The 144,179-nt window shown below is 33.8% G+C and overlaps 1 protein-coding gene across 1 annotated transcript; it reads right to left on the bottom strand.

Moving 5' to 3' along the window:
• Positions 1 to 41,700: 41,700 nt before the first annotated feature.
• On the bottom strand, positions 41,701 to 137,421 carry LOC128983972 (lutropin-choriogonadotropic hormone receptor-like). Its single transcript, XM_054403254.1, has 18 exons — positions 137,354 to 137,421; positions 81,314 to 82,033; positions 80,132 to 80,203; positions 77,387 to 77,461; positions 76,913 to 76,990; positions 76,183 to 76,257; positions 75,492 to 75,557; positions 74,715 to 74,783; positions 69,779 to 69,853; positions 69,314 to 69,431; positions 69,057 to 69,149; positions 65,071 to 65,263; positions 62,062 to 62,272; positions 59,964 to 60,106; positions 56,310 to 56,538; positions 49,775 to 50,022; positions 47,722 to 47,903; positions 41,701 to 43,330 (listed from the first exon to the last, which is right to left on the bottom strand). Exons 1-18 carry the CDS (start codon positions 137,419 to 137,421, stop codon positions 43,109 to 43,111), a joined length of 2,937 nt encoding a protein of 978 aa, XP_054259229.1. The 3' UTR covers positions 41,701 to 43,108.
• Positions 137,422 to 144,179: the final 6,758 nt, after the last annotated feature.

Below are 144,179 nucleotides of genomic sequence, written 5' to 3'. Positions count from 1 at the left end.
ATAAGGATAACATGGGAACTTTCAAAGCCACTGGGGCAGAGCCCAAGGGACTTTTTAAAAAATGTAAGGCCAGTTTGCAAATATACGGGACACGCTCTTTCCAATGAGACGTCAATGGATAAAATCGGTTAAGAAATGGCGGAGGAGTTCCACCGACAAGGTTTCATGTAGCGTATTAATTATATAGATTCCTAATAATAATAAGTTATTTGACCCTACAAAATGTAATAAGCTATATGATTTTTCAGACTATGGCCATGTTAAATCTTTTCACAGATTGTATATTTTGCTCCTTAGGAAGTAAACTAAATTGAAAAGATCGTCTATCCTTTCTAAACATTAATAGCGCAGCTCTAAACTCTTCTTTTGCTTTAATTATTTGCAGTAAAGTGCAAATTTGTAATGTTTTATATCTGGATGTAAACACACAAAAGGCAAAACAGCATAAACCAACCGAGTAGCACTTCCGTTGGAGCGCTCAGTTTAACGCTTCATTAAGTAGAACGTTCCACACCATTGCTGAAGATTTCATTTGAGTTAACAGCGACAACTTGTCTCTTCAAACTTACTCTGAACAGGGAATAAGCAGAGTCATGCGTTGAAATCTGGAATAATCAGTCTCCACTATCCACTAGAGTATTATAAATTTAATCAGGCCTTATCCACATTGTTCTGATGGTATAAGATGCATAATTTGATTTTATTTAGTTCAATTCTTTTATAGAGTGTTGTTGAAATTAAAAGTATAAAGATTTTCTTAATAGTCATAGACTAAAATGCGAAAGTTTGTTTATAATTTGATATGTTTATGACCTCTAGAGGTCGTACCCATATAGGCTGAATACAAATTTTATTATATATTCAGGATTTGTATTAACATTAAAGTAAATTTCCCATAAGCTATTACTGTATGTCTCCATGTTAAGACTTAGGCACAAGACCGATTCACTTTTTGGGTTTGATGTCCCTTGATGCCACAAACACCGTCCATTCATATTCATATGATGAGACCTACATGAAAATTGCTTATTATTATTGAAATGGGAAATTCTGTAAAACTAAACAGTAAGTTGTGATACATTGACTTATGATTTATTTAAAATATACTTCCTTTTAATATGCCTTTAGTATCAGTTTGAAATTAAAATGTGTACTTCGATTCAAACAATAATACAAAGTATATTTTAGGATTCAATATAGTCCATACCTAATCTTAACTCTTTATTCACATTATACACACAGTTTCTACATAACAGCTAATGAAAACAATGTACGTATAACAATGACAACTAAACATAATCTAGGTCCCATATAAAATTAACTTTTAGAACACAACCAAAATAATACAATCTAAGTCGGCTCCATTTAAATATTTACTTTGATACTAATTTACTAATATTATGTCCCAAATTAAAATTGCATCCTGGATTAACACGTAAAGGATAAATTTGAAATGGGGATTGATTGTAAATAATACATATTAATTAAATCGTTTTATTCGATTTCAGCAAACCAAACAAAGTTTTTAAACTTCAGCCAAACTATTTTTGGAGTACAGGGTAATTATAAACCATAATCAGTAATGAAACAACACTTATTTTGAGGGGTATGAGCATTGTGGAGTCAATTGTATGAGTTTAGTGAGACTTGTAGTTCAATTGTCGTGAGTGAAGTGAATCTGTCGTTCGATACTTATTGAACGTTGCTCTATTTTAAGGTTGGCAATAGTTAAATATTCAGATAGGATATTAGTTGACATCAAAATTCACATAAAATGTAAGTAGTAGGAATGCAATATTACAATTCATTTTCCTTCAAAAACGTTTTATATTAAGAAAGGTATACAATATAAGTCAAATGAGACGTAAACTACCTATAAAATATGTTAGGTATAAATAATTATGTCGTACTTATTATAAGAGGGCTGAAAGAGCTATTGTAGACACTTAGGTCGTGTTTTTAATCCCAAACAAAGTCGAGAACTAGAAAAGGTCAAATGGAAAAAAAACTATTTCATCCAAAGTTCAAGTGCAATTTTTTGTTATCACTTTAAGCAACTAAAATTATTATACAAATGGAATTGAGGAATAAGATATTAATGGATGGAGGAATAAGATAGACATGGCTTTTATCTACGAAGAAGAGTTAACTAATTTACTGAGTGGCCAGAGAATAGTTGGTATAAAGTTTGATAGCTAGGCGAAAACAAAATACAAATAATAAGGTTACTAATCTGAGTCATAAACCCATTGGAGTGATACCCTGTTGTGTGTGTGATACAGAATATGTTTTAAGTGTATCATGTAATAACATAATTGATACAATAGGTACTAGCATTACAAGTTTAAACAAACTTTGTGATGTTTTCAGATACGGTGACTGAGGTTCTGTTTCAGCACACCATCTTATTTGCAGGCAACGCGATATTTGTTTGCACCAAACAAACACGGAAACGAACTGAAACATTCTGCGCGTGATTGAACTAAGCGCCGAGTAGAATACTTTGGCAAACCTCACCTCCTAGTCTTGTTGTAGGGTCACTCACTGCATGAAAGTGTTTTACACTGTTAATCAATAAATTGATCTTTAAACTACTCTGGTATTGTAATCCACGCCACATAGCTAAATAAGTAATTCTATATCAATAGCTAACCTACACTCTTAAAAAAGTAATAAAATCTGAAAAATGTAAAATAAAACATTTTATATACCTATAAAAATTAGTAATCTCTAGTAACTAATGAAAAAAAAATAAAAACTAATAATAAACTAAACTTAAACATGAAAAATACTAAACTTTGTTGGGAAATGCATCTTAAATTGTTCTTGTAGGCCTACTTGATTACTTTACTTTCATACAGTTTGTTGAAAACAACAAAATTACTTACAAGACACAGGATCAGTATTGTCTAACCAACTACACAATCCCAATAAATTTAAATCACACGTAATTGCAACTAATTAATATTCTGTCCACACAGTATGCTTGGTATTCCTGTACTGTAATGAATTGTGTATTTCGTTAGATAACTAGGGTTGCAGAGTTTCATTAATTATTTAAATTTATATGCAAAACAGGAATAATTTGAATAGAAATTAAAAGCTAAGTTAAGCGTAAGTAACTTGTTAGTAAAACGAAGTTGATTATAAACTTGTTTATTAAGGTCAATCAAAAGTTGTGATATTTTCAATGGTTAAATTTAGGCTAATATTAAAATAGAATAAATAAAATTATTTAAGATCCATCTTTTTTAGGACAAAAAAAGATGGCGTCTTAAATAGTTTTGTAAAAGTGTTAGAAATTTAGCTTTGCGCGCTCTGTTGAAAACCATTGACACTTTCGATGTATAAAATACTGTAAAGCACGAATAACATGATGTGAGTCAAGAAAAACACTGGACAGTCATAACTCTATAATACTATAATACTGATTAGGTAAATGACTTATGACAGCATTAAGGTATTTACTCACAGTTAGATACGGTTTTAAGGACTATACAGTAGATGACTTGCTAATAAAACAATAGATAGGCCTACATAACTCTTAGAACTACAAGTTTTATTCCAATTTTGTTTTAATTATAACATAGTAATTGTTAATTAAAGCCATTCGTTAATGCATTGCACACAAATTATTGTGAAAAAATGAGTGTTTCCAATTATTATTTTTAATAGACAGCTTTGTGAAACAAAAGTATTTCGTTCACTTTACTTATATTTTACTATTCCTTTTTTGTACTAAACGAGATAAACTTTATTTTCTGTTCAATTATTAGTGAAGACCTCTAACTGAGAAGCTAAGGAAGGCCTCTACTGACAAGCTAAGGGAAACTTTATTTAAGTTTCACCTGTTATGGTTCTGGGAGCATTCTTTTACAATAACATTTTTGGGTGAAAATTTTATTCAGCTGATAAAAATCATAATCATCTCATGCGTAGGAAAGAATCAAGCTCCGTCCTCGGATGTGCGATGTGGGACAACCATGTCTGATCAATCACTAGAGCCGAAACCCAAGACTAGTGAGGAAGGCAATGGACTGGAACAATGTTGGTGTCTTGTGAATGAATTGTGAACAGACAAATGTTACCATTTCCTGACCAACTTACAGAGTGTGCGTACCCCCCCCCCCCCCCCAATATATTTGCGGCGATTGGAATCGCTATCATAAGCAACAGGGAATATACCGTCGGTAGTAGGGTCTACGGTTAGGATACTAACAGCTTGTCTTCAAAACGATACGACTTTTCTTCCCTGCGGACTGAACGAGCGTTCAAATTACGATTTTTGTTTATCAATTTACGTTCAAAAACAGCTGCTATTATAAATAGTGTGATGAAACCCTTGTTGCAATTATACTAGTAGTACGCTTATTCTGCGCGTAACGGGATGAGTGAACATGAGCGCAATAATGAAAGAGTCCACCCACACCTAGCCTACTTACCGGTGTCACCGGTGAACACAATAATGTTATTTGTATGGGCAAATCAACCAAATCTCAGTCAACAACAATCCTAGCTTCTCATCCATTAATTAACCAAAGTCATTCTTAATATACGCAATGGATTTCCAACAGTTATCGAAAGGAGGTAAATCTATCGTTCCTGTACAAAACGTCTTTTGATTAAATGAAGCCTATTTCCATATTTGTTGTGATGCCTATCATAAACAAAACTAAGCCAAACTGAACTAATCTAACTTAAATAAATTGCCAAAGCAAAGTGTAAGGAATCTCCAAAAAAATATCAACAATTATGATTTATAACAACGATAGTGCTATTATATAATCTAAAAATGATTAAAAATCCAATAAATGTTCATCTAACTAATGAATCTAAATGCCATAAACGGTTCCCACACTCCGCACTGCTTGAATTTACCACTTCCATCGCCACTACCTACGTCGTGGACCTGTTTCCTTCCCTTTCCCCAGCATTTTAGTATTGAATGTACATTAATCTAACTACCACAAACTGTTCCCACACTCAGAACTTCTCGCATTTACCAAATCCTTCCCCACTTCCTACGACGTGGACCTGTTTTCCTCCCTTCCCATAGCCTTTTGGTATTGCAGATGCATTTATCTAACTGCCACCAATGGCTCCCACACTCCGCACTGCTCGCCTTGACTACTTCCTTCACCACTTACTATGTCATGGACCTTTTTCCCACCCTTTCCATAGCATTTTAGTATTGCAACTGTTTCATTGCAGATACATAAACCTAACTGTCACCAAATGGTTCCCACATTCCGCACTTCTCACCTTGACTACTTCGTTTATCACTTCCTACGTCGTCGACCTGATTCCCTCCCTTCCCATAGAATGTTATTATTGCAGATACATTAATCTAACTGTCACAAAGAGTTCCCACACTCTGGACTGTTCACCTTGACTACTTCCTTCACCACTTCCTACGTCGTGGACCTGTTTCCATCCCTTCCTATAGCATTTTAGTATTGCAGGTACATTAATCTAACTGTCACAAAGAGCTTCTACACTCCGGACTGCTCGCCTTGATTACCTCCTTCACCGCTTCCTACGTCGTGGACCTGTTTCCCTCCCTTCCTATAGCATTTTAGTATTGCAGAAACATCAATCTAACTGTCACAAAGGGTTTCTACACTCCGGACTGCTCGCCTTGACTACTTCCTTCACCGCTTCCTACGTCGTGGACCTGTTTCCCTCCCTTCCTATAGCATTTTAGTATTGCAGATACATTAATTTAACAGTCATAAAGGGTTTCCGTACTCCTTTCTTTTCACTGCTCACCTTTCCGCTTCCTTTACCACTCTCTACGTCGTGGACCTGTCCCCCCCCCTTCGCATAGCATTTTAGTATAAAAATATTCCAACATCTTTGAATATTTAATATTCAATGCCAACATTAAATTGAATAATGTAAAAAGCTGATTTGTTCTAAATATATTTATATATATTTTTAATTTAAAGGTGAATTTTAATACTGAACATAAACGGTATATAACTGCCGACTAATATTGTTAAGTTCAATTTATTAATCTGAAAGTTGTGAAATTTAATTAGCTTAAATAACATTATTCTGAAAGCTGTGAAAATATAATGATATATATTCATAGACGCCAAACTGTTTACTCCATGAATGAAAGAGCTTAGAGTTAAAGTCGTTCTCTCTGCCTTAAGTACATCTTAAGGACAACAAAATTGTTGGTCGCAAAACGTAAACAAATAAAAAGGAAGAAGAAGGTAGCTCCTAATGTTATTCTTATGGGACAAATTTAAAAATGATTTTTAAGTATTTTATAATTACTACTGAGCGGAATCGTCTAGAATTTTAATGGTGTCTTCCCACTGGTGTCATAATTATTTGAACGCTATAAGTGCGACGGTTCTTGAGTTTTTGGTGCGAACACACAAACACACTCACACACTCACACACAAGCGGACAACTTTTCTCCGACTCCGCTATACACGATACATAGATTCGTTCACTTCGTTCACTCATCTATTACAAGATATACCGTCAATTAATAGCGGTAATATTACGGTTTTAAGCATTGCACCATTCACCTAACAGAATAGTTCCCCAATTAATTATAACTAGGTCTCAGTTTGCTAAAAATCTAGCTCATTGGTAGCCTAGTAACTACACAATTTCTTTGTTAAAAATGCGTGCACAATCAAAGACACTTTCTAACATTTCAACACATTCAACTCCACTCCACAGATCACAAAAACAACACTAGAAACAAAGGAATTCATCCTCAACAACCCAGACTTAAATTGTTTGAACGAAACCCCATAATTCCTGTTTAAAACTTTTTCAGGCATTACCAAAACAACTCAATCACAAAATTCAAACGAGAAATCAAATCCTTCCTGACAAAAAACAGTTTATATGAAATGGAAGATTTTCTAAATTTCACAAAATTAAGCCCTTTAGTAATGAATGCTGTTACAAGTTATTTTGTATTATTGTTTGCCTATTGGATTGGCCTTTCCAATGCTTGCCTCTGGACCACGGACGTGAAATTCAAGTATTCAAATAAGTAATTATTTAGAGAAAAAACTTAACCATTTTCCCTAAACAAGCATATCACGTTATGGCATGTATGCGATGTTATGTTACAGCCTGATATCAGCCTATTAAACTCTCTACAGAAACGTCATTCGACGGTAATGTATGAGTGTTTGTATATCTATCCGTTCCAAACGGTTAGCCACACAATAATTGTGCCCTGCCCACGTTGCACCGCAATAAATTGAATTGAAATTTACCTCATGAACCTGTCCGTTTCTAGAATTTCAATTATTCAAATACTCGTATTTTATCCACAACAATTACTGTCGAAATAATATACTGAGTTATTAAATGTAGAAAAATTAAAAACAAAAATAATAAACTGTTCATGTTTGCTTTAGACATTTATCTTCACTCCTGCAAGACAAATGTAAATTATTACAAGATGAAAGTTACAACGGTATAAAGTACGAATCAATAACTGTAAAGAACAACCAGCTAACTATACCTAATGATTTAATATTTTAGTTTTCATAAATTTTCTAGGAATTAGTTTTTTTTTTTTATTCTGAAAGAAACTTTTAGAGTCTTTTTCGTATTTTGAAGCTGATTCGAATAGCGATAAGTTACTCATAAGTCATAAAAACATTTTTCTGTATGAACCAAATCGTATTTTCTGTGCAAATTATTGGTTTCTTATAAACACCGATGAAAAATCAAAATGTTTTATAAATTCATATTTTAACTACCACGTTATTTGGTTTTAAGTATCAAACCTAATTAAATATCAATAAAAATACTAAAACTATCAAAATCTATCGTAGCAAGTGAAAGGTATTACCACTGGTTTACCAACGTAGTCACATCTATACAGAAAATTAATAGACTCACCTTTACACTGTAATCTCCTTTCATACTTGGCTTAAAAATGCCTACTTTGTATGGTCGCCATATCAATGAAGAGTATTAAAGTATATATTAACGAATATTTCCTAAACACTGATCATTTACACTGGCATCTAGTTATTTCTAGGACCCATCATGTTAAATTGTTTGATCAAGACTTAAATACAACTTTTGTGGATGAATACACTAATAATCTGATAAGTAAACACTTCCGCTTTGTAAAACATATTTACATTAAAGCGTACCTATTAATACACATGACATTAATAAAATGCTGATAAGTGGAATGAAACTGAGAAGTTATAACGATGGACATTTTAACTTATTTAAACTAGTTGCTAAAAATAGCCCTAAATCATTTACTATACAAATAAATACATTAAATTTTGATTAATTTAAGCTTTATTAAGCTTTATTCATTGCTATACTAATTAATTTTAATTCTACATTATTAGACAAATGACTTCCAAACCTCACTTTATACTGTAATGTTCTCGATTGTAGCAAGCCCTTGTTGGTTTGATATTGGCGTATTTATTTGGTTTGCCAATCAACTCCCGGAGGACTGAGAGCCTAATAGCTCGTTGAATACCATTCAATGAATGGCTCGTCTGTGGCTCTAATCAACAGCTGTGGAGTGAGGAAGGATAACTAACTGTGGTGTGATTGAGTAAATCCTACTTCAACAACAAACACTGGTCAACGACTGCCAATTATCATGTTCATATTGATGTTCATCTTTACAATCCTTTATCCTGTATTTAACTAATATTTAGATCGTTACTATACATGTATTAATTCTTTATGTACATTTTCGGTTATTATTATGAACTTTAAAAGGTTTTGAATAAATTAACAGCATACCATTTAAAATTACACACGTCATTTTCAAGAATTCATCACAAAGATGTCTCACTTTAAATAGTTTGGAGCGTTAAATCGTTCTCAAGGACGATATTATATTATTGTATTATATCATATTATTATATTATGTAGGATTAGTTATGCAATCTTAGTAAAAACATTATCATGTTAAAATTACTTTTAAAATTTCTGTTTGGTATGTTTTCTTTAAAATACATCCTAGATTAAAAATATTGGAAGTTTAGTATTAAAGCTCTCTTTCCAAATTTGTCAATATGTATTATAATTTATCTGTTGACAGTAGAATCATTACTATTTAGTGTAATAATTGTATTTCCTTACTAAGCTACAAATCAATTTAGACGGAAATTTATTTAAATTTGTTGAATTGATAATACGTTTTAATGTTCATATTCTAGTTATCAGCTTAATTCCACAAGCACGAGTTAATCTATTGTAATGTGTTGGCGGTGCACTTGATGGTGTATCTGAGCTGGTGATTAAATTATTTGATTTATTCATGTAGCTAATTTAATTTAGTCATTCCCTGGTAGTTTTAAAACATTTTCTAATTCTAACTGAATATTAATATCGTTAAAATATTCATATTTATACTATTTTTAAGACAGTCTGTAATCTTACTAACGTTGTAAACGTGAAAGTTTGAGTATACAGTAAGTGAAAAAATCTAAATACGTATAGAGCATTTTATGCTTGATTCGAAAATGTTAAAAACATGAGGTCATTTCAGATTAATGTTTAAGGATATATTTAAACTTTATTCATGTTAAAATAACGAAATAAGTACTTGCACTTACATTGCTCAAACGCTCAAATTACTAATGTTAGTATGTTAAACTAATAAGTACTGCCATGCAAACAAAACATTTATGGAACAAAAACGAGCTGTTCGTATTTTATCTAGGACTCCATCCTCGAACTCTTGTAGGAGAGATTTTCGATGTCTTATACAAACAAAACATGTTACAAACATAACATCCAGATTATATTATGTTGTTGGTCAGATAAGTACTGGCCAATTTCATTAATACTTGAACCCGGTTGACAATGTTGACGTCATGTCAAAACGTGTTACGTGTTTTCTTATTAGCTTATACATTTGGTTAACATATTACCAGCTGATACGTTGTCATGTAAATATTATTATTTAACCTCATTGAAGGGAAATCCAACTAAAAGACAACTAAAAAGTGTTTGTTCCATTATTGCCTTTAAGTACTAAACGACTTCCTTATTGTATCTAAAAGGGTTTCTATTCATTACGTATTGCCAAAGTTAGCTGTATTAAAACTAATCTGGCATTGCTAATACATTTCCATTCTGAGAACTAGAACGTGATATATATACATCAAATTTTGTAATAGGATAAATTTAGTCTAAGACTAAATGTTAAAGATGATCTTCAGGTGATGACAACATTCAAAGGTAAGTAGATGCAGCAATCAGCTTCTTTGCGTGCTATAATCAGGGCAAGGAGGCCTATTTTGTCATGTAACTGTAGGAAATTTTTTTTTTTACCTTCACTTTTACATCTTTTCATAGCATCAACTCATAACACATATTGGGCTACTCACAATGGATGCAAGTTTAGCGGAGCTCAAGACATGTACATGCACATTCTATCCGAACTCAAATTAGATGTTCAAAGGAAATAGTTGTATCAAGTTCGGGGTCTACATTCTGTGTTAGGGCAACCTTTGTTACCGTACGTCAGACCTAAACGTGTTTTCAAGACGAAAACAATATGGAGATGACTTTGTCATGTGTACTTTCCAATGGAATTAAAAAGTTTGTATTCTAGGTTTGCTATTTTATTCTTGCTCCAATCATTTTATCTCCATTTCTTTATTTCTTCATATTTCTTTATACTAATTGAACCAAATTTAAATACTACTTACATTAAGGATTATTTAATGTTTTTTAGCGTAATACAAAAAACGATGTAATAGAATTACTGAACTTAAGCAGTATGTATTTCTTTATTTGTATATTTATTAGACCTTTTTCAACATAGGTCTTTTGTGAATTTTGCTAATTTTGGAAAATTGTCATCAATCCAATTTCAGCTTCAATCAGCTTAGGATTTGAATACGATCACCTCGGCAATCCAGCTGGCCACTTCCATGGAATATCTTGTACGTTAAAATATGTTTCATCTGAAGACAATATATTTGTGTCTATCATATTCTACAGGGTTTCTTTACCCTTCACTATCGCCCCACTAATATTTAACGATGATCACTTTGCATTTATTTATTCATAAAATGCATTTCCCAATCTACCAACTTATTAAACTGTAAAATGACACTACTATCCTTGTACAAATGACGGTTTGACAAACACTATTAAAACATAATACAGGGTCATAAATTATTGGACACATTTTAAGATGATATAAACAAATAACCAAGCAACTTAGAAACATGGGAACTGTTTCATTGAATAGCACATTTAAAACAGTTTTATACAGCAACTGCAAAACAATAATTATATAACTGTCAGTAATTGTAAAAAGTTGTTATAAAAAATGTGCAAAAATCACTCAAACAGTGAATGTAAGTTGTTTTTGTTATGACTTGTGTTGTGACCTAGTCAGCATGGATAGCATGGCATAGTTAGTATAGCAAAACCAACAATGGACCTTTCTACACCAGCTGTGTATGACATTTGGGGAATCAAACCTTGAACCGAATTTAGTAACGAAATTACTAGTGTGCAATAAAAAGCAACGTCTTTGGTTTCATAAAAGCAAATCTGTAATACTGTAACTGTTCAAAGAAGGCTTCGTTTAGAGTATAACAGTATAACCGTAATTCTCTGTGTAGAAATTCTATAAAATGGGGTATAGACAATTCGAACGACTGGAAAGTGTCAACAATATAGTCTTAAGAGTCATACCCTCAAAAGAACATAACTTACAATAACAGTTTAGGGGATTTTTAAAGTCTTTTTGTAATTACTTTTCATAGTTGCTGAAATTCTTATAATTGTGTTTTGCAGTTACTGTATAAAACTGTTTTAAATTTGCTATTTATTGAAACAATTCCCATGTTTCTAGGTTGCTTGGTTATTTATTTGTTTTATCTTAAAATGTGTACAATAATTTATGACCACCCTTGTATAACAATATTTTAGATCTCTATATCTAAAAAGTAGATGAATTTATATATAGAGTAAATATGTAAAAGCTATATATAAATAGATATAGACTTTAAGTTTTATTTAAACAACAAGGTATGGTTTTACAATAAGACCAACAAATTTTTAATAGTAGATTTCGTACCTAGAGTCGAAAATGTGTTGAGTGAACGACAACGACGCAATACAAATGTATGGTTAGATATTCTGGTTATGGAAGGTATTACGTGTTACTCTGAGATAGTAGTAACTTTTACATTTACAATAATAGCGCTTCTATTTGATACGTTTATGTTTATGTTTGTCCCTGATACATTGAAATGGCATCGGTTACGATTCACACTGCTTGAAGAAACATTGTTAATATTATGGATTTTGTAATTTGCTAAGTCCGATATAAATTATCAAAGCATGTTTAACTAATATTTTGTGTTGTTATATCAACGCATGACTTGGGACGTAAGCTAAATTGAAGAATGTAATTTTTTGAACAATTTAGTAACTATTTTTAGAAGTCAAAATAAAACTATGAAAATTCCCACTTTGGATGATAAAACTTTATCCATATGGGATACAAACTAAGTGTTCTTTTATATGGAAATATGATTCACTACCAATAAAGTTTGTATACAAAATACTAAATGACGTGTTAGATTAAGTTTATTTGCCTTTTTCAGATGTATCTCAGGTCGTATCCATAAATATGAACTATGTCTCTCAATCCTTCTTCTGTCGTCTAATATTCCGTTTCATTCTACGACTTTCGGAGCTACGGATGGGTTGACTCAGCCGAGATGGAGGCCAAGAGAGCCGCTTGTGGCCGTTTATAAATGCCTTGGTTTATATTATCCACGAACCATTCTAAATACAGCCCTATCTTGGTGGTTTTTTAATTTCTACAAAGATTTCTGTTTTCATTCCTTTTGTTCAATTATTTACTGTTGCCTTTTCAACAAAATATTTGTGTTTTTTTCAACATAACAAGATGAAAGAGGTCCGACAAACATACGTACGCTAAGCGTATTTAGGGGAAATCGCTATATTTTGAATATTTTGAAAAAACTCAATCTTAATTCGTCTTAACTCATCTTAATTCGTGTTTTTTACACAAACGGTATACATTTAAAAAGTACAAGCGTTATAACCCAGGTCAAATAATTCGTATTCTTGAAAGCGATCAAACAAATCCACATCAAGATAGAATTGTGTATATAAATAAACGGTATCGGCAATCTGACACATACTTTCTTCCATAAGCTTGTCAACAACCTTTGTCATGGGTAAGCGGTGTGAGTAACTATGATATTGAATAGTGAAATATCGCAAAAGTTGCAATAACTTTTGAATCACAGTTGTAGCAGTAGTAGGGGGTTGCACTATTTTGTTTAGAATTAAAAGGACAATAACACATAAGCTTGAATAAAAACTAGCTTTTTTCCTAAAATCCGATTTCTTGTTATTTTATTAGAGTTCTATGAGAAAATAACACAAGTTACAATAACTGTTGAACCTTAATTTTTAAGAAAATGGGAATCGTACCATTTTGTTCAAAATTGAAAGGACACGGTTTAATAGCTATTCACATATTTAAATGAAATGGGATTTATACTCTTTTGTTCAGAATTTAAAAGACTATAACATTCTAAAATTTTTACAAAATCGTTCGGGCCATTTTTGAGAAAATTCTATTTTCCGCTATTTTATGGGTTTTATGGGAAAACTTCCTTTAAAAATAAAAATTTCGAAAGAATTCAAATAAATTGGAGATAATATGGATTAGTACCTACATACCAAATTTCGTCAAAACGGACATCAAGGTGTAATCTGTAGGTGCTCTGTACACATCCGCACACACGGACATCTTTTCGAAACCCACTTTTTGGGGTTCATGGGAACCCGATTCGGATATATCCACTCAAAACTCAACCTCAATTTTGACGAAAACAATACTTTCTCCATATACTATGTGTAGGAATGGGGGATGAAGTAAAAAAAAAACAACAGTTTCCCTGACATTGGTGATTTACGATTTCACACGATTGAACTATGATGTACATACAGTTGGGAGTATTCTGTACAAGGTAATATATTCAGTTATTCCAGCCTGTATTAGTAATTGTTGGTAAGTGCAAGCTACAGCTGATCATTGTTAAACAATTCACTGTCTAAAATACCGCTGCTATAAGTTGTGTCTTACTGAACTGCCAGATACCCGTGTTGAAAGAATCCAACCAGCTGTTATTTTGAATAGAACACAAACCCTGATAGAAATAAGTAAAGGGGTTTGATATGATATGAATTATGAATTTGTCCTCAAAGTTAAAATTAAAATATGTTTACTATTTTAAACTACAATAATGACGCCTCTAATCACATTTAAATACGGCTATTGTGTCAATAGATCTGTTAGAGAATGCGCGACAAAATTGGATATCTCAATTGTAGACATACATGAATTGAATAGCCGCGTAATCTACCAGGAAAATCCAAGATATTCCTCATGTTTGGGAACATATGAATTATTCAGGTCCTATGAGTGAGCGAATTTGGATTCCAGAACGGTTCTCTTTGACATTCAAATAGATTATCTTGGAATATTTTCACCGTAACAGAAAATATAATCATTGGTTCAGTAAAGAAAGTTGTCTGTATGTTAAATTAATCGAAAAATATATCAATCATGTTAAATCTACATTTATAATTATATTAGTAAATTCTAAAAAGTAGGAAATAAAATAAAATCTATTGGCCTACAATTATTGTTATTTTTTATATTCACAGATTACGTACGATATAATTATGAGATAGATAATAATATAAGCTAAATTAAGAGGTATTTTACTATCACTATAGCATAAAAGATATGGAATTGTTCAGTAGTCATATTGTATCGCATACTGTGAATGCCGATGTGCCATGAATGGTGACATCGCATCACTCTTGACAGCCAATAAACATTTGTCACTGTTGCTGTGAGTCTTCTTGCGATCTGTCATCACATGCTGTTATTTTACCATTATATTTACTCTCTATTGGTTTTTTGGCAATGACTTGAAGCTGACCTGTCGAAGTATATATTTTAGTAGAGTTTATGCTGGAAAATAAAAAAATAAATAAAACTCTTATTACTTGATATGATGAAATGAGAAATTATTAGTTATATGTTTTTTTACTAATATTCACCCTATAGCTATAGGTATTTTTATTTATTTTTAATCTGTTAGTGCCAATAGCATTTTGTAACGATTAATCTGGAAATAGCGAGTTTACTGGTTGATATAAAATTAATATCACAGTGACAAGAGCTTGTATCAATCAATTATTATTTGACCGAGTAATAACCTTGCTTTTAAAACGTTCTGCAGGCTTATGCAAAAGTATTTACGCTATGTAATAAAATAACTAAAATATTTATTTATAAATAAAAGGTTATTGTTTTACCAATTTGTTTACCTAAAAAACTGAGTAAAACAACAAAGCACCATTTCTCTAAAACCTGTACGTTTTGCACGCTTGTCTGACAATAGCCCTTTGAGTGCGTTCATATCCAATGCACAAACGGAATAACGGAGTGTTTGTTAAATCACTTTCACCCTCACAGCTATAGCAATGCTGCAAAGCAAATCCTTGGTATACTGGTCAGGAATATCCAGTTACGAAAACTAATTGAATTTGCTTTTCAGGATTCCAACTAAGCTGATTTGTTGTTTACATAGTTAGTTTTACAGTGGATTTGAATTCTTTAGGTCGTATTATTGTCATTTGTACATTTAAAACAGTAGTAATTTATCCTATAGTATATAGTATATATATAGTAATAATATATAGTATATATATATATGATATATATATTCATAATAAATATTTTTATAGTATATATATACTAGTGTACCTGTTGCTCGAATCCGAGCAATTGCGAGGCATTTACAGGCGACTCAAAGATTATGGAAATACTCACGATCTACACAACAGTTAGATATAACCAAAATCTTTTGTAAATATCTTATCTTTTTTCAAAAAGTTGATCTTGTTTTTTTGAGCGGAGCGAAGCGAAGTGAGCGCAGCTCTTATACTACACTCCTGCTTTTGTTTTACAAATACTCCTCCTGAACGGCTGCAGCGATCTGCATGAAATTTAGCACAGTCATAGTATCCAACCATGGGAAGGTATAAATCTGAAATGGTACAAATCGGACCAAAGGGCTTTTCCCTATGTGAATTTAAACTTTTAGAAATTTAACATGGGCCTTATGGGTTAATTGGTTGCCATGACAGTATTTGCAAGATAACAATAAAAAGGTAAGCAAAAGTTTTAACATGTGTTTACCAATGAATCATCTAAACTAGCACATTGCAAAATAGAGAACAAACAAAAGTGAAGAACAATCGGATTGATACCGTTGAGCATTATTTGCTACAAAATGTATAACCAATAAGGATAATGAACCATTGGCTTTTGATGTTACAAGTAAACTTTTTTCATTCACGTGAACCAGACGTACAATTTACATTGAATACTGCACGTATGGATTCCAAATTATGTGAACCAAATAAATCATTTACTTTGGATACAGCAATTAGACATTACATTAACGTGAACCAGATGCATTATTGACTTTAGATACTGGAAGTATAGTTTTCGTTTCATTTTTCATTGAACAGTATCCCATTTACAAGAAACAGAGACATTGACTTTGAATACTTCAAGTAGACATTTAATATATGTAAACCAGATGAAGTGTTGACTTTGATACTGCAAGTAGACATTCCATTAACTTGAACCAGACGTGCCATTGACTTCGGATACTGTAAGAAGACATCCCCTTTACATATAACACATTTGGGTTCTGCAAGTAGACATTCCATTATTTATGTGAATCATACGTACCATTGAATTAGGATTAGTTAAGGAGACATCTCATTACGTGAACCAAATGTACCATTGACTTTGTATACTGCAAGTAGACATTCCATTTACTTGAACCAAATATGCCATTTGCATTGGATACATCAATAGAAATTTAATTTATAAGAACAGAAAGGCCATTTACTTTAGATACTGCAAGTAGACATCTCATTAACGTGAACCAATTGTACCATTGACTTTGGATACTGCAAGTAGACATTCCATTTACTTGAACCAAATATGCCATTTGCATTGGATACATCAATAGAAATTTAATTTATAAGAACAGAAAGGCCATTTACTTTAGATACTGCAAGTAGACATCTCATTAACGTGAACCAATTGTACCATTGACTTGGGATACTGCAAGTAGACTAGACATCCCGTTTACGTGATACAAATGCACAATTGACATTGGATACTGCAAAGAGACATCTCATTTACGTTAACCAAAAGGAGCATTGACTTTGGATACTGTAAGTGTACTTCCCCTTACGTATAACAAATGTAGCATTACCTTTGGGTTCTGCAAGTAGACATTCCATTGTTTATGTGAACTAAACGTACCATTGAATAAGGATTCGACCAGGAGACGTCTCATTTACGTGAACTAGATTTAGCATTGACTTTGGATACAGTAAGTAGACATTCCATTTTCATATAACAGACGTAGCATCTTTGACTATTAATACATCCAATAGTCAATGGTAGCATTGACAAAAAAAAAGTATTTATATACTTGCTCAGCTCAATATTGCAAGCATACAGCTGCATTGCACACCTAGTTAGTGTTTTTAGTGTAAAAAAAACATTATTTCTATTTCTTTTACTTGGTTGTGTTCTATTTCGTCTACAGATGCAATTTGCCAAAGAATATCACCTACGTACAATCTCCAAGAAGTGGTAAAAAAGGCAGAAACCAACCCAATTTGAAATAACCCATACAATAGATATAAGTTAACTCCATAAGAAATAATTTTAAAAGTTACTGTGATATTAGGATTTTCTACTGATTTGGTAATAGAACATTATATTGCAAAACATGACACGATGCAAAAGAAAATCAATTTTAAAATCAGAAAAATCCATTGCAAATACTGTACTTCATTTTGAAAAATTCAATAAATCACAATTTAAATATTAACAGCTGTTGCATTAAAAGGTAGTGTAGAATTATGCATATGGTCGTAATGTAAACAAATCTGAAGAGGCAACTTTAAAGGCTTCTTTGGCAGAGCCCCAAGGGAATTTACCACGTTTCTCTTTTGTGGGCTCGCCTACAGACCAATACCTTTCTTTAGACACCCCTACCAAGTTTCTACACCCAGCCGTTCTCTCAAATTAGCTGTGACAAAAACCCCGTTTTCCTCCATAAGAATAACATGGGATGGGACTTTAAAGGCCACTGGGGCAGAGCCCCAAGGGAATTCACCATGTCTCTCTTTTGATGGCTCATCTACAGACCATAACCTTTCTTTAAACACCTCTACCGAGTTTCTACGCCCAGCCGTTCTCTCAAAATAGCTATGACAAAGAAAAACAGTTTCAAATTAATATTATATAGATAGTAATAATATATAGTATATATATGATATATATATATTCATAATAAATAAAAGTTTTACTTTTTGGTCAGAGAAAAACTTTTAGATTGAGAAGTATGAATAATTTGATGTACCTCAATTTTTGTTTCAAACATTTTTTCATTAGACTTTTAGTTTGTCATCACTGAGGTTGAGTCGCAGCCTTGGTAGGGAGCGCGCCCGAAATGACACATACATGAATTTAGTCAAATCAGCCAATAAAGGCATAAATTAGTATTTTAGCGATAATAGAAATAGTTGTTTAACAACTGGAAAGGGGAATAGTAGATGTACCACCAATTTGACATGAGACTCGTATTTAGGGGGAGGGAGTTGACGTCGACGCTCAAAAACGGCGCCGATAACCTATACTACTAAAGTTTGTTTGGTAAATTAAGAATGGGTGAATGGCTACCGAAGACGAATTGACCGTACAACTTAATTAATCGTAGAAAAACTTAGCATATTTGTAAGCTTATAGGTTTTATTTTTCAACCTCTTGAACAAATCAAATACCTCGAGCAATGCTCGGTCCCCTGGTACTTATCATTTATTTACTGCTAAGCAATTGTCTTCTATGAAACATCAGTCTTCCAAAAATGTGCACTGGTAATACTTTAATACTTTCTTATTAAATGGCGACCATACAAAGTAGGTATTTTAAGCCAAGTATGAATGGATATGAGTGTAGGATGAGTGGCGCGATCTTGTATCAGACTTTGAATGCACAATCTAACCATCATCACAGGTGCAGGCGAGGGAGAGTCAGTTTTTATTTCGTAGATCCTATTCATTACTGTACTGTATATGAAATCACCACTGTGCCTTTAAACTGTTACAGTTTCCAATTAAGTATGTTTTACCTTAGTCATAAACAAAGCTTAAGGTCAAACGTTTGAAGGGACTGGTGTGGATTAGTTAAAGGATTGTTTTCCATGGTTAATACTACGTAGCCTACTCCAGACTTAGCTTCTTCTTCTCTAAAAGCCTGCACACAATGCAGCCAGTACAAACTGCAAACGCTGCGTACAGAAAAGTAACGGATTTCATTGTTACTGCCTATGTTAAATTTGCAAATATTATTTTAACTATCAATTGAACTTAAACTTTGAAAATATCTCAAATAATAGTAAATGTTTGGACTCTCTGTTCTCTGGTCTCTCCATGGTTGCCTGCATAGCCATTTTCATTTCCAAACAGATAATTGAAAACTAATAGGAAACAAAACATGATGCATACAAATTAAATTATTGATGGTGCACGGAACAACAAAACAAGACAAAAAGCATTTATAAGTATATTGTTATAAATGATAATATAAATAATAATCTGAATAAAAATACATGGTTAATTGTGCTCGATTGTATTAACATCCAAAGAATAGTTCTGACTCAGGGATCCTCCCTCGGCTCGAAGGCTAAACAATAAGATATAATTTTACCTCCATTTTGGGGTATAATAATAAGTATTGATCATGATGAATCTAAAACAATATTAGAAAGAGTTTCTACGTCACTTGTTTTCATAACTAAAGAGTATAAATATGATATATTTTGATTAAAGCTAGACAAATCTCATAATATTTCATTTCAAACAGACCTCAATTAAGTTAAACGTATTTTAACACAAGTGTTAATGTAAATATTTGAGAGGTTGTATGTTAATATGATTATGTTTTCACGTTTAAATATGCTAGTGGTAAGTAAACTAAATGTACACATCCAGCACATGATATTGGATAACAGCTATTTATAACAGTAGTATTTACAAATCCGGAGGAAACTGTTGCAAGAAGAGTTGTGTGGACAGAGAAATAAAGTTAAAGCGTAAAGTAAAATTGATGGCAGCTGCGTGACAGTGACAGCGGGGAATATATAGTCCGACAGTTGTGCTAAAACTTGGCACTGTGTGACATATGTCACTTCGTGCCTTTATATCACATTAGATTGATTCTGTACAACAGTTGCAGAGGAGAGGAAATAGTGTTAGTACAAACTTCGTATAACTTTAGTGGAGTAAGTTCTCCAATACACAGCACGATCTCCTCGACTGAGAAACATCTGAAGGGTTTCGTGATGAGCGGGCCTACAATGGTTTGATCTACGGTAATCTGAGAACAAAAGAGTCACGACATTATCTCATATGAAAAATCTATTGTGATGGGTTCGAACCCATGCCTCCTGGATAGAAAGGTTCCAGCACTATGTACTACTATTGTAGTAGGCCTATATCTTCCACTTATCTGTGACTAGTAGGGGGCTTTGGTCACCCCTGGGTCCATGACTCAGCAGTTTTTAAAATTCTGAATTGCAGATTTTAAATTGCATGACTCAGCAGTTTTTAAATTGGAAAAGTTTGTGGAAGTATTGGTACTTTATTTGTTTAAGGTGTAGAAAGATTATATTATTCTTCAATAAAATGTCTATATGAACTTAACTTATCGTAAACTTAATTTTGTGGATGATGACGGAAAATAATCATTCTGGTTACCGAGAGCGCGGCGCTTGGTGGCTGTAGATCAAGTGCCACTTGCCCGTGCCTTCCCGGAACCGACATGCGATACACCGCCGCCGAGTGGTCAGCATTCTCACGGCGGTCATTCATTCACTCACGGCTCCAGCTCGTCGTCATCAATGGATTATTGATCATCAGTTGCTCGCTGTGCATCAAAGTAGAAACATTGCTCTTGTAGCTAAACGTTGTTTAACACATAACATTTCTAAACAGTTTTACAACAATTGTTAACGTTTCTTTTGTGAACATTATTATGAGGTAAGACATTCTATCAATGATTATTTATATTATTGTAACACTTGATTATTAAATGCTAAGTAGTTAAAGTTTTCAAATATTTCTGTTGGTGATTTTTAAATCAATCAATCGTTAGATTTACTTTTAATAATTGTCAATTGTTATAAACATCGGAGTAATCAGTAAGTCTATATATGAAGATAAAGATGTGCAAATTAATCTTTGCTTTCATCTCAACCATTTTTACTCAAAGTTTTATAACAATGTTATATTCTTCAACATTATATTGCATTGAAGTAGTTTTATAATTACGTTTCATAAGCAAGCTTCTGATTGGCCAGCCGTTGACCAATCAGAAGCCGTCCCACAGGGATAAAAGACAGAGTAGCTACCACGAACTGCACACTTAACAGCATGACTTACTAAGGGCAGCATGGGGTGCTTGGGTACTAACAATCAATTTTTACATTACTACTATCCCTTAGAATCCTTGCTAATAGTCCAGAGTTACGAAGCCCCAGAGGCTGGTATGACCAGAGACTTGCAGCAAGATTCTAAGATGAAATATTTTAACAATTATTGAACTTTTAAATATTTATTATTAATTATTAACTGTAAACACTTAGAAATCTTGTCAATAGTCCAGAGTTACGAAGCCCCAGAGGCGGATATGACCAGAGACTCGCAGCAAGGTTCTAAGACGAACTACTTTCAAAATTATTTAACTTTTTTTTTATTAATTATTAATTATTAGCTGTTAACACTTAGAAATCTTGTCAATAGTCCAGAGTTACGAAGCCCCAGAGGCGGGTATGACCAGAGACTTGCAGCAAGGTTCTAAGATGAACTATTTTAACAATTATTGAACTTTTAAATATTTATTATTAATTATTAACTGTAAACACTTAGAAATCTTGTCAATAGTCCAGAGTTACGAAGCCCTAGAGGCGGGTATGACCAGAGACTTGCAGCAAGATTCTAAGATGAACTATTTTAACAATTATTGAACTTTTAAATACTTATTATTAATTATTAACTGTAAACACTTAGAAATCTTGTCAATAGTCCAGAGTTACGAAGCCCCAGAGGCGGGTATGACCAGAGACTTGCAGCAAGATTCTAAGATGAACTATTTTAACAATTATTGAACTTTTAAATACTTATTATTAATTATTAACTGTAAACACTTAGAAATCTTGTCAATAGTCCAGAGTTACGAAGCCCCAGAGGCGGGTATGACCAGAGACTTGCAGCAAGGATCTAAGATGAACTACTTTCAAAATTATTTAACTTTTTTTATTTATTATTAATTATTAACTGTAAACACTTAGAAATCTTGTCAATAGTCCAGAGTTACGAAGCCCTAGAGGCGGGTATGACCAGAGACTTGCAGCAAGATTCTAAGATGAACTATTTTAACAATTATTGAACTTTTAAATACTTATTATTAATTATTAACTGTAAACACTTAGAAATCTTGTCAATAGTCCAGAGTTACGAAGCCCCAGAGGCGGGTATGACCAGAGACTTGCAGCAAGATTCTAAGATGAACTATTTTAACAATTATTGAACTTTTAAATACTTATTATTAATTATTAACTGTAAACACTTAGAAATCTTGTCAATAGTCCAGAGTTACGAAGCCCCAGAGGCGGGTATGACCAGAGACTTGCAGCAAGGATCTAAGATGAACTACTTTCAAAATTATTTAACTTTTTTTATTTATTATTAATTATTAACTGTAAACACTTAGAAATCTTGTCAATAGTCCAGAGTTACGAAGCCCTAGAGGCGGGTATGACCAGAGACTTGCAGCAAGGTTCTAAGATGAACTATTTTAACAATTATTGAACTTTTAAATATTTATTTTTAATTATTAACTGTAAACTCTTAGAAATCTTGTTAATAGTCCAGAGTTACGAAGCCCTAGAGGCGGGTATAACCAGAGACTTGCAGCAAGGTTCAAAGATGAACTATTTTAACAATTATTGAAGTTTTAAATATTTATTATTAATTATTAACTGTTAACACTTGGAAATCTTGTCAATAGTCCAGAGTTACGAAGCCCTAGAGGCGGGTATGACCAGAGACTTGCAGCAAGGTTTAAAGATGAACTACTTTCAAAATGATTTAACTTTTTTTTATTTATTATTAATTATTAACTGTAAACACTTAGAAATCTTGTCATTAGTCCAGAGTTACCAAGCCCTAGAGGCGGGTATGACCAGAGACTTGCAGCAAGGTTCTAAGGCGAACTAATTTCAAAATTATTTAACTTTTAAATATTTATTATTAATTATTAACTGTTAACACTTAGAAATCTTGTCAATAGTCCAGAGTTACGAAGCCCTAGAGGCTTGTATGACCAGAGACTTGCAGCAAGATTCTAAGATGAACTATTTTAACAATTATTGAACTTTTAAATATTTATTATTAATTATTAACTGTAACACCTAGAAATCTTGTCAACAGTCCAGAGTTACGAAGCCCTAGAGGCGGGTATGACCAGAGACTTACAGCAAGGTTCTAAGGCGAAATACTTTCAAAATTACTTAACTTTTTTTATTTATTATTAATTATTAACTGGTAACACTTAGAAATCTTGTCAATAGTCCAGAGGAACGATGTCCTAGAGGCGGGTATGACCAGAGACGTGCACCAAGATTCTAAGTTTAACTATTTTCACAATTATTAATCTTTTTAATCATTGTTAAAAATTAAAGTTAAAATTATTGAACTTTTTTATTTTTTTATTAATTATTAACTGTTAACACTTAGAATGTCAATATTCCAGAGGAACAACCTCCTAGAGGCTGGTATGACCAGAGACTTGCAGCAAGATTCTAAGACGAAATACTTTCAAAATTATTTAACTTATTTTTGCGAGCTGCAAGATTCTAAGATGGATTACTTACAATATTATTTAACTTATTTTGATTTATTATTAATTATTAACTGACAGGTTAACACTTAGAATCTTTGTCATTAGTCCAGAAGAATGATGCCCTAGAGGCGGTTATGACCAGAGACATTTGGAAAGATTCCAAAAACAAAGTATATTCAATCTTTTTTCAATTTTCTTTTTAATTTTCATAAAATATAAGCTATTTATTAAATTACTAACACTTAAAATTCTTGCCATTGGTACTGAGGAACAATGCTGTAAAAGCGGGTATGACCAGAGACTTTTAGCAAGATTTTAAAATAAACTATATTAAAACAATTACATTTAAAACTATTTAATCAATAACTACTAAACAAACCTTTAAACTGATTTCTCACAATTAACCAAGAGGAACAAAGCCCTAGAGGCTAGTTTAAAAATTATTTTTATTAGAATTATTTTTATGATTTACGCTTACAATCTTTAAAATTATCATTTAAATTTTACACTTAAATAAATATTAATTCATTTCTAAATATAAATTTGTGTTGATAAAAATATTTAACTTCCCTTATTCCTGATTCCTATCATTCCTATTAGTGAGCTTGATCATGTCAGCTTGTATAATGTTTCATAATTTTTTTAAGGTGCACCTTTTTTTTATTTTATACAATGATAAGAATATTAATATTAATACTAGACATGGTCAAGCACACTGATAACCCCGAATGAGGAAGCGGTTGCTTAACGGATCCACCTCATTCGGGGTTTTATTTTTTTACCAAATGCGTGACCTTGACCTACTTTTTGGTATACATTTAAAGATTTATTATCATTAGTGATGAGCAAGCATAAAGGTAGGGAGGGGGTTAGGGTATATTAAGTGAGAGATGTTGTCTTGCAATTATTCCGTTTTTGGTTCCAGTCACAGCAAGATGGATGATCCTTGTCTAAGGAAATCAACAATGCCACGACCCGTACTAGCTCCAACTAAAAATAAAATTAAAACAAGCTTTGACAATAATAAAAGAAAAAGTCTACTAGAGAAAGATTTGCATTTAAGCGATAACGAAAACGAAACAACAACATCGGTAAATGACTTATTGGCACTTATGGTTGAGGAAGCGGTGGCAGAAACAGAATCCGAGAAGAAAACTGATGAAAACGCCGTAGAATCCACGTCTGTTAACAAACTAAATGAAACGGAGGGTGAAAAAAAACATGAAGATGGGAAGCTAGAAAAGAAGCTGGCAAAGAAACGTGTGCTAAGCAAGGAATTTATTTCCGATGATGAAGAAAACGGTGATCCTCAAAGAAAATCAATTTTAATTTCCCCGAAATCCAAAAATCAGTGCAGGTATGTTTTTGTAAAAAAACCTAGAAGAGGGGAGAGGTGTTCAAATCTGACTGACACACTTTTCTGTTCTCTTCATTTAAAAAAAGAAGACAAAAAAGAATGTCTGGAATCAAACATTAATTCGGCCCACAAGCAAAAAGAAATCAGAGATCTAAAATTGGCAAATCAAGAAATATCTACCAAATTGGACTTCCTTCTGAATAAACAACAAGAAAACGAGACTAAAATGAAGAACAAAATTCAAGAATTAGAAAAAACAATTGGAGTTTTGAAAATGACAAAGCACCACACAAAGAGTCAAAAAGATGGAATCAAAATTAAGATTCACAAACTAAACAAAAGATTGGCTTACAAAGTATTGGAATTTAATGGTAAAAGAGAAATGAAATTAGAAGCAGAAAAGAAGATAATTATTTTAACATTACCAAAAGTAATGAAAGTACCAGAAAATTGTACTGAAAAAACTTTGAAATTTAACAGTCTTACAAAGCGATTCGAATTCGTTTAGATTTGGATCATATACACTGTCGATTTCTTCTAACAAAAAATATATAAAATAAAAATAAATAAAAAAATAAAAAAAACAAAAAAAAACTGTCGTGTGAGTGGCTTTTTGAAACAGCTGATTGAACTTATACAATCATATGTTTTCTGCCTACCTCACACCTGATGAGACCCAATTAGGTCGAAACAGTTTTTTTCATGTGTTTATCATTCATTGCAAATTATATTACCACTATGTGTTACAAAACTTTTACGAAGATATTACAGCCTGGTTGATATAATCGTTTATTTGTCATAACAACCTACTGGAATGGGGGAGGAGGGGGGGGGTTTGGGGGGGGGGTAAAAACGAGAGAGGGGTGGTTATTATAAATAGAGGTATGATGCTATGTAAGGTCACTTCGATGGAGACTATCATTCGTGAATAATGAATATCTGTCCGGAGTGTGGTATCAATTTCGATGATGAATGGCTGTTGATTGCACATATAGATTTAATGCACCCCCATAAACATGAAAATAATTTAGTACGTTCTTCCCATAATCACCATGAATTGGAAAATTCTAGTTATCTTCTTTGTAATGTATGTGGAGTATGGATTGAGGATCGTGTCCTATTTGATTTTCACAATGAGCTATATCATAGCAATGAAGATGCAAAAGAGCCAATCACAAATGATGAAGACCTAAATAGTAAGGCATGTTCGGGTATAGACAGTTATATTAGTCCAGCTCATTCGAGTTATCTTTGTAATGTATGTGGAGTGTTGATTGAGGATCGTGTCCTCTTTGATTTTCATAATGAGCTATATCATAGCAATCAAGAGGCACAAGAGCCTATGCAAATTGATAACGACCTAAATAGTAAGACATGTTCGAGTACAAACAGTTATATTGGTCCAGCCCATTCTAGTTATCTCTGTATTGTATGTGGAGAGTTATTTGAGGATTATATCCTTTTTGATAATCATAAAGAATTACATCGTAATATTGAAGAAGTACAAGAACCTATGCAAATTGATGAAGATGAGATGTCATGTTCCACTAAATACCCTAATAATGCAATGATAAACACAAACAATATATCAGCAAGTAGTTCTAATGAGAGAGAGAAGACTGGCTGTGGATTGAAAACTAAGGAAAGACAAGATATATGTATAAATCAATCAGAGCATACAAATAGGGGGGTTATTGAAACTTACGCTGAATCACTTGATGGGGTTGTTGTAAGACACTACAGAATTAGAAATGTAAACAATTACCAGATCGAAACATTCTTAACTAATAGTCAAACAGTAATAGTTAACACTTTAAAAAATGAGTTGAAACGATTGAACTGTGTAAAATTTAACATTTTATTGGATGCAACATTTACAAATATTGATGGGGAAACATCTATTAGAGGATTTATTGCAAGGAGTAGATCTATAATTAAAACTACAAATCTAGAAGATGTTGTTCAGGAGTGTTTTCAAGAACTTATAATCAAGTTAACAGAACATGAATCTAGAGGTTCAGGGTGGTCATTATCGCAAGTAAACTCAATGGATGTGAGAGTTCATAAACAAGGCTATGGAGATAGAGGAAGTAGTTACATTCCACTCCCTAAAAAGATTTCAGACACCAAATCTTGTATTAATGTTCAAAATCAAGATAATGAATGTTTCAAATACGCCATGTTAACAAAGTTCATCCACGATCAACCAAATTTTCATCCTAAAAATATAAACAAGTTTTCCAGTTTATCCAACAAATATAATTTCAGTGGTGTTAACTATCCTGTTAGCTTGAAAGATATTGTCAAGTTTGAGAAATGCAATGTTGGGGTGTCAGTAAACGTTTTTGGATTGGATGACAGGCAAAATGTTTATCCTTTAAAAATTGTAAATACTGAGCTTAGAGATCATTCTGATTTATTATTACTTAAGGATGGAGATGTCTCTCATTATGTATACATCAAAGATTTTAACCGTCTTGTTGCTCGTCAGCTTCGTAGGAAAAATAAACACGCCTTAATTGTGTGCAAACGATGCCTCTGCTATGTAAGTAGATCAAATAATAGACTTGGAGTCAATTGGTTGTCCGAGCACATGAGAATCTGTGGTAAACATCAAGAAGTTAGAATAGATCTACCCTTACATGATAGAGCCAATTTAATGTTTAATAAAGTAAGTCATCAATATCGAATACCAATAGTTTTGTATGCTGATTTCGAAGCAACCTTAATATCGGTTGATGATGTAAATAATGCAGGGTCTCGATTTAAATACCAAAAGCATGAACCTAATAGTTATGCTTTAATGTTAAAATCCACTCTAACTGATGATCAATTGGAATACTATGATCTAACATCCAAACCCAAGATATACAGAGGTGAAAATGTAGCTAAACACTTTATCGATGAGCTTTATGATATTGCAGCGAAAGTAGAAATACTGTACAGTCATATCATTCCAATGGAAGAGTTAACAGATTATCAACAAGCGATACACGAGGCTGCAGCTCACTGTTATATTTGTGATCAAATTTTTACAGAATTAAATCCGAAGGTAAAAGATCATGACCATTTAACCGGGGAATACAGGGGCCCTGCATGTAATTCGTGTAATATTAATTATAAGCTACCAAAATTCATTCCTGTAGTGCTACATAATCTACAGAAATATGATTCCCACATGATCATTCCCGAGCTTGGAAGAGATAGCGGATCGATTGATGTCCTAGCAACAACAAATGAGAATTTTATAAGCTTCAGCAAAAAAGTTGGAAAAATGAAACTAAAATTTATCGATTCATATAAATTTATGTCCTGCAGCTTACAGAAACTTACGGAAAATCTTCAGAGAAGTAATTTGGTTGAGACCAGAAAACTAGTTCCTGAGGATAAACTTGATTTAGTAATAAGAAAAGGTGTGTTTTGTTATGATTACATTGATTCTCTTGAACGATTTAATGAAACGTCATTACCACCCATTGAGAAATGTTATAGTAAGCTTACAGAGGAGGATATTGATCCCAGTGATTATCAACATGCATGCCGTGTTTGGGAAGAAATGAAATTTAAAAATTTGGGGGAATACAATGATTTTTATGTTTCATTAGATGTGACTTTGTTATGTGACATAATGGAGGAGTTTCGGAATACATGTTTTAAGGCTTATGGTCTTGATCCACTTTATTACTGTACAGCACCTGGATTAGCATGGCAGGCCATGTTAAAACAAACCAAATGCAACCTTCAGCTCTTGACTGATATTGATATGTTATTGATGATTGAATCTGGAATTCGAGGTGGTATAACCCAAAGTATCACTAGAAGAGTAAAGGCGAATAATAAGTATTTAGCCGATTATAATCCAAATGAAGAGTCTATATTTCTAGGTTACTTTGATGCCAATAACTTATATGGATGGGCGATGTCCAAGCCACTACCATATGGTGAATTTAAATGGGTTGACCCCTGCAATATAGGTGATATTCTGCAAATACAACCTGATGGTGAGGTGGGTTACTTTTTAGAGTGTGATATTGAATACAACGAGGCCTTACATGATCATCACTATGATTTACCTTTACTTCCGCGATCAGAGACACCCCCTGGGAAAAAACACAAAAAGCTTATGACTACTTTATGCAACAAAACAAAATATGTAGCGCATTACTTGATTATACAACAGGCAATACAATTAGGACTTAAGGTTTCAAAAATACATAGAGCTATTCAGTTCAAACAGTCTTGCTGGTTGAAGCCATACATTGATTCAAATACTTCAAGGAGAACAAAAGCAAACTCTACATTTGAAAAAGACTTCTATAAATTAATGAATAACGCTATATTTGGAAAGACTCTTGAAAACAAGAGGAAACATAAAAATGTTAAATTGGTGACCGATGCAAGAAAGTTAGAAAAACTTGCAGCAAAACCAAACTTTAATAAATCCATCATAATCAATGCAAATTTAGTAGCAGTATGCATGGATAAAACTAGTATTAAAATGGATAGACCTTTGTATGTAGGAATGAGTATTTTGGATATATCAAAAACCCTAATGTATGATTTTCATTACAACAAAATGGTGAAATATTTCGGAAGAGATAATATAGGAATTTGCTACATGGATACAGACTCATATATTTATTGGATTAAAACAGATGACATGTACTATGATTTAAAAGTATTTCCTTACAATAATGACTTCGACTTTTCAGATTATCCCAAAACACATCTACTGTATGACAATCAAAATAAAAAGGTAATAGGAAAGTTTAAGGATGAGGCGAATGGTAATCTGCTTAAAGAAATAATTGCTTTGGCTTCAAAGATGTATGCTATTGAATTTGAAGAACTGAACTGTATCAAGAAAGCAAAAGGAATAAAAAATTCATTTGTAAAGAAAAACATTACTTTTGCAAATTACAAACATTGTTTGGAAGAACATATTACTTACACTGCAACGTTCAACAATATCCGAAGTTTCAACCATCAACTGTTTAGTGTTAGAGAAACCAAGAAATCGCTTTCTCCATATGATGATAAACGTGTTATATTACAAGATGGTATTCACACTCTGCCATATGGACACTACTCACTTCGTTAATGCAATTGATATTTCCATAGAAGAGTGATATAATTACAACGAACATTTGAGCTTGCTTACAGTATTGTTATAGTCGTCAAACAGTAAAGGAGATAACGGTAAAAGATATGAATCATACAAAACGAGCAATTGTAAATGAGCTTCACAAACCTGCAAGGAGGTATTATCCTAGACGGAATACTGTATTAAAAGGTGTAAATGATTTGTATCAAGCGGATCTCGTTGAAATGAAATCATACAGCAAAGTAAATAGGAACTATAAATACATATTAACTTTAATAAACTGTTTTACAAAGGTGGCATTAGCAGCTCCATTAAAAGATAAAAGAGGGGAAACAGTAGCAAGTGCTATGGAAAAATTAATAAAATCGAGCTGTGTCAAAATGATTCACTTACAAACTGATGATGGAAAGGAGTTCTTCAACAAAACATTTTCAAACCTCATGAATCGCTATAAGATCAACCATTATTCAACAAAAAGTGAGATGAAAGCAGCAATCGTTGAAAGATTTAATAGAACGCTAAAAACGCTAATGTTCAAACGGTTTTCTCTGAAAGGAAACTATGTATGGTACAATATTTTAGCAGACCTTATCAACACTTATAACAACAAATTTCATAGGACTATAGGAATGAAACCTATTGAAGTGAATAAGGAAAATGAAGATGTTGTCATGAAAAGAATAAAAAAAAACACTGCACCGACTCAAGAAAAGTTACCTCCAAAGAAGTTTTTACCTGGTGATAAAGTTAGAATTAGCAAATACAAAAACGTGTTTACAAAAGGATATTTGCCAAATTGGACTAATGAGGTCTTCAATATTTATAGAGTACAGCCTAATTCCAGAGACATACATTCTTAAAGATAATAAAGGTGAAATACTTCAAGGTAGTTTCTATGGCCATGAATTGTTGAAGTCGAATATTGGGAATATCTATCTCATAGAAAAAATATTAAAAAGAAAGAAAGATAAAGTATACGTTCGTTGGTTGGGATTCGATAAATCACATGATTCTTGGGTGTCTAAAAAGGACTTGATATGAGAGTTTAAATTATTCTTTCGCAGGTGTTCTAGGAATGTACACAGTTAAATAAAATGAGTTTTAGAATAATGCAACATGAAAAGAAACTGAATGTTGTTAACATTGACGATTTGACAGTTGATAATTTAAAATCATCAAAATTCAGTAGACATGGATGTTTACTACCTGACTCAATTAGGTGTATAATATCAGGCCCGTCAAATTGTGGTAAAACTAATGTTGTTTTCAATCTTTTAACCCAGGCAAATGGTTTGCACTTCAACAATGTCTATATATTTTCAAAATCATTAGAGCAACCAAAATACCAGTTACTAGAAAAGATCCTAAGTGACGCTGATGGAATTGGATATTTTAGATTTAGTTCAAGTAACTCTGTTGTTGCGCCAAACAAGGCTAAACCATACTCAGTTTTTATATTTGATGATGTTTCATCTGAAAATCACAAATCAATATCAAGTTATTTCGCCATGGGAAGACATAACCACATTGACTCGATATATATGGGACAGACGTATAGTAAAATTCCCAAACAATTAATTCGAGACAATGTTAACTTGATTGTGATTTTCAAACAAGATGATATGAACCTAAAACACATTTACAATGACCATATTGGCTGTGATATGACGTTTTCCAAATTTAAGGAATGCTGTTGTCAAGCATGGAGTGAACAGTATGGTTTCCTAGTTATCAGCAAAGATCATCCACTTCAACAAGGCCGATACAGAATAGGGTTTGACCAATATATCATGGTATGAGATTGATTTGATTTCATTTACATACTAACCTTTACGGAGTTAACATGGACAATCGAGAAGACTTAGTCGAGAAAATAAAGTTTCTTAGTGATTCTATAAGGAAAAAGTCACGTGATTTGAAGTTAGGAATTCAGGAAAGAGAACGATACTTAGAAACAACTTTCAAACCGGTAATAAATCCTATTAAGGAAATTTCAAGAAAATTTGAAAGACAAATTCCGAAAAATGATGAATTGATCTCACTTCTACCAAGTGATAGCAGGCATATAAAAGAAGAAGAAAAATCAGAAACTGATTATGATGATGAAGATGATACCAATAGTAGCAATGTAACAGACAATGATATACCTGAAGAAAATAGCACCAAAAATGATGAAGATGAAGAGATAAATGGTGAAAGTGAGTCAAATGATGTAGACGAAGAAGCAACACGTGTGTTTGTGGATAATTCTATTTCAAATGGCAGTGCAATAGCTTCAGATATAGGTGAAAAAGGAGTTTTAACAAGAAAGTATATTATGAAAATGCTGGAAGGAAAGCATCCAATGAGAAAATGTCATGTATACGGTGCTAGAGTTGAAAATAACAAAATAATGATTGGTAACAGTGTAATATCTACTGGTGGTAATGACAACCTCACAATCAAAGGAAAGACTTACTCTGGCACACCAGGCCTTTTTGAGCTAATTTTTAAAACAGATCCAACAAAATACACTTCCAAGGATCTTGCAGATTTTAAAAAGATTATGAAAGCAACAAATGCTCATCGAAAAGGGTATTCTTCGCTTGCTCCAGTATACCGTAACAAATCAAAACAATATGAAAAGATTATTGTGAAGTTATTTCCACCACGGAATACTAAGTCTGGACGCGGTATATCAATGAAAAATGCATATAATACTAATATAATTTATTATAATGATATTAATAAACTGGTTGATAGGATGCGTTTACTTCATGAAGCCAAGCAAGCAGGACACACGGGGGTTGATAATGAAATTATTGCTTTAACTCAAGAACTTAGAAATCAAGGATATATAAATTAGTACACTTTCACAGATCATTCAGTCGTGACTTGGTCTCTACTGAATACTTTATGGTAACACATATAAGGAAAGACAACATATTATAATGGTCAGTTGTAGACAGGTCACTCACAAGAAAGGAGGTGGTTTAGCTTCTACAATTATAACAGCAAGTGAATCTCTTCTCCGCAAGATCCCAATTGGAAGACTGATTAATACAGGGTTTGACTCGTTACCTGTGGAGCTTCATTTACCTGGTGGATATCAGTATTGTGGTCCTGGAACTAAACTGAAAGAAAGATTGACACGAGGGGACCCCGGAATAAATAAACTAGATAAAGCCTGTAAAGACCACGATATAGCTTATTCAAAATATTCGGATTCGTTTAACAGGACTGTTGCTGACAGGATTTTGGCTGAGAAAGCCTGGGATAGAGTGAAGGCGGGGGATTCAAGTATTGGTGAGCGAGCTGCAGCTTTAGCTGTAACGACTGCCATGAAAGCAAAAACAGCAATAGGAGGTGGAAGGAAACATCGGAAAAAAAGTCGAAAGGTTACTACAAAACGTGGTGGAACTATAAAGAAAAAAAGATGCAATAAGAAAAAAAAAACATCAAAAAATACATCAGTGTGGACCATGATAAAATCTGGAAAAGGATTATACCTGAAACCTTACAATCATGCATAAGAAATAACGAAAACAAACTAGTTATACCGAATATTGCTCTGTCAAATGAAGATTTAATCATGTATGCAACATGTTTGAAAATCCCATTCTTCAGAGGTGTTTTCATGAGAGATGGACTACCGAAGAAAATATGGAAAAATGAAACGGGTATAGTTAATCTAGATGCATCAAGTGGTCCGGGGACTCACTGGGTTTGTTATAAGAAACTTAAAAATAAAGTTTACTACTTTGATAGTTTTGGAAATCTTCCTCCACCTCTAGAGCTTCAAAAATATTTTATTGGAGCGGATGAAATTTTGTATAACTATGATAGGATGCAAAACTTCAATACACTTGTCTGTGGTCATTTATGTTTAGAGTTTCTAGCGACAAGTGTTAGTATGCTTTAAGATGTCATCATATACAGTGGCGATTGATGGAAAAACATCAAGTCTACGGACAACTCTATTTCCTGCTTTACATTTACAACAAGATAAAATATGGGAGGTCACCCTTCTGGACTTTACAACATACAATTCCATTCCAAACATAACGGAAGATGTAAACAATAAATTTCACTATTACAAGAAAAAGCCTTCCAGTGATGGGTCACAGTTTATGGAAACAGTTACGTTGGGCACAGGTTCTTATGAAATTGAGTCCATTAATGAGGAGCTACAAAAGAAAATGGGGAAAGAAAATATTGAAATTAAAGCGAATAATAGTTTACTAAGAACAGAAATTAAATCAAGGTTTTACATTGATTTTAAACAACCAAAGTCTTTGGGAATGTTATTAGGATTTCCCCCATCGACTGAAATACTGGAGCCTAACAAAACTCATATCGGACCAGATACAGTAAATATAATAAAAGTGAATACAATAAATATAATGTGTAATATTGTACAAGGATCGTATAAAAACGGTGGTAACCACCATATTTTACACACATTTTACCCGACTGTTGCACCAGGATTTAAAATAATTGAAAAACCTCATAACCTCGTGTACCTGCCTTTAAATACCACTTCTATTTCAGACATTGAGGTGAGCATATTAGATCAAGACGATAACCCTGTGGACTTTAGAGGTGAAGATATATCATTGAGGCTGCACATTAGAGCCACAACGTAAAAGAAAAAAATCAATGGGGCTAAGCTTTATAAGAAGAGAGTCTCCAAAGGAAGCTCTCATTTCTTCAGCAACTAGCAACCAGTTAACGAGAGAAAACATAAATTTCTTGGAAGAAATTGGATTGATTGTAAGTGAACATGGACGTATTGAACATTCGCCAAGGACCTCTGTTCGACGAGAGCCTTTGGGAAAAAGAGTACCACTCTCATCATCCTTACGCTTCATCAAAATTTGGAAATAACGATGAAATTCGTATACCAATTCAACAACAGGATGCTTACACATTACCTTGTGAAAGTTACCTATACATAGAAGGTAGGGTAACTAAAAAAGATGGAATGACAGCAGGCTCAACTGTGCCATTTATTAACAATCCAATGTCGTATCTATTCGAAGAAATCAGGTATGAATTATCAGGGATTACAGTAGACTCTACTAAGCGAGTAGGCATTTCTAGTACTTTAAAAAACCTTGTTTCTTTATCATCCAAGGAAACTAATAGTCTACATACATCTGGTTGGGTACTACCTTCTCATAACTCTTTTACACCTTCGTCCAATGGATACTTTGATTTTTGCGTGCCACTTTGGATGCTACTTGGATTTACAGAGGACTATAAAAGGATAATAATTAATATAAAACATGAGTTGGTTTTATTACGCTCATCAACAAACAATGATTTGATTGTTGCACCTGATGGAACAACCTCAGATAAATTGGAGTGGAAAGTTTTTCTAGATAAGATTGTTTGGAGAGTACCTCATCTTAAAATAGCTGATGAACATCGCTTAGCTATTCTGAAGCAGTTAAATTCGGACCGGGAAATTGTGTTACCCTTTAGGAGTTGGGAAATGCACGAATACCCATCTCTCCTAACTACACAAAGACACACATGGAGCATAAAAACCTCTACTCATCTAGAGAAACCAAGATATGTTATATTTGCATTGCAAACTGGAAAAAGAAATGAAATAACTAAACATGCAGGAAAATTTGACCATTGTAATCTTACAAATGTCAAGTTGTTTCTCAATTCTCAGTTTTTTCCATATGACAACTTAAATGTTACATTTACAAAAAACAGATTTTCTCTACTGTATGATATGTATGCAAGATTTCAATCATCCTACTATGGAAAAACAAACTCACCCCTGCTTGACCCTAAAATGTTTGCTTCCGATGCCCCAATAATTGTTATTGACTGTTCAAAACAAAATGAATCGTTAAAATCATCAACAGTTGACATTCGTTTGGAACTAGAGTTTGAAGATAATATCCCTGCAAACACTACGGCTTACTGTTTGATCTTGCATGATTCAATTGTCACATACACCCCGCTTACAGGGATTGTGAAAAAAGTGTTGTAATATGACACCTATCCCCATCCTAATATCTTGAAATCGGTATAAATATGAGTGGACACACATGAAAAGGTTCAGACTTGAAAGCACATTCATCGTGGAAACATCGGTTTCAACAAAATGGAGGTTTTCGGAAATTTACACAACGAGTCGGAAAACGACAGTTATTTTCTAAAAGAAAACGATCTTGAAAATTCTAACAATGAACAATATTTGTTGACGCAAAATTTGAAAAGAAAAATCAATGAAGATAACACAGATGATACAACCAATACCAATGAAATGATCCAAAATAACCAACAAGAAAAAATAATCATTGAAAAGAAAACATCAAACAAACGTATGAAAAAACAACAAGAGTGCATTCCTTTTTTCATGTTGAGTGAAATATTTTTGCGCATTGTATATCCCTTATCCGTATGCACCAACAAAAATGTTACGGTTGGATTTTGTAAATTTCTGGATTATTCACCAGGTGTTTTACTCAATCATGGAGGAAAACAAATAACATTTTTTGAAGATTCATGAAACTCTTTTAACAAATCCATACACCTAATTCATTGCTACCTCATTAACAAAGTATATGGGAAGAAAACTAATATAACTGTGGAAAGTTCTGATATTGAAGTTGGTAATATTAAAGTTCGTGGTGATTTATTTGTACGAGTTAGAAACCTTTCATCCCACGATGATAAGGTGCTTTTTAACAGAGATGAATTGGAAATATTGATTAATTCTATACCTGCTATTGAAAGATACATGCACCAACTAGAGTCATCTAAAACAACAATTAAAGATTATTTGGTGAATACGATTGAAGATGGACAGGACACTCCTTTGATCTATAGCCCGTTAGATAATTCAATATACAACAGATTGCCACAAGAGGTTTATCTGTTCCGTAACTTGATATGTACACTCCCTCAAAACACAATAAATGACTTGAGTGTAATGGAAGAAGAATCAGTTAAGATAAAAAGTGAAGAAATGATTATGAAGTAGTTAATGAAACAGAGAAGCTTTTACACAATGTATTTAACAAGTGGTGGGGGAAACACATATAATTGAAGTTAACTGTGCAAAATTGCAGTTGCATACGGATATTCATGATGGATGCACAAAAGTACCGATGGAAAGAATTTTCTTGTTTATCTGAACACAACTCTTGTGTAATTGAGTTTCAAGCATTCAGAGGAAACAATGATGAATACATAGTGAAAGAATTAGTTATTTTAGATCTAAAATCTGGCGTAACAAACTACTTTCTTTTTAAAGCACCGTTTCCATTTCATAATCATAATCATTTCATAAAAGAATTCAAGAACCAACAAGTGGCTTTCGAAATTCTTCCATCATTTATCATGGCATGAAGGATTTGTGGAATACAGCGAACTTGAAAACATACTGATAAAATATTGTAGCAAGTACAAGTTTATTTTTACATCAGGTTTAGAAAAGTGTGAATTTTTATCATTGTATGTTCCTTCAAGAGCAACAGTTTATAACATTATGAGAAAAAAAGAGCAAAATTTTCCTGGAATATGCATTGGTGTTAGATGCAACAAACATAGATTTTCTAACTGTGCCATATCTAATGCTTATGGTTTAAAAGCAACACTAGAAAGTGAAATAAAGTGAGCCTTAGTGGAGGGGATAGAGTGGTGGGGGTATAGGCATAAATAGAGTTTTGGAGCCAGGAGCTCAACAGTATTATCTCAACATCCCTAATATCATCATTCAACACAAATAATGGCTGACTCAAAACTGCAGACCTTGGTGGATTTATTTAATCAACAATCAAAATCAAGCATACTACCGATTAAAAAATGCTTTGAGCTGAAGGAAAAGAAACAGTACATAATTCACTTTATGAAAAAAGTGGATACATCTGTTGGTGATGGAATCGTTGCAGCATTAAGTGAAGCGCCTTACAAGGGAGGAGACATGCCTCGATTTCAAATTTATCTTCCAAAGCGATTTGTTACATTGCTTCAAAATGAAGATGTGGAGTCGATTGAAGCTGGAAAACTATGTCTTGTCTCTCACGGTCAAACAGGAAATAACTCGACAGAATTAACACTTCAACTACTCTAGTCCTGTAAATTTGTAAATAATTAATTGTAAATTTGAAACATCTATTATTGTTAGACATTGTATTCTTAGAAAATGGTATGTGTGACAATTGTAATAAGAAAAAATAAATAAATAAAAAAAATAAAAAAAATAATAAAAAATAAACATATTGACCTAATTCGTTAGGTCAATATGTTTATTTTTTAAAAATTACTCTGAATGACCTTGACCTAATTTCAAGAAAGTATTTATTACTGTTACACACGTGTTGAGGATTCAGTACAAAAATGAGTGTAGACAAGTTCGGACGTCATGAAGACTATGTTCTTCGGAAAGAAAATATCAATCAATCCCAAGAGAGCTTAATCTTAACTCCTAGTGGTAATTACTACATGAAGAATCGGATATTGCAAAATGTTGGAGAACCAACATTAGATAATGATGCTATAAATCTAAGTTATTTAAAAAACCATTGTTTGATGAAGAATAAGAGTCCAAACGAACTTTTCAATCCTGGGAGCTTCGATGCTTCTAATAATCAAATACGAAATTTAGGTGATGGTGTAAACGACACTGATGCCGTAAATGTCCGAACTCTAAAACGGGAAGTAAACAAATTAATGAGGGAACAGCAGCAACAATATGAAAGATTAAGTATGCTACTTTTCCAGCATGTGCATAGTCACACCACTACCAACTCAAAATAAGAATATATTACAAAAAAAAATAAAATAAAAATGCCATGACTAAGATTTGGATGGATAAATTAACGATGTTCCTAAAGCTTAAGACAAACTTTTCCAATTTAAAAACTGCTGAGTCATGCAATTTAAAATCTGCAGAATTTTAAAAACTGCTGAGTCATGGACCCAGGGGTGACCAAAGCCCCCTACTGTGACTGTGTGTCATACTTCCACATATATTTTCAATTCTCGTGGATAGCTAAAAAATATTATGAAATATGTTCACTACATGACGTAGATAATATTTCGGCGTTTCTGTTTATTCCTTTATATTTTTTTTTCATTTAACCTGATTAAACATATTTTAATTGAACTAAATTAATTTTGATTAAATTTCCTCTCCTGTAGGGATGTTGCGAAACAAGGATAAGTTTGCAATTGGTATCGGAATTACCTATTTACATTTAGTTAGAATAAAAACACATGTTATAGAAAAAATAACATTTATTTTTCAGTATTTACAAACATAGAAAAGTACATTTACATAGTTGAACACAGACATTTATTTATAAGGATAGAGGGAGAGGTTCTGTAAGTTTAGGAGCCTATTGTGTCACATGTGTGATGTAACATATAAAGAAGAGGGGTTTACGATACGGGAATGTTTCATTTGAGCCTTCCACTCGCTTTTTCAAGATCAAGTACGATTCTAGATTAGTTTTTAATGAGTATTTTGTGCTGTTGACAAATGTGAATTCTTAATTCACTTTAAAGCCTATATTTCTGAACCTAGTTGATTAAGTGTCATCTGGGCCGTTAAGTACAGATAAATGTGTAGTAATATCTATAAGTCTAGGCGTATAGGCCTATAATAGCGGATTTGGGTTTGTATATTTTTATATAAATGTTCATTTGGCAGTGATAGAGACTCAAACACCACTGGAGCGATGGCCTCAAAACTTGATACATACTGTACATACAAAATTTAATGGAGTAGGTTTATTCACCATCAGTTTCGTGATAACTTTCAGGGCTTAGCACTGGGGCAGTCTTAAAGGTACCCAAAACCCCGTCAGGGATTTTGAAAAAAAATTTAGTTAGATTTGCTTACTAACGAAACATATGAAAGTAAACTTTAAATAAAGTAAGTGATGTAAATTAATGAAAATTTACCATTAAAGTATGCTATTTAATAAGATTTAAATTAATCCAAACCAAAATGGTGACTTTCTTTACTTATCTGATTTAAAAGCCATAAACTTTTATCAAACAAAATGGTTCGGTTGAATTTTGTTGGTTCGGTTGAATTTTGTTTTCAACAATTGCCAAAGTGTTGGTGGATGTGTGCCTTAACGATGGAAAGATCAAAAAGTTTACTATTTCGCGTCCTCTTCTAGTTGCCAAGCGCGGGTACAACAGCTAGTAGGTTTATAAAAGGGATTACAAACCCATTATAATATAACAGATACAGTATTCACTTTGGTTCCTTAAGATAGGTTGTACCTAGTGAGCATTAACTATCTGTTTTAATTATTTAAAAAATGCTAAATACAACACGAAGTTCCTATTGTAGAAATGTTGTGTGTTTGTTTGTTTGTTTGAAGTTCAATCACGCATTACATACATATTTTTATAAAATTTGCATTTATCAGTTACTAAACTATAAACATTTTACAAAAAAAAAAAAAAACACTATTATCCTCCCTGTTGCAGCAAACCTAAATACTCGTTAAACTAATTGCTGTTTAGATAGAGAATAGATGTGATATTTTAAAAGAGTTATTTGATTGTAAATCCAAAAAGGCAAATGGAAATTCGCTAAGTCTGCAGGTTTGCTGCGGCGGTGTATTTTGAATGTTTGATAATTTTTGTCTATTGTTTAGGTGCAGTGGTAGAACATTATGGCTATGGAATATGTGTTAAACTATAGTATACCATAAATTTTAAAGAACCAAATTTCATCAAACTGTGTCCTCCCCAATGCAAACGCAAAGCTTAAGTACAACTGCAATAAGCATTTTATGCTTAAATGCCAACCTCGCACGAAGAACGGGTACTCTGCTAGGAATTATTATTTAAAAACTAGGCTTTCAAATGTACGGATGAAAATATATGGACATTAGAACGTCTAGCTGGATTTGGAAAAACCATATAATTCGTAGTTTTTTTTATATTTATTTACCTCCATTCAGGTACCCCCCCTCAAGCTCATGGCTTGCTAGAATGACATCTGCTTCTTTTATGCAATCCAGCAATGGGATTCACTCAAGGATAAAGCCTAGAGAGTACACTTAGGTAGAAAAATCCGACTGATGATGGACCTTCGGGCCAAAAATTAATTTCGGATCAAAAAACAGGATTGCTAAGGTAAGGCCTTATAATATCAATTAATATATAAGCAATCCAGAGGCTAAAATGATTGATAGAAAAATCTAAAGAGACCCGGGAAAGGCCAATGATAACCAGGTAAGGGATGTACTTCTTGGTAGTATTCTTACTATTATCCCTGAAGATGGACAGCTGTGTTCTAGACTGTGCTCTCTGGAGAGGATAGCCCGGGGAAACCCCAACTAGCTGACCGTGTGGGACTGTCCAGTGAGGTGACAGAAGTCAGTGGTAAATAGAGGTAAGAGCTAGAATTTTAGAGTGTTTTCTCGCTGTGCTCTGTAGAGTATATGGCAATACGACATTCCGGGACCGGGGAGAGAGTCTTGCCGTGTAGGACAGCCTAGGAAGTAAATGGTAGTCAGTGGTGGCTAGAGGAGCTAGACTTGATTAGTGTGTTCTCGCTGTGCTCTCTAGAGAGGATGGCCAGGGGACATTCCGTCACCATGTCCAGAGAGCTTGATCGTACGGGACAGTCAAGTGGGGTAGCAATATTCAGTGGTGACTAGAGGTAAGAGCTAGACTTGTTTAGTGTGTTATCGCTGTGTTCTCCAGAGAGGATGGCCAGGGGACATTCCGGCACCATGTCAAGAGAGCTTGATCGTACGGGACAGTCAAGTGGGGTAGCAATATTCAGTGGTGACTAGAGGTAAGAGCTAGACTTGTTTAGTGTGTTATCGCTGTGTTCTCCAGAGAGGATGGCCAGGGGACATTCCGGCACCATGTCAAGAGAGCTTGATCGTACGGGACAGTCAAGTGGGGTAGCAATATTCAGTGGTGACTAGAGGTAAGAGCTAGACTTGTTTAGTGTGTTATCGCTGTGTTCTCTAGAGAGGATGGCCAGGGGACATTCCGGCACCATGTCAAGAGAGCTTGATCGTACGGGACAGTCAAGTGGGGTAGCAATATTCAGTGGTGACTAGAGGTAAGAGCTAGACTTGTTTAGTGTGTTATCGCTGTGTTCTCCAGAGAGGATGGCCAGGGGACATTCCGGCACCATGTCAAGAGAGCTTGATCGTACGGGACAGTCAAGTGGGGTAGCAATATTCAGTGGTGACTAGAGGTAAGAGCTAGACTTGTTTAGTGTGTTATCGCTGTATTCTCTAGAGAGGATGGCCAGGGGACATTCCGGCACCATGTCAAGAGAGCTTGATCGTACGGGACAGTCAAGTGGGGTAGCAATATTCAGTGGTGACTAGAGGTAAGAGCTAGACTTGTTTAGTGTGTTATCGCTGTATTCTCTAGAGAGGATGGCCAGGGGACATTCCGGCACCATGTCAAGAGAGCTTGATCGTACGGGACAGTCAAGTGGGGTAGCAATATTCAGTGGTGACTAGAGGTAAGAGCTAGACTTGTTTAGTGTGTTATCGCCGTGTTCTCCAGAGAGGATGGCCAGGGGACATTCCGGCACCATGTCCAAAGAGCTTGATCGTATGGGACAGTCCAGTGGGGTAGCAATATTCAGTGGTGACTAGAGGTAAGAGCTAGACTTGTTTAGTGTGTTCTCGCTGTGTTCTCTAGAGAGGATGGCTAGGGGACATTCCGGCACCATGTCTAGAGAGCCTGGCCTTGTAGGACAGTCTAGGGAGGTAACGGTTGTCAGTAGTGACCCTCGATGGTTGGTGCTCTCAGGTGTGACTCCTCGTCGTTGGGTGTTCTGTGGTATTCCTCCACGTTCGATTACTCCAGTCCCCTAAACAGATACTTAGATTTACGATTTTTTACAGCTTTTTTTATTGATAACATAATATTAATAAGCGGTATCAGCAATCTGCCACATTCTTTCTAACATTTGCTTGTCAAAAGTTTTTATAGTGAGGTAAGCGATAGGAGTTTCTATTATCACTTTGGGTAAGGTGAAATATAAAATAACTTATGAACCGTAATATATACAGTATTGGGGGTTGCAGTATTTTATGCAAAGTTAATAGGCTATAACATACTATTTTCCCATGTACAAATACTATAAAAATACAAAAAACTATAATAAGATACATCCTTGTTGTTTTCTCTTGAACAAACGTCATTTGGTGATCGGTCAATTCGTTATAGTATTAAGGGATTAATTCTTCAGAAAATTATGGATAAAGCTATTTAATTTTCACATAATTTATATTTTTCCGGCCTCTAGATGAAACATCCAAGATGAAGGATGTTCAACGACTTTATTTCAATCACTTACACTAACTTATTTTGTATACATCATTAAATTTCTACAACCACACTCCGTAAATACGTAGAACCAGTTATATTTTCATCTTTATACAAAACTATAGTCCTAAACAATGACAAAACCTACACATAACCAATCATAGCTATAACAACATCTAGTATTCCTTGTGCTAGTCAACTTTTATTCAAGTTTGTCATCATGGCCTATTTATAGATCTTGTTCGACCTATAAAAACTTGCTTACAGAAGGACCGGAACACAAATACAGTGTGCAGTGTGCCTTGGCTCGGGGCCACTGCGTCTCGTGTGCCAGCTCTCCGTCCATCTCACTATACGACTGTCACTACGGCGCTTTAACTCAACTTCTACCGTATCTAAACTGGCGACTTTGTAGCCTGAGTTTGATTTTTCTATGTCTTCCTATTTATTTCCTGTTTTAGCAAATTTCTCCTATATCGAGTTCGCTTCATTTTAATTGCGTTCCTAAAAATTTAAACTATTACTCAATTAACTATCAATATATCAATAAACATTAATGCATTATGCTTGTTAATTTGACTGATGGTTGAGGTAGTAAATAAAATACCGTATTGTTGGCCAACTTTAATGTTTTAATAACAAAATAATTAAAAGAACAGAAAAATTTAGGTGACAGCTTCGACAGTTAATACATTTTAGTATCCAATAGTTAATGGTGATAATCATTTTATAAGTATATTTCATAGTTGTAGTTTGGACATCACATGGTAGTTGTTGTATTAGGAATGTAGTCGATTTGTACGTGTGTATTACCATCATTGCTGTTGTAAATTGGAACGCCCTGAAGAAGCATAAAATACGTAAACAATGTGTACTTCAGTATTTGTTTCTTAAAATAACCTCAAAAGCTTACAGCAGTATTGCAAGTTTTAACATTATGTTATTGGCTTATATTAATTCGTTAAACAACTAATGTCTAACAATAAACTGTTTTAGAATTCATCCACAACATGGATAGTTATTTTGAATAATCCTAACAAAACAATGCTAGGTATTAGCTGTATTAGATAACTTTATGCAAAACGTATACATATAAAAAGTTGCATCAATTATGTTTTTCGTATTTAAAATCCTCCGTTCGTGTTATACTTGAATGAATGTTGGGTGGTTTCCTGAAACAGATATGTCTAACCAGATCACACAGTCAACCTGGTCAGAATTACGCAAATTTCATTGGTTGTATCTGTTTCTATAAACTAATCCGGCTCACGTGACTAACAAAATTTCATCCCTGACCTCTGTCAGATTCACCATGTCCAAGCTGCAAGTGTTTGTATCTTACTTTAAAATAGTTGCAGCATTAGATTACAACTACACGATGCCAACACATCAGGGTGCGAACTTAGTGGCGAAAATGAGTGAAGCGCTGTCTATGGCCAGCTAATTTTAGCCATTTACAATTACTAAAAGCCTAATAATCAATGACTTATTAATCGGATCGAACTGGCGATCATCTGACTACTAAACGAGAACTATATACTTCCCAACTACCCCAATTATTACAGTTAGTTATTATTTGAAAATAACATTGGCAATGCTACAGCTATGATACTAGCACATTGCTTTAGTGCACCAACTCCAAAAACTCGCATTCTATTTGCATTCATTCTCAACAAAAGCATGTATGTATCAAAATAGCTAAGTCATTATATAAAATTGAGCTGATAGAAAAACACAGCACATAATAGCCTACCTTGTACCTGGCTGTGGTGCGGGCGCACAGGCCGTGTCTGCTGAGTAGCACAAACAGATCCCTGCGGTACTGCTGGGTGAGCAGAGCGTACAGGTAGGGGTTGGCACATGAATTGAGCAGATAGAAGAACACAGCACGTAACCTACCTTGTACCTGGCTGTGGTGCGGGCGCACAGGCCGTGTCTGCTGAGTAGCACAAACAGATCCCTGCGGTACTGCTGGGTGAGCAGAGCGTACAGGTAGGGGTTGGCACACGAATTGAGCAGATAGAAGAACACACAGGTAACCTACCTTGTACCTGGCTGTGGTGCGGGCGCACAGGCCGTGTCTGCTGAGTAGCACAAACAGATCCCTGCGGTACTGCTGGGTGAGCAGAGCGTACAGGTAGGGGTTGGCACACGAATTGAGCAGATAGAAGAACACAACACGTAACCTACCTTGTACCTGGCTGCGGTGCGGGCACACAGGCCGTGTCTGCTGAGTAGCACAAACAGATCCCTGCGGTACTGCTGGGCGAGCAGAGCGTACAGGTAGGGGTTGGCACATGAATTGAGCAGATAGAAGAACACAGCACGTAACCTACCTTGTACCTGGCTGTGGTGCGAGCGCACAGGCCGTGTCTGCTGAGTAGCACAAACAGATCCCTGCGGTACTGCTGGGTGGGCAGAGCGTACAGGTAGGGGTTGGCACATGAATTGAGCAGATAGAAGAACACAGCACGTAACCTACCTTGTACCTGGCTGTGGTGCGAGCGCACAGGCCGTGTCTGCTGAGTAGCACAAACAGATCCCTGCGGTACTGCTGGGCGAGCAGAGCGTACAGGTAGGGGTTGGCACATGAATTGAGCAGATAGAAGAACACACAGGTAACCTACCTTGTACCTGGCTGTGGTGCGGGCGCACAGGCCGTGTCTGCTGAGTAGCACAAACAGATCCCTGCGGTACTGCTGGGCGAGCAGAGCGTACAGGTAGGGGTTGGCACATGAATTGAGCAGATAGAAGAACACAGCACGTAACCTACCTTGTACCTGGCTGTGGTGCGAGCGCACAGGCCGTGTCTGCTGAGTAGCACAAACAGATCCCTGCGGTACTGCTGGGTGGGCAGAGCGTACAGGTAGGGGTTGGCACATGAATTGAGCAGATAGAAGAACACAGCACGTAACCTACCTTGTACCTGGCTGTGGTGCGAGCGCACAGGCCGTGTCTGCTGAGTAGCACAAACAGATCCCTGCGGTACTGCTGGGTGAGCAGAGCGTACAGGTAGGGGTTGGCACATGAATTGAGCAGATAGAAGAACACAGCACGTAACCTACCTTGTACCTGGCTGTGGTGCGGGCGCACAGGCCGTGTCTGCTGAGTAGCACAAACAGATCCCTGCGGTACTGCTGGGCGAGCAGAGCGTACAGGTAGGGGTTGGCACATGAATTGAGCAGATAGAAGAACACAACACGTAACCTACCTTGTACCTGGCTGTGGTGCGGGCGCACAGGCCGTGTCTGCTGAGTAGCACAAACAGATCCCTGCGGTACTGCTGGGCGAGCAGAGCGTACAGGTAGGGGTTGGCACATGAATTGAGCAGATAGAAGAACACAGCACGTAACCTACCTTGTACCTGGCTGTGGTGCGGGCGCACAGGCCGTGTCTGCTGAGTAGCACAAACAGATTACTGCTGGGTGAGCAGAGCGTACAGGTAGGGGTTGGCACATGAATTGAGCAGATAGAAGAACACAGCACGTAACCTAACTTGTACCTGGCTGTGGTGCGGGCGCACAGGCCGTGTCTGCTGAGTAGCACAAACAGATCCCTGCGGTACTGCTGGGTGAGCAGAGCGTACAGGTAGGGGTTGGCACATGAATTGAGCAGATAGAAGAACACAGCACGTAACCTACGTTGTACCTGGCTGTGGTGCGGGCGCACAGGCCGTGTCTGCTGAGTAGTACAAACAGATCCCTGCGGTACTGCTGGGTGAGCAGAGCGTACAGGTAGGGGTTGGCACACGAATTGAGCAGATAGAAGAACACAACACGTAACCTACCTTGTACCTGGCTGCGGTGCGGGCACACAGGCCGTGTCTGCTGAGTAGCACAAACAGATCCCTGCGGTACTGCTGGGTGAGCAGAGCGTACAGGTAGGGGTCGGCACACGAATTGAGCAGATAGAAGAACACAACACGTAACCTACCTTGTACCTGGCTGCGGTGCGGGCGCACAGGCCGTGTCTGCTGAGTAGCACAAACAGATCCCTGCGGTACTGCTGGGTGAGCAGAGCGTACAGGTAGGGGTTGGCACATGAATTGAGCGGATAGAAGAACACCAGTAGAATTTTGGTCTTAGACACATCGATCAGAGGATATCCCGCGAGTGCTGAGGAAGAATAATATTTGTTATGTTTGACAAAGCCAATACAAGTTTTGATTATCTAGTTGTTAACTCCTTGGCTGTAATGCTTCATTTTAAGTACTGTATAGATTGTTCAGGGTATTATTTTCTTCAATTAAATAAATTTTCATCTAAATAAATGAATAAAAAATATCCAGCTTGTCTGTTTTTGGCTATTTTTTGTTTCGTTTCGGAAAGCCGAAAGATTCTTATACCAATTTGTCTATCATTGTCTCTTTGACGCATGAGTAGAGATCAAGAGTTAAATCTTTTTTCCATTGAATTGGTGAGGATGTCTTTTACTATGAAACATGGCCAAACTACCCTTGACACATCTTCTCCTATGTTTACTACATACGTACCTATCAAAAATACCAATCATCTGTTTAGAGAATACGTCACCTATGAAATAACTAACTTATTTATAATACTAGCGCTTTTATAAAACTAGTTTTCATCACTATGAGTGAAAGTGGTCCTTTTTGGTACGCAAGCCCGTTTTACAACCAAGGCGCAGCCGAGCCCTTAATACGATTAATAAATAACTTCTTGATCAGCATTGAACGTGTTATTAAATTTATCGATTTCACCTATTGGGTCTGATGATGATTGGAGTGTCCAATCGAAATCGATCACCACTTTACCATCTTTTGTATATTTACCGTCTTGTGAGTAACAGTATAAGCGTAAATATATGTTTTAAGTGTTATAAGACGTATCTTTATTTACTTTCCATACGATTAATACTAAAAAGACACTTTCACTCCGTGTGATGAACAACAAACTGTTGAAATAACCTTTTAATGGTAAAAAAGTTAGACCACATAATTTGAGGTTATACCAAAGTCATCATTAATGTTTACGTTTCTGTTCTTTGTGACTTAAATGGCGGATGTAAATAATCACAAGTAGAATAGTTTGTAACTGTAAAAATGAAATAAAATTCGCCATCCATTTTATTTTATAACTTCAACTAATATAAGTTACAATAAGGTAGAATGAGTTACGATTTTCACATTTTTTTATTTTATACAAATAATTCAGTGAAATTCTCTGGATAACTTAGCTACCTTAAAATTTATGGTTATACCGTTTCTTGTAGTTTCAAACCTCGACAGTGCATTGCATTGTGTACCTGGACCTGTATACATTTCTAATCGCTATTTAATACATTTTTACTGAATTACAACTGCAGCAATCGTTGCGCCCATCTGTGCCACAAAGCCGTTGTCTTTTATGGAACCAATATTTTCTCAATACCAATTTCCCATCTCCCTGATATTTCCTGTCTTGTTCCCTCCACTCAGATTAATATCTGTGATCACTGGGGCCTATTAATTGCTTTTCTTAGAATGCTGTTCTTCTTTAATATTATATTTCGTTACCTTTTTATGTTGCAGATCAATAATAATGTTAATTGAGATGTTGATATAACTTCAATTTACAAAATATTATTAGTACCTTTCCACTTAGCATGGCTGCAATAATTTTTCTTAAGGGATTTATGGGCTTTCGGTATTTACAGACTCTGTTGAAACATGGCAAGGAATCTTTCTTTGGCTTTTCAGTCCTTAAACCATAGGCATTTTTCATTATAAGAATCCTTAACTATTTTGATGGTCAATACCTATTTGAAATTCTTTAAAAATGTTTGGCAATGTACTTAGATCGCACTTTCACACCGTAGACTGTAGGATCTGTAGAACCATTAGCCTTAAAAAATATACAAAATCAACCAAAAACACCTTCTTTGAACCTCATTCAGGGGTTGGAAGTTTCGTTTTAATATTATAGATGTGTGAATTCGTAACATGCATCCCAAAGTTTCTAAATGCAATTACAGTAAGCCAACATACCAGTGATGCCAAAGAAGGCTATGGGCGCCCAACAAGCAAAGTCGGTGAAGACCAGGAGAGCCATGCGCTTGGCCACCGTCATGTCGGAGCGAGTCACTGAGGCCGCTGCGTCCTGACCGCCCCTGATGGAGCAGTACATGCGACCGTAACACGCGCAAATCACCGCAAACGCGAGTCCGTTGAACAGCAACAGAATGATCAGGTACGATAGATCCAGGGCCTTCAGGTTCTCCAGCGGCAAGCATATGCTGAAATGCATCAGACGTCGGGATTAGATATAATAAATTTGATAGATAATCACTTTGTAATGGATCAGAAACTTCGAGAAGAGAAGTATCCTGTCAGAGAACGGGAAAATAAAAACTATTGTACAAAAAAAGTATTTTGCGTAAACAGTTACTTAGTAAACAGTACGTAGGAGTGAGGCATTGGAAGAAACAAGCTATGTAAGTAAAATATATAATATTTTTGCATAATTACTCCATAATATATTTCGTGCCTAGCTCCAGATCATTTTTAAGTTCGAGACGAAGTCGAGAACTTAAAACGATTGAGAGCTGTAAAACCATATCGGCTCGTGGAACGAACACAATTTTTCATCACACTATAGAAAAATAAGAAAAAATATATGCACCCTAACACCACTCAACCCAACTACACCTTAAAGATTATGTGAAGAAATGTTTAGAGGTTTCAGCAAAAATTAAAATAAATAGTTGCTAGGCAGCGTTGACAATTAAACAAGTCTATTGGAATACATGGATACTGCTTGAGTATTAATATACATTAGTACATTAATGTTTTAAGTAAATAAGCGAATAGCTTTTTTTGGACCTAGGGCTGTAAAAACCTGTTCGGCCCCCAAAGGACGATTACAGCTGGCGTTTCGACCCTGTACAGCGATGCGTAGCTTTCAGCCTCCAATTAACGTTTGTAAAACGGCCAAAACATCGTAGTGAGGTGAAATAGTACTACATTTCATCACTAGGAAATAAAGTGGCTCTTTCCAACCCGAGCTCAAGCATTACGATCGAGACGAAGCCGAGGTCTTAAAATGAGCAAAGGGTTGAAAGGGCAATTTGGCTCCCTAGGAGCTAAAATAGTTATTTGTGTAACTAGTGGCGAATTAAACATATTTTTTCCTACAGTCACTATAAAGCATATAAATAATAAATTTTTCAAACAATGAACAAAAGGTTTTTAGGTTCGGTTAAATACAAACATTGAACGAAATGGGAAACGATGCACCAGCTGATCGTAGTCGTAATATCAGTGTTGCTAACTTATTTTCAAGCGTACACGTATGATGTGCCTAATAAAAACACGCTGTTTTGTGTTGTTTGGTTGGAATACTGGTGTGCGGAAAAAGTAAAAAACGTGTGGCAAAAGTAAGTAGATGGTAGATAAGTAGATGGTAAGTACCTAGATTGGTTGTGTTGCTAGCCTAGTGGTTAGCGTCTCGGACTTCGGTGCGGGAGGGACGGGTTCAATGTTTTTTCTAGTGGGGCCTTGGTTCAATCCCCGGCACATCCACTAAACATTTATTCTCTCGTGTACCTCTTATGAAATGCCACTGGCGTAGAAAAAAAAGAAAGAAAAAATGCAGCAATTAGCAAATTTCTTTGCTATAATCAGTGCAAGAAATTGTCGGGTGACTGTAGGAAAACTCTGTTTACTCTCTAAAAATCTATATATTTAATTCCGTAAGCGAATCTGTCCCATGAAATATCTCGAGGTAGCAAAAAGGTAGCATAGCTATGATGATTTATTTTTAAGCTTAAGGAGGTGAATGACAGCAATTGCTGTTATGGGCCCCTAGTGCTACTTTAAACCCACAACCACACCACGACCCATACATTAAAACGGATGTTTTTGCTGCAGTACGACGAAAAATATATTTACCTACGACCGTTTTTTAAAGTAGCCATTTCAGTCCAGTTGTTAGAATTGAAAAGTTTCACTTTACAGCTGTTTACTTTCATATCCGCATAGTTTCATTTCATATCCGCATAGTTTCATTTCATATCCGCATAGTTTTCTCATACCCACACAGGTAACGGACCAATGAGGTTCAAGTATTGAGAGAAAAGAATTAAAATTGTAATGCTTCGAACGTCAACTAATCAGCTGATCAGTTGACCAATTTAATTGTTGATCCGACTTGTTCATGTTGATACTTAGTACAGGTAAAATAATACAAAAACACTCCATATAAACAACAAAATTTTTACATTCATTAAATTTCTGTGAGTTACTAATAATATGAGAAATGAAGATCCGATGAGTCCCCAAAATCTTAGGCGTGCTAAGGCCCTTTTTGGGGCCCTTTTTGTTCCGAAGGGCCCTTGTTCCTGAATAATTTTGTTTTTACGTTTAAGGTCGAGTGAGGTGTGGTTTTCGATGGTTTTAGTTATTTTAAATCGATTGGGACTAGTTTTAAGTGTATAAAACCACTCCATACAGGGTGGTTCGAAATATAAATACTTTTTACGATATTTAAACATTTGTTCATAAAGTGATAAAATTAGTTACCACCATGCTCTGTATAAAAGGGGATTATTAAAAATAACTGCAATTCTTTACTATATAAGAGGGAAGGATCACAAGGAGTAGGAGAAAATATTAAATACCCCCGTCACAGCAAACCTGCAGACTAAGCAAATTTTCAGTTGCCCGATTTTCAATTAAATCTAAAATAGCATTGAGTTTTATGAATACTTAGGTTTGCTGCTACGAGGAGGCTAATAAAGTGTGTTTATAGTAAAATATTAATAGCCTAGTATAAAACAAATAAATTTGAAAAGTTTTACTTAGACATAGGCTATCTATAAACAAACAAACAAACAAAGTCATTTACACTATTCTCCTTAAGAATAACATGGAATTTTAAATTTACAATTTTTGCATGTTTTTTGTAACTAATACACTTATTTTATAGAACAGTATTAACAGTATTAAAACACACTTACAAAATATACTAAATTATTTGTTTTCTTTAAGCTCTTTAAAATGCTCTAGAAATAAATTGGGAAACTTTGTCTTTTGAGGGTCAAAGATTACAGATTTTTACCACATAAAACCCTGTTCCATGGACCGATTATGCCGGTTTCGTTAAAATTGGACCAAAATTACTCGAGTTACCATGTTTACGGACACGTATATAACATGGATATATTATATTATATACATGTATATAAACACATATATAATATTTTGAGTGGATGGTGCTTTAGGCTTCTGGGGGCATCGAAATGAAAACGTAAATCGGTTTCGGGTCTATGTTTTACCAAAAGACCTTCGGTAATAGCTTATCTCCTATATGGGATGCTCGCTAAAAGGGGATGGATTAAGTTTTACACTATAACATAATAAATAACATAGGTTACTAAGCAAAAATGTCAACTTTTAAGGTGGTGTGAATAATCTTTCAACTTGTTTTTTGATGCAAATCTATTAAGACCAATTTCATATTTATATGTATTTTTCTTAGGTAGTTATTTAAGTTATTTTTTTACATTTATTAGAAATTAAAACAATTGTATTTGTATAAAACCTTACATTACATATTAAAATGAAGTACTTAAAGTAAAGCTATTTTTCTACATTTTCCGTGGTATCTCTCTTTACAATTTCATCATCACAATAATTATTCTCAGACGAGTCATTAACAATTTTATTATTCTTAGCAACTTGTCCATCTTTACCGATTTTGTCCAAGTTGGTGTTCAAGCAGGATTCCCCTTTACAAACCTAAAACCTTGCATGTTGCAGAACAGGCAACACCAATCTTAAAGCACGAACAATGTGGTGCAAAAACACCTTTCATACATACTGACGTTTGCAACTTGTATCTTAAGTTCCTCACACTTATTTTCAATCAATACAAGTACGGTTATCTTTCGTAATTATGACGACCAGGACAGCACTAAGACATCAGAGCAGCATTGTCGGTACAAGCATTTTTGTCTTGAACAATGGGAACTAGGTTTATGGGGTAAAAATTGGGTTTTCTTAATTACTTTACCCTCAAAACACAAAGTTTCCCAATTTTTCCCTAGAACATTTTAAATAGCTTAAAAACAAATAATCTAGTATATTAACGTGTTTTTGTATGGTTATTAGTTACAGATAAAAATACTAAAATTTTAAATTTAAAATTACAATGTTATTCTTATGTAGAATAGTGTAAAATGATTTTGTTTGTTTGTTAATAGATATATTTTGATCAAACTTGTCAAATTTATTTGTTTTATACTAGGCTATTAATATTTTACCATAAACACATTTTATTAGCCTCCTTGTAGCAGCAAACCTAGGTAATCGTTAAACGCAATGCTATTTTATATTTAATCGAAAATCAAGTAAGTAAAAAGGAAATTCGCTAGGTCTGCAGGTTTGCTGTGACGGGGGTATTTAATATTTTCTCTTACTCCTTGTGATCCTTTCCCCTTACGTAGTAAAGAGTTACAATTATTTCCAATAATCCCCTTTTATATAGAGCATGGTGGTAACTAATTTTATCACTTTATGAATAAATGTTTAAATATCGTAAAAAGTAATAATATTTCGAAACACCCTGTATGGAGTGGTTTAGTACACTTAAAACTACTCCCAATCGATTTAAAATAACTAAAACCATCGAAAGCCACACCTCACTTGACCTTAAACGTAAAAACAAAATTATTCAGGAACAAGGGCCCTTCGGAACAAAAAGGGCCCCCAAAAAGGGCCTTAGGACGCCCAAAATTTTGGGGACTCATCGGATCTTCATTTCTCATATTATTAGTAACTCACAGGTGAAATTTCATGAATGTACAAATTTTGTTGTTTATAAAACCCTATTTTACCTGTACTAACTCGCGTATTCTTAATTAAGTTTGTGGAAGTCCAAAAATAAATGAAATATTTGCCAGATTGTACCTGATACAATATTATTTATGGTAAGAATGCTGCTAGCAATGTAATATTTAAAGAAGTTTAACAAACACGTAATTACAGGAAATCAGCTGATTATACAACAAGTCGTTGCATCACTTTCAGTGGCAATGACAATACACGAAAACATAAACTCTCTAAAAAGTTATCAGTGGTTATTGTTAGTAATTAAATCAAGATTGATAGTAATTAAAAAACGGTCGTAGGTAAAGTAGTGTACGCAACTCGCGTTAATAGTCTTTACGACACTCGTAGAAGTTTTTAAGGCACTCGCCAAGGCTCGTGCCTTATAGTTTCTACTCGTGTCGTAAAGACTCACTTAACGCAATCGTTGCGTAAACTACTATTTTGTGATTGATAACTGAGTAGGTGTGCTACTATAGTTTTGTAAATGCATAATAAATTAAATTGGTCTTTGATGGAACGTAAGCATGTATACAACATACTACGGTAACACACTTTTTTTATGCTATCGGGAAAATTGTTTGGGTTTTGTAAAGTATTAATATGGTGTCACTGGTATAAGGTTCAATTATATTTCATTTTAATTTATCAACAAAATAGTCAGTAAATAATAAATAAAACACAGTACACGTGTTTTATAAGCGGTTCCATACCCAAAATTCTTGTAACTATACTGGCATAGACTCCTCATTCAGTACGTTCCGGCTGATTCTGTTGTCTATTTTTTTTTGTTTTTTTAGGCTTAGACGTTCTGGACAAATGTCAATGGGCAGGATAGTCAGCAACAAGTAACTAATGTAGTTGAAGAAAAGATGTTACTTATCAAGCCTAAATACTGTTGCTGGTGATAAAGTTCTTTGATATTTTTAACGAAATTCGTACTGATACTTGCATATAAATTACAAATTGCATTACAGATTGTCACTCGTAGCATGCGAACGTCCGATACATGTTTTATTGGTTACATGAACACAGCGATATTGTTTGTCAATTAGAATAATCTGCAATCTAGAACACAACGGATAGTGTTGCTAATATAATTCAAATTTTATTTAATTTCAAACTTAGTAGAAAAGTTTCTGTTGTAAATTTATGGTTCCTTTTGCTGCATGAAAATTATCACAATGCCACATCTGTAAACAGTGCGCAAAACTGCTCATTTCCGCTCTTTAAATCAGCTGATTTCGTTGTTTCTACACCATCCACAGTCGCGGATCCTGTACGTTAATAACCGGTAAGCAAAAAACGTACAGTAACCTAAATGACATTTTATATGCAACTTAAATGTTATTCTATGTGCGATTAGATAAGTTAGATATGGTGGTAGGAAAAGTATTGTGTGTATTACGAGCTTAAACAGTCATTGCCGATTTTGAAATATATAGCCACACTCAGATCCTCGTGCGGCCATCTACAGTTCCCGAGCGGCAATGATGTACTTTACGCTCTAATAAGTATTTCTCATCTCATCACTTCCATTTATATATTTTTCGGCATAGTAATTTTCGTAGGATAATGAGCAGTCAGTAATTATTTGAATCTGGCATACTTCGTTCATACCATAAAAATGTATACAGCCTATAAATAGGAGCTACAAACTTAATCTGTGTATTAAACTCTCTCGAAATGCATTTACCTGGTCTTGGAGTAGCTGCTGACACCGACTAGAGGTAGCACCGCCATGACGGTGGAGTAGAGCCAGCCCCCAGCCATGATCTTGGCCGCCGTGCTCAGCTTGAGGCGACGGTTGAGGTGAATGGCGTAGGTGATGGTGTACCACCTCTCTACAGTGATCACTGCCAATGTGAAGATGGACAACTCACAGGCAAAGACTGTCAGGAACCCCGCCACTCGACAACCGTCCCCTGCACCTCCAGAGTACAACAACACTGTCAGTGGCGTTATATAGCACATCTCCACATATAAGATGGATAACTCACAGGCAAAGACTGTCAGGAACCCCGCCACTCGACAACCGTCCCCTGCACCTCCAGAGTACAACAACACTGTCAGTGGCGTTATATAGCACATCTCCACATATAAGATGGATAACTCACAGGCAAAGACTGTCAGGAACCCCGCCACTCGACAACCGTCCCCTGCACCTCCAGAGTACAACAACACTGTCAGTGGCGTTATACTGTATAGCACATCTCCACAGACACGGTCAATACCGTCCCCTGCACCTCCAGAGTACAACAACACTGTCAGTGGCGTTATACTGTATAGCACATCTCCACAGACACGGTCAATACCGTCCCCTGCACCTCCAGAGTACAACAACACTGTCAGTGGCGTTATACTGTATAGCACCTCTCCGCAGACACGGTCAATACCGTCCCCTGCACCTCCAGTACAACAACACTGTCAGTGGCGTTAAACTGTATAGCACCTCTCCACAGACACGGTCAATACCGTCCCCTGCACCTCCAGTACAACAACACTGTCAGTGGCGTTATACTGTATAGCACCTCTCCACAGACACGGTCAATACCGTCCCCTGCACCTCCAGTACAACAACACTGTCAGTGGCGTTATACTGTATAGCACATCTCCACAGACACGGTCAATACCGTCCCCTGCACCTCCAGTACAACAACACTGTCAGTGGCGTTATACTGTATAGCACCTCTCCACAGACACGGTCAATACCGTCCCCTGCACCTCCAGTACAACAACACTGTCAGTGGCGTTATACTGTATAGCACCTCTCCACAGACACGGTCAATACCGTCCCCTGCACCTCCAGTACAACAACACTGTCAGTGGCGTTATACTGTATAGCACCTCTCCACAGACACGGTCAATACCGTCCCCTGCACCTCCAGTACAACAACACTGTCAGTGGCGTTATACTGTATAGCACCTCTCCGCAGACACGGTCAATACCGTCCCCTGCACCTCCAGTACAACAACACTGTCAGTGGCGTTATACTGTATAGCACATCTCCACAGACACGGTCAATACCGTCCCCTGCACCTCCAGCACAACAACACTGTCTGTGGCGTTATACTGAATAGCACCTCTCCACAGACACGGTCAATACAGTTTAAAAGTAAGTAATTGAAACCGCCCATTACACCAATCAGGTCTGCTCGTTGACCCTGAAAAACGAATCGCCTTAAAGTACATTCTGGAGAAACCCCTCTTTGCATGATATGTTGTATTCGCTTGAAGAACAGAAGTCAATGGAGTCGTGGCAGAGGTCGTGTGTTCTCCCACTTAGTTTACGTTAAGTACTTGAGAAGTGAGATGCTCTATCATTAGGACTTTGAGATCATAGGTGCTCTTGGAGGCACTTCTGTTATGCGTAATCTCTTAAACCGTATTACACACCTACTTTGTCCAAGAGATGGACACTTACCGTAATTTCTACAGACCATCGCTGGGTTCCAGATTTGGCTCATAAACGCGAGCACAGTCGAGGAAGCAATGCTCTCAACAGGAGTGAACAGCAACGCAATCCTTGTTTTGCTTAGAAGGTTTTGAAGGCGAAAGACTATTGCGATTGACTAGTCTATAGTGACACTTCACCATGACATGTGAATACATTGTAGTTATCCGTAAACATAAATAATCTTTGTTTTATTATATGATTATGTGAAGCATAAAAAGTCTTTGGAAATGAGTAGTGTTTCATCGGGTGTGATTGCTACGATACATACTAATTCATGACCCAATGTAAAGTATGTACAATTTTCTTATTGAATAGATAGTTCATTCCAAAGTATTTTTACGTATATGACCTGCCATTACTAAGACATCGGTAGAAAAGGTTTGACAAAACATGAAAACATTTGTTGTGACACGGTTCCAATCAATACACATATTTTCTTTAGGTTTAAAATCAAAATGTCATAAAATAATTACCATTTAATTGTGCAGTAACGAAGCAAGATAATTAATTAAGCTTTACAGACACTACGAGGCGTCAAACAACATCTGTTGAGTGGAGTTATTAATCAATCAGCAAGAGATGATATATAAATGACATGTCTGATTTACGTTAGCTTGCGCGGTACATGTCATCGGGCTGGATGGATGAGATATGAATATGCATGTTGACAATGGAATTCGAAACGATAATGGTTTACAGAACCCAGACATTCTATTATGGCCGTCATTAATTGTTCTTCATCCAACTCGGTATTATTTAAATCTACAAAATACACAGTATAAGGTATTCATTTTTGTCAAGAGTACGTATTTCAATACCCCATTTAATTTAGTAAAAGAAATACCGAGCTTATTTTGTTGGATACATTAAATCTTAAAGAACGTTAACGCCCCGAGCAAATAAATACTTCAGTGGCTTTTCATTGCTGCTAAAGATACGCATCCATTCCTTATTATTATTTAAATTGTAAAACAGGCTACAACCAACTGTAATGTACGTCTAGATTATGAACTTAACTCTAACTTCCTACAACGAGGTTAATAATTGTGTATTTTGAAGTAGTTCAGTGTTCGGTGACAGCGGAGCACCTTAAAACTGTGTAACTACTAGCTTAACTCGATAAGTACATAGCATTTTAAATTTACGATGCAGCGAGACCCAACTTTAAAATTTCAGTCACTTACGACTGCTTGTTTTTGCATCGAATGTAAGCCAGGTCGTAAAATGCATATTTGGGTTTGACCTGTGAATTTATGGCTGAGGTTATAATGTTGATTGTTAGATGTTTTAAGTTTTCAGGCGATCGATTTAAATGACATTAGGACAGCATAGTTTGTTTAACATAGTATAACGTTCGAACTAATTTTGATCAACAATTAATTAGCTGTGTTAATGCAAGCAGATGGGAATTTAAATTATTCAAATACAGATTGATCGCAGCTCTGCTCTTGAATCCCTCGTTGTCATTCAAGGCGCGTAGTAACAACTGAACGCAATCATCCGGAACAGAACAAACAATCGTTCAATCTAATTTCATTTTCCAGTTTTATCTATTCTGCAGTTTTTACTTCCATTAAACTGGAACTCCTACGGTAAGTTAAAATATTATAACGCTGGGATATTTCAACCTCTTAACAATTAATTTACTAGTAAAATCAATTTTATTACAATCGTAGAATTGTACATTTTTATCATCTAACCTGGATCATTTTCTCTCACCAGATCCAAATGTGTGGAAACTAAATCCGTATACGCAAACCACATTTTATATTTTCTCCCTCCAATCCAAATAAAGATATTTACAAGTATTATGGTATGAAATTGTATTCTCTTTAAATCGTTTCTAAAATAAATTTAGGACCATAAAAGAAACAAATAAAAACTAGATCTACCGTTCTGCCAGTCGATGGCGTAGTTAAAGTAGTCCCCGATGGAGCGCGCATCCATGACTGCTATCAGTAGCAGGTAGACACCCATGCAGAAGTCGGCCAAGGCGAGGTTGCACATCAGGAACTTGGGCACTGTGATGCGGAATCTGGGCACAAGATGGATAACATATCTGATGTCAGTTATTTTAGAATCAACATTTTCAAAAAGGTGACACATTCTATCAGTTTACTGTACAAATCAATCCAGGGCCCACGACGATGTGTTAGCAATATGCTGGAGTTGAGTTCACACACAAACACCCAAAACGAGTGCCTGAAACTTGATTATATGGGAACTTACTTTTAGCCCTCAAGTTTGCAGCGCCAGGAGTTTTACTTTATTCTTTACCTTAAGAAAATATGTCGTTGATGTTACGAATTGCGAGTAAAAATAGATTTCTGGTTGGTGGGTTTTTTCTTTCCAATACTATTTACGTGGATATTTATTGTTTAAAAATCCCTTCTTTAGGTATTGTATACGTTTGACATACAAATATCTAACTTTCACAAATTTAAATATGACAATAAAAATAATAGTTTATGTGTTTAATTTAATTCATAATCCTGTCAGAAATAATTATTAGTTTATTGTTTTAAATTATATATAAGAGTGTAAGGAAATACAAGTTAAAGAGATGAGTATAAAAGCTGAACACACTCGGCGCTAACGTTCTAAGCCTTACTAATTATGCCTCGGGTATGCAGCAATGTAGTAACATAAAGATATAGATTGGATGACGCATCACATCTTCAAAAACCAATTACGTAACACAAGAGTGTAATATTCCATTTGTAATTAGCACGATTCAGTCGTTCTAAAGGAAACTAGAGTGGCTTATAAGATCGACATTACTAATTAGCAATTTATTCGGTTGAGCTGTGAATCCCTTTAAACTCTGTAGCTTAGGGCAGATTAAGAACCTTTAGCGGGGGTATATTGGAACACATCCGAAACTTGATGTAATCAAGAGTTTTATAATCAACGTTTAGTAATGGTTTTGACACCACCTAAAAGGAAAAAAAATACGCCAAATAGCACTCAAGTGTTATTTGACGCATTTTTTTCTTTCATGTGATTTAATAGATCCCAATTTAATGTACGATGCCGATCATGAAGTTATTTACAAATTACTAATGAAATTCAAAAGTTTTGTGAAAATGTGTATAATCGCATCTACATAGTGGATTGGAAGCATTTATGGTTTTAAAAAGACAACAAAAACTACTTTTCTAGAATTTAGGACGTATTTCTTTTTATTACAAACTATCATTCAATATAATAATTATACTGTATGGAAATGTGAATTAAAGCACTAGCATCCAAAACAAGTTTTTAATTACGATATTATGTTTCTTTGTGGTGTGTCCTATTTGGAGGTCAGGGATAAAACGAAAAAAGGTGGGATAGTTCCATCAAACAATTTATGTAATGATAAAATAAAGTCGTGATTTTATCTGGCAGTGACTATTCCAATACGGTTTTATTCTTTTTCAACAGAATAAGAACTTTTGTGCTTCAATAATAATGCCGTGGTGTTATCTTGTTGGTTTTAACTAATGCAAATTTTGTTTCTCCGTATTTAAAAATGTGGACTAAACAAACATATGATTACCAAGTGTTTTGTATTTCGTTTTTATAGCATTGGTTGAAGTTTTTATTTTATTTGATACTATTCATACTAAGTATGTATGTCATTTTTGAGAAAGTAGACTTTAGTACTACTTTAGTAACAAAATAGGTTTTCTTAATTTTACTGAAGCATATTAGCTACAATTTATTCTAATTTTGTTTAAATAAATCGTAGGTTAATCAACAAAATCTAAGAATAGAACCATCCATTGTTTTTTTTTTTGTTTTTTTAACTTGTGTTACTTAATGGAATAACGTAATTAGTGTATTACTTTATTGTGTAATATAATACATTTAATAAAAATATGATTGGCATGTATTATAAACTAACCCTTATATTTTTATAGAAAATATACTTAAAACGTGACTTCTATACAATTTGTAATTCATTCTTTCTGTAACTTTGTATGTACAACCCATGTTATTATTCACCTAGAGGAGAGCAGCACAAGTATGACCGCTATGTTGCCAAACAACGCCAGCACGGCGACCACCCAGACTGCAGCACGGAGGGTCCAGTGTCCCATGATGTCCTCGCAGGGGTTGAAGGCGTCAGGAGCAGGATAACACAACACCTCCTGGTAGTTCTTGCTCAAGTTCCCGCACAACGCGTGGATGCGGTGGTTGGGTTTCACTGGAACCTCTACAAAAAAGCATTGAATGCCATAGTACAGAATCACATTTTAGTGCCATAGAAAATCATTTATTACATTTTATAGAATTGAAGAAAGCATATTTTTCAAAATACGACTTTTGTTTAGAACAACATAAAACCTACACAGTAATGAAATATCACAACACCGAAAAAGTCCCCATAGCATTGAAAATAATTCCCACAATCACTCCCAGAGGCAAAGTCAATTGCATACCACCGAATCATACGTACTATTTGTTTAAGGCCCTGCAGCATCAAAAGATTGTTTGTAAAATCCTATATCACCTAAAAGTTCGGAGGTAAGATATATATATATAATATATAATAATATAATAATAGTAATATATGGTAATATAGAACTTAGTCTAATGGAATGTGCCAAGAGGTGCCGAGGTGGCCCCTAGAGGTGTCGGAGCTGTATGTAACTGACCCCATATTACATTATTGTAGCTCGTGATGCACTGATATATATAACTTACTCTGATGGAAGGTGCCGAGAGGTGCCGAGGTGGCCCCTAGAGGTGTCGGAGCTGTCTGTAACTGACCCCAGATTACATTATTGTAGCTCATGATGCACTGATATATATAACTTACTCTGATGGAAGGTGCCGAGGTGGCCCCTAGAGGTGTCGGAGCTCTATATAACTGACCCCATATTACATTATTGTAGCTCGTGATGCACTTATATATTACTTACTCTGATGGAAGGTGCCGAGAGGTGTTGAGGTGGCCCCTAGAGGTGACGGAGCTGTCTGTTACTGACCCCATATTACATTATTGTAGCTCGTGATGCACTTATATATTACTTACTCTGATGGAAGGTGCCGAGAGGTGTTGAGGTGGCCCCTAGAGGTGACGGAGCTGTCTGTTACTGACCCCATATTACATTATTGTAGCTCATGATGCACTTATATATAACTTACTCTGATGGAAGGTGCCGAGGTGGCCCCTAGAGGTGACGGAGCTGTCTGTAACTGACCCCATATTACATTATTGTAGCTCATGATGCACTTATATATTACTTACTCTGATGGAAGGTGCCGAGAGGTGTTGAGGTGGCCCCTAGAGGTGACGGAGCTGTCTGTTACTGACCCCATATTACATTATTGTAGCTCATGATGCACTTATATATTACTTACTCTGATGGAAGGTGCCGAGGTGGCCCCTAGAGGTGACGGAGCTGTCTGTTACTGACCCCATATTACATTATTGTAGCTCATGATGCACTTATATATTACTTACTCTGATGGAAGGTGCCGAGAGGTGCCGAGGTGGCCCCTAGAGGTGACGGAGCTGTCTGTTACTGACCCCATATTACATTATTGTAGCTCGTGATGCACTTATATATTACTTACTCTGATGGAAGGTGCCGAGGTGGCCCCTAGAGGTGACGGAGCTGTCTGTAACTGACCCCATATTACATTATTGTAGCTCGTGATGCACTTATATATTACTTACTCTGATGGAAGGTGCCGAGAGGTGCCGAGGTGGCCCCTAGAGGTGACGGAGCTGTCTGTTACTGACCCCATATTACATTATTGTAGCTCGTGATGCACTTATATATTACTTACTCTGATGGAAGGTGCCGAGAGGTGCCGAGGTGGCCCCTAGAGGTGACGGAGCTGTCTGTAACTGACCCCATATTACATTATTGTAGCTCGTGATGCACTTATATATTACTTACTCTGATGGAAGGTGCCGAGAGGTGTTGAGGTGGCCCCTAGAGGTGACGGAGCTGTCTGTTACTGACCCCATATTACATTATTGTAGCTCGTGATGCACTTATATATTACTTACTCTGATGGAAGGTGCCGAGAGGTGTTGAGGTGGCCCCTAGAGGTGTCGGAGCTGTCTGTAACTGACCCCATATTACATTATTGTAGCTCGTGATGCACTTATATATTACTTACTCTGATGGAAGGTGCCGAGAGGTGTTGAGGTGGCCCCTAGAGGTGACGGAGCTGTCTGTAACTGACCCCATATTACATTATTGTAGCTCGTGATGCACTTATATATTACTTACTCTGATGGAAGGTGCCGAGAGGTGCCGAGGTGGCCCCTAGAGGTGACGGAGCTGTCTGTTACCGACCCCATATTACATTATTGTAGCTCATGATGCACTTATATATAACTTACTCTGATGGAAGGTGCCGAGGTGGCCCCTAGAGGTGTCGGAGCTGTATGTAACTGACCCCATATTACATTATTGTAGCTCGTGATGCACTTATATATTACTTACTCTGATGGAAGGTGCCGAGAGGTGTTGAGGTGGCCCCTAGAGGTGACGGAGCTGTCTGTAACTGACCCCATATTACATTATTGTAGCTCGTGATGCACTTATATATTACTTACTCTGATGGAAGGTGCCGAGAGGTGCCGAGGTGGCCCCTAGAGGTAACGGAGCTGTCTGTTACTGACCCCATATTACATTATTGTAGCTCATGATGCACTTATATATAACTTACTCTGATGGAAGGTGCCGAGGTGGCCCCTAGAGGTGTCGGAGCTCTATGTAACTGACCCCATATTACATTATTGTAGCTCGTGATGCACTTATATATTACTTACTCTGATGGAAGGTGCCGAGGTGGCCCCTAGAGGTGTCGGAGCTCTATGTAACTGACCCCATATTACATTATTGTAGCTCGTGATGCACTTATATATTACTTACTCTGATGGAAGGTGCCGAGAGGTGCCGAGGTGGCCCCTAGAGGTGTCGGAGCTGTCTGTTACTGACCCCATATTACATTATTGTAGCTCATGATGCACTGATATATATAACTTACTCTGATGGAAGGTGCCGAGAGGTGCCGAGGTGGCCCCTAGAGGTGTCGGAGCTGTCTGTAACTCTCCCCAAATCTCAGCTGTGTCGTTCTCCGTCAGCCAAGGCTCGTTGTCCCAACTTCTCTCCACCCTGGAATGTGGACTCTCTGATTCTTCTGGCTTGTGGCATAACTCCTCAGTTTTTCTAATAAACTCCTGAACAAAAACATAAATATAGTACAATTTTAACTACTTACTATCTAACTAAGAATATCGCACAACAAATGAACATTTGGACGTTCAGTATCGGTTTACTTCTAGACACCTTTACCTTTATTGTCATATAAAAATTAATATGTAGGCCTAATAATTGCATTTCAACATTTCAAAATGCAACACTTCAAAATGTTAATAATTAGAAACACAAAAACTCAATAATTATATCTGGAAAATATGTCAAAGAAAATAAATAAATAATTAGTGTTTCCTGTAAATTTACTCTAGACTATGATATGGGAAACTTTTGGGCACAATGAATTAAGAAAGGGCTCCTATGATTTCCTCCAATTTGTTAAAAATATCTTAGTTTTAGGCTAAAAACAATATCCCTTCTAGGCTCAGTTTACGGAAAATTCGTTTTACGTTAAAAACGTAAAGTTAAATTTCAATAATTTAAACATTAGTCTTATAGATTGTCAGCTATAGCAGTTTTAAGAAAATGTAAATGAATGAACTGTAACATATGCTTGTAATAAATCATCCACAGTACAGAAGAAAATCACTAAATACAGTAAAAAAGAAGAGAACATTCCATCGAATACTATTTAGCATTGATTATAAATACACTTGGCGAGTATTTATAAAAAAGTAGATATTGAATTAAAACCCTCAGAGAAAAGAAAATAACGTTTTGTAGTTTTCGACGATGCGCTGCAGGAATAGGCGGGTTGTTTGTATGATTCCACGGGTTATAAAATAGAAACGGTACGTATCATAAACATAAACAATAATGACCCGAAAATAAACATGTTTGTATTTTTATTTCAAATTTGTTTTGTCCTAGGACAATGCAACTGTCTAAAAGCGTCCAAAAAAGATGTAGATAAACAACACAACATGAAAGTATTAGTATTAGATTCCATCCAGTGTCGTCATTATTTTATGTTTTTGATCCAAAATGTTTCTGTTCTAATGTCCGTTCCGTGATCCCAATGACTAATATGTCGCAACCAGAGAGCATATAATATTCGCAACTAGCAACAAAGCTGGTCAACAGCTGATGTTAAATCTTATCACGACTCACGAGTTTGTTACTTAACTTTCTTGTAAATATTTTCAGTATAGACTGTTCGTCTGTATGGAAATGTTTGTTAAGTAAATTTAAGAATAAAGAGGGAACGTCTACAAAGAAAAATAAGCTTTACAGCTTAATTAACCATGGAAAATTGAAATTAAAGACGATTTACACGTAAAACAAGTTTAAGTTTTATGTTTCAAACAGTGACCTAGAGTTCCAACGTAATAGTTTTATTTTAACATGTTTGTTTTATTTATATCAGTTTAAAAACTAACTTCTTTATACTCGTGTAAATCATATGCTCTATACCCCAAGAGCATAAAGTAAAAGCTGTGACATTTTTTGTCCCGCAAACCCTTAAGTTCAGCCAATAGTTCAGCCTTTGAAATTACATTAAACAGCCTAAAACCACATATTAGAGTGTTTAGTTGCAGTTTTTACTATTTTGCTGTTTTTATGATTACACCTTATTTCTAAGAGTAGATTCATCAGAGTTTTGAATAAAAATGTCATTTTCTTAGGCGTAGCACACAACTGTACGATGCTTCTAACAGCTAGGAGAATTAATCGGTAAAGGAAACACCATGTCAAATAAGCTACTAAATATGAGATTAACTTAGTTATTATAACATAAAGTCTTATACAATGGCTCAGCTTAAAGAAATAGCAATACTGTAAGTTAATGGTACTATTATTTAAGTGCAGACTTTTTGATTTTTGGTTTTTTTGATTACGTGTCGGTAATTCAAGTTCACTTAGGTGTTTTTGAAAACTGGTTCAAATTCTATAGTTTGTTGACCAATTGTCCAATTATTCAAAAATAATATTTAGTTAAATCTTTGCATTACGTAAACTGTTAATAGTACTTTTGGTATTTGTATTTTACAAAGTAGCCTTGGTCAACGAGGTAGTTTAACTAGTCTGGCCCAAAGTCATCGGAACCCCTAATCGCGCTAGTCCGAGGGCAAAGTTACGTATTAATTAAATCTTTGCCTGTATTTAAGCTTGAGATAGATTTACCACTTGTAGTCCTCGTTGTAAAACGCGCTTTCACATCTTATATCTATTATTTCATTATGATCCAAAAGGATTTTGGAATACGAGCAATTATTTTTGAACTGTTCGTATAAAAAAAGGATTTTTGAATATTTGGCGAATAACAAACTGTTTAGGATCTGCATAAATCTTAGGATCAAATCATTTAGGTTTGTTAGAATGAGGTTTGTAAATAATAATATTAATAGGGTACATGAAAAATACTACGAATTTTAATTGCAGCTCCAAACACCGGTGTTACGTTTGCACAAGGGCTTGTTTGCTGATCACGTTAACAGCCCACTCACACCGGTCCGGTTGTTTTTAACAAACACAGTTATGTCGTTACCTGATCAGAAGCTAAAGTTAGCTACAGGATTTGGGTTTAAATTGTGGGGCTTATTTTTGCAAGAGAGTGTTCTCTTGGAGTTCTGCTCAATCCGGAGACAGAAATATATTCAAATATTCATTATTTGTATAAAACAACGAATACGACAAGTTTTTACATCCAACACGTTTTGCAAGTTTGGTTTAAACAATTCTTTAGTAGAATATAACGTTGATTATCTCTAGCATTAAAAAATGCTATACACTGGGCTATACAACATTAATATTTTTGATTAAAAATATTTATGTGCTGGAATGAATGCGAATAGTGTACATATTATTTCACTAGAACATTATTCGTTAAACGTTACATATTACGACGTTGCCTTCTTAATTACCTATGTTTCATTCCAGGGTGTATGTGAGAAATAAGAAGAACCCAATGAAATTTATGTGAACTCTGAAATATTCTTTCATCTTTTAACAAAGGAGTCTTTGGTTTCGGAATAAATTGTTTGAGTTTGTTAGAACGATTGATACTTAGAAATACAGTTTAAAATCAACTAAGGCCTATCATCATATTTTGATAAAAACAATATAAGTGAAGTGCAGTCATTGTTTTTGCCATTCTAGGCATGATTGTGAGATCAACTACAATGATTGTATTAAGTATAGTTCTTATTGTATTTAATTTACTGTATTTGCAAAGGTTTGGTTTTATGTTTTTGTAGTATTTAGCCTAAAGTACAGTGAAACATCATAAACTACATTAAAATTCATTAAAATAAACTAATATATGAAGTTTAAGTTGTTTATTATTGTGATGTTTCTAGAAACATAATTAATGTCGAGACAAAGTATGTATTACAAGTTTAGGCACATGGTCATTTCATAGCATGCCACTCATACAATATATGAACGTTGATGCATCAGCTTAGAGGGTAAAACACAGTTATTCGTTTACGAATAAAGGCGTAGTCGCCAAAGATTGATCAAAACAAATCTGTTTAGGACCTAAATCTCTTTCCACACAGCTTTTTGATATTTTGTATAAATTTATGTATACTATAAATATTTATTTTTTATAACGTTGTAATATGTAAGACATTATCGGGAGCACGACATCTTGGTGCTTTATCGATCAGTGGACAAATCATGTAAATTACTTGAAAGACCCGTTCAATAAATGAGTATTAAATGTAATAAAGTACTAAATGTAATAAAGTAATAAAGTAAAGTGAGTAGTAAAAGTAATAAATGAGAATACTTGTGTTCTCATTTATTATTTTTCAACTAAGACAGTAAAATAATAATAAAAACGTAAAGTAAAGTATAATGTACAATACCTACCTGATGTTTATGATATTCCACAATGTCGTGTTTCGCAGGAAATCTAAATGCGCAGCAGTGATACGCGTATGTTAAGTAGACCTCACGAATAAGCTGGAAACACAACAAAACATCAATCTCATTGGCAAACAACAATTTAAGGATTATTCAGATGAGGCAGTTTTACGAGAACGTCATTACGGTACTTTATCGTTATTCATTAGTCTAATTTAGGACTTTTAAAAACTGGCAATGGAACCGCTTCGTGCTCATCTTACCTCGAATTTGTAAACGGACGGAAAGACCTTGAGAGATCGGGTTTCTTGTACACGCAACACTTCTAGATCTCGCAGTCCTTCGGTAGGAAGGGAAGTGATAGCAGTCTCTGATAGATCTCTAAAACACAGAAGAAAATTATCTTCAGGATAAGTTTTGAATGTAAAATAATATGTGAATGAATACTTTAGTAAACTAACTATTGCTAACAAACTACAGTATACGAAATTGGAATATTATAATGTGTGACCACTTTCACAAATAGTGCGTATTATAATAATAACAATACAAAAATAAATCTTACCATTAATGTGATGACTTATGATGGCTACATATTTTATCGAATTAAACTTTTTTAGTCTAAAAAGCATTTATAAAAAATCAGGAGAAATATTTTGAATGGATCGAATTATTTAATTGAACTATCAAACTTATAAAATGAACAAAATGTCACAGTGACAACTTACAGATGACGTAAACTTTTAAGTCCCTCGAAGGCATACTCATGGAGGAATACAAGTGCGTTGTTTCCTTTTAAACTCCTGCAACAGACAAAACACAGCAGTCAGAAGGTTTAACGTGTTATGACTATCGGGTGATGAAGTTAGTGGAAAGAGAAGTAATTTTGATAGTTAAAACCAACCTTCGTCCACCTACGAGGCTCGATTAAAACACTCTACTTGCTCTTATTTTCTGCGAGCTGCGATACACCATTAATATGTAAATTTTGAAATTTTTACATATATTAACCTACTACTATCATGATATAAATGTGCTCTCTTGTAACTATATAAATGTAAATAAAATAATATTAATAAAAACTTAAATAAAAAAAAAAAAACAACTGTATAAAACTCCCAGACTCGTCATGACCTGTTGTAAGATAGTTATCTCATTGACTATGCACAGTTATACATGTGGTCAGTTCCTCTAACTTTTTACACTTACTTTTAAAGTGTACTCTCACTGTATAAGGTTAGAGGAACCAACTACATTGAATAAACAATAACATCTTCAGACAAAATAAAATCATCTGATTAGTTTGTTAACAAGTACGTTGACTTTTACCACAGCTGAATAAAACAATTAGGGTGTTTAGCGTGAATTTTAAAAACAGTAAAAAGGTGTGCAATTTTTAAGCCATCCTAATGATTGTTAATTGATAAAAAAGACACTTTTGGGGTTATGTAACATTTTATTATTGTTTGAAATAATCTAAACTCGTTTAAAAATAACTTGCAAAGCGGACGCAGACTGTTGCATTGTTGTGGCAGACTAAGGCCGCATGCCTCGGCATACACTACATCTAACCTCCAGCGGTCACGTATTACTAAAGCAGCCATAACTCAGTTAATATTCATCCAATCTCAAAAATAACTCATAAAGGTTAACATGGAAAACCCCAGAGCCACTGGGGTGGAGCTTAAGGTGTCAATCGATTTGTAATTAAATTGTCGTAAAAAAGTTATTCCTGTAATTTTTTTGTAAACTCAAAGGTTTTTGAATAATTTAAGAAACAAAACTTTAAATAACCGCTATTTTGTTTCATGAAATTTAAAAATGTTCATAATTTTTTGTAGATTTGTCTAGTTGTCATAAATGTTTTTGCAAAGTTTCAATTTCGTATCTCTTACCGTTTTTTAGAAAACAATTAATAAGCGAAAAAAAACAAAATGGCGGCTGTGTGAGTAACTAAGGACTTCCGGTCAATTTAAATATGATATTTGGATTTGTTTCTTACCCAGGAACAATACCCTAAAATATCCGACACGAATTCTGAAACACCCTGTATACATAAATATGTGCGACATGCTGCTAAACATGGATGAATATCAAGAAACGAGTTTTTTTTTAAGTAATTCGTAGTATATAAATTTGATTTGATAATTAGGGGAAATTAAATTTCTTCATATTATTTAGAAATTTATCTTAACAGAAATAGGATTTAAGAAATATGTTGTGTAAAACTGTTAAAAACACAACTGTCAAGTCAAAACCATGTTTTATAGTGTTACAACTTCCAATTTATCACATGTGACTGAGTACGTCAGGGCCAGAGTAAACGATGATAAAGCTGCTCTGGCCATTGAGGGAGAGGGCTTGATTATCAACCAACTGTAACTGTCTAGTATAACAATATAATGACGGCCGTTTGAGAACAATGGCTACATTAGTCGTCATTTGATAACAGAAAACGCAAATTACAGACTTTAATAGGGTAATATACAGAATCGCGACTTTCCACAGCATTAAGTTCATATTTTAGGGATGGTATTGTGTTGTATTCTCCATTTTAACACCCGAAAAAAAACTGGATGAAATAAATCATCTCCAACAAATATATTATTCCTCTAATTTCTCTAAATTATATAAAGTAAAAATACTTTTCTTACTATCTAAAAAATACATTTAGTTGTTGCCTTTTAACTTTATAGCACACTATGTATGAGAACAGAAATGCAAAGGCATAATAGTTAACGTATTTCACCTTTTACTATTAATACAACAACACCTTTTTCAGACAAACACGTTTAACTAATAAGATTTCAAAAAAGTTATTTTTACACATCAAATAAATATTATACTAACTTACTAACTATAAAAACATAAATGTCATACTAGCACCGGATATGCAATTTTCTAGGAGATAAAAAAGAATGGTCAAGACAGTTTTAGTTGATAAATGAGAACGACGGTGTCATCAAAAATAGGTAGAACTTTGTCACTGAACCGAGCTCAGAATGAAAGACAACCTTGTTATTTCAACATAACGTCTGAGACAACCAAAATAAGTTGATTTAAACTTCCTTGGATTCGGTTTCAAGGCTTGTTGTTTGCCCTTCCATCGTGTCCGTTAAGAGACAAACTACTGTAAACAAACTGTTCTTTTCTTTCTATCAAAAGTACAATTTCTTTCTTGGCCCTTTGTTTTGTATTGTGCGGTACAGAAAGTTATGTTCAGTAAGTACAATTTGCACGTACAGTTTCGTTTGCTCAGCAATGTATTCCTGAATATTATTTAGTTAGCTTACGAGGCATGACGCATTTCAAAGATTGTTATTTATTACCAAATTTCTTGGTTTGTATTTCTACGAAGTGGTTGTATTGTGTTCTTTTAAGTGGTAGACCACAATTAAACGAAAAAAAGTTTTGTTTATTAAATACCTAACACACATTTTACGAAACCAACGTTAATTTTGTATCATAAAAGCGTCCTACATAACAATGAGACATGTATAATTAATAACTTTCACTGTGTTTACCTTGTATTTAAATTTGTTAAGTTACATCTTTGCATTTCAAACATTTACCCTGATGAACAATTCAATTTGATGTGAATTATTTTACAGCATTTCTCATTATTAGTATCCTTTATTTAAATGGTTATCCTAAAGATATCATGGAAATATATTTTATTTTACTTCTTAATCAACTAAGAACGCTTTGCTTCTAAATTAAAAACCCTTACGACTGATCAAGGCTTTGTTAACCATGATCAATTTTGTGCAGTTTATTCAAATGTCGGAAATAACTACCAACCTTTAAATTTATGTATTCTAACAATTTATCAAGAATCGTTTGATTAAGAGAATAAATTTCCAAATTTTTTTTCTAAAATTTAGTGGCAAGTGTGATTGTTTTAGTCTAATCGTCAATACATTGTATTACTGAACAGGTACGCATTAGCAATGGAGCTGATTCATATGAAGGTAAATTCAAAACTTTAGCAGCCACCCTCCTAAATAAATAATTTATTGCTGCCTTATTTCAAATAACAACTGAAAATGTTTTTATTCTTTATAAAACATTTTCATTAACAGATATATTGTAGAATTGTAACATCAGTTGTTGAAGTAAAATAATGCACTCGATCCCTATTCCTACATTTTCGGTATTATCTCCATCTTTATAAGTTTAAATGGGTCAATCTCAGCAAACAAACTGTTTTCAACCACTCCAGTCTCTAAAGTTTATGCTTATTCTTCAGAATTTTCTACCGCTTTTGAATTTTACGGAGTATATCTTTCGACCGGTCTATTCTATTCTAGGCTATTTCAACATTGATCAAGAAAGAGTTTGTAGGCTAATCAAAAACAATAATACATACAAAGGTTGCTAAGAATCCGCGGCTTTCAGTATTTGATTGTGCGCAGCTTGGTGGGGTGCTTCCCCTCAAACCCTGAGAATATATGATACATTTTGAAACAAATTTAAGAGCTTGGAAGGTTTAATTATTAAACCAGTGTTAATTTTTATAAGTTTTTGAAGTGATGGTCTTCTCTTAAAGTATCTTGCAGATATTAGATCGCATTTCCAAACCTAGCCCTTTTATAAATACCAAACAATGACTCTAATGGTAATATACCTGTACAAGACATTATACGTATACTACGAGTACAATATATTCAACATTACAACGTGACGTGATTACAGAAGTTTGAAAATAGCATCAAAACAACCTAAATCAAATCAAACAAACATGCATGTTTTATTACAGTTTAAACAGGGCTAATAAGTTCTACTTTTGGTCCAATTAACTTCTATTGCAGATAATTCGAGAAAGTTTTAAGTATTCAACTCATAAATAGTTACATACGCAAATACATTCATTCAGTACACATCTCACTATATTAAAAACCTGCATACTCATTAAACACAAACGCAAACAATTATCTAATTATACAACCAGATAACTGCAGATTTCCACTATAACACTATTATTTGTTACAAACATTCATTTAATTAAAGTCGTGCCTCAATTTCTCAGTTAATTTATTTTGATAGTAATATTGACTACAATTTAATTTTATAAATGAGATTTCAACATGTAAGATAAATTAAATTGTTTAACTCTCTTTTTTCGTTTGAAAGAGTTAGCTTTGTAAAAAGAGCATCCAGTTCTTACGAGCTTTTTAATTCCAATATTGCTGCTCAGGTCTGGTATATTACAGTCTGAAACACGGGTTTCTCGTAAAACGTGTCTTTTATCTTCATGATGATTTATTGGGATAACAATATAAAAGCTTCGTCGGTACTGTTTTGGATTGTCAAAGTCAGTTGTGAGTTTAAAAAATAGACATCGATAGCTGTACATCGTAAAAATAAGTTTAAGTCAGATTTAAAAAAAACGCTACACTAATACGACAATATATAACTTAACGATAAATACTATACCAAATACAGAAGAACTTTTCTCAGACTTTGGATGGTTTAAGGTATTGTTTGATAAGAGTCAATATTGATATCTTATTATGAGTTTGGTCTTAAAGTTTTTGCTTAAAATACTTCCATTTACTTCTCTGTGAATAATAACGTAGGGTGGGTGAAACATAATTTAATCTGTAATAGATTTTTTACAGTGTACAAATATCACGTTGTGCATGGTACAAACGAAACACTCACACTTTTGCTATCTGTGAAAGGTTAAACGCTCCTCGGTCAACTTCTTGTATGATGTTGTAGTTTATGACCCTGAAACATTGAAACATTATAACTTTCTCAAAACATATTTTTCGTAGTTTAATTTACACTAATTAAGTAGTTAGGTATTACGTATTAAGTAATTACTCTTATTATGAGGGCCAGGGCAAAATAATTCGAATCCCTCAAACTATCATAAATGTCAAATTATTATTAGACAAAAATATTCAGATACATATCCCGATTGATGAAACACAACATCCCAACAGTATTATACAGTATACTCGTAGTATGGTGTATGGTGATTTACAAAATTGTAATTCTTTAAAGAGACCACAAAGTTATTTTAATCTAGTTAGGTACAAGAAGCACAAAAGTATTAATAGTGCAAAAAGTAAACTTTCCATATTGTACAATATGAAGATCTTTTGGCACACATTTTATGTCTGAAACATTCGAGTCCACTGATGTTGACTAAATGTTGCCAACGTTTTAGCTTATGAATAATGATTATAGAATATGAATAAACATATGTTATAATCATTCTAGGTGTTCATTTTTCTCGTTTCCTTTTACTTGCAATCGTAAAAAACTTAGTAAACCCCTATAAACAAGGAGAAAACTTCAAATCCAAAAGTCAAATTGTTACTGGACGTACCAAAAAACTGTCTTTAGACCACTCGAATGGTGGCAAATTTGCTAAATGAAACGTTTTATCTATGGTACGCTCGCATACATAATGCTGGAATGAGTACTTACAGTGATTCTGCTCGGACACGGATTCCATTAGTGTGTAGTTTTGAAATTTGATTGTTTTCTAAATCTCTGAAACAAAACGTTTCAAATCAATTCTAAAACAGTAGTACTTTCTTAAAAGTATTTAACTCATTTGTATCTTAATGAAACGTTATAAACCATTTTGTATAAACATAGATTCATAATTTAACAATTTAAGATAAACAAGTACGTAGTTTTAACTGTTTATTTAAATGTTTTTTTTCTTTCGTTTAGTGTATGGATGTAACCAGTAACTGAAAGGTAGAGAGCGTTTTCTTACCGTATAATTTTATCAATGTCTGAAGAGAACATTGTTTCAAGGCTTTTGATAGGAATATTTTATTGTACAGTACTAATATTGTACACGATAAGAGCCGATGCAATAGTTTGGCCAGGTATATTCAATAAATGTTGTTCCGTTCTTCAAAGTGATGTTTGCTATTTGCAGTGGAAAAAGTCAAATAAACATGATTGACTAATTGGAACATGCGGTGCTATTAAAAACATTCACTGAAGCAGAGTTATATTATTACAAATATGAGTTATAGAGTCAACTATACATTGTATAAGATCTTTTATTGTCTATCAAGCAAAGCGGCTTATCGCATATTTTACAGATATGTATATAGTACTGTCTAGATACAGTATACTACTATCGCCAGATAGGACTTACATCATTACTAGAGGAGTGAGAGTCAACAGCAGACTTAAGTCTGGTACTGTCTTTAAACCTGTGTTGATGATCCTCCTGCAACAAATCATAATCATTATTATCATCGTATCATCACCACTAAAGATAATCATAGAAGATGCCACCAACCTCTATAAAAACATTACCATCATCATCGTCATCGTCATCGTTATTGCCATCATCATGTAAATAGAGCAGGGTCTTTGATATTATTAGGTGTGTGACAAACGTTGAAAGTTTGGCAGAACTTCAAATTTTGCGGTCATGAATTACCGTGTTTCTTCTCACTTCATAGAGAGACCACCTCAAGAATAGCATACTAAAATGTTACAAGGGATCACTAGAACAAACAATTCCTTTGAAAGCAACTTAATAGATTTGCTTAATATATTTAAACAGTTTTTAGGTTTCAGAGTATTGAAACGTACTTAAAAACAATGACCAAGAATAGGAGTAAGAGCGCTATCCTCCGCGATTTTATTAATTTATTGATTTTAATCATTCCAATTTTTTTATTTAAAAATGTATTTACCATCTCGGAGTGAACAAACAACTACCCTAGTAGTAAACGTACTTGGTGGTTGGTTCTACTGCCAACATATAGCTTTCTTTTTTTCTCTTATGGCCTCCACTAATACTATGAAAAACACACTCATTTTCATTTAGGCATATACAAATAGTTTTTTTACTTTTTCTATCAGAAATTACTTACAATATCTTTAGACGAGGTAGAGAAACGTCAAACACCGATGGGGCGATATGGACCAGTGACGGAGCATTGTATATGTAGCTAGAAACATGCAACAATTTACAAACCATTAAAACCATTACAATTCAGGAAAATCAGTAAATTAATTGTTATCGAATTGGCATCAAGTTCACAAATCCATAGACTAAATGTATAAATCCCCACTTAAATTGAAGATTAAAAATGTATTCAAGAATATATTACTAAACGTTTGGCTTCAGGTCCCTTTGATATTCGCCTAATTTGAGACACAACAATTTTTGAAGCCTAATTAAACCATCGTGTCTATTTTTCTTTAACAGATACGAATTTAAAAGTTATTCAAACAAGTCTCCACTCAATGAATATATATATAATAATCTTACAAGTGGTTTATTTTTATTACAGTGAAATAATGAGGAGTAGAGTTGAAATTATTGTTATTATTATACTACTCACATTGTGCGCAGCCTGGTCATATTTGTGAACAGTCCTGGTTCAAAGTATTGAAAGTGTTTCACATTCATTACTGTGCTGAAAAAGACATTAACTGTATCAATCGGAATAATTGATTTAGCTAACCTGAATGCAACAGTAGCAGCATATATGTTATATAGTCTACATAACTGGGCTATCTACAACCAACGGTTAGTCCAGGTAATCTGCACTACTCTACCATTAGATGTACAGTATTCTCTAGAATAATGACATATAGTAGTTTTAAAACAACACTTGGAGTCCTAGGTTCTATAAACAGTTGAAATTATCGTTCTAATTAACCTATTTGAATCTTACTAAAACATATATCGCAAAATGTACAAAAAATCATAATTGGTGAGTGATATACTACATCACACATGTGACGTTAATGACATCTGCTCTTCCTTTCCACCACACACGAGCGCTTTACTGTCACCAGTTACATTTGACAAACAGTTAAGTGGTCCAGAGGCACTTTGTTTACTTTATTCCTGACTTGGGATTTACCTAGTTTAGTTATTTGTAAAGAAGAAAGAAGAATGAAATAAATTAGTTGCAGATACCTTCAACAGTTTTACGCCACAATGACCTTTTACGGGCATTAATAATTGAATTTTAAGCGAAAATGCATAATTGTAACCAATACCTATTAGGAAGTAGAACCAACTTCCTTATAATATGTTGCCCTTTTATTATAATATCAACTGGCTTTTTTATAATATTTACTAACTTTAAAACATTTTGTATATCAAATAACAACAGTACTGTTTTTTATTCCAGAGCCATCCTAAAGCCTTTGAAGCATTAAACTATTCGAAATTGTTCAAGAAAAATATAAATGAATTCAAAAAAATTATCAGGTGTGTATAATAAACCTTAATAATGAAATTACTACGGATTTTCATGCTCAGTATATAAATGTATTGTTGTATACTATGGCATAATGGCAAAAATGTAGGAAAAAGCATTAACCTAAAATATTTATTATTTCATAATAGGCCTACCAGAATTTTAAACAATCTCTACTCAACTCTAACCAAATATTGTTGTAAAATATCTTATGTAGGCCTACTATTTCTTTACTTATTTTATCGCTGTATAAACGAAACTACCATAAATGTTTATAAAGGGCTTTTTTAAACCACTTAAGATAAAGTTGAATATTTTAGATGTATAAAAATAATATGAGTCAGTATCGGTTTTAACAAATATTTTCATTAATTAAGCTCTGGTTGATTTTCGGAAGTATTTAAAGAATACGAAGTAGAGACGATGAGAAACACTTTTTTTTATATTATGAAGAATTGTGACTATTTTCAATAAATATATTCACTAAGACTTTATTTAAAACCATTCATTCATTTCAGGACTTATTTCACCACCAAGTAGATTAATTATTATGAGCTATTTAAAATATGTTATGAAACCATTTCATAGATAAACTTAATCAATTATTTTTCAACATTTCTATACAGTGGACTAGTGGACGTCATTAATGAATTTCTTCACAATGGACCTTGCATGAAGTTGAAAATGGTACTGTATGGCTAAATGTACTCCTCGTAGTAAGCAACTCTCTGCTTCGCACATTGTTTTACTATAACTTTGGTAAGAGTTGACACATATTGCAACCGAAGCGAGAAACTATGCATTCCTTTACCCGAACAAATTCAAGGAAATATGTGTATTAAATACTTTGATGAAAATATTCTGCAGCATTGTCTACGTCTGTTAAATAACCGCAAACTGTATGTTATATTGCATTATCTAAAACTGTTCATCATGATAATTCCCGTTATTATTAGCCGTTTCCAATGCAATGCCGTTTTTTAAACGCAACCAATAGTTCCATAGTTTAATTGATTTGGTTAGAGAAACAATAAATCCTTTACTGTAAATGGATTATTACAGTATTTGCTCTGTACTAAATGCTACCCTTAATGTAATTCCTTTTGGTTGGAAGCCAAATAACTATTTTGGAAAATTTAAACAAATTTGAGAAAAAGTATAGAATTGTTGAAATTGTAATACCTGGCAAACCAATAAAATAAACAAAGCGGGGCCGCAATAATCAACAGATTGTTTGTACGAGAGCCTCATAACTTTCCGCAATGTCAATTTGTTTTGCTCGAACTTGTTTCCGCGTATAAAAATTTATTAAGATTTATGTTGTACATTTCTTCTAAAACGTTGTGGAAATACAATAGCATTTCGTCATCATACCATTGTGCATCTATTTATGAGAAAAGTCATTATATACTTTACATAATAAAACATTATCTTGAGGAGCTAGTATGTAAATAAATGAGTTAATCACTACTCATATATTCTGTGTTATCCCAACATGTTAATAATTTTTAATATTAGTTAACATTCATATTCCCTTCGCTCACACTATTACCCAGGTAAGCCGTTTAAACATTAATTTCAGTTTGACGGCAAATAATATATTTTCAACAAGCAACATACATCACGTATAATATTGCATATTGCAAGTTTAGGTGGAGGCGTATTAATATTGTGCCATGCAGTATCATCATATTTCCACGAACACGGGCGAGTAATATCTATCTGCGGTACACCTAAGCATGTGTGCCACTAGCATATAAAGCCATGAGAGAGAAATAGTAAAACCACGTCTTATTATCGGCTAAATGGTTCATAAAACCTCAACAGTTTAAGCTATGATTAAATTTTTTCAAATGTAAAAATATACATACTTACAACTCTCGAAGTGTTCTATATGGTTGCAAGGTATGTGCCTGAATCGCTACTATGCCAGCGTCCGTTATTGTCCTGGAATGGTCATTTAATTGTCATTAAATTGGAATTGTCATTAAACTGTCTAAAACATAATGTAAACCACTCACCTCACTTACTTTTCATAAAATACAGTATCAACTCTTAAAAAGATTTAGATTTTATAGAATATGGTTTGAGTGAATAGTATTATTTAAGTATCTAATGAATGTATTGAATACGTAAGTATATACATGTATTAGTAAGAAAAGCAAAAACAAGCACTTTTTGTCATATTTATTTTAATTATAATCAATCCAAATGTGATTTGCAATTCTACTAATCTTTTTACTAAATTCTTCTTATAATTCTATGACTTGTTTCAGTGTAAACCACTAATTCTACCTTCAGTGGAATAGTAAATTAATATACAGGGTGAACATAAAAGAAGTGAACAACTTTGAACATCAATTTATCGAAAACTACGGATCTGACATCGCTGCGGTTGGTACCAGTGAGTCGGAAAACACCTTAAGTTTTGTCTCAAAACAGTTGATTGCTGTCAACAATACAAACATGTGACAAAAGATGTTATTTATTGATTTGTTTAAAAATGGTCAAACTCTCTCAGAAAAGTCTTTTTGTGTGTTAGATTTAGAGAGAACTTAGTCTGCCACCCGTGTCCAATTGTGACTTTTTTGTGGGGAATGTAAAAGACAAAGTTTTTGTTCCTCCTTTGCCATTGAACCTTATGGAGCTCCGAAATCGCATTACTACTGCAGTACAAAGTGTCAATGAAACCATTCTTGAAAAAGTTTGGGCAGAATTTAGTTTTAGAATAGATGTGTGTAAAATAAGGCGAGGATCTCATACTGAGCACTTGTAATATATGGGAAAACTTGAGAATCTTAGCTTTCTAATGGCGTATTTCACATTCTCCTAGGTGGTATAACTTTCCTGTAGTCTTTTATTAAAGTTGTTCACTTCTTTTGTGTTCACCCTGTATTTACAATTCCACTGCAGTGACAGTTTTTAAGGGGATGTTCTAGGATTCTTTAAAATGTTTACAATATTGATCAAAATATATTCCAAATAGAGACGCATAACTTCAAAATAATTAGTCCTACTAATTTTATTTAAATCTTAATCATGCTATTCCATACTTACAATTTCCTGAGAGGCTGGGAGAGGTTGGTTGGGATTTCCGTAAACAAGTCTCCGTAACAGCGACACTCCGGGGCTAGGTCAAGGTCCGGGCCACTCCAGCAGAAGCAGGAGCTGGTCATGGCTAGATGCTGGGCCAGGTCTGGAGGGCTGGAAACGTTCCAACAAGACACCAGTGACGCCACCACCAGCAGCCTATCAACATCAGAATGTTTAGTATACCAGTCTCTATAACAGTGACACTCCGGGGCTAGGTAAAGGTCCGGGCCACTCCAGCAGAAACAGGAGCAGGTCATGGCTAGATGCTGGGCCAGGTCTGGTGGGCTGGAAACGTTCCAACAAGACACCAGTGACGCCACCACCAGCAGCCTATCAACATCAGAATGTTTAGTATACCAGTCTCTGTAACAGTGACAATCCGGGGCTAGGTAAAGGTCCGGGCCACTCCAGCAGAAACAGGAGCAGGTCATGGCTAGATGCTGGGCCAGGTCTGGAGGGCTGGAAACGGAAACGTTCCAACAAGACACCAGTGACGCCACCACCAGCAGCCTATCAACATCAGAATGTTTAGTATACCAGTCTCTGTAACAGCGACAATCCGGGGCTAGGTAAAGGTCCGGGCCACTCCAGCAGAAACAGGAGCTGGTCATGGCTAGATGCCGGGCCAGGTCTGGAGGGCTGGACACGTTCCAACAAGACACCAGTGACGCCACCACCAGCAGCCTATCAACAGTTCAGTTTATGTTCAGTTTACTGTGATAACTTATTACTGGGTTACTTCTTTGACAATAAAAAATTGAGTAAATCTCAGAACATTTTTCAATGGATTATTGTTTCTGATTTCAAAGAGGTATTTCACTTTCTTCTTATAAAATTTAGCAAATGATCTTTAGTCTCCCGCTTCTTATTATGCGGTACCTAAATTTTATTTGGAAACGAATCTTGATGTATGGTGTTGATACAATAGAGCTTGTGAGATAAACAAGTAAAATTTAACTGACAATACCGAACACTCGAGATGTAAAAGATAATCCATTTTGTTTCGAAATCATGCGGTAGAACTATTTACTATTATGTTTTACGTCAACCTTACTCTTTCCATTGGTATATATTATTGATAAATATTAATGGGACATAACTGTAGTAATGTGCATATGTAGTGTAAAAGTAAAAATATAACGATTAATAAAATAAGATGGGCTTTTTAAGAATTCTCTTTAACATCACAAAGTTGTTGTTTCGGACTAAGTTTTTATATTTCACGCAAGTAGCAGACGTGGGGAACATGCTCAAACAAATGGAGAAGAGCAAAACAGGAAAGTAACTTTTCACCTAGAACTTCTCTACCCTCTTTCCTTTTCCAAGTAATTGTGTTCCTTGTGGTCTTGCACCTTTGACTTGTATCGTAAACTTTTTTTGTGATTATATCAGACTTGTCTCGTATTTAAACCAACATTCACTATATCAGTGAACAACCAATACTCGTAATACCCAATATCACTTAGTATTTTATGTTTTGTGTAGCCTGAAGTTAATGCTTACCGTGCGAAGTATATTTCCAGTTCTTTCAGACTTTATATTAATAACGACTTCATTGTAGATGTTAGCCTCCGGATTCTCAAATAATATTAAAATACCCCCGCCGCAGCAAACCTGCCGACTAAGCGAATTTCCATTTTTTGTCCATTTGTATTGATTTTCAATTAAATATATTTAAAACACATTAGGTTTAACAAGTACCTAGGTTTGCTGCTACAAGGAAACTTTTAAGGTGGAGTGGAGTTTTTAGTAACATAATAATAGCATAGTAGACAATAAATAAATTTGAAAAGTTTTATCAAAATATATACATAAACAACATTTTACAACATTCTACAACATTTTACGATGTTCTCCATAAGAATAACACTTGAATTTTAAATTTAAAATTTTTTGAATTCTCCCCGTTACCAATAACCATACAAAAATACTTTGATATACTAAATTATTTGTTTTTTAAGCTCTTTAAAAAGGTCTAGAGGGGAATTGGGAAAATTTGTGTTTTGAGGGTCAAAAATTAGAAAAACCATTTTTTACCCCATAAAATCCCCCGTAAAACCCCCTTCCCATGGTCCGTTCATGCTGGTTCGCGAACTCATTTAAGTTTATCCCGCCTTACACTAAACTCGTTTGGCTTTAAAGGTTTAAACCAAATTTCATCAAAATCGGACAAGTTATCGCGTTCACGGACGAATATATATACATATATAAAAATTTGAATGGTGTTTTTGGCCTCTGGATATATAAAAATGAAAAAGTAAATTGGTCCCGGGCCGAGGTCTTACCGTGCCACCTACGGTAATACAGTAGCTACTTCCCTATAGGGAAATTCGCAAAAAAAGTTTAAATACATAGGTTTAAGCAATCCATTCAATTGCAGTTACAACTAGTTTCGGCTCCAATTTGGGCCCATCATCAGGTGGTACAAAGCTATATCAGGCGGTACTTCCTTCTTCATAATATGAAGAAATGAAACGTCCTTCTACCGGCCTCAAGTAGGAGCCGGAACTTGTTGCAACTGCAATTGAATGGATTGCTTAATAACAGGTATTACCTTATTAATAATAAGATAATACCTTATTATTATTATCTACGTTGGTTTCCGGCCTAAAAAGAGGCTTTGGTATATTCATTTATATATTCATTACAATAGTGCTAAAACATGTCCTTTATGATAGAGACTTTTAGTAGCCCACTTTCACTTCTTCCATTTTTTATTTTAACAAGGAAATATAGCGGTGCTTATAATCCAGTTAAATGAGTTTTTCAGCAATAATTCTTTAAATGCATAAGGGTAAAAGAAGTTTCAGAATATTGTAAGAATTGTTTGAGGGTATAACTATACTATTTTAGCCATCTAGCACATAACACTGTTGTTAAATATTTATATTGAAAGTATTGTTTTCAACTGACTCACACGGAATTATTTATACATCGTAAAGATTTCAACTTGAAAAACAATTAGGCCTATCCATCTAATCGAGCCATTATCGAATTATCCTAAAATATATGCTGTTGGGCTTTAAACTTTGTGACTTAAACTAAGTTTGGATCGATGCCAAGTTTATTAATCACATTTTGAAGTTTTAGACATCATGCAGCTTACAAGCTTAAATGCAGTATTGGTAGTAAAATAAAGCTACTGAAATGAGAGTATTACCGTAAAACTAACCCTGTATGTTGGTAAAAAAATATTATCAGGAAGGTTAGGCATCATCTACTGCAAGTAAATATAAAATGGCAATATGGAATCTTTTCACACTACTTAAAAACCCAATTTATCCTTCATATTTTTAAAGTGGTAAAATGTAATAGTAAATATTATAAAATATCGTATATCTTCATTAGTTTAATTATATTAACGTGTTAATAGCACATTACTAATCTGATGAAAAAACACCGGTAACAAAAAACATCAAAGTAGCTCAGTTTGTAAGGTGAAAATCTTGTTAGAAAATCACATTTTAATAACTCTAGAAAGATATGTCCTTTTGACTCAATTACCAGTTATAATGTAGGTTTGATTTTAGTTTACGTAAAAAAACCATCCTATGAAAAAGTTACTGTGTTACTTTTTACTGTATTATCTTTATAGTACACTGAGTACGTGTACCAATTAGGTACCACGTAGGCCTACTCAATGCTGTGTGTGTTGGTTTTGTAATTGCAAATAATATTAAAAGCAGGTCAAGTGAGAAGCTCAAAATCAGTAGATGATGTAATCGATAAGAATGATAAGGTTATCTTACTTGGTTGGTCGCCACCTGCCTGATGCCCTACTCGTGTCCATCACTGTTATACCATGTTCTGTTTCTTCAAAGCTTTGAATTAAATTTATGAAAAACATGAAGAAACGTTATTATTGAAATGCACGAAGAAGTATATGATAAGCTGAAAACGGTTCGGTTATAGCCTACTGATCCCTCAAACATCAACACTTTGTTTGGTTAAAAAAAGGATTTTTATAATTTCCTTGAATATTTTCAAAGCAAGTTAAATTTATTTACTAAAACTAAGCTTAGTGACAATAAGCCTTAGTTTCAGGTTCATTCATGAACACCTGAAGATTTAAAATGTCCAATGATACAATAAATTTTCTCTAAATTTGCTTATTTTTAGATAGTTTTTAAGAAGTGTTTAGTACACACAATCTTTGTAATTTTGGTAAAAAAACTTTCTGTGTTAAATGTTTATGGTATAGGCTTGAATGTATGCTTTTTATGTATCTAAGAAATAGTTATTCATATATATATATATATATATATATTAGTTCTTTATTCTTAGCCACTTCCTCCGTTCTAATCAACAGTTTTATAAATCTTAAGAAATTTGGTCATTAATGGGCACAAAACATTACATGTGCCCAAGAATCTATGTTAGCCACAAAATTGGAATATTATTAGTAACAATCTTTTGCAAAATCATCTCAAAGTTGATTCACTTGATGCCGCTTTCTTGGAAGTTGGCCAACTTTCATAACTCCAATTATGAGTAATTGGTGTATTTAATGATATAATATTTTAATAGGGTGAAATGGAGTATACGACATTCAATTATTATTTTTTTCAACCTAGTTAATATTTTTGCTGTTGGATTTAGATTACACCAAGAGCACAAATAATATTTTTGGAAGGGAGCGATCCAAACCTCTAGATTTCTATATGAAATAAATCTGTTGCTAGTAACCAGTGTTCTCAGTTTATCTTATTGCAAGTATTAAAAATACGGAGCGATAAGGAACATATCAAGAGACTTGACGATACACGCCACTTTAGCACGCACTCCATGATGTGTTTCTGAGTGTTGGGAGGCTCCGTGATATAAAGTATTTTTTCCAGTATTTAATCACTCTCTATGAATAATTCAACAGAGCAAACATTTCTCTCGCGCAATCGCAGGACCTGATAGTAAAATAATTACACCCAACAATTTCCTAAAGCCAGTAGTTTTAAGTTATTTGTGTTTATACATTCACGTGTCTTACTCAATCATGTGTATGTGTAACATTGCATTTTTATAAATACTGATTAATGGATTTATTTAATGCTTAAATTAAGCGCAAATCCTGCCGACAATATTTTCCAGTTCAAAGATTTTGACATTCCCATCATTTATTTACATTCTTGAATCTTTAACATTTGTAAAACAGGAATTTTCTAAATTTGACCTTTCTGTAAAAAACCAATACACATTGCGCAATTCACACACATTACCTATTCCTAAACATTCAACAACTTTCTTCAACAAACACTTACTGTACAATGGCATAACACTTTTTAATTCACTTCCACTTTTTCTTAAACTTGAACCAAACCTGTTAAAATTTAAAAGACAATTAAAATCTTTGTTGATTTAGTTTATCTGTTATAGCGTCCAAAGAAATTTCATCTAAACTCAGTTCCATGAATAGTGATGGAAATATTTATATATAAATCTACACCATTGTATACTGTATAAGATTGTATATTTTTAAATAGTTCTTAAGTATATGTATCCAACTTTTATTTCATTTTGGCTTAGCCAATACAACTTGTATATTGTTAATTCTGGCTGAATAAATTATTTGATTTGATTTGAAAAGCAATATTTTAAAACTTGGCTAGTCCTCTATGTAGTTCATATATCCTATGTTTTCAATTGCTATTGAAGTTCATTATCTAATTCTATGTGTATTATTAATCGGCTGCAAATGTTTAGAAAAATATGATATTCATTTACATTACGTCAGTAATTTTAGTCTAGTTATAATTTTTTTTTTCTTAGGACGCTAGGCACGAGCCCGGAATTGTTTTTCACATTACTTCAGGCCAGACCTAGGGGTTGCGGCATTATCACTAGATAAAATCCATTGGAGACTTGGCGGTATTTGAACCCGGGACCACAGGGACTAAAGTCCCGCGCTCTACCACTACACCAGCTCGCTTCCCAGTCTAGTTATACTGCAAGATAGTAAATAAATATAGTGTTATTTATTGGTATTTTTAGACGGTGAAAGACTCTTGAAATATGATATTTGTTCATTCACAAATGCCTCAAGCCTGTACTTGGAACCGGAACTTATAAAACAAATTAAGGGATAGTTTCTAATCAAAGTTATCTTATTAACAAACGAATTAAAATATTTTGCTAATGGAAACGAGAATAGTGGATTAAGGAAGTGGATACCATTATAGAAATACCTTTACAGCTTAAATTATTTGTCTGTATTGCCACGGTTGGGAATTGTCTTATAAATTAATTAACTAAGATACCTATCACTAAATACACAGTGGTATGACGTCAATCTTCGTTTTTTTTTCAGTTTGTCCATTTTTTTTTTTTTTTTGTTTTCAACGACACGAGTGAAAAGTAAAAAGGGCCTCATGAGACTGTGTATGATTTATTCACAGAAAAACTCAGCTGAGGATAATCAAAGAGACGTCTTTGGCGGGAACGTTTTTTAGTCCTGCAAGTAAGGTATTACCCATGCTGTAATATAGGATTATATGGTTGTTAATTTCAAAATTTTATAAATGTCTTAGCTTATTCTTAGAACACACTGTACCATTAACCAACTTTATGATTGCCATTTACAATTTAGATGAAAATAATACCACAGCAAATGTGAGGTAAACTACATGAAGTAAATACTGGGAACAAAGGTTCCCTTCCTTCAAAAAGTTAATTCTTAATGAACTAACTAAAATTTTAATTTATTGTGAAATAACAATAGCAAAACAGTTCTATGGATAACTATATAGAAATGACTTACTGTTAATCTGTTATGCTACGTGGCTTTGTTGATGCACAAAAATACAATATAAAATTATTATGAAACAAGTTTATACTTCATAGACACGTAGGCCTACACTTTGTTGCAAGTAAATAATGAGTTCTTGTAAAAGAGGCAAAAGCGGAGCTTCTTTAAAATCGAGAAAGATCAACAATGCCTTGGAAGACAATGGACACAAAAGCTACCCTCTTTCCAAGTCTCTTCATTTTAAAAAGTGCTTCACCTTACTCACCTGTTTCTCCAACTTCACTTACCACTTATTACTCTTCGTAAGTATATCTTAGTTGTTGGAAGGCTATTGGTTTATTCATTAATCGTCCATCCTTCGCTTGGAATCACCCAGAGTTTCTTAAGAACACCCACCATTACATGTTGGTGTAATTGTAGGTATCACGTATTGGAGACGTGTGTAAACTTTGTATGACGCATGGGAAATACAGAGCGTCCATCTATACGTGTTTACTGACTTAATACAAAAAGTAAAATACACTTTATTAATTGACTTCGAAAAAGACTGCAAGTGAAATATTTACAATAACATTTCTATACTTTCTATCACCATAAATTACCAACGTTTATTGTATAAATAAATTTCTTTGATACAGTAAATTTATTGGAGTACAAATACTAATGTTTAAAATATATCAGTTAATGGTTCGTTTTAAGTAAAATCCTATTATAAATTTATTTATCACAACAATACATCCAGTGTGTGATGATTAAAAATGTAAAAAATGTGTTTATAAAATGTTTGTTATTGTGGTTTCAATTTAATTGCTTAAAGAAATGACGAAATTACACCAAACAGTATACTTGGTAATATTGGTTAGTTAAGTTTACCAAGTTTAATCAACATATATCCATAAACAAGCAGACTACGTTGGTTTACTTATTTTCGATAAGAATAACAATAATACAAACAAAATAATAAGAATAATAATGGTAATTTTAAATTTACTATTATTTGCATTTTCTTCGTAACGACTAACCAAACAAAACACTTCAACATACTAAATTATTTGTTTTTTTATCTCTTCAAAGTTTAGTGGTTTAGAGAGAAATTGGAAAATTGTATGTTTTGAAGGTAAAAAATTAGAAAAACCTATATTACCCCCAACGCTGGTTAGCAAACTCGTTCGAATAAACAAACGTAGGTTTACAAGTTTGTAAAAAAAATCATTGTAATCTGATAATTTTTGCTCGAGTTATCGTGCTAATGTACATAAACACACACATACACGTATATTAAAAATAATATGTGTATGTGAATTTGAACGCATTGTGTTTTTGGCCTCTGGGGCCCTCAAAACGAAATAGTAAATCGGTCCTGAGTCTAGGTCTTACGTTGAGATTCACGGTAGTAGCTCATTCTATATGGGAAATTCGCTAAAACATAAATCATAATCATGAAAATGAATTAATTAGAAAGATTTTAATATTTATCGTCAGTCTATGCAAATGGTTTTAATCGCTGTTCCTAACAGTTAATTGTTGAGTGCATATAAGTTATAAGTAGCTTAGATTGACGCTAACTAAAACAAAAGTCCTTAATACACCCATTTATATTTCTGGCATTAAAAATATGCAAGGGTATTAACTGCTGTAATAAGGAGTATAACAATGCTAGACGTTTCAACCATCGTAAAAAAGCAAGTCAAACTATTGTTGAATAGCTTATTATAAATCCACATTACTAGTAAAACTTGTATAAATTATTTGAAACTATAAAATATTTCAATTACAATATTTATAATTACTATAATTACGTCTTTACAAATACGCGTATTATTTAAAATGCGAGAGAAGCAGCTCCGATAACCATCGAAACACAACAGCTGATCGGGGATTGAATTTGTACTCGACATGTGAACAAACAATGCTAAACAATCATCTCTTCCACACTTGACAATTCCCAACTACCCATCAGTCCCAGCAGTTCATTTGTTTTTACAAGTTGTTATTAATTGTAATTTTAACTTCCTGGAGTAATTAAAAACAGAAACCCCCTTTTATTTAACCCTAGGTTAATTATTAGCACCTGTTTTGTTGTATAAACACAGCAAATTACCATTACATATTATTGATGGCCGGTTATATAATGAGAGTCCCCACATAATAATATTATTGATATACACGTTAAGCTTCACTGTTGAAATCATGATTTATAATATAACAATGTACCGTATGTTCGTGAAGTGAAGTATACAGTACAACGATAGTTAGTTCTCAACTCCAACTTATCTCATTACTTGATATGCAGTCTTTCAGCTGGAAGTGGGCACCGAACCATCGTACATCACTTATCTAGGTGATTGGTGAGTTTTGAACCATGAACTTCAGGACATCAAGCTCTATTACAGTACTATAACAGAGAGTGGCCCCACCTTTTTCACTAGATACAAGACCATCCAAATCCCATAGTGTATGATGTAGAGCTAGGGTATACAAAACCTGGTCCAAGCCTGGGTAAACAATACACATTATCCACGTCTAAAGTTTATTAATACGGTTTTCGTCGGAGCTCTCTTGTTTCCCAACCAATTCTCTTTATTATAGAAAATATAATATTTCCGAGATATTATATTTGAAATGAGGCTGGTTTAAATTTGATTATCTTTCATATTCTCTAAATCTCGACATGCTACATGTTAATATAATAATCATCATATCAAAATGTTAAACTCAAATAAAATCTAATATTTTAGTTGTCCTTAAACAGAACTAATAATGTTCCAAATTCTTATACATGTACTGTACTTTTTAATATTTATTGAGCAGAGCGAAGTGAAGTTCTTTGGGATCGGCTTCAACGCAAACTTTCTAACACTATCACTCAATTACGGCTGAACATATTTTAGCCAAACTTACCAAGGTTGTTTTGACGAATATTCGGAAGGTTTAGAGTGAAGCAATTTCAATTTTTGATAATGCCTATACAACTTAAAGGTAACTCAAAGATTTAAGGTTTTTATCATTGGCCTTATTGGTTGCCATGATGGTTACAAAAATAACGATGTAAATGTAAACAAAACAGAGAATCATACGTTAGGTTTAAAATCAAGCCAAATGGTGCTCAAATGGCTTTCACTGCTATAACAGCGATCCTAGTATTAGTAAGCAAACATGTATTATGGCAACAGCTTGTAAGAGTAGCGAATATTTGTTGTATTATATCTGTCAATAAAGCAAACTAAAGATGCATATTTTAAAGCCTCGCGAAATTGGGTTCCACGCATTTCTTTGAAAAGCATCTGATGTAGTCTGAATCCCGAGAACCTTCACTTGTTTAGCAAGTTTGCTTGACTCCCTTGGTAGGTTTAAGTTGCTGATTAATCAATGTGATCCAGCAAAATCTCCGCACATCCTACATCGCATGTTGTGTGCCTCAATATTGCATCTACATTCAACTTAATTGTTATTCAGACCGTAGTAAAACCACTACAAGATCCACGACAACTGGGATCAGTGTCGTACTGTTGCTAATTTTTTCAACTTTACTTAATATTGATTGCACCTATATCACATCAGGAAATGTATCGAGATACCTTGGTGAAATGCTTTCATAAGTAGAGAGAGGTAAGACGGATACGACGATACAATAAAATAATATAATAATTTAAAGTTTTACTTTGATTAAGATGCAAGAGAGAATTAAAAGACACTTTAAATATTAAAACATGATTGATTTTCCCTATTACATTTACTCAAAGAAAATTGTATTCATTATTTTTTTCTTTAAGGCCAGGAGGTTTAACTAATTCATTAATCTCTTATAGATTTTATAAGACATCGTAGTCATTTATTTATTGACACGGTTGTGTTTTCTTAAATAAGGTCTAAAGTTTTTTCTGTTGCATTTTGTAACTAAAAACCAGTACTTTTAAAAGTAAGGGGTTAAACCTCTCACATTTCCTTAAGATATTCAAGGGGTCGAACCTGACCGATTCGCGTCAAAGTCCAATACACTAATCACTTGGCAACACTAGCAACACACACATCATTATTTAACCTTACTACAGTTGGTTTCCCCAAAAAGAAAAACTCAACTTTTACATTCCATTATACTAGGTTTAAATATTTGTAATTAACTTTAATAAATAATTTAAAATGTATGTTACGGATATAATTTGTATGATAAATACATAATTTATTGTAATAGAAAACACGATTTATTTAAACAGATAAATTGAGAAAATGTAGCCACTACCACGTTGTTCACTACGTTATTTAAGAAATAACATGCAAATGAAATTTAACTTGACTACAAAGCACAAGACAGGATAATTCTGCCTCGTAGCGATTGTGAAACAAGCTGCATTCATAAACTTAATTATCATCTTGTTTACGAATTCCTAAGTCTCTAATGAATTTCAGAAATAACCAAAGCTGTAAAATCTTTGTTTGTTAACTTGTTTGGTAGAAGCTGTTGTAGCCTAAATTGAAACTCAAATGTTTAAAAAGCAAGCAATAATTGTATATAATGTAGTGAAATTTATTTTCATGCTCTAAGTTGAATATTAAACATACATTTTGTATTAAATACTTGAATCCAAAAGACTGTGAAAGAGATTTTGACAGTGTTATTTTTCTTTTTACTCTTTTCAGTGATTTTAAACTCCGTAAGTGGGGAGAAAAAGGACAAGAGTGATGTTTGTTGTGTAATGGAAAACCTTTAGGGTAGAATATCATATCCCTAGTGACAGCCTCCTCAACTCTCTTACCTCATCCTTTTTGGTATTAAGAACAACCTGGTTGTATGATAAGCATCATAATTCTAAGACACAATTTCAAACCTATTTAGCATAAACATGTTGATTAAAACTGCACTACATTTAATATTAGTTTTTCCTACAGTTACCAAACATTGTGCATGTTCTCTCACTGATTATAGAAAGCAAAGTGGCCAATTCGCTCATCAGTGAGACAATGAACATTGTCTCACTCTAATTACTTTGTCTCACTCCAGATTTACAACGTGAAGGCACGAAATAGTGAGCGCGTAACTTATATTACTTCTCTGTGGCGTAACATGCAGACAAGGTCGTATGCGCGCGAAATACGTTGGCACCACTGGCTGTAAATCAGCTGGTCAGCTGTTGAACTGTTGTATCATGAAATGTCATATTTAAAGTTTATTTCTGTGTAAAAATATGTTACGTTTCTTAACCAATTTATTTCTTTTATGGTATCTGAAGGAAAAATATAATGTGCAACTCGAGTGAGTCAATTGCTCACTTTGCTCACTAGTTGCACAAATAACTATAGTGTTTACTTATTGTTTTAGTGGAATAACTGATAACCTTATTGAATACCGGTAATTAAATGTTTATTTTACAGCCACAAGGGCCTCGGGGGGCTCAGAGATGAGCAACGCAATGATATGTGAGACAAAACATAGACATCTTCTTAATTGGTGAGAATTATGACTGACATGCTACGATTGCCAAGCATATTTAGAAAGATGTCACACAATCTTTGTGTTGGTCATCAATTTAATTGTTATTCTTCTGTGGTTTTTGAATACCCTAGTTGAAGTAATGTTTTTGTTGTTGTTTTGTACTGTGAAGATGGAAAATGCATCTCTGATATGTGTCTCACTAAGTGTGTTTTATGTGTTATCTGTGTGTGTAAATATTATATGCTACAAAGTAAAATAACCTCAATGATGTATCACTTATGTAATGAATAACTAAATCGTGACTGTAACTAAGTGGTGTTACAGTTACCCTCTATTTTATCTTTTGTTGTAAATGTGTATAGATCCATATATAAAGCCCAAAGTACCCAAGAACTTTTGAGAAAACTTAAAGTCACACCCCCATTAATCATATACTTAAAATGCTCGTCATGACGAGTAACCTTGCGAAAAAAACTATCCATTATTTCATAAATTTCATAAGTATTATTAGGTAGTATTTTTCATTCCCTATTAATATTATTATTTACAAACCTCATTCTAACAAACTAAAATGATTTGACAGTTTTTTATCCGCCAAATATTCAAAAATCCTTTTTGTATAAGAATAGTTAAAAAATAATTATTCGTATTCCAAAATTCTTTTGGATCATAATGAAATAATAGATATATGATGTAAAAGCACGTTTTACAACGATAACTAGTAGGGGTAAGGCAAAGATTTAATTAATACGTAACTTTGCCCTCGGCCTAGTGCGATTAGGGGTTCCGATGACTTTGGGTCAGACTAGAAACTACCTCGTTGACCAAGTTACTTTGTAAAATACAAATACCAAAAGTACTATTAACAGTTTACGTAATGCAAAGATTTAACTAATTGTTATTTTCAATTATTGCTCAATTGGTCAACAAACCATAGAACTAGAACCAGTTTGTCAAATAAACTAGTCTAATAAAATTAAGTACCAAGGGACTGAGCATTGCTCGTGGTGCTTAATTTGTTCGAGACATTAAAAAAATAAACGTATGCCTACAGACCTAAAATCCATGATATTATAAAATATAACTGTGTGACGTTGGCAATAAATGGATTTTATTTTATTGGAGTAGAGTACAAAATATGTAATAAAACAAATGATACAAATACAATTTTTCATGCTCACGTATTGGTGCTATTTCCACGACCTTGTCATCTCAAGTCATTGAAAACCGTACGCCTAAGTAAACTTGAATCACCTATAATAAATTTATGATGTAATGTATTAATTTTATTATATTATATATTAAATTATGTAATATAATATAATATAAAATTATATTATATTGTTTAAAAAAAAACAAAAATAAAAAAAATTATTTTTAATTTGTCCATGGTTAATCCGTATATAAATCCCAAAGTACCCATGGACGTTTGGGAAAACTACAAGTCACACCCCCATAAACCATATACTTAAAATGTTCATCATGATTAGAAACTTTGCGCAAAACTATCCACTATTTCCATAAATTGCCCTTTAGGGTCGTAATTCCTTTCTAAAGGGAACTTTCCATATGCCTAATGTTAAAAATACCTCAGCTGTACTTATTTTTTTTGTTATTCTTTCAATTTATTACCTTATCAGGTGTGATTATTTGTTTGTGATACAAAACAAATAAACAAGATATCTTTCAAACAAGGCACCAAATCTTCGACGTTTTTTTATCGTATTACTGTATTCTGTTTTGTTGATGTCAGCTTAACTTAGCCAATCAATAGTTTTATAATACTTATGAAGTAAAACGAAGTGAAGCCCGTGGGTAACAGCTAGTAAAATATTACTGTTAAATTTGATGACAAATAATACAATTAATCTTAATCATTTTCAAGTATTCCTTCAACAATCAATTACATTTTGTTTCTCGTTACAAAGATGAAGAAGTCTTTGCTATTCGGAGTAAAGGGAATAAATGGAGTTAACATTATATACAAGATCTGTATTTTTGTGGAAGCTCATGTTAAAAAGCCATGTTTAAGCTGCATTTAGGTTAGAATAACAATTTTAAACATAACGAGGCTATTAGGCTTTTGTGACGTGAAAAGCGGTGGCAGACACTACGCTATCCACAAATAGGAAAAGTTGGAATATACAATATGAACTCTGTTATTGGCTGACCTTACTGTAGTGTAGATAGCGACAAATATATGCTTTACTATGTCTATGTATCACAATATTTAGGTGTCTGTGGTAGTAATTGAGTAAAATATAAATTATATAACTACTTATTATGTAAAGTATATTTTAACATTTAGAAATAAGATACAATGTGCTTTTATTAAACACCACTGATGAGGTTAAAATCGCCAAAGTAAGGCGTTTCAATTACAAATTTACTTATGTATGATGATCGTTATTTAAATTATATATCTTGTTTGTCTTCATTTCAGAACCTTCATAAGTTACTATGTCTCTACCGCACTAAGTACTTTTAATTTGATAAGAGCAGCAGTTTTCTGCGGTAAGATGGAGCCGTTTATCACGTTATTAAATATTATTCTGGATGAGTCCATGTAACTAAATGTAGGCTTACTGTTTAGATTTACATGACAAGTGTTTTTAATTTTTTTTTAATTTCAGCTACCCACCTCAGTCAATCAAAGAAGTATAGAGGCTTTAGGTTTATTTTTACCAAAGTGTAAAGGTGCAAATTATTTCAAGATTTTTAAACTATTTTTTTGGGGAGCTTTTAAACGATGTATATTTTACTGTTCGAAATATTTGTCATTTTATAAGCTGTATGTTTTTTTTTATATTGGATTGAAACCAAGAAATATGTGGCATAAACAATGGCTAGATAGCACAATAAGTATGTTAAACATTTTGTTACAAAACTATTTCAATAGAAACTCGAAAGAGCAACTATATTTTATATGAATTACAAATATTTACTGTTTGATAAGAGAGATAATAAACTATTTTTTTATCAAGCCAAGACTACAAAATTATACCTTTGTCAGTTTCAAAACACTGACGTTCACTTTATCCTAATGCAACTGTATTTTTAGGTAGAGAGCTTACTGGACCGAATTTTAACCGTGCATGCCACAAAGGAATCACCGTTCCGTTGATTTCAATGAAACTGGATTGTTGAAACTGTATAGAACACCCCATGTAAAGTATAATGGAATAGGAACAATGAAGTGACGCCTTCCATGTTTGTTAACTTTCGTAAATTGTATATTTCCTTACATTTAGATTGTTATAATAAAATGCAAACAACTTCAAAGCTAGCTATTATGTGTTAGGCCTAAATAAGTAAGTAACTTAATTGTTAACTATTCAATTTCAAACAATTCTACGTATATTTTTCATCAGAATGTGTGATTTTACCCCTTGACATGTTATTCGCCTGGGTTTTCAGAATTGAAGGCCTATCGTACTCTGCCAAACCTTAATCCAAGTTTATTGTAAAAAGAGTAAAATAATTTGTCGTAACACAGGCGAAAAATAAATGATACTTTCAAATTGTTAGGATTTTCGTTTGATTTTAATATTCAGATTGTTTTAAAACCTGTAATATTAACTTTTTACTTTTACAATTACTGGACGCTTGGAATAGTCTATAATGTTAAAAATCATTTTTGAAATTTTGACTTATGAAAGGATATATAATTTAAGTCAACAACTTTAAATGTATTTTGCTAGTAATATAATAGTGGGATTTGTTTGATTATGTTGCAATGTACTTAATTGCTTATACATAAGATCTAATTTTAAAGAAGAATGTTTTTAAGGGACTAATTAATAACGTTTATACGCACTACTTTAAGTACATCGAATAACAAAATAATTAATTTATGGCATATTACAAAGCTGAAGATAATTCTGTCTCGCCGATGGCTAAATAAATTCCATTGATAAACTGAATTTTCATCATCTTTGCAAACGCCTCAGTCCTTGAAACCCCTCAGGGAATAGCATTAGTTGTAAAATCGCGTAAGTTAGTTGATTATTTTACTTAACTATCTCTGACCTTTAATTGTTTAAATGCTTATCTAATTTCCTGTGACGGGGGAGAGCTGTTACGGTAATCGGTAGACACGGTAACCATCAACGACTCTTTTGAACCAAAGAATTTGCATAACAAAACCATATGCACTTTCTCATGAATCGTTATAATTATTATTTTATTGAAGTGAATCTACCACACATGAATGTACTTCTATTTTAATTTATTAACACGAATCAATACGTAAGTATTAATTAGGCTAAGTACAACGAATACACTCATAGTATAACAGTGCCTTTCTATTACTCAACAAACAAAGGTAATAAGGAATCAACATTTTTTAAAGTATGTGGTGTAATATTATTGCATCATACCTGGATATAAATTATTCACTGACGCATCACCGCGTGCTATTGACAATGACATTGACCTTACAAAATGTCCACGATAGAAAATGTCAGTTGCATTGTTATGAGTATTACACGAAACAATATTGGTTTTACAATTGGAAAAACTCAAAACATTGTTAAATGTACATTGTATTTATTTGGTAAACACAACTGTTTCCTCTGTTTCACATTATCTTTCGCCGATATTTCACCTGTCGAGCGCAAGAATTACAGAGTAATTTGTTTTCACGATTTGCGTGCAGACTGTAACTCGACGCTGTTAATAACCCAACCCAGAGGAATAAATGTTTTGTCTCTATTTCCACAAAGTGTATTTGCAGCAATATGTTTTTTCTCGCTTATTTGAAAAAGGTTTAATATTCGTTCGTTATTAAAGCCTCTGTTTCCCGTTGTATTTATTCGAAATGAGAATGGTTGGTTTAGAACTAGTTCAACTTTCAATAAGGTCTCACTGTATTACCTAACTAAATAATTGTACAAACATCACTCATATTTATGACGTATTTTTCCCAGTGTGTAAAAATATATCTTACTGTGGACCAAAATAGGACATCTCCAATAATATCTTTTTACTGTACAAAATGTTCACCTTAATAAATGTGACCGTCACTATCTTGATACTTTTTCTGTTGTTTAGTGGGATATACAAAAATTGCAAACGTTTCCTAATTGAAAAAAAATTGATATTGTGTAGCTTTGTAGTTTTATCAAACAGAAGTAAATTACTATATTATGCTTGTAACAATTAATTTGTATTGGCAAAGTATTAGGTTAATTATTAACAATATCACATAATCTTAACTGTTATAAAATGTTATTCAAACTTTGCCCAAATAAGAACATAGGTATTAGCAGTTCAGTTAAACTCTAATGTTGAGTAAATGCATTTTGAATAGTAAAGACTATACGTTTTATTAACATTTCTATAATTAATGTTCCATTTTAAATATATTTGACAATTAAAAAGGAATCTGCATAGACAGTACAAAAGGTAAATTAAATTAGCAAATGTATTGAAACCAATTGAATGAGAAATTGAGTTTGAATTGTTTCCAACCCGGAAAAGCTATATCCATACAAATCTTTTTAAGATCTTCACCAATTATGTATTTACAGTCAAAATAAAAGGGTCAAAGAGTCGTACATAAATCAATAAATGGGATGATAAATAAGTTATCCCTCCACATGTCAGTTACGGCACAATTCCGTCACAGACCAGTCACAGTTCAGTCTCAGTTGCATCCGCAATTTTTCAGTCAAACTGTCAGTCATTTGGTTTCAGTCACTCTTCCGTCACTTTATTTACAGGATTGTTACAGTAAAGATTTTTGATTTAAAACAAAATATTTTAATAAATTTTCATCGTCCATCTTGTTGATTGTTAGAAACATTACTTAAAATATAATCTCGATCATTTAAATAAAACAAGTACTATTTTCTAACCTCAAACACGCCAGTCAGGCGTCCGAAAAATCCAAAAATATCTGTGTAAAGAAATTTGAAATTGACTGACGGACGGCGGCAGAGAGACTGACGGAACTGCGACGGATGAGTGTAGATAGCTAAATAGAAAATCCATTAAAGAATATTTTTTGTTAACTGTAACCTGCCTGCAGTGACCAAACTGTGACATGCCGTAACTGATGTGTGTGAATCGACCTTTATTATGTTCAGATCGTCGACAAAATCAAAGTTATCTTCTCTCTCTCTCTCTATATATATATATATATAATCCAATGTATGTTTCTTTGTTTGTTTGTTTGTTTGTTTGTTTGTTTGTCCTTTATGGACTCCGAAACCGCTCGACAGATTGTAATGGAACTTTCAGGCATTATTAAGGATTATTCAAGGATGGTTTGTGTGAAGTTTGGTGCAGATCCGTCAAAAGGGCTCCACCCCAGTGGCTCTGGTGTTTCCCATGTTAACCTTATGAGTACTCATATTTAAATGGAATTAAAAAATCTTAACAGCTGGTTCAACTAAACAATTTGATTCTGTGATGTTCAATAGCATTAAAAAGTTAATAGGTTTACCAGCAGGGTGCATAACTATTAGTTTTTTTTTATTTATTTATAACAACAGCTAATTTGCAACCAAAAGGTGAGTGATCGTAGCGAACGAACTTCAACCTGGAGGCAAGTTAGCATAGCAAACGAGCCAACCTGAAGACAAGTGAGCGTAGCGAACGAACTTCAACCATGACGTGATTGAGCCATGCGAAGAGCTCATCTTGAAAATGAACGAGCAGTTGACATAAAACCACATTAGGACAGGACGACGTCTGTCGGGCCAGCTAGTTGGTTCATAATTTGATTACGAAACTTATAGCTACAACACCAAGAACTTCTAAAATCACAGCTTTGCATACAATACAACAACGTCGCATCTTTAAAACTGCAAAATTAATAAATGCAAATGATATATAGCCATATTTACAGTGCAAATACTTGTATAAATTTATATGTTTACACATTTTTATGGGTTTACATATTTGACACACATTTTTGCCACATCTGTAACAAATGTTATTACATATTGATGCAAAGATTTGTGTTACTGTTGTTATAAAGAACCATTTTATTTGTTAAATAACCAATTTGATTTTCATCATACCTTTAGTAATATATATTTAAGCACTTTCCAATACAAATAAACATGAGAGCAATTACATTTTATGTTTTTAATTATTTCTCCACCCTACCATTGAACTTATTCTCTGCGGTGCATGACGTTTTGGCAACGGCACTACCACCGTTGGTGGTATTTTTTGAAAGGCTGGAGACGTCTTTTAACCTTGCATGTAAAGGTCAGCGTGTTCACAGATTGAAATTAATTACGTAGATACAGACGAACACGAGACGTAAACATAATCTTGCAATCCTTGAAACACACAGGTGAGACGATTTGGCATTCTAGTAAATTTCATTGACTTCAGCCTGATAAATATGTTAAAGCCAATGTGATTGGTAAATAATTATATCAAATCTATATTGTAAAAGTGCATTCAAATATTAGCTATGTGTACAATAAGTACAAATCATCTTTAGAATCGGCATCAAGCCAAAACATACTTTAATTACTTTAGCTGTGCTCAAAACCTAATATTTCAGTCATACAAAATTACTAAGTTATTATGTTATTTTAAAGGTGTCATATATTAGTTTTGAATAGGGGAGGCAAGTAAAGCTGATATTAAAAGTGTTTTCAGATAATTGAATTGTAAACACAGAAAGTGTCAATTCAGATGGTTAACATTTTCTTGTGGTTTACAATTGCGTTGATATACAAGATACGAGCTTAAAACTTATAGGCATATAGGGTATAAATACTTTTAATACTTAATACTTTAATACTTAATACTTTAATACTTTTCTATGAAATGGGGACCATACAAAGTAGGTATTTTAAGCCAAGTATGAATGGAGATGGGTTTAAAATGAGTGGCGCGATCTTGTAGTCTTGTTAGTGACTAAGGCCGACATATTCCTTAGACACAGCTGTTAATTAATAGCCCATACAGCTAATGGCAACTGAGGGACCTACATTATATTGGAATCCGAACCACATTTTTGCCTTGGTATATACGAATTAGTCTAATTAGCAGGATAGTACTGCGGATAGTCGTATTACTCACTAGTGCGGACGTTAATCCACACCAGAGAGTATTGCATCCACAGTGCATGCCTATAAATATCCACAATTTGTGACCTTCTAGTAGCTGGATTAGAGGACGACGCCACCCGTCCCAGTCCAGTTAATACATTTTTGGATTATAAAAATGTTAGCTTTAAAGACTATTTAAATTCACAACACAGTTCACACATTTTGTCTTGGATTCTCAGTAAAAATAAACACTGTAAATATCAATGTTTACTTAACGTGATTATTTCTGAATAAGTACAAATTCGATCAATTAGTAGATTATTCATCACAATTAAAAATACCTGAGGCTTATGAAGTCATTATAGTCAAGTTAATATAAATACTTGGTTTCGCATAATTAGTTATGAATGTGAATTTGTAACCTTTACCATTGTAAAAGAATATATTTCGAAATAGAATTACCTATGTCAAAAGTTGAAAAAGCGCAATTTAGTTTGATTGTATTAAGCCTAATCTTAAAAGACTAAATGGAAACAATTATAATAATAGTACTTTATTTTACGTTTCAGCATTGATTTTAGCACACAGGTATAGATAGATACATTTATATCTTAATATGGGTAATAGAGAAAACAATTAGTTATAAAACGAAATAAACTTTCAAACTGCAAAAAAGTGTAAAATCTTTCAATTCGTAATTTCCTAATAAACACATCCCAATTTTGAATGTTTCTGCCAATCACTTTGGAACTAAATATTAGTTAAAGCGAGTTCTGGGAATTGTAGAAGTTAATATTTTGCCAAAGGGTTCGGGAATTGAGTTTCCAAACGAGCAGCACGATCTTGTGATGTAAATCTGTTATTTCTCATTGACTTTGACTTTGATTGAGTTGAATCGTGTTTTCTTATCGTTATTGCCGGCGTTTAGTTTTACAACTCCCCAAAACAAAGAAATCGTTTATGATATAAAATTTATTTGTAAGTGTATTGTAAGAAATCAACAAAGAAATTTGAATCCACCACATGTAAAAGCACAATTTTAAAATCAAGCGTAAAACTAGTAAGGCCAAAATACTTTGTAAAGGGGAGAGCATATCAAATGATGAATTAAGACTGTACAACATCATTATGGACAAAAGATCATCATTTGTGAACGAATCTATGTATCTTGTATAGCGGAGTCTGAGAAAAGTTGTCCGCTTACTAGTCCAGTGCAATTAGCATTTGAGTAAGGAAATTAAAAAAAAGTTGAAACCTGTTGGAAATCATTTATTAAGGTCTCCTGAACCCACAGAAGAAAGTCCCAGAAAATCCCATGGGGACTTTTCCGCCATTTTGAAAAATAAGTCGGCCATGTTGGATTTATTCAAGCCTTTGCGGACGGTTCTTGAGTTTTTGGTGCGAACGCACAGACAAGCGGTATAGTCCAGTGCAATTAACTCCAAAATGGCAGAATTTGGGAAATGAAAAAAGTTGAAACCTGTTGGAAATCATTTGTTAAGGTCTCCTGAACCCATAGAAGAAAGTCCCAGAAAATCCCATGGGGACTTTTCCACCATTTTGAAAAATAAGTAGGCCATGTTGGATTTATGCAAGCGTTTACGGAAATGGTTGTTACTAGTAAACTAATTGACTTAAAAACCTCCTGTTTGCATAAAAATGTCTTGTAAACTCCAGGCTAGATAGTAAATATAAAAATACCCCCACCGCAGCAAACCTGCAGACTAAGCATACTTCCATTTGCCTGAATTGATTACTAAATCTATTTGAATAACATTAGGTTTAACGAGTACCGATGTTTGCTGCTACAGGGAGCCTAATAAAATGTGTTTTTAGTAAAATATTAGTAGAATAATATAAAATACATAAATTTACCATGTTTGACCAATATATTTCCATAAACAAGCAAGCTACAAAATTTTACAATATTCTTCATTAGAATAACATGATAATTTTAAATTTGCAATTACTATACTTGAATTTCCTCCATAACCATTAACCGTACAAAAACACTTTGGGATACTGAATTATTTGTTACATACATATATACATATAAAAATGTGTTTATTTATTTCTTTTACTTTTCTTTACTAATTTAAAACTTATTTATTTTGATATATTGTAACTCATAATTAGCATTTTTCATTCAGTATCCTTTTGTTTGCTGTTATAAGGAAAACTGTTAATACCAATTGTAGAGCATAAAATCTTCTTTCAAATAAACTAAAAAAGTTAAACTAAATATTTTAACTATTCTACTCAAGAACCCATAGAAGCGTTCGATACATTTTCGCTCGACGCCCCGGCCCCCGGCTCTGCCGTTTTCGTCACAGCCGTCAATACTGCTGCCAGTTCTTGATTGTTTTCAATCAAAACACTTACCTCTCTTAAAATATATATTTAAAAATACAATACATAGCTTTTTACGAAGTTTATTATCTATAAACAATATTTTAGTCTGATTTACCTAATTAAATTGGTATTTTTTATCAGTAAAAATTCCTAGGGAAACATAGAAACTTTAAAGTGTGACAGACATAAAAATCAGCAAGTAATTTCACATGACAAAATATGCAACATTATAACGTATACCTAACATATAACAACTTTATTTTGTTAATTAACATTGTTTACGTCTATCTCCAGAGTATGTTTCGGTTTATGGAAACTTTACCAAATGATGAGTATTAGAGGTTCACGCAAGGTTACTTCACGATTAGACGTAAAAAAATGTTCTAGTCAGGAATATGGAGTGACATGGCGATAGAACAAATTCTGATGCGTGCTATGAAAACAGTTGGACAACTAAGGACTGACTGGTAGAGGGCTCAATTGCTCGATGGGTCGACACCACGCCTTAGACTTCCCGTATAACCGAGCAAATTTAAATATTTAGTAGAGTTTACTGTGCGACATCGGATTAGCATGTCGATTTAAGGGACTCGCGTCGAGGTCGTGATCAGCACGACATTCACATCTTGGTTGAGTGGCTTTACCTTCACAAACCATTTCAGTAAGCATTGCCACTGTTGGCTTCAATATCTTCTGGGCCGGGTAGTGGCTGATAACGCTATCAACTGCGACCAAGCTGAAGAAGTTGGGATGTCATCAATACAGAAAACGATTGGAAATAAATTTATTTCAGTTAAACTTCAAAGGAAAGACTCTGTAAAAACATTGGGTCACATGCCAAAACTGATTAAAGTACACAAAAATGAAATTGCGGTCAACCATAAATCAGTTATTCCATAGGATCGTTTATGTACTAAGAAGCATCACTTCTTAGTACATAAAAACTCTCATCACTCCTTCAGTACAAACTGTCGCTACGACCACCATCACTCTTTGATGAAGTTTCAATAGTAGAAAGGGTAGTAAAGTGCTAGTTCTACTGCTTGAACAGTATGGACCATCTGAAGACAAAGTTCCTGATGGCACGTATTAAACAATCAATGGAGGCTATCTAATACACCACATTATATGGGTTCGCCACGGCACATTAATACGGGTGTGCAACCAATATGTATAATTTGTAAGGACATATTATGGCCAATGCAATATTATTTTTGACTGATATGAGGAATCGAGCACCAAAGACTCTGAACATTTAAGAAGAACTGGATCGTTTGCTTCCGTTGACATTATTGTAGAGAATGATTTAGTAATACAGTACCAACATTTCAAAAAGAGTTCCTTGCTAACCCCACATCAGAGACTTAGTGCAAATTTCAACCCCGTCTCTATTCCCCCAACCAAAGCAGCAGCTCTCCAACACTCCCTGAGGGTTTATCATCAAATTCAGCAGTGGAAAGGTGTTAATCTCCCAGCTACAGACTGGGGAGAAGCTAAGTGCTAGTCAGGGTCTTATACCTGTAACAACTTTTAAAAAACATGTTCCTCAAAATCTACTTAAACTTATATTCTGCAACTGCAAAGGCAATTGTCAGAAGTATTGTTTGTGCCGAAATTGCTCCTTATCCTGTTCTCAAATGTGCGGACACTGTGCAGGATTTGGGTGCAGTAATACACTAACAATTACTGAAGATGAACTTGACGACCTGTTAATCTAGTTGTAATGTTAAGTATTGAATGAAACAGACTACTATATTGAGAACGTTCAAACAAAACTGGAGCTTGGGAAATGTGACAAAACGGCCGGGCCGCCTAGCGCCGAGCGTCTTAGCCGAAATGTATCGAAAGCTTCTATTGGCTCTTGAGTATGATAATTAAAATATTTAGGTAAACATTTTTAGTGTATTTAAAAGAAGATTTTATTCTCTATAAGTCATTTAGTCATCTACAATTTGTATTTACATTTTTCCTTATACTGAAACAACAAACCAAAAGGATACTTTGTGAAAAATGCAAATTATAAGTTAAAATAGCCTATGTCAAAATAAAAAAGTTTTAAATTAGTAAAGAAAAGTATAAAAATAAAGGAAGACATTTTTAGCGAATTTCCCAATAGAGAAGTAGCCTTGAGTAATTTTTATCAGATTTTGACAAAATTTGGTTTGAAGGTGTAAAACGTTATAAAATTGAATGAGTTCGTGAACCAGCATGACCAGACAATGGAAACAGGGTTTTACGTGGGGGGCGGGGGGTTATGGGATAAAAAATTGTTTTTTCAAATTTTTGACCCTCAAAACACAAAATTTTCAAATTTCTCTCTAGGCCATTTTAAAGAGCTTAAAAAACAAATAATTCAGTATCCCAAAGTGTTTTTGTACGGTTAATGGTTATGGAGGAAATTCAAGTACAGTAATTGCAAATTTAAAATTATCATGTTATCCCTAATGAAGAATATTGTAAAATTTTGTAGCTTGCTTTTTTATGGAAATATATTGATCAAACATGGTAAATTTATGTATTTTATATTATTCTACTAATATTTTACTAAAAACACATTTTATTAGGCTCCCTGTAGCAGCAAACATCGGTACTCGTTAAACCTAATGTTATTCAAATAGATTTAGTAATCAATTCAGGCAAATGGAAGTTTGCTTAGTCTGCAGGTTTGCTGTTGTGGGGGTATTTTTATATTTAATATCTATCCTGGAGTTTACAAGACATTTTTATGCAAACAGGAGGTTTTTAAGTCAATTAGTTTACTAGTAACAACCATTTCCGTAAACGCTTGCATAAATCCAACATGGCCTACTTATTTTTCAAAATGGTGGAAAAGTCCCCATGGGATTTTCTGGGACTTTCTTCTATGGGTTCAGGAGACCTTAACAAATGATTTCCAACAGGTTTCAACTTTTTTCATTTCCCAAATTCTGCCATTTTGGAGTTAATTGCACTGGACTATACCGCTTGTCTGTGCGTTCGCACCAAAAACTCAAGAACCGTCGCACTTATAGCGTTCAAATTTTGCACAAATAATTATGACCCCCAAATAATTATGGTTAAAATTCTAGACGATTCCGCTCAGTAGTAATTATAAAATACTTAAAAAACATTTTTAAATTTGTCCCATAAGAATAACATTAGGAGCTACCTTCTTCTTCTTTTTATTTGTTTACGTTTTGCGACCAACAATTTTGTTGTCTACTTAAGACAGAGAGAACGACTTTTACACTAAGCTCTTTCATTCATGGAGTAAACAGTTTGGCGTCTATGAATATATATCATTATGATTTCACAGCTTTCAGAATAATGTTATTTAAGCTAATTCAATTTCACAACTTTCAGATTAATAAATTGAACTTAACAATATTAGTCGGACAATATATATACCGTTTATGTTCAGTATAAAAATTCACCTTTAAATTAAAAATAATATGTATGTATTTAGAACAAAGCAGCTTTTTACATTATTCAATTTAATGTTGGCATTGAATATTAAATATTCAAAGATGTTGGTATATTTTTATACTAAAATGCTATGCGAAGGGGGGGGGACAGGTCCACGACGTAGAGAGTGTAAAGGAAGCGGAAAGGTGAGCAGTGAAAAGAAAAGAGTACGGAAACCCTTTATGGCTGTTAAATTAATGTATCTGTAATACTTAAATGCTATGGAAATATAGGGAAACACGATGTAGGAAGTAAGGAAGGAAGTAGTCAAGGCGAGCACTGCGGAGTGTGGGAAGCCTTTGTGACAGTTGGAATAATGTATCTGCAATTCCAAAAATGCTATGGGAAGGGAGGAAAACAGGTCTACGATGTAGGGAGTGGTGAAGGAAGTAGTCAATACGAGCAGTCTGAATGTGGGAAGCCTTTGTGACAATTAGAATAATGTATCTGCAATTTTAAAAATACTATGGAAAGGGAGGGAAACAGGTCCACGACGTAGGAAGTGATAAAGGAAGTAGTCAAGGTGAGAAGTGCGGAGTGTGGGAACCATTTGGTGACAGTTAGATTTATGTATCTGCAATGAAACATTTGCAATACTAAAATGCTATATAAAGGGTGGGAAACAGGTCCATGACGTATTAAGTGGTGAAGGAAGTAGTCAAGGCGAGCAGTGCGGAGTGTGGGAACCGTTGGTGGCAGTTAGATAAATGCATCTGCAATACCAAAAGGCTCTGGGAAGGGAGAAAAAAAGGTCCACGTCGTAGGAAGTGGGGAAAGATTTGGTAAATGCGAGAAGTTCTGAGTGTGTGCACAGTTTGTGGTAGTTAGATTAATGTACATTCAATACTAAAATGCTGGGGGAAGGGAGGGAAACAGGTCCACGACGTAGGTAGTGGCGATGGAAGTGGTAAATTCAAGCAGTGCGGAGTGTGGGAACCGCTTATAGCATTTAGATTCATTAGTTAGATGAACATTTATTGGATTTTTAATCATTTTTAGATGATATAATAGCGCTATCGTTGTTATAAATCATCATTGTAAGCAATACGATATTTTTTGGAGATTCCTTACACTGTGCTTTGGCAACTTATTTAAGTTAGATTAGTTCAGTTTGGCTTAGTTTTGTTTATGATAGGCATCATAACAAATATGGAAATAGGCTTCATTTAATCAAAATACGTTTTGTACGGGAACGATGGATTTACCTCATATCGATAACTGTTGGAAATCCATTACGTATATTACCAATGACTTTGGTTAATTAATGGACGAGAAGTTAGGATTGTTGTTGACTGAGATTTGGTTGATTTGCCCATACAAATAACATTATTGTGTTCGCCAGTGACACCGATAAGTAGGCTAGGTGTGGGTGGACTCTTTCATTATTGCGCTCATGTTCACTCATACCGTTACGCGCAGAATAAGCGTACTACTAGTTCTAATAACTTATCAACAGATCAGTAAATTCATCTAAGTGATTTCTTACATTATGTCAATCTTTCAATTTGTGTAGAATCAATTCCTTCAAAAGTGTTGCCTTACGGGCAGGACCTTTAGATGCATAAATATTATTCAAAGTCTCCCAAATATCTTTTGAGGTGTGGCAGTTTTTTATATTCCTAAGCTCACTTGCAGAGATTAGTAGTATTAAATCTGATTTTGCTGTCAAGTATTGATTCAACCACATTTTCTTCTTTTCAGGATCAGTATCATCAGGACATGGTTCTTCACCACAGACATATTTCCATAGATCTGATTTGATTAATATTGCTTGTGCCTGAATTCTCCAAGTATCATAGTTATTTTTGTTTAGAGGTTCAATTCGGTAATTTACAGTACTGTACTAGTAATTTTGTGAAAATGTTATGAGATGTTACTAGAACGAATCTTTACACATCAACCTAGGCTGACTGATAAATTATTAAATAAATTTTAGATTGAAAAAGATTTTACTTACTTGGGAATATATTAAATTTATGAGTCTAGAACCCTCTGGGCCCATAACCTAAAGGGGAGAGCATATTAAATGTGGATTTGACTCTAAAACTCATGAATATCAAATTAAATTTAGACAGAATAGAAAACTAGTGTTTAATTGAATCAAGGAAAAACGCAAAGGCTATAATCAAATATAAAAACATAAACATATGACTTAAATAATATTAAAAGTCACATGCTAGCTTATATACAGATCATGAGTGAAAGTCCAACACTTTGTTCTAAAAACAATCAGGTAAATTTATTACAGAGTAAGCTCTCAAGCTACATTACAAAGATTTTACTCAAAACTATGATGAATAATGTTACTAAAAATATGCTCTAATCTGATGCTGTGATTTTCGAGTCATTGCATGGAAACCACAAACCAAGGCAATTTAATAGGTACGTGTAATAACAAGTGAAAGTAAAAACTAATTTATTAGGATTGTGTTACCATCCCAACAACTGAAATCCTTTTGTAAAATGTTATTTTAAAACAAGAGTTCGTGTCATAAATGTACGAGAAATTAATATCCTAAATGGTTACACATTTACATTTGCCCAAGTAACTGAGTGTCCGTAGGCGTTAACGTCATTGGAAGATTGGTTTTTCCTATCTCAGAACATTTAGAATTCATACCAACATTACTTCAATTCATTTATATTTTGTATCTAGAAATGCCATCAAAAACTAAGTAACTTCAAATTTTACCTTATTTTTATATTTACATTATTTATTTGGTTAGCTAACCAAATTATTATTAATAATAGTATTTATAGTAAGATGAATGTGTGTTATTTTATTGCTATGTTGTTCTGCTCTCTTGTTTTTCAATACCTTCTATTTTCTTGCCTTGTCTAGATATTTAAATTATTTAATGTGTCCCTGACAAACCTCATTTTAATGAGACTCTCTGCACTTTTGATCTTTTCCAAACGCAGTTATGATTCAATCAAATTGCTGGAAACATTCAAACCATTTTTTATGTCCTTTAACAAATCACCGGCCCACTCAGATAGTGTGTTACAAAAAATAAGATACAAGTAATAAAGATGAAATAAAGCAAAGGCTCAGATACTCATGTATAGTTAAAAGAATTTTCACAAATAGGTGAATAAGTCTTTTAGTGATGAATCCAGCAAGATTGAGATTTTTACCTTTGAAGAATCCTGAATCATGGATAAATTCGATCATGATTCAATGATGACGTTTGATCATGGATTGATCATGGATAAACCAGATTTCATCCTAGGTGAACTCTAATTTAATAACCCATTTGGATACAAATTTGTCTTTGGTAAATTATTAATTGGTCGTGAGATTGATTTTTATCGTACATCGATCTGATTCCGGAGTTTTACATTATATTTTCATAGCTACAAGTAAATAATAAAGCAAAGCTTTACGTTTTGGACGAACATTGCAAGGCAATGAATAAATAAGGCCAAATTAAATTCTATTGACTATTTGGGCCAATCGACCAATTTTAACTCGCTTATCACGATTTCTATCCAATAAATGCAGTATAAATGGATTCGTAATTGAATGGACTTTGTAATAAAACTATTTAATAATGTTATTATGTTATATATTTTATATGTAAACTATGTTATGTGTAGATCTTTCTGAAATGACCCTTAATCTAACTGTAAGTATTTTTCAAACCCCTGTCGAGGTAAGTTAAGTGTAATTAATTATAATTGTGGACTGTGTTACTGGCCTAACTGTTAAGCAGGAAGACCCTGATAATTACAGAATCTCACTCTGACACCTGCCGTAAGCGAATAATCTGTGCACTTTGTAGGCCTAGGGTCTATCTAAGGTTTCAATTAAGGCATTATTATACCACCTAGAACTTAATGTATTTATTTTGACGGTTTCTATAATGTTTATGTTATTTTTAAGATTGAAAATTAGTTTGTAAACTGGTGAACTGTTTTTATCAAGGTATATAATTTAAGGATTTGTTTTAAACGGAATTTGAGATATGAGAACTATATCCCTTGCATGCCGAAGTCGTTGGCCGGCTACAGGCGGGTAGACAAATAGAAGGGGTTGTAATTGAAAAGCGTTTACTTGTCATAGGTCAGAGGGCACAGCGACACATTCCCACCTGTGATCGTTGACCTACCTGGGTCAAATAATTTTCAGTAACATAACCTAAAATACCCCTACTGCAGCATTCCTGCAGACTAAGCAAGTGTCCATTTGTCTGATGAATTTAGTGGCTAAAATATTTCCTTACCTGTGCCATATTTATTCCCTTTTTTAATATCAAAGGATTTAACGAGTTAAGTACTGCTACATGTATTAAATTTAATATTTTAATAGCTTAGTACGAAATTTAAGACATTGCCAAAAATGTATCAAGATATATTCATACACAAGAAAACTACAACAGTTTACTTATTACCTTACCCCATATAAATAACTAGTGAATAAAAAATCTGTATTTGTTTACTTTCTCTGTAACCATCAGGCGTAAAATAACGCTTCTACGTAATTTATTATTTTCTTTTAAGTTCTACGAAAAGGCTTAGAAGAAAATCGTGCAGTTTTATGTTTTTAGAATCAAAAGTGGGGAAACCCCAATTTTTACCCCATAAACCCACAGTAAAATTATGTTCCCATAGTTTGATCATGATGATTAGCACACTCGTTCAACGAAAAATTGGTTTACCTGTGCAGATAAAAAGGGACATGGACAGACACTTAATGATCATTTTAAAGTTATATGCAAAAAAGCTAAGCACCCTCCGAATTTATAGTTGTGGGGAAATACGGAGTTAGAGATATTTTTGGTAGCTTTGTACAACTAAATCTGCAGTTCTAGTGGATCGATTTCGGTAATTAATGGGTCGTCGGAAAGCTTAATTTGTATTCAATTAATTGCTTAATTTGCAAATAATTATGAGAGTTTGATTTTATATCAGATTTATGGTGAAAAAGTAAAAGCGCATGTTTTCTAGTGGGGCCTTAGTTTTACATAAGAAATAACAATAAAAACGGCTTTTTCAAGTTTCTATTTGTAGCCAAGTTTAGGCTGCCTTTATTGGGTATTTTCATGAAATGCATATTAGTAATTTGTAGGAAATTTTATTCCTTTCAAAATATCATCTACTTTGTTCGATTTTCTCGCCATTTAAAAGCTATTTACAAAACAGCTAAGCAACTTCCAAATTTATAGTGGTGATAAAATAATAAATTAAGGATATTTTCGTTAATCTTTCTAGCACTAAATATACAGTTCTACTGAACCAATTTTATCAATTATAAGATCAATGGAAAGCTTTATCCGTGTACATTTGCAAATACGTATGAAAGTTTGTTTTTTTATATTCATGGTAGTAATGTGTTTGCCGGTATGTATCATCTGATCATATGGCAAACGTATGTTATAGTAGTTTACGCAATGATCACGAAGAGAAAACTTCCACGAGTGTCTTAAAGGCTAATTACGCGAGTTGTGTACACTATTTTACCTAAGACTGTTTTTAATTAGTAACAATCACTGTTCATAACGTGAATCAACAGGCAATCAACAATCACTACTCATAAGAGAGGTTATGTTTCCTTATATAGCCTCCCATTGCCACTGATTGTGATGCATCGACTCATATGTCCCAACTACTCACTCATTGCATATTCAATTAAATTGGTCTTAACCCATTGGATTGTGAATATTTTTTTGTATGGCTATTATTACTGAGTCGAGCAATTAAATTTGGGTAAAATGCAGAGTTTTAGGAAAAAATTATATAAAATGTATCTTATAAAATACCTCCAAACATATTATATTTATATTAAAGTACATTAAACTGGCTACAATAGTGTTAAGGAGTTTTTACATGTTTTTATGTTTAACTAATATTTATATGCAAAAAAAAAATATTTTTTTTGTAAAAAAATATTTTTTCAAAGCAAAGTAATCTTATTACCCAAAATTATGAATTGTTAAGATGGTGTGAAATATCTTCAATGTATTTTTTATGGAAATATATTGAGACCAATTTCAAATTGATATGTATTTTTCTTAGTTATTTAAATATTTTTTTAACATTTATTAAAAATTTAAACAATTGTATTTACATAAAACCTTACATTACTAGTCAGGTTGGGTAGCAGGAAAATATTTCAGTTCTGGCAGAGAGGCTGCAATTTTAGGTGGTTATAGTATACAAGTTTCTGAACCTAAAACCGCCCAGACCCCAATTTTTAAGGACCTCGGACGTCCGTAATGACGTCATAAAAATGGCGGCCGTAAGAGGATGCTGGGTCCCAATGAATTGGCTATAACGACCGAATGCCTGAACCGATTTTCATGAAATTTGGCACACAAGTGCTTGAATACATTATGTCGGCCTGGGTTGAAAATGGTCAAGTTTCATCAAGTCATTTCAAAATGGAGGCCATAACCACCAAAAATTGCAGCCTGTCTGCCAGAACTGAAATATTCTGCCACTATATGCAGCTATACGACCCCACTGTACAAATTAAAATGAAATACTTAAACTAAAGCTATTTTTCTACAATTTCCGTAGTGTTTCTCTCTACAATTTCATCCCCATGATAATTATTTTCAAACGACTCATTAACAATTGTATTAATCTTGGCAACTTATCCATCTTTACCGATTATTTCCAAGTTTATGTTTAAGCAGGATTCTCCCTCACAAACCTTGCAGATTGCAGAACAGGCAACACCAATCTTGAAGCACGAACAATGTGATGTGGTGCAAAAACACCTATCATACATACTGACATTTGCAACTTGTATCAATACCATTATCAATCAATAAACACATACAAGTACGGTTGACTTTGATGGTTATGACGACCAGGACATCACTAAGACATCAGAGGAGCAACGTCGGTACGAATTTTGTCCTGAACCATGGGAACGAGTTTTATGGAGTAAACATTGGGTTTTCTCATTTTCTTTACCCTCAAAACCAAAAGTTTCCAAATTTTTCTACAAACCATTTTAAATTGCTTGATAAACAAATAATTTAGTATATTATGTGTTTTTGTATGGGCATATTTATTATTTGTTATGTCTTTATATAAATTATAATATATCCATGTTATATATATGTCTGAAAACATGATAACTCGAGTAATTGTGGTTTGATTTTAACGAAACTGGCATAATCGGACCATGGGGAATTATGTGGTAAAAATTTGTTATCTTTGACCCTCAAACACAAAGCTTCTCAATTTTTCTCTAGACCATTTTAAAGAGCTCAAAAACAAATAATTTAGTATATTAATGCGTTTTTGTATGGTAATTGTGGTTATTGGTTACGGATAAAATTCAAAAATTGTAAATTTAAAATTCCTATGTTATTTTTATGTAGAATAGTGTTAAATGATTTAGTTTGTTTGTTTATAGATATGTCTTAATGAAACTTGTCAAAATTATTTGCTTTATACTAGGCTATTAATATTTTACTAGAAACACACTTTATTAGCCTCCTTGTAGCAGCAAACATATCATTAAATGCAATGCTATTGCAATTGATTTAATTAAAAATCAACTAAAGTAAATGGAAATTCGCTTAGTCTGCAGGTTTGCTGTGACGGGGGTATTTCATATTTTCTCTTACCCCTTGTGATCCTTCCTCCTTATGTAGTAAAGAATTACAGTTATTTTCACTAATCCTCTTTTATATAGAGCACAGGGTACTAATTTTATTACTTTACTAGCTGTTGTACCCGTGCTTTGCAACGGGAAGAGGACACAAAATAGAAACATTTTAATCTTTACATCTGTTGCATATAATAGTCACTTACACATCCACCAACGCTTTTAGAAACAAAATTAAACTTTCATGGCCTTAGAAACGTTTAAGTTATAGCTTTTAAATCTGGTAAGTAGTGGATACCACCATTTTAGTTTTGAATAATTTTAAATCTTGTGTAGGCTGATATGAGAAAAAACTGACCAAATCTTTGAATAAAACTTTCACATACATGATTTACCTTAATCTCCCTTAATTACATACCTTTTTTCTTTATTTTTGACGTTTTAAATTTCAACTTTGAAGTTGCAAAAATACTAACTATTAAATTTAAATGAACATGTTTTTAATTTCACTCTTCTTCGTATTAAATCACCGATCCTTCCATCTTCAGTTTCTTCACTCACAATAAATCCATTAGCAAAACTAACTCAGCTGTTATAAACTTTAGAAATATTGTTGTGCCTTATCAATAGTCTTTTGAAATATTAAAGAAACTATATATATACTATAACAAAATTTTAACAAATAATTTAGCATTAAAGACAGCAGACAAAAGTAATAAGATGATCAAAGCATCCAAGGACTAAAAAATGTAATAGCAAATACAGTATGTTTCATTGCATCTCTGATTCTACTCTACAAAAATATCAACAAACAACTTAATATACAAACCAGTTCTTTTAATCAGTTCCATCGCCCATTGCATTTACATTTTCACACTTTTAAGTAAACATAGTAACAGATATTTAATTGATTTTTGATTTTAGAAACAAAAGAACACTGTGTACTGCTTAGTTTTATGATATTTCCCTTGGTTTAATTTAATCAGTGTGATAAAACACAAATAATAAATTTATCAAATAAAGTAAATGGGAACTGAAAGCAATGTTAATATAAAATAAGTGTATTTTGTATTACCATTTGATAATTAAATATACTTACACATATACAATAGATTTTAGAACACAAAAATCAACGACGAACAATTTAGTTATTGATGATATTCTTTAGTTTAATTTAAGCATAGGTTTAGGAAAACACAATAACTAAATTTACCTAAATATACCAGTACATATATAAAAAAAAAAACAAAAAAAAACAATGCGTGTGCAAGTTATGTTCAGTTAATCCAACACATGTTAAGCAGTTTGAATTTATTTAAAGTAGCCTCCAAATTCATACAAAACATCTATACATTTTAATTTTCTTATTGTGTCCATGAAAATATATTAATAACATTATTTTCATAACACTTTAAAATCGAAAGCAGAGCCATTTTTTTATTTCTATAATCATTGACATTGAAATTTTTTTATTAAATACACCAACCACATAATTGTTTGAAATATTATATTTCATTTCATTAGATCAGCTGTCTTAAATTGTAAAATATGCAATTTGGCAGTTCTTGTTTATTTTGAAATGTCAAAGCAAATGTAAACATTGTGAGTATTCTCATTGCAGCCATGGTGACCAATCAATATTTACTTTTAAAATCCTCACCTCAGAACTTTTGAAGCCAAAGGGGCAAAGCCCACGGTCAGTATTGAAGTGTGAATAGTCCTATAATGGTCCTTGGTATGGTAACTATATTTTTGTAAAATTTAAGCTAGGTTGTTTCAGTAGTTTTCACACCTATTAGTAATACACATACAGACAGACACCATTAGATTTTTATATAATAGTATAGATGAATTAATGTGTAAATATCATAAGAAGTAATAATATTTGTGAACACCTTGTATGGAGTGGTTTAATACACTTAAAACTAGTCCCAATGGTTTTAAAATAACTTAAATCATCAAAAATGACACCTAACTCGACCTTTTTGCAACCTCAACAGTACTTTCATAATTATTTGCAAATCTTCACAAATTAGGCTACCCAATGACCTATTTATTAATAAAATCGGTTCAGTAGAACTGTAGATTTAATAGTACAAAGTTTAACAACATCTTTAATTCAGTATTTTCTCACTACTATAAACCTGGAGGTTGCTTAACGTTTTTGCAAATAACTTTGAAACGGCGAGGAAATCGGCCAAAGTGGAAGGTGATATTGTGAAAGAGAATAAGATTTCCTACAAATTACTGTTATGAATTGCCTGAATATACTCAATAAAGACAGCCAAAAGTTGGCTACAAGTATAAAATTGAAAATATAAACCTGGAATAAAAGGAGTTTTAACTGTATTATTTTTATTTTTTATTTTTTTACCTGAAATACCAAATAAAATCAAACTTTCATAATTATTTGCAAATCTACACAAATTAGGCTTTCCAACGACCCATTAATTAACAAAATCGGTCAGGTAGAAGTCTAGATTTAGTTGTACAAAGTTTAACAAAATTATATCTAGCCTAATTCAATATTTTCTCACCACTATAAATTTGGAGATCACTTAGATTATTGCCAATATCTTTTAAATGGAGGGGAAATCGACCAAAGTGAATGTGATATTCTGAAAGGGAATAAAATTTACTACAAATAACTACTATGCAACTTCTTGAAAATACTTAATAAAGGCAGCCAAAAGCTGGCTACAAATAGAATCTTGAAAACGGAAACTTGAAAAACCCAGTTTTTAATGTATTTTTGTTATTTTAACTTTTCCCACAAATATTTAATAAAATCACAATTTTATAATTATTTGCAAATTTACATGGGTTAGGCTTTCTAATGGCCCATTAATTAACAAAATCGGTCCAGTAGAAGTCTAGATTTAGTTGTACAAAGTTTAACAAAAATATCCCTAACTCAATATTTTCTCATTACTATAAATTCGGAGGTTGCTTAGCTTTTTTGCAAATAACTTTTAAATGGTGAGGAAATCGACCAAAGTGGGAGGTGATATTCTGAAAGAGAATGAAATTTCCTACAAATTGATTCTTGGAAATATTCAAAAATGGCAGCTAAAAGTCGCGCCAAAATAAAAAGTGTGAAAACGCCGTTTCCAATGTATTTCTTATGGAAAACACGTTTTCTTTAAATTATCTCCATAAATCATAACAAAAACAAACTTTCATAATTATTTGCAAATCTACACGACTTAAGCTTTCCAACAACCCATTAATTAATAAAATCGGTCTAGAAGAACTCTAGATTTAGTTGTACAAAGATTTTTAAAACTGAATTATATATAGAATAGAATAGATTACACCCCTCGGAACAAAAAGGGCCCCGAAAAGGGCCTTAGGGCGCCCAAAATTTTGGGGACTCGTCGGATCTTCATTTCTCATATTATTAGTAACTCATAGGTGAAATTTCATGAATGTACAAAATTTATTGTTTAAAACCTCTTTTACCTGTACTGTTGCTCACTAAAAAAATTATTGTCATGCAATTAACTTTAATACTAATTCAACTGAATACAGCTGTCCAAATTATGTAAACAATAAAAGAGTGAATACATAATTGTAAAATCTAACCTTAAGAGTGAAACATTTCGTTGACGCCTGTGCACTTAAACGTCACCAATACGAAACACTCGCTCTATTTTCCCCAAGTCGAGTAATCTTCAGTGTAATCTTTGCTCAATAGTGACAACTTACGTTTTTTCCCTTTGAAATGTTTTTTTTTTTGATTCATAGTATACTGGGGAAGGCTTTTTGTGAACATATGTTACAAGTATTTTGTTTACGAATTTTCCTTGTTATTTTGTTCAACCAACATAGTACCATAGACAAATAGAATAAATATAGACTGTCAAAGGAAGCTTCCGGCGCCCACCACTAGGAGTGCCTTGTAGTTACGGCGAACACCGCTGCAGGCAGGGAGCGCAGGAGCCGTATACTACCAGCAGACGCTGCAGCGGTGTGCGCCGTAACCACACGACACTCCTAGCGGTGGGCGCCAGAATCCCGCGGCACTGCTGCCGGTATATATTCATTATATTTTTCTATGATAGTACTTAGCAACTCATAAGGCCAATTTTAAGTTCATACATTTTCAAATGAGTTGTGTAGCAAAATACGAATTTTCCTGAGGTAGTGGCTGTCACCAATCACGTTTTTAGGGCTATTTAAGTCCCTAATTCCTAAATTAAGTAAAAATCCTTCTGCTGGATTTTGAGATATATATTACAGACAAATAGACCTAGCTCGTATTATAGTATAGGATAAACAAGCACATTCTATCGTCTATCGGTGGTTCCATTGAACTACCTCAATTATATTCTCAAACTGCTACAAATTTAACATGGAAATTACATGCCTATAGATAATGTAATACACGATGTAATTTAAACAGGGTTTTATTATTCCAGGTAATTTATAAATTGTGTTGCTAAATTTCATTTGCAATATGCTATCAGCTGATTAACAATTGTAGCAACGTTATTGTATTGTGATATCACGTAAGCGTGCTGATCTGCCGACTGCTTGGAAAGCGACGTATGTTACTCAGTAATAATTAACAATGGGATCCATTGTTCTCTGTTTATGACTGTACTGACACTGATAAGGCATGATTGATTGATAAGACATGAATTTTCAATTCCAAGTTCCGTTTATTTCAGATCCTCTGAAACTGTTGTGAACTTAAACAGCTACTTTAAAAAACGGTCGTTGGTAATACAGTAGTAGTTTACGCAACGATTGTGTCAAGTTATTCTTTAAGACACGATTAACTAGGATTGCTTTCATAGCAATGAAAACCAGTTGAGCGGAGCAATCATGTTTCATGGTTTTTAATAAAGCAATAAATGAAAAATGTTTAGGGCCTATAGATATAATACAAAATAGAAATGTTCCCACACTCTGCACTGCTAGCCTTTACTACTTCTTTCACCACTTCCTAGGTCGTGGACCTATTTCCCTCCCTTCCCATAGCATTTTAGTGTTGCAGATACATTAATGTAACAGCAACAGACGGTTCCCACACACCGCACTGCTGCCCTATACTACTTCTTTCACCACATCCTACGTCGTGGACCTGATTCACTCCCTTCCCATAGCAGGATTGCAGATACATTAATATAACTGCCACAGGCGGTTCACACACTCCAAACTGTTCACCTTTACTACTTTCCTCGCCACTTCCTACGTCTTGGACGCGTTTCCCTCCTTTCCCATAGCATTTTAGGATTGCAGATACGTTAATATAACTGCCACAGACGGTTCCTACTCTCCGCAGTTCTCGCCTTTATTACAGTACTTCCTTCACCACTTCAGATGGATCAATGAATGTGATTCTCCGATAAAATGTTTTTTGTTATAACCTTATTTAGGTAAATCAAATCTGTGAAATACTGTACCTAATAAAGTATGTTTATTTATGAATGTTCCTATTCGATCAGTGGTCGTTTCCAAATTGGGACTTAAATGTAAACCTAAGACTTTCTCTGTGGTATTTAGTCAGTTGTCATCATCCGAATGTTTTTCCTTTGTACTGTGGCTTGGATTTAACATATGGTATGATTCTTTGTTTTGTTTACATTTACGTCGTTATTTTGTAACCATCATGGCAATCCATAAGACCAATGTCAAAATTTAAAAACTTTGAGTTACTTTAAAGTTATATAGGCATTATCAAAAATTGAAATTGGTTACGTCTAAACCATCCAAACATTTGACAAAACAACCTTGGTAAGTTTGGCTAAAATATGTTCAGTGTTATAAAGATTGCATTGAAGTTGATCCCAAAGAGCTTCGCTTCGCTCCGCTCAAAAAATTTAAAGGTACGAGCCTTGGCGAGTGTCTTAAAAACTTCTACATTTTGTATAATTAATCCACATTATGTGACTTATTGTATTACGAAGATTTAGTACACATAATACGTAATTTATTGTATGTAAGCCCGAAATCAACATAATTGCCTACAGGGTTGTTATCCTGATGGAACAACTTAAGGCAATCTTTTGAGACATTTTGCCGTAAGGTATGTAATGCGAAATGAAATAGTAAGTTTACTTTATACAGGTAAACTTGTAACTTAAAGAAATACTTTATATTACATTATCCTTTTATTTCTTATGAAATTTAAAACAATATTTATACAAGGTGTTTCAAAATTGTCTGGACATATTTTGTGGACTTGTTCCTTGGGCTAAGACAAACATAAACTGCCATATAAGTATGGGTCTAAAATGCCTAGATTTATGTTTGTCGGTCTGTTTGTGATTTTTAAGAACTTTTTATATCTTGGGTATTTTTTAAGATAGAAATTTCAAAATTGGTATAAATGTGTATTTTAGTAGGTAAAAAGAGCTTTCAAAGTTCCTTTCCAATATCTCAAGCCGTTTCAATATTCAGCTATTAAAAATCGTTCATGCTAAATTTCATGAAAACCGTAAATATTAAGAAGATTGTTTTTAGATTTAAAATTAGAGAATTTAAATCCAAAACAAATTAGACCTTGTTTGTAAAAATCGGAAGACAAACAACCGAGTTGTTGGTTTTCTTCTACATTCGATTATGCAATTTTAGGAGTTCCATATAGTTTATTATTTGTTATTTTACAGAGCAGTATGGTAGTCCTATATTATTGTAGACACTATTAAGCAGTTTTAAATTTAATATAAATGCTTTGCTTGCGTAATGTAATCCATCCCTGTCCATTTTTATTAACTTGTATTCACTCTTTTTTACTATCATCATCACTGGTTTTATATTGCCTATTTATGTGCACATTTTGTATCTTTTCGTTCTTTACTTTATGTATTAAAATTGTATTATTTTTCATCATAGCTGTTTTGGGTTTATATCTGTAGCTATTGTAAATTGTTTATAAATAAATAAATATTCAGTTACGAAACAATTATAATATATCCACACCGAATTATTTTGATGGTCTGTTCTGGGCGTTAGAGAAATGAGATGACTTAAGTTTATAATTTTTAACAGGGCATTAACCATTAGACTGTGGTAAAAACTGTTAATAGGTAAGAAAAACACGTCCGATGTACGGGGTAAATGAGGATCTGCAATATATTTAGGTCATAACACGATTCTCGGGAGGTGACTGACAATCGCTTTATATTCCGCCGCTCCTCTTTGTTCAGAAGCGCACAAGATTGCTTACAACGTGACTAATCTTTACATATGAATAGGAATTCCTATCACATCATGTGTTATATTATTTACTGGGGTTTATGTCTGAGTACAGTAAAATGAGTTATTTTATCCACCGGTGCAATCTTTATATCGCTTTCATACATGAATAATTGAAAATGTGTCGTATATTGTAAATATGCCCTGAAGCATATGTTTTATTGAATTATATTGCGGTACACCTAAACATACTAATTATTTAGAATTTATTTTTATATTTGCTCAATGTCACATTAACTTTAAGTGTACATCATTCACAGACACTGACAACCTTTTTACCTCTTTAGTACGTATATTTTTTTATGTATGCAACAGAGTAATATGGCTACTATATATAAAGTAGAATTGAACATTAATAAACCTAATAAACTAAGTTCCCTTATATACAGGGTGAATCTCGTAAGATGTCCAGTATTGATTTCAGACAAACCGTTGGTCCTACGATGATGAAGTAAAATTATTTCCCACTAAACCAACCCCAAGGAATAACGTAAACATATTTTTAACGATTTTTAAATACAGGGTGTACCAGAAACTGAGGGTCACTAGTCCGAATCTACGAAATATCAAATACAAACGTATATCATGTTATACATCAAATTAAAGCTCTTTTTAATACAAACCATTTGGCGGAATCAGATTTTGATTATATTGATTCATTTCAAAATGGCGGCTGTTTTTGTGAAAAATTTGTATTTTTTGAATACCCTGTATTTTTAAAAAAAAATGCAGATATCTTGATTCTGATTCAAATATCGCATTTCTTATGAGCTAAGCTTTATTTTGATATGCAACAATTCAATATTATCTCCAAAACAAAAAGTTTCCAAAATATCAGTTTTTAAAAATATGTACATAGCCAAAACTCAAAAATTTCAAATAGCACCATATGTCAAATAGCATACAATTTTAAAGGTATTGCAATTCTAAGAAACTTTCAAATTTAAACCTTATGCGTATCTATTTTGGTTTTTGAGTTATCAACAAAAAACATGTTTTCCCACATTAAAACGCATGTTATTTGTTAACATGGTGGTAACCACAACAATAACACAATAACCATAACATCGTGTATTTAAAAATCGTTAAAAATATTTTTACGTTATTTCTTGGGGTTGGTTTAGTGGGAAATAATTTTACTTCATCTTCGTAGGACCAACGGTTTGTCTGAAATCAATACTGGACACCTTACGTTACGAGATTCACCCTGTATATACATATATATATATATATATATATATTCTTATTTATTTATTTATTTAAATATTTATTCTAAAAAGTACAGGATAATTGACAAATGACTAACTAAACGCGTGAACTAATAATATAATCTGACAAAATATTGTGAAATCAATTAATTTTAACATTGTAATACTGTAGAATGTCCCAGAGCTCGTGTGTACTATTTATTCCGAGGTATTATTTCACAATCAAATTGTTAACACAATGGCATTTGGTTAAAGATATTTGAATAATGTTTGTAACTTAATTACGAGCACATTGAAATATGCAATTATGAGTAAACTATGGTAATATGCGGAATTGTTTGGCTTATAAATTGTTTGATAGATGTTAACTTATATAGGTGTTCGTTTAAACCCATGTACAATATCGTAGGAGGCGTAAATGTTAACACATTATATTTGATATTGTTTAAAACATAGTTACACGCGGATTGGAAGATTTCATTTTTAAATAGTTTACACACAAAATCAATACCCTACAAATTGTATGATAAATGAGTGTTTGTTTGAAAACATGAATAATATTACAGGAGGCGTACGTCTTAACATATTATCTGGTATTGGACAATGTTTAAAACTTCATGTCGAGCAGATCGGAAGATTAAAAACATTTATTTTAAATATTTCATACACGAAATAATTAACCTAAAATGTATGTGATAAATCTATATACTTACTACAATAAGGGGTTTCCCTTGTAACGTGAATTTTCCAGCCGTCTTACTTAACCGATTTTCACGGTTGAGGCTTATTTTTAAAGGTTATAATCGAACGCACCTGCGAATGGTGAAGGTCATTTACTTTAGATCTTCGTCCCTTCGTGTTTAATTTATCTCTAGAGTCAATTTTGGAAGTTCCAGTTAGTTATGCTGACCATCATCTATAATATTAAAACGAAACAGGGTTTTTTTTAATTTCACGATTCTGAATCAACCACTTGACGGATTTTCATGATTTTTGTGTTGAAAGAAAGATAATTTTGAGAACTAGGGAATGTTGAAGCCATAATTTTAGTTTAGGGTTTCAGTTTTTTAGAAATTAAGTTTTAATTTTTAAAAAGTCTAGCAGCCGACGCTAGCAATTTAAAGTATTTTCAATGCTGGTTTAACTAACAGCTGGTTTATAACTGTCATTGAAATGTTTATGTTACGAGTTTTTTGTTTACAAAAGTACTCGTATTATTCGTTGGTGTTTGCCTACATACTATTTCACTTTAAAATGTGGGTAGTTTTCCCCTACCGTAAAGGATCTGCGTTATCAGGAAATGTGTTATTTTGAACTAAACATCTCAAACACTTGCGTTTACTCAAGGTTTGTCGTAAATGCAATCTGTGTAAGTATTTAGTTTATGCATTGCAAATTTCAACTCATATTTGGGAAATATTTTTTCAGCAGTTTATCGCTGAATTGTTAAAAAGTGGTTTACGTGTTGATACTTCTTTTTCTGTATGTTTGAATTAGAGTATGTCGTCATACTAAAATTTTGGTTAGTAATGAAAGCGTCAATCGGTGTAGTAGGTCTCTATAAAACTGTCAAATAAACTGCAGGGTGCAGCAGAAACCAAAGTCGACTCATGCCATACCAACTATCCCCGTAGTACCAGTCAATGGTAGTACTGATGATTCAGAAACTTGGGCACTGACCAAAGAACCGAAAAACCTTAATGCTGGGTTAGATAATAAAGTGCAGAAAAAAATATACAGACCAGTTCAAGATAACGGCCCGGAGGTTGAAATAAAAAAGAACAGAGAGCTAAGAGAAATGTGTTAACACCCAAATATAGGGATGCTTTCCAGAAGTAGGTAAAGCTTGGATGGACAGGCTCTGCATAAACTTTTAAAAAGTATATTCCAAGGAGTAGGCCTACCACACGATAGGCGGGAAATATCAAGTTATGAAATGCATCCTCAGACTGGGATCTAAATTTTGAAGAGGCAGGTGATAGAAGAGAATCCTCATAAAAGTTTCAGTGGTCACGGAGGTAAGATAAGGTACGGCAAGTACATAAGTAGTACAGTATGCAATTAGAGGTGGCATGTAGCTACTCTACTCAAAACCAGTGAGAATCGGTCGCCAATTTCACTTTAAGATTTTTTAAATCGACACAAATGCTGTTTTATGGTAAAATTATCGGATTTAAAATGCATATCGCCATATTTTAGGTCTGTATTCGAATGGAATAAATAGTTGGCCACGTTACATTTGTTTATAATGTGATCTTCCCCATTAAAACTGCCATACAGAATTTCTGTCTATGCGTGTAAACTAGATGTTCTGAATTATTCCGTTTGAGTTGACAACTCGATTCCCGTACGTAGGACGGGCCACCGTTCTTTATAACTGTTTAAGAGGGTTCCACCCGCCACCAGCTGGTTACCAGGTAAACATGGTCCTACAAAAAATATTCTCTTGGCCTTATTAAAGTGTTTATCGAGTTGAAATAAACTGTAAAATATTTACAAATAGCCAAACTATGCCGTGGATGAACTGAAACTTCATAATAATTGTTTCTTTAAGTAGGTATTTACAAAATAATTTAGCAAATTCGTAAATTAGTATTTTTCACATGTGATTTTAGCTTCTAAATAATAGTTGAACATTACTTCCCATCCATTGCAAGCTCCGTTATGTTAAGAACACAAAAAGCATACTATCATTGGAAACAAATTAGTTGTATAATGTTGAGAGGTTGTACCTAGAGGTATGTTTAGCCACCATCTTAAATTGACCGGTTAGAACACAACAAGAGACAATACAGTTTATGAAATGCATTTTAAATAGGCTACTTTTTAACAACATGACCTGGTTGGGGTAGTTAAACCACTCTTTATAGTTTAGAGTGTCTAAAATAAAGAAATTTATTGTAAACTAACCGCTATACATGGGCCTTGCAACGGCGTCAGAATGCAAAAGAGACTATGTTGGTTCTTTGAAAATGCCTTAAAATAGGTTGACATCTACCATTTAATTTAGAAGCGAATTTGGCTTGTATTACTTAACTCGACTACTTAACTCATACTGTGACACATATTTTTACCTAGGATACAAAATCAATGATAGATTTCAAGGTATAATCAAATAACATGTTGACTGCTTTGTACTGTAAACAAAAATCGATCTCAATAGTTCCAAAAAGTAAATTCTCATAAAACTCAGGATAACAGCGAGGTTGATTCGGCAACTATTGTATAATCTAACTTATTTCATCAATAAATAATTTCTTTTATCAATGACTTTTTCCAAATGAAATATTATTTCAGTATTCAAATATGTTTAAATCTACAGTGTGGAATTGTGAAATCAAGTGCATTCTGTTCTGCTTGTTTACATTTTTAAACATAATGAGTTTGTTCTTTGTTGCCATGGATACCAATCAATATTTTCTTTCAAACTCTTATCTCAGAACTTTGAAAGCCCGCGGGGCAGAGTCCTAGGTCAATACAGTATCGAAGAGGGAATAGCTCTATATTTTGTATCCTCTGAGGTGAAGCTCGGGTATTGCACTGGAATCATTTTGCCTTGGAAACAAGTTCTGGACCCTATTAAACGGCGCAACTTGCGCACGGATTCCCTCGTGTTTACTTAAATATGTGTGAGTGTTTTGACGCGTAAATAATCCCAAACTGGCGTACATTTTAAAATATTAAAAAGATATTGGATAATAGTTGGAATTGAAATATAAGGTGGATGAAAACAATTTTTTTAATATTGTTTATACGAAATTGTTAATCTTATAAAATAATATTATAAACAGTTACTTAATTAGTGTTTGTTTAAACACATTAATACTGGTAGGGGGCGTAAATTATTGTTACATTTATTATTTTGGTATTGGATAATGTTTAGAATTAGAAGATAAATTATTATGAACGGTTTGGAAGATGCAATCATTTTAGCGAATTTCCCTATAGGGAAGTAGCTATTACCGTAGGTGGCAAGGTAAGACCTAGACCCGGGACCGATTTCATTTTGATGTCCCCAGAGCCCAAAAACACCATTCGTGCAAATTGTTATATATGTATATGTATATATATATATATACACGGCCGCGCCCGGGAGGCCAGTCACATAAAATATACACTGGAAGTCAGTCAGTTGCACCCCCCAATATATTTCAAGACTATGATATATATATAATATATGTTGGTAAATATCTTAAGCCTAGACATATCTGAACGTATATATCTCTTTTTTTCTTAAAAATACTAAAATATAATTACGTAAAAAATGCTATGCTAATGCAGTCACCACCGCATTTGCATGGGAAAGCCAGTCACGTAAAATTTGTGCTGCTAAGCCAGTCACTATATATTTTACCGCATACCACTGGAATCCAGTCACTGAAAATCCACCCGGGTATCCCGTCACTTCAGTCACTTTCACTCCTGCCCTTCTACTTTGTGATATTTATTTGTTCTACAAGCTTGAAAATCCGCACCTCAAACAAATGGATTATGCTTCAGGCATTGAGCACTCTCATAACCCATCTTTCGCACTTCATTTTAATTAGTTGTCTTCCAGATTACTTAACAATTACTATTCTACAGATTAAATACCTAAATGTCAATGTAATCTTTGGTCGTCTTAATAGTCGTCCTGACAACTGTGGATACAAATATGTACCGTACTAATTCGCAAGCGTAAGGTGGGAAGTTATTGCTTTATAGTCGCACAATTAGGCCTATTGTTGAGTCCTTGGAGGCAAGCGGCCATCTTGGATGATTTCAAAAAGCTGCAAAATTTATCGTCCAAAAATATTTTTCAAACACCAAAGTGTTTATAGTTTAAATAGCTAGTATACTGTGGGATTAGAAATGTTCTTTGTAGTTTTGAATTATTCTCCAAGGGAGTCCATAAAATAAGTTAACGGTCACGGTCATCTTGGAAAAAGGCCAACTAATACGAAAACAATATCCTGTGTTGCGCGGGCCGTAGCACACAAATAGTTTTCCCGCCTCAAACAATCAAAGGCGTGTGGAACAAGGCAAAATTCTTGTCTCTTTTGTGGCGAGAGGTAGGGGCGAGCCTAACGGGTTCCATTGATGGGCTACCCGGCTACCGACCGACCTGGGGTAGCGACTAGCGAGCCAGTGGATGGTTAAAGGTTCTGCCGGTTATTTCCATCTTATTGCTGGTTCTCGAGCTTTTGAGCTCGTTGTACAGTGAAATATTACTTCCCTATTTTATATAGCCACAATCAAAGCGATTTTTACAAGAAAGAATGAAGATATAGACTCAGTGATGTGTGGTTACTTAATTAAATCATGTTCCTTGATTGTTTACCCTTTTGTAAGAGCCAATAATCAATCAACTTATATTTCTTTATTTTTCGATTTATTATCTATATCAATTCAAGAGGTAGCCCTGTACCTGGTTAACAAATATACCGATTACATTTAACGTGTTTTCTTTGAGTTACGCCCCATGGGATTCCAAAGTTTCACAATGTTTACATTTTTTAAGAATGTAGATAACAGAATGTTTACCGAAGTCAGCTTTAAATGCTGTCAATAAAGTTCTTTGATTTTGCGGTCCAAAAGGTAGAAACTATTCGAATTGTGAAACTTTTAATATTTGCTACGAGCCTGTTAATTGGAGATTGTGACTTTCTTAATTTGAGGAAGTAAACGTATTAACATGACGTGTTTGGAGTGGGATTTGAAATATGTGACGTGTATCAAACTTTTTCTCTTCAAAATCCTCTCCGATGTAAAACACAGGTACGGCAGCTAGGTTTATTAGAATTCAAAAGTTTTTTAATTGTCCTCCAATGTGTAGAAATTATTTTTCGATCAAGTTGTTTAATGAATAAATAATTGTTTTGCCAAATTATGTTTCGATAACAGGAACTAAAAATAGATCAGGAAATAGATATTTTAGTTCAGAAAACAAAGCCAATCAAATAGGCCTACGTACTTTTTAAATAAAAACACTGGTCAGATGGTTTTTAACTTTGCTTTTTATTTACTTCAATAAATTTCTAATAAAAATCACCACAGGTACTAATCTATATAAATAAAATTAGAGTTTTGTCTGTACATTGCTCAGAATCATCAACTTTTAGATTATTTTTACGTTTTAAACATTCAAGAATCCGAAAAAAGTTTCATCTCAATTCCGTTATTATCTCAATAATCAATTATTATCTCAATTCCGTTGTTGTCTATCTTCCGTCTGTCACGGTCCAAAGGCCATTTTACGCGGCCTTCTCCTGAAAACGAGAGTACCTATCAAGATCCTCGAATCATTTTAATGTATTCACTGGATTGGCGAAAGTGTCTTTAGCTATTAAAATATGGCCTCACTACTTTGTAAAAAAAACTTACGGACGTTTAAAACCCAATTTTGTGCGATTTTTGTCAAGTTTTCTCACAATGTTTATCACATAATCATCATATGAAATAGCGAACAGCTGTTCGGATCAAGATTATTTTTCTCTAGCTGTCACTGATATGTTTACATTGAATATTGTTTACAAATACCGCAATCATTTCAGATCAAGTTTCAAAAGCAAATCCAAACCAAGTTGGATTAAAACCGTTTTTCCTTACATAACGGATTTAATTAATCGCAAGTGCAATAATGTGTAGGGTAACCGTAAATGAAAATAGAGCTTCTTTGTGTATAGAATTTCTATCGAGTTTTGGGTTTATAACCGGGGAAAAGACTTTGACTCAGTGTTCTATATGCCTGGGAAACTTACATTTTTTACATAAGCGTTACCAATAGCTTACATATAACGGATTATGCTCAAATCGTATTTCTAATGTGTCTCCTCAACGCTATGTGCTGCTCGCTGGACCATACGTCCAACAGACCAATTATCCATCTCTTGGGTTCGTAGGCTTAAACAATTATTCATAAGTTGGTAGCACATATAACTCAGTGTTCCGTACGGACAGGCCAAGAGCACCTTTGATAGTGAAATTTCCAACCTGAATGTTTAATGGCAAGGTTGAGGTATAGTATTTTAACTATATATTGTTTGGTTAGTTAGGTAAGGTTAACCTAACCTAACTAACCAAACGATATATGGAATTAAACAATCGAATAATCAATATTACTAATTTAGTTGTTTGTGCCAACAGATATGGAAGTGTACCCCTCATAGATCTATTACGCATTTTTTTTTTACTTGAAACTGTCAGATACTGTATTTGTTTGTATATAATAGTTTGGCTAGCATATCTGAAAATATGCAAACCAATAGTTTTTCTTTATTTAGGAAGGTTTCAACTGACCACTAGAGGATCCCCGTGGTAGAACGGGCACACAGCTAGTAATTAATATTTAATTAATACATCTTATCTTACTAATATTATAAATGTGAAAGTTTGTGTGTTTGTTTGTTTGTTTGAAGTTCAATCACGCATTAACTACTGGCACAGAAGATATACTGTTTTAAATTTATAAATAATTTGTCATATTGTGCGAATCTTGGTGATTTGAATTTGGTGATTTGCTTTTTTCTGCTGTTTAGGTGCAGTGGTAGAACATTATTATGGATATGGTAGATGTTTTATACTATATTATACCGTAAATTAAAGAAACGACACGACGAGTGTCGTTGTCAATAACGTCGTCTGATTCTGACTGATGTCAGATGTTACACTGAATCGGTCACAGAAATAATAATTAGTTGTAACCTACCACTAGCTTACCTAACTAAGTTTGAGTGTTGCTATTTGCAGTGTGGGATGATTGCACTGGACAGTTTAGCTATCTATTTCAGAAAAATAAAGTTTAAAATAAATCAAATTCTAGGATCTGTTCTTAAGTTGTGGCCGTTTTGAGATGGATGCTTTCAGAGTTCAGTTTAGCCTAGCCTGAACAACTGGATTAGTAGCTTGACTTAGTGGTTCATCCATGTTTAGTTTATAAACACTAATCAATGCCTAATCTAGATTATAGGTGCCTTATTCTACTCTGTTTTAAAACTAATATACATAGGCATAAGCTTTAATTTTTGTATTAAATACTGTGTGCATCATTAAGGTAACTCCGTTAGGTTGCTTTTTATAAATAAATAATTTCATAAATCACTGATACCCTATATCATCTAAGTGTGCTCAGTACATAATGACACTCTCTCAAAAAAGTACTAATCCTAACCCAAAAAAATATAGATAGGTAGCTTTAGGCCTACAGAGGATGAGTGTTTATATTTATATCACTTATATTTATATGTCTGTGGTTAGGTTTTGGTTATGTTTGCCTTAAGATGGCTATAAGCTTAGGACTAGATATCAAATAAACTTCCAATTAACTTATAGTGCAGCCTAGCCCTAATTTGTCAGTGTCAATGAAATAGTGCAATATCAAGGACAACCAAACTTGGATATACAACCATGTTTATACCTAAGGTTCCTTTTTGGTACTCACCAACAAGGATCGACCGTAATTATTTTCAGTCAGAAAGTGTCCTGAGTTTCCAGAAAATTGTAACTTATTACATTTTAAAAATTGAGGGTAAATTAAACGTTTTGGTTCTGGTTTTGGAGCGAGTCCAAGTTCTTGCAGTGACTAATACTTCAAAGGAAGGAAGGTGGGAAGATTTTCATACTACTAATAGCCTTCTTTGAATTCAGCGTGAAAAATACTGGGTAATTTCTATAGTTTCGGCCATTTAGGGGAACCAAACAAATTTTTAAAAACTCTTCTATCTCATCATTTCAGTAAACTATGATATTATTATTTGAATAGAAGTTAAATGTCAAGAAAAAAAATACCGCAAATTATTATTTTTGGGATAGCATTACATTGACCAAGGAATACTCTCAAAGTGTAAAGTTTCCCGAACAAAGCTTGGTCCCCAGCTACTTGTCAAACAACGCAATAATGTACGTTATTTCATAAAATTTGTACCTGAGAAATGTACAAATGGAAAATGCATTTCTCGTAAGTGTAAGCAAATCTTAAAATGATAGGATTTGTAATGATACGATCTTAAAACGAGCAATTCAGTATTCTTATTCAAAACACCAAACACCCGCCACTGGATCAAAATATGCCCGCACGGCGCAATCCGGCACGGTGGGAAGCCCCTCTCGTACAATTTAAATTACGTACATAAGCCAAAAATAAAAAAAATATGATTTAGAACATTTCACTTTTTGTATACAGAATCCACTGTTTTTAAACTAACCTGACCAAAAAATAAAATAAAGTAGTAGCCGACAAAAAAAGTTCCGTGGAAATTTGCTATGTCACGTTTCATAAAACATTAAAAATAATCGACTTTATTTGAATATTTAAAATGAAAAGTACCGGGGGACCGAGCCGTGGCTCAGTATGTATATTTCGATTGTAAAAGCAATATAAAGGAAACTCGTGTTTTCTTTATAACTAATTTCGGCTTTTATTGTTTAAGTTTCAGTGGAATTTTAATTTACTATGATGTAACTTTAAATGGACAATGCAACACATTAATTTATTTTAATCTTACACATTTCTGTTATTGTAAATAAATCATAGAAATAAAAAAAAATAAAAGTAGTATTTTTTTAAATACGTTCCTAATGAATGAATTAATATGCGATCACAGATTAATACAGTAGCAATCAACTACACAGCATTAAAACAGCACAGTGTATGTAAGGGGTGTGATTTATTTCTTGGTACTAAATTAAGTCATTCTTCAAGTATAAGTAAAACTTCAGCATGGGCATACTCTCTAACGTACTATCATATGATGGATTAGCTGAAGGCAGATAAGTCCGATTCAAGCTTATATTGCTTACTATAAAGATTGTTGTAATACAATTAACTTTAACTAGTGGTCGTCCAGTGGTCGAAAACTCGACCAAAAATATGTAATGTACAGGTTTCAAATGATTTAGGCCTAAAACTTTTTTCCCCGTGTGAGTAACTAAGGACTTCTGGATAGTTTAAATATGATATTTATATGTTTCTTACTCAGGAACAATGCCGTTCCGGGACACTATATAAATGGATGTTAACGTGATTATAAATTTGCATTTTACATAGTCAAAATACAATAGGTATTGCGCAACCGTGATATGTTAAGTCATTAACCTTGGTTTACTAATAAAAACTACACCGTATGCTTACTCAAACAAAACAAAACTTGCTTACTGTACAGCAATAAATCACGTAAAGAACAAAACAAAATGAAAATGTAGACTAGAAGACTACTGATACCGTAGTCATCCTAGGCTACTACTACATGATGTTTCAGAACAGAAGTATGGGGATAAAAATATTAAATAACTCATAAAACACCATAAAATCATAGTACTGTACTTAAGTCTTTCTGGTAATAATAACAATGATAAAAATAAGATAAAAATGATGTAAAACACCTCTTATTATTTCTCTTTGTTCTATTCTTTCTTTGGTTTCTCTACATCCACAAGTTGTCATGGTTACTAATCACCCAACGACCCAACCACAAAATATTGTAGTGTTGTGACAGCAGACAGAAGCAGACGATTGTCAGTATGTCAGTGTCAGTGCAAGATTGTCAGTCTGTAGGTGCGAGCGTATAGGTTGACCTTGACGATACTGATCGATATTTCTCCGTTTTGCTTCCATCTTATTTTTGTTAAATGAACTGTAATATTTCAATAATTGGGAACCTACTGCACATAAAAATTACCGTAAATAGTTAAATATATCGTTCATATCGAAATATAAGACTGAAAAACACAGTTAATAAAACATTTTCTTGGGATTTGTGAGGTTATATAATATATAGGCATCATGATGATGCGACTCCAGTTAAGCGAGGTTCTACTGTATTTGCAAGTTAAAGTTACAAATAGAAAACCCATTATATGGTTTGTATTCAATGACCGATGTATTATACAAAATAAATTATAACTTATTTTGATATTAATCAGCAGCATTTATTACAGCTTGCAGCACTTATTGGTATATATAAATATCCCAGTTACTATTAGTAAAAAAAAATAAAACACAAAATTGTGTGGCCATTCAATTTTTATAAACACAGTGTTAAACATTTGACTCTGCAGAATACCGGATGGTAAAGAGTGTTTGGTTTCAAGAAAATAAAATAAAAAATAGTTTAACCTGCTTTACTATTTATTTTGAAAAATAATAGATAGGAAACCATAAGGATAGGTATGGGATTGAACTGAAATAATTGCAGAAAAACTTAAATAGTAAAGTCCACAATCTGTACATTGTTAGAGAGCGAGAGAGAGAGAGAGATAGAGAGAGAGATTTGATAAGGAATCTGAAAAGTAAACAAATAATCGTTTCTGGCGTTGTTATATTGTACCCCCCTCCCCCCCCCCCGTATTTGCACTCGTGACCACTTTTTGTTGCTTCCTTATCATTCATCCGTCCCAAAATATAATTCCTGTAATAGTTTGTTTGTAAAATTGAAATTATTATAAAAATATTTTATCTTTCAAGTGTAGTTTCATGGTTATTCTTATCAGATAGAATAATATCGTTGTCATATGTAATAGTTACTCCTTCACGTTACGCAATTGGTAAAAAACAGTTCCAGTATCTCGGACAAGATTCACGTATATTTCTCGAGATAAAGAAAATCCGTATAGTTCCCGGTCCGTGGAAACACTGTAAATACTAGGATAAAAAATATTGTATAAAGGAGAAGTTGACTAAAATTTCAACTGAAGGTAAAAAAATCAAAATAACTTAAAATATGAGATGATGAACGGGTAGGATCAAGATTCAACCAATTATAATTAATTAATATTCGACGATCCTTATTAGAGGTGCATCATATTTATTTGGAGTATGAACATGTTTAAACATTAACACGTAGTTAATCACTATCCCAACACAAATAGTAACAAGGAGTAAACGAAGGTTACAGACCGCTGGGTTTTACCGCTACAAAGTAGGGTAGGGTGCCGTACTGGCTACACTACTCCACGATAGAACACACGATGAGACAGTCTCCGCATTGGTATTGCAGTTACGCTTATCGACACAGGCAGCAGCACCGGTTTGCTGTTTTCATACGTATAAAGTGCACGGGAAGCCATACCTGACTGGCTTATGGGAGAGCTGACTGGCTTTCGGGCGGGTGACTGCCACACCGAGTAAATTACCAGCGCACTGACTGCCAAACCGGGTGGGCACAAAAGTATATATATATATATATATATATATATATATATATATATAGATTTATATATATATATATATACGTCCGTGAACGCGATAACTTGAGTATTTTTTGTCCGATTTTGATGAAATTTGGTTTAAAGGTGTGAAGTGGGATAAACTTGAATGATTTCGCGAACTAGCACGATCGGACCATGGGAACGGGGCTTTACGGGGGGTTTTTTGGGGTAAAAATTGGTTTTTCTCACTTTTGACCCTCAAAACACAAAATTTGCCAATTTCTCTTTAGACCTTTTTAAAGAGCTTAAAAAAACAAATAATTTAGTATATAAAAGTATTTTTGTTCGATTATTAGTAACCGAGAAAATTAAAAAAAAGTGTAAATTTAAAATTCCCATGTTATTCTTATGGATAATATTGTCAAATGTGTAGTTAGCTTGTTTATGGATATATTTTGATCAAATTTTGCAAATTTATTTATTTTGTACTAAGCTATCAATATTTTACCCAAAACACACTTTATTAGTTTCCTTGTAGCAGCAAACCTAGGTACTCGTTAAACCTAATGTTATTAAAATATATTTAACTGAAAATCAATTCAGACAAATGGAAATTCGCTTAGTCGGCAGGTTTGCTGCGGCGGGGGTATTTTCTTTTCACATACAAAATTAGTTAGGCCTATCTTATAAATTGTTTTATAATTGTTCACTTAAATGAAAGTTCACCAAACACACGAACGATCTTGTTTATGGCGTGAATCTTAATAACCCTTTCCCCACAATTGCGATACATAACTAGTTATTAAACAAATGGCCATACACTATTTACACTATTCATCATACATCATTGTTATACAGATTTATAATAACAGTTAAATGTCTGAAATAATCTTGAGTTAGGGTTGTTGAGATACATTCACAAATTGAAACACTGAAATAACATTGAAAAAATTGAAACATTCATTGATTCAAAATACAGTATAAAGCCACCTGATCAGATATATCGTACAAGACCAAGTGGATTATACTATAAATCTTTAAATAAATCGAAAAACATTTGGATTGCGATCGACATGAAGGTTAGTTGGCAAATCCTTGGAGCTTCTGGCCCACGGGAATTAGTCTCACATAAATACAAAATAGGTATGCAAGATTAAGGTGTAGCTCTTGGTTTTTTACTAATACATTGTTTTGTCACCGAAATATATTGCATTAAAATAAACTTCGGTTTTAAATAGGTACCTTACGAGTGTTACATCGAAACAGACGTGTTGGATTTCGTTTTATAATAAGCCGTAACGACAACTAGTTTAGGTTAAAATAAAGTTCGAACTATTTTGTTCGGACGTTCATACAGCATTTTACAAAATACTAAAATACAAAATCTAGACGATTCGTTTCATATGAGTATTTAAGAATCGATTTCACTCCACATACATTTTGTTAGAATTTTCCGTTTTCTTACAGTTACAAGCAGAATCTTAATTAATATCAAAAAACTTCATAACAGTCTATACTGAATTATATTACGTCATATTTGTGAGAATAGTCTTTTGTCACAATTGTATAAATAAATTACGACAACGTATTTAAGTGAAGGGTAATTGTTAAGCTTTGAATTATTTCACTCGTCCCAAAGAATACGATATTTGTGTATGCATTGTGATTCGTGTTTTATAATTTTAGTCTACAAAGCTTTATTAGGCTACTGTGTTAAAATCTCTCAAATCGGGGAAAGCTAAAACAAAACTTGAAGTTTAGAAAAGCGTTGCCACCTTAATCATAAATTATAGATACTTTCTTAGTAACATGCCACATGATATTGAAGATTTGCCGGTGAGGAGTTTGATCAAAACAACTAGCAAACAATTGCCTGCGTATTACGAGGTATCGCGTACATAGCGTGCTATACACACCTGAGAGGCAGCAACATGATGTGTGGGACGCCGCGACGCGACTGAGGCGGACGACGACGCCCCACCATCACGCCCCCACCACGGCCCACACACCATGCGCAATATACTGTATTATATATTTGCTATTTTCACCCGAAATTAAAATATTTGAAGATCTATCTTGCCAAACCAAATGTTTTAATGTATGAATGTGCAAGATGGCACTGTTTAGATCACATCCAAAGACTAAAGTCTCACTGATTGTTTCTAAGTGGCGACCCTTGTCCTAATCAAGGAGACAACGTGTAGTCAGAGCCAATCAAGTCCTTGGTAAACTGCTGCTCCACTGTCACTGGCGTCTCGGTAAGATAAGAGAACATCTTCAAGGTCGTTCGGTGTCTGGTTCAAGCCGCATAACAGACAGGATTTATGAATTTACTGCTCCTTAATTATCTTCGCTGTTAAAAAGTGGTTAAGGAAAATACCTGTGAATGAGTGTTGGGCTTATAGTTCTCAGTGACCATCTCATGAATGGCCAAGTAGGTGTACCGGTAGTGAAATGATGCATTTTCGTGTATAACTTACACTGTTTTTTACGTGTAATCAGCAAAGCACATAGCAGGCCTTCGACACACACCAAAGGTGCAGGGGCCACGCGTTTGGGAAAAATACAAAAATAATGGTAACAAGTCTGAATTTTACGTGAACATTGTATGGAAATGTTAGTCTTAAAATTACACCAGTAAAGTCAGCCAACATCACAGTTGGTCCTCCTTTTGCGTCGTCCTACGTTCGCTACCGATTGCTCATATATGAGCCAGGGGGATTCCGCCTGACAGGTACCTGAGCAGCCTAGTGTGTATTGTTATTTTTTCAACCCAGAGACCAAAATTTGATTTCAATGAAAACAAATTATATATAATGTGAAATAAGTGCTATACACAATTAGACCAGTATATTTTGTTCCAGTATTTGGATAATTAACAATTTATAAGTGGCTCATATATGAGCCATCGGTCAGGAGTGACCATAACCACATTGAAATATTGTAACTGACCGATGACTCATATGTGAGCCTTCAGAGAAAAATTAATGGTACATAAAAAATATAATTACACGGTAGTTTTAATTTAATTTAACCCTCTGAAACAAATTCATAAATATTCATACAGGTTCTATTTATGAAAACAACAATCTTAAGTATAAAATATGACGATAATTTTAAAAGCAATACTTTTCTTAAATTAGGCTAAAAGTTCCAGGCCCAATCATAGCCTATACGTACCAAATAAATCTAAATAAATAATAAATATATAATAAAAATATATAAATAATATAAATAAAAAACAACTTGTCAGAATGTAAAGAACAAGGCTGCCAACTTTAGGCTATTTGCAAAATAGCGTATAATTTCCCTACCCCCAGACCATGTGACTTATACAGGGTGAATAAAAAGTCAAGACCCCCCCCCATCTAATATTTTTCCAAGTAAATATACAGAGATATCTTTTTGGTGGTCGATCAATCTTAGCAGGAAGTTTCATTTTATCATTTTGAAATTTGTGAGTGTCCCCCCCAAAAGGGGGGATTTGGGGGGCAACTCAAATATTTTAAATCCAAACCCCCTTCAAGTGACACCTCATTTTGAAGTGTTTACAAAAAATTAAAGAATGGTGAAAACTAGAGGTCGCTATCTCTTCTCTATCCAAAATGGTAGCCCGTCAAATGTTGTGGAAAATCAACGGTAAAATTGTTAAAATTGGCTGCCATTTTGGATAGAGAAGAGATAGCGAGCTCTGGTTTTCACCATTCTTTAAGTATTTGCAAACACTTCAAAATGAGGTGTCACTTGAAGGGGGTTTACATTAAATTTTTTTGAGTGTCCCCCAAAAGGGGGGATTCGGGGGACAACTAAAAATGTTTCAATAGAAACCCCTATCAAGTGACACCTCATTTTGAAGTGTTTACAAAAACTTAAAGAATGGTGAAAACCAGAGCTCGCTATCTCTTCTCTATCCAAAATGGCAGCCAATATTAACAACTTTACCGTTGATTTTCCACAACATTTGACGGGCTACCATTTTGGATAGAGAAGAGATAGCGACCTCTAGTTTTCACCATTCTTTAATTTTTTGTAAACACTTCAAAATGAGGTGTCACTTGAAGGGGGTTTGGATTTAAAATATTTGAGTTGCCCCCCAAATCCCCCCTTTTGGGGGGACACTCACAAATTTCAAAATGATAAAATGAAACTTCCAGCTAAGATTGCTTGACCACCAAAAGGATATCTCTGTATATTTACTTGGAAAAATATTAGAGGGGGGGGGGTCTTGACTTTTTATTCACCCTGTACAATCCCCATATTCTTCCATAGACCAACACATTAAATTCAAGTCGAAAATATAGACCGATGATTAGTGTTATAACTCGTTATAATAGAATAGAGCAGTGGCTCTTATGTGAGCCATCGGTCTATAGTTACGACTCAGTACGGCTCACATATGAGCCATCGGTCTGTGGATTGGAAACACCCTGGCTCACATATGAACCGCTGGTCTATTTTGGGAGTTTGGTCTGTTGACGATCTGTAGCGAACTTGTTAAAGTGATAAAAAATCTGCCACGATCATAATAATAGATAAAGACACTTATTTCGGCGACAGAAAATGATCTCAGTTGATGGTAAGACGGGATGATGTTGATAGTTGAGATCGCACGTAATCACTACGGATCGATGTGCCCGCTATCGTAGAAAATCATCTCGGAAGTGTCCACGACCACGGGAAATCATCATGGATGATATTAGCGTGGAACAATCAAACATCATGGATTTTATGTTATTATAGCGATCGTATGTGTCACCAAGAATCGATGAATCAAGACAAGAGTGTTGCCGCAATCGCTCAAAACCATAACGCATGTTAGTGCAATCAAGTAAACTAGATAACCTGTTGCTCGAAATCGAGCAAACCTGCAACTTGTAATAAAAATAATAAACAACAAAAACATAAACAGCAAGACCTCAATCAAAGAGTGATTCTAAAGTCTATGACTGATTATAGAAATACGAAAAATATTATGTTGTAACAAATTATAAAACTAACCTACAATATTTAATATAGATCCGCTCTCATACTGCTCTGGTCATCTCTTATGTATTGTAGGTGGGTCCCCACTATGAGAACGTAGATCTTAACCACACACTGTAAAGTGAGCTTTTCCGACCTAATGTTGCAAGCCAAACCTCTCTTGACGCAAACCAGTACGACACGTAATATGGCACTGTTAAATTATTTATACGATAAGTTCTGTTTTAGGCGTGTTTAAATTAGGGGCCCCAACCAAAGTCTCCAGTTGGGAACATTAGGGGGCAAGCAAGTGGATATAACGACGGATCTAGAACGGATTCGCGTTTAACATTATTAGTTTTTGAAAAAAAAAAGAAACTAAGATTTATTTTGTCTGGTGGTCCTCTGTTTTCAGCTTTAAAAATAGCGGCGACATTTATACAGGTCGCATCATTGTAGCGAGGAAAGCCAATTATTTCGTCTCTTATTATGTACATAAGAATCTCCCTTAACTCCTCGGAGCTCTCGTCCCTACACATTTCTGCCATAGTTTTAAAAGATTGTGCAAATGGGTTGGCAATGTGACCCTATTTCCCACATATTTTATCATTGAATCTTTCCTTTCAAGTGTCATGGATCTTGAAATTGTAGATCCCTTGTATGATCCTCTCATCTAAATGAGCTTCAGAGCTGACCATGGCAAAGGCGGAATTGAATTGACGAATTTTATTCTAATAATTTCTAGATCCAAGTCAAGTCTCAGAGCCCTGATTTCAGATTGGGAGTTTCCAATAAGTTCCTGAAAGTATGGTGAATTCCACAGATGAGGTAAATGGTTCTCTCATTTATGGCAAAAAAGAGTAACAATTGAACTGTATCGGCCAGACTTTTTTGCTTAAAATTCAAGCCACCACAATGTAAACATCTAACGTTCATTTGTCAAGGTTAGATGTATCCCACACGATGGTTGCCACTCTGTAATCTTCAAATGATACATTGGGAGATTGATGCAAGCAGCCACATTCGCGTTTCCTCCAGCCACTCACAGTCTTCGTCTTACTGGTAGCATATTATTTTAAATTTAGATGAATTACGAAAGTTAACAAAACAACAGAAAACACTACAACGGAATTGTTATACACATTGTAAATTACATGATATTGTAATGTAACTGCACTGGAAATAATCACTTTCAAACATTTATTTCATCACACCAAACTGTAACCAAAACAACACGATAATTCAGTAAAATATGATGTAAGGTAAATACATTCAACTATTTACAAACAATTTGTTGTCAAGTCTAGAAAGAAACTCTTTATTTAAGAAACAGATATAGTTAACAGATGTTTAGATAAAAATATAGAATTCCGGCTTTTCTCTGGAATAAATGAGTCCTGCAGTCTGTGGTTAACCTTAAAAACTATTTCAAACTACGTTCATATGTTATTTGTAAACAAAGGGAAATGAGTTTAATCAAATGTCAACAGATGGCGCCGCCTTCCAAACTTTAGCCCTTAACTGTACTTAAATGATGCCATTTCTTAATATTTTGAGACGTATTTGCACATCTACATGAAAATACCTTTAAATTGACACCTCAAACGTTAAAATCCATCAAGCGGTTATCGAGCTATGACTGTGAAAAGAAAACCGCTTGCGTATTAATATATAGATGCTCTCGACCATCGCAGTCGTCAACAATACTGTAACGCCAACGTTATACCTCAGCATTTATTTCATAGGCGTACTTTAAGTGACAGGTAGACCCTAACGGCCGTGCAACGTGCAACACATTTGCTTCATGCATAAACAGTTTGTATTTTCCTTAGGGATCTGTTTAGGATACAGTATCGTAAACACCTAACGCCTCATACAATATTATCAAGTGTTTACAATCTCATCTCCTTCTGTTATTGTTTCTTGCGAGACTAGATTTCGTGGAGGCGCGTTTACATGAGTTATCCCCTGCTTTAGGTGATCCCTAACCGTACAGGTTGTAAACCGTATTAGACACCTGGGACCCAGGTACAAATTCCGACAGTCACCAAAGTGTTTTAGGTAGGTATATGATAGTGATATTTCTGACACTAGGATGCTTCGAACAGTGTTCTTTTGTTTGTAAAACCAATTAAATATCTTTTGAAATTTAAAAAGCCCAAAATAAAGAAAAAGATATGTAAGTAAGGGAAATTAAGGTAAGTCATGTATGTGAAAATGTTATTTGAAATGTTGTTAAGATTTTCACATATCAGCAGCCTACACAAGATATTAAATTAACCAAAACCAAAATGGCGGTTTCCACTACTTACCATATTAAAAAGCCATAATTGTTTCTATAAAGGCCATAAAGGTTGAATTTTGTTTCTAGAAGCGTTGGCAGATCGGCAGATGTGTAACTATTTTATACAACATGTGTAAAGATCAAAATGTTTCTATTGCGTGTCCTCTTCCCGTTGCAAAGCTCAGGTACAACAGCTAGTTGTTAATAACAATTTGGCTAAAGGTGGTCCATATACATATTATGTCTATTTAAGGAGACATCTTAATCTAGTTGCATTGCACTTAGACACCAGCTACATCAGTATAGTCAAAATTTCAACAGAGGAATTGTCTAAACAAGCTACTGTGAAACTGGTGAGAATACTGTAGTAGGCAGTATGAAAATAGACAGTCGAAAGTTGATGCGATTTTGAGGAATTTATTTTGAACTGAGAAAAGCGAAAAAGAGATGTACATTTTCTACAGAACCAATTTCCTGTTAACTACAGTATATATAGAAATCTATTATAACGTTAACATCTTTTTACCATTACTGTATGAGGAGAAGGCACACTTGCCGACATGTTATACAAGAATTAATGGGTTAGTGCATGCGCAACCTTGTATTTTGATACGGAACAGAGAAAGCTTGTGAGAACGTGGCAACGCATCAAGAGTAGATTCTAAGGGAGCAAAGCTCTGCTACTCTCTGTGCAACACGTAGTCTGGCCTATATACATTATACATAAATTCAGTAAGGATCACACAAATCCATAGTTACTGATGGTACAGTAGTTTCTTTCCTAATTGCAGTACATATTCAAAGGCTGGATTATTGAATGGTAGCCTACTACGTCTAGTCGTCTAGTTCACATAAATGGAAAGTCTTCTTGCAGTATCCACACTCAATGGTAGGCCTATATTTGGGCAACATAAACGGATTGGATATTTGGATTATTTATTATTAGCGAGCCTTTGAATTGAAAACAATCCTACGGATCAGGACAATAAACTTTAATCCTGATTTGGCTGACCTTAAAGTGGAAAAACAAAATTCTCCCTTAAGATTGCTGTTAATTGTAGCTTTACACTCCTTGTAAACTCATTGTCAATTTTTTTTTATCCTCATTACAATTAGATGTTCAATGTTCCAATGTTAAATGTTCCAATCACTCCGATTACGATAAAAAGGAAAAATCCTTGTAAAAAAACTGTGGAAGTTAGTCCGGCAGCCAAGTGAGGATTTTGTTCCTAACCTGGTTTTATTCTATTAAGTTTTTTTATTGTTGATTTGAGTTATTTAGGGTATGTAGACCGTAAAACCACCGGGTACTTTTTTAGTACCCTGGGGCAATAGCCGCCATCTTGGAAAATGGCGGAAACCGTAATTTACAATGTAAGCTTTTACTTACAACTATATGTTATGAAAATACCATGCTATCTACAGCAGTGCAAACGCTTTTAAAATACTCACAGTAAAATTTCATGCAGGAAAATATCATATTTTAATTATATATT

This window comes from Macrosteles quadrilineatus, unplaced genomic scaffold, assembly GCF_028750875.1.
Source record: "Macrosteles quadrilineatus isolate MER2022 unplaced genomic scaffold, UCM_ALF_1.0 Scaffold_2__2_contigs__length_208266976, whole genome shotgun sequence".
Taxonomy (NCBI): domain Eukaryota; kingdom Metazoa; phylum Arthropoda; class Insecta; order Hemiptera; family Cicadellidae; genus Macrosteles; species Macrosteles quadrilineatus.
The sequence above is the reverse complement of the archived record's forward strand: the minus strand, read 5'-3'. Positions and strand labels throughout refer to the sequence as shown.

Bases quoted from the DNA above. Each gene is read 5' to 3' on its own strand.
- LOC128983972 (XM_054403254.1), bottom strand. From the start codon at position 137,421: ATGGTGGGGCGTCGTCGTCCGCCTCAGTCGCGTCGCGGCGTCCCACAC. The intron at 76,991-77,386 runs GTGAGTAGTATA...GCATGTTTCTAG, and splicing joins ATGACCAGGCTGCGCACAAT to CTACATATACAATGCTCCGT. The intron at 47,904-49,774 runs GTATGTTGGCTT...ATTCTTCCTCAG, and splicing joins AGCCTTCTTTGGCATCACTG to CACTCGCGGGATATCCTCTG.